Genomic DNA, 144,179 nt, shown 5'->3' with positions numbered 1-144,179 from the left:
ATTAGGTTGTGTGCAGGGTCTCAGGTGGTCAGTCTCCAAATCTTGATGAGCTTCTCTGGTCCCTCAGGTGGTTTCTTGGCTGCTCCTCCCTTGATTAGCAACTGTTCAAATCCACCCTTTGGAACTCAGGGAAGGTCATGGAGGCTGGAGTCTCACCTACAAGAAATGGGGGATAAAAAATGGCTTCTGTGCCCTGGCGCCCAAAGGCCTACTCCTCCCCCTGGTTTCAGTGCCACAGTAGTGAGGTGGTTACATAACTCAGGACCACCTTTATCAGTCATGCTGAAACCATGTACCTCTGATTGGGACTTGAACTCACGCGCGGGACTTGAATCCAGCCAAAACCCAGATTGGAACTTGAACCCACACTCTTTTTTTTTTTTTTTTTTGCAGTACACGGGCCTCTCACTGCTGTGGCCTCTCCCATTGCGGAGCACAGGCTCCGGACGCCCAGGCTCAGTGGCCATGGCTCACGGGCCCAGCCGCTCCGCAGGACGTGGGATCCTCCTGGACCGGGGCACGAACCCGCGCCCCCCGCATCGTCAGGCTGACTCTCAACCACTGCGCCACCAGGGAAGCCCGAATCCACACTCTTTTAACTGAGATCACACACTTGGTCTGAAGACTTAATGAAGCTCAGGTTCTTCATGCCTCATTGCAGAAAGAATTCAGTGAGAGACAAAGTGATAGGTAAGAAGTGGATTTGTTTACAGAGAAACACACTCCACAGACCGAATGTGGGCCATCTCAGAAGGCAAGAGCAGCACCAGGGTATGCAGTTGTCAGTTCTTATAGGAGTGGGTGATTTCATAGGCTAATTAGAGGGAGGAGTATTCCAGCTGTTGTGGGGAAGGAGTGGGGATTTCCAGGAATTGGGTCACTGCCCACTTTTTGGTCAGCCTTGGAACTGTCATGGCACCTGTGGGTGTGTCATTTAGCTGATGTGTTACAACAAGCATATACTGAGGCTTAAGGTCTAGTGGAAGTCGACTTGTCCGCCATTTTGGATCTATTTGGTTCTAATTAGTTTATGTTATGTCCTTGGGCAATGTCATTTTTTTTAAAGGTTGTGCCCTGCCCCCTTCCCGTCTGTTTCACTTGAATCTCTGCCTCCTGAGGGTTAGCCCTTCTTGGTGTATCTCACTCAAACCTTCTGTTCTCTGATAAAAATCATTTCCTCTCTCTCCCAGGCTTCCTGGATGTGCTGAGGTTTTCAAACTATAGTTCAAACTAAATGTTTTTCCATTCCAGTCTCAATGGAAGTGAAAAATTTCTCTGGAGAACAGTCATTATGTACAGACGTGAGATTCCATGGTTCCTCTGAGCCCAGCTGCTAAGAGGAACCTGAGCTCAAAGCTTTAATGTGATGTGAACTTTAACGTGACAATTAATGCAGGGACCTTTTCCCTGAAGCAATTAACTCCTGCTCTTCTGTCTAGCCAAGATTTCAACACTGGCAGCAGGCAGGAAATGAATGTCACCGTCACAGTCACAGTCAGTCGACTGAGACTTGTACCCATAGGGGCCTTTTAATTCACCATTTCTTTGCATCTTTCATGCTTGGGGACCCAAGATTCCTTCAGGTGCTATGACTACATTAGAAGGAAAAATAGTCACCCGTGGCCCCCAAACAAGCCAGACTTCTCAACATCTGGAGAATGCTACTGCAGTGCATTCCCTTACTGGCATTTTCCCAGTGCCCTTAATACATAAATGAAATTCCATATCTTCCTATGATGATAACCATAAATGGTAGCTGCTTGGAGATGTGTATTTGTGTTATTATCCATCAGGGAATGTCTGTAGTGGTGGAATGTCCTGTATCCAAGAGAGGCAAGTGATAAACAGTGAAAAACAACCAATTTGGGAAATTTGAAGGAAAAACATTTAAGAAATATCTTCAAATCAACTTGGAAATGTACTGAATTTAGAGAGGAAGAAAGAAAAAGAAAGAAAATGAGAAAAAAAGAAGAAGGAAGGAAGGAAGGAAGGAAGGAAGGATGGAAGGAAGGAAGGAAGGAGGGAGGGAGGGAGGGAAGAAAGGAGGAAAGAAAGAAGGAAGGAAGGGAGGCTTGAGGTATATTAACTGGGCAGAGCAGGGAACAGAGCAGAATTTTGACAATCCTTAGTCTAAACTAAAAAGGTAAAGAGAACCAGCCATTATTCACTGAGAAAGGTATGGGAAGAAATGTGACTAACTACAGTAAGAAAACTGAAGCTGAATCCAGCATCTGTACCCCGACACCAAGTTAAATCTCGGAGACAGAGTTTTGGGTGAAGTAGAAAAGAATAGCTTTATTGCTTTGCCAGGCAAAGGGGACCACAGCGGGCTAATGCACTCAGAACTGTGTTCCGACCTGGAAGTGGTAGTGAGGAGTTTTATATTAAGCTTTCAAACAGGGCGTGATCAGCTTGTGGACAGTCTTCTGGTTAGTTGGTGGGGAGGTAAGTGGGAGTTGGCATCATCAGCCTTCAGGTTCCAAACAGTCGGGGGTCTATGTGCTTGTGGGCAGCACACCCTTGTTAATCGTTAACTTCTCCCATCTGGTGGGGGTTTCAGTATCTGCAAAACAGTTGGAAGATATTGTTGTGTGTATCCCTTGAGGGGGAGCCAGGACCCTGCCCCAAGCCTGCACTCTTGTTTCTTTTGACTATTCCTTCCTTGTGTCCGTTCCCTCCCTTCCCTAATTAGCAACTGTTTGAACCTACACTTCGGAACTTGGGGAAGGTCAAGAAGGCTGAATGAATCCTATTTCCTGTAATCAAGAAATTGGGGACACAGGAAGATTTTTGTGCCCAGCAGCCCCACAGGATCCTGCTGGGTATCAAAACCTCAGGTTAGACATAAGAAATTTCTTTCTTTAAGTTTATGAGGTCCTAAAAGAAATGAGACAATGTAATTTAAAAAAAAAAAGAATTCTTGTTACTTGTGTCCCATAGCTCAGCGGTTTTGGCATCACAGCAGTTTTGGCTGGTTAAAACCGCAAAATCTTAGGTCCTACCCAACACCTACTAAATCAGAACCTGCATTTAAAAGATCCATTTAAAAAAATTTTTTTAAAAAGATCCATTTAAACATTAAGCATCAATCCAGGTAAACAACAGTGTATCTATGGCTTACAAAGCATTATTGGTGAATTGTGTTTAGCTTTTTAAAAGAAAACCAACAGCATATCCTACAGAGCTAGAGATTTTCAGCTGGTTCCTATGACATTTCTGGTGCCCTCACCTTGTGGTACTTTACACTCACCTATATGTATATTCAGGAGCACCAATGACCTTGAACTGCATAGTAAACCTGGGATTATGACCTTAACCACACTCATCCCTAATGCCTAGGCATTTCTGTGCCATTATTTTAATTTTTGAAGAAGCTTTTTGAAAACTAAAGCACGTACATGTGCACACCAACACACACACACGTATAAACACACAAATAGAATGAGTTTTGAAAAGAAAAAATCAAAATAAAATCACGGTATTGATTTATAAAATGAAATAATGTTAACCCAATACTGTTGTTTCACTTCTCTGGTCACCCTTTTTCCCTTTAACTTTTACTTCAAATGATTTAGTTGTTGATTAGATATTGAAAAACTTTGATGGGTATAACGACTTAAAATTCTTATTTCCAAAATTACATTCATTAATATTTCATAGCATATTGACAATGACTCTGCTTTTTTTCCTAGACCACATGTCAACTATATTCATCAAAGGAGAACTGCCATGTTTCTCCTTTGTTTGGCTTAAATGTGACTTTTGAGGGCAGGCCCCAGGGGCTGGTGCTCCTGGGACTGCTTCTGGTACCTTGTTTACCAAACTCCATCTTCCTGTACTCCTCCTTTTATTTATTTGGAAGAGCTCACTGCTCTAGTAATATATTCTTGGGGTTACCCGAGAAATAGCAATCAACAGAGATGCATAGAATTTTGGAAGCCCTAGGGAACTTATAGATCATCTAGCTCAACCCCTTTATTCTAATTAGGAGATTTTAGTCTAATTAGGAGACTAATCAGAGAAGGAGTACATATAGCCCCCAGCTTATATAGCTATTAGCTATTTAGTAACAGAGTCGGACTAACAACCTAGTTCTCCTAATTCCCAGTCCAGTTGTCTTTCACACACAGACACACACATAATCCATCTTCTAAAACTAAATCACACCCTTACAAGTTCATGCATACCAGAAAAGGTCAAGGATCATTCTATATTGTTCACAACCTTGTTCTCTATGAATAGCCACAGAACGCACAGAAAGGCATATTTATTGAACAAACAAATGAGCAGCTTTTCCACTAAATTTTCTGTTCATGGCTCAGCAGAGTGAAACACATTTCTATTCAGTCTGGCTATGTCCTGATCTAATAACATGTCATATGTCTATGCACATATGAATCTCTCCAGCAGCCCTTTTTTTTTTTTTTTTTTTGCAGTACACGGGCCTCTCACTGCTGTGGCCTCTCCTGTTGCGGAGCACAGGCTCTGGACGCGCAGGCTCAGTGGCCATGGCTCACGGGCCCAGCCGCTCTGCAGCATGCGGGATCTTCCTGGACCGGGGCATGAACCCCCGTCCCCTGCATCGGCAGGCAGACTCTCAACCACTGTGCCACCAGGGAAGCCCCCAGCAGCCCTTTTTTAGAACATGAGTGGTGAGTTAGAGCCACTCATTTAGAACAGGAGTAGTGATGGGCTTATGCTTCTTCTGGTGCTGAAGTAACCACATTCTGTGACACCAGCACAAAGAATACAGCCTGTGGAAGGGAAGACAAGGCTTTCTGGTATGTTATGCATGAGCAGGCAATCCATGAGGTAGGTAATGGGCATGGTATTGCTAACACAATTTACACTGAATCCTTATTAATCCCTTAATAAACCTTTATACTTGTTCCTTAGTTAAAAACAAAAGAAAACAAAAACAAATAAAACAAAACAAAAAAACTAGTGAGAAGGGAAAAGTTAAAAAAAGACATGTATATGACCTATATGCAATAAATGATGTGTATATATATATATATATATATATATATATATGTATGGCATCTATATATCTCTATCTATCATCTATCTATTGAGAGAGACAATGGCTTAATCCTTATTTTTTCAAGGGTATGAGGGCCTGGGTAGTTATTTTATGATATATGTTTGATTTTTATTTTTCCTCTCAAAACTTCTCATGCTTGTTAAAATTCACCATTCCCACAATGTCTTTGGGGATGAATGTCTTTGTATGAATTCATGGGTAAATAGTAGGAGGGAGAAGAAAATACCATGATCTCCATTTCACTGATTTGGAAACTGATGAATAGTGTAACCTCCTATTTTAATACAAAAGTATTCTATCTTTCTATTCACCTTACCTAGTTTATTTCTATAATAAGTATTGTTTACCTATGGAGAGTCAAAGACCACATCAAAGGGAATATTAGAGGAATCCACTTGGGGCATTCTCACTGACACATCATGTAAAAGATGTATTGTATTTTGACCCATATATAATTCCAGGAAGTGGCAGTCCAGAAACTTATTTCTGAAATATAGAAAATAGGAAAAAACTCAGTGTTGGGACAGCTGATTTTTCTTCACATTTCTAATTAATATGATTACTTTGACAAAGTAAAGACCAAACAGAAAAACACTTGTTTCAGTCATCACAGTTCACATATCTCTGAAGACCTTTTTTTTTTTTTTTCTATCCCAATTTAGATGTTAGTTTGCTCTTCACCTGAAAAGGTCATAAGTACCAGAGGCCATTTACACAATCAGCATCATACTGAAGTTTTAGTATCTTAAAAGATTAAAGTATAAAGGAAGTGTCATATAGCCTAAATGAATAGAATGAAAAAGAGTTTCTCACATTTAATAATGCACAACTAAAATGTGTTAGGTGTTTACTATTTGTCAGGCACTGTGCCATTTAATTTTCACAATAACTATTTGAGACTGTTATCTTATGTTCTAAATGAGAAAATTAGAGTTTAGAGAAAATTTAGGGAGTTAGGTCACATAACTAGTATTGTGGACTTGAGATAAAAATTCATCTTTGTCTAATTATTGAACCAACACTCAAAATGAGTATATGCCTTTCAGAAAAAAAAGAAAAGAAAAAGTTCAAAGAGGGCCATTTTCTTTAGAATCCGATGAAACCAATTCCTCTTCAAGATGGTCCTACCTGCTCACTTTACATGTGAAGAAATTGAGGCCCAAAGAAGTTGTGATGTGACAACATGCATATAGCTAGTTAGTAGAACTGGAATTGGAATCCACATGTCTGAATCCTTCTGCATCAGCAATCTTTCTACTGCACCACTCAATTTAGACATGGGATTTTATTTATGGATATAAAATCTGAATCAGTTTCCCAGTCTCCCCAAATTTTCCAGTTCTGATGGCCACATTCCCTAGACACTATGCTCAGAATTAAGCCATCTTGCAAATCCTTACTGGGTACTTTCTATGTACTGTGGTCTCCTGGGCACTGGAGTTTGAAAGATGAATAAGGTATTATTTCTGCCTTCAGTGACATCACACTTAGTAGGGAGAGAAGACATGAAGAGTTTAAAAAAGAGAAGTAATATTGCAGATCACATATGTTAGTATCAATTGCTCTCTCCCAATCAACTTTCTCCCCATACTCACAGAATCCAATAAGAGAGAACTTGCATGTATAGACTTACAAGTTATTGTAAGTATTGTATTCTTTTCTCTTACAGTTTCTTTTTAGGTGGTAGAGGTTTGGTGTCAGAAATGTCAAACATTTTGGTTTACACTTACATTGGCTTATATAAACAAGAGAAGAAGAGGTATAAGAAAATTGACTGACATATTTACTTGAGAAATATGTATTTTCATCTTCTCCAGGTGTGCTTTTGGCAGCTTCTATGTTGAGACTGCCAACTATGCAAATTAAACAAAACAAAGCAAAACCAACATTCATTGTAGGCCTCCTATAGCTTTCTATAAACCTAATTGAGAACTCACCTCCCAACAGGAAAAATGGTATTGATTGACTGGAAATAGAAATCAAAGGGAAAGAGGAAACAAGGGTATCACAAGTTAGTGTAAATTTAGCTGTAAGTAAAAGAAACCCCAATTAAATATGTCCTAAACAACAGTAGTCAGGATACAGAGTAAGTTCGTTGATTTCACACCATGCTCAAGAAGACAGGTTCTGGGCTTCCCTGGTGGCGCAGTGGTTGGGGGTCTGCCTGCCGATGAGGGGGACGCGGGTTCGTGCCCCGGTCCGGGAGGATCCCGCGTGCCGCGGAGCGGCTGGGCCCGTGAGCCGTGGCCGCTGGGCCTGCGCGTCCGGAGCCTGTGCTCCGCGGCGGGAGAGGCCGCGGCGGTGAGAGGCCCGCGTACCGCAAAAAAAAAAAAAAAAAAAGAAGACAGGTTCTTTGCATCTCTCAGCTATGCCTTCCCAGGTATGGCTTCATCTTCTGGCTATTGTCACCAAGGCTGCATTAGGCCCAGGCATAATAGTGGAACACAACAACATCTAAGGGAAGAGGTGAGAGTAGTCTCTCTTTTCCGTGGCTGCATCTAAAGAAAATACCTAAAACATCTCCAAAGGTATTCTCTCTAATTCCTGTGGTCAGAGTTGCATCACATTCTATTCTTGGACCCATAATTATGGCAAGAGGAATGGGGTTATATTTGAGTAAATCAGACTCACCCTCACAGCCATGGTCAGAATTAATATCCCCTGAGACACATGGTTGCATAGACTTGGGAAAGCACAGTTCTTTTAAGGAAGAAGAGGGGAATGGATGCCAGGTAGCCAGGGCTGACTTTGTAGTTTGTGAGGACAGAGGAAAATGCAGGGAAGTCAACCTCTTCTCCCCAAGGCTGCTGCCCCGACCCAAGGGACTGTCACATTGCACTGGGTCCAGAGCAAGTGAAAGCCACGCCCCGCCATTCTTGTCACTGAGTCACAAGCACCTTGTGGCATTGCTGGCCCAAGGCAGGATGGTCACCACCTTGCTCCACCCCAAGAGACTACGATGTACATGTCCAAATCTGACTCTGGCCACTCCCACATCCAAGCTCCACTGAAGGCAGAATGCAAGGAAGAGCATGGGCCTGTCCCATCCCCAATTTGAAGAGCAGAGAGTGGCAGGAATTACCAGGCCAGGAGAGCCCAGGAAAGGGTAGTAAACAGCTGAGAACCCAATCCAAGGGGATGCAGAGGCAGCTGGAGTCAAGAACATTGGAGCCAAAGCTCTCTGTCCTGGTGCACATACCATTGTCCAAGCTACTTCAATTCAAAGCACAAATCCAAAGAGAAAATTATTAGAGATTCCAAGATGGTGACTGCAGAGCATTAAACCCAAGCAGGAGACCATTCTGAGTAGGGCCCTGTGTGATTGCGCTTGTTCCGTGCTCATCAAGTTGGCCTAAGGAGTAGTCAGCCAACAGGGTCAGAGGATGGATATTTGAGAGACATGTGGGAAAACAGCAGGAGCCGGACAAAGACAGAAGGCTTTGAGAAGGGAACACCAAGGAGCCCGGGAAGCTGGTACATGATATTTAGAGCTATCCTCACTGCCAGCAAATGGTTGAGAGGAAAAGTGGCTCACCAAGAGTTAGAGGGAGGTAACACAGCTAATCCCTTTTGTACAATGAGACAGAGCAGTCAGGAGCCCTGAGAATTTATTGAAGACCATTCTGTATTTCCTCTCTGTTGTGACCCAAAACAATCCAGGAAAAAAAAAAAAGAGAGAGAAATAATGCTATTGAACCAAAATGGGGTGAAAGAAAGAGAAATAATTGCCAGCTCATAAGGAGAGAGAGAATTCCTTATGCAAAGGGAATTATTAATGCATTTCCCATATCCTGCCAAATCTTAAAAATGTTCCATGCAGTTTTCTATCGGGCACACCAACATACAGTAATTCCTCCCATGCAGGCTTCACCCAGCGTGTCTGCATAAGAGATTAGTCACATCCTACAGAAAAGGGTGATTTTCAAAGCTTTAGTTTTAATCTGGTGGGCATGGAATCCTCTGAAATGTTTCCCCTGAGTATTTAATGCTGGACCCCTACATCCTTTCTATGTTGAAAAGTACCTGAGAGATAAAAATGCAAGCCCTTCCCATTTAATATTTATATAAAAAGGAGATATCCACTCTTCTCAAGGGGAGTCACTGACAGAGAGATTTATGTCCTGGGAGGTGCGTAGCCAAGCTGGGGTTGTAGAGGGAGATTCCAATCCCATTCTTGTACCTCAGTCTAAGACTTGACACTTAACTAGAAAAGACCTGAAATAAAGTATTCTGCTTAACCTATACTATGAATGAAAAAGAATAACTGAATTCTAGAAGGGAATACACCAATACTTTAGCTGTGTACAGTGGAGCCACAAGTGATTTTTATTTTTTCTCTGGCTTGTCTATTGTTCTTATTTCTATAATAAGATTGAGTTATTTTTAATAGAAATCTATATACACATATCTATGCATAGACATGCATACATAGATACACACATGTACATTTATCATACACATAAGTACCTATACTCACATATTTACAAATACGTATATATTTATACCTGTACATTCATACAAAAATACATGCATACACACAGAGAGAATTTTTGAAATAAACCAAAACATTTTTATTTCTTTTCAGAAAAGGTAACTCAAAACAGTCAAGACATATGAAGCATCATGGAATCTAAGACTGACATGTGTTTTCTATCAAAGTGACTTACATACTGTAATTACAACATGATTCATGAAAGGAAGGGAGGAAGGAAGGAAGGAAGGGAGGGAGGGAGGTTTCTTTCTCATACTCTTTAAAAGAGGATTAGAAAACACTTTGATTCATAATAAACAGAGTTTAAAAAACCTCATAACTCTCATGAAGATGATTTTTTTGGTTTGTTTATTTGTCTGTTGTTTAATGCCTAATTTTCCTCAGGCCTCACCACTCTGAGGACATGATTGTGGGATGCACACCATAGGTATGCTTCATTTAAGAATTTAGCACCCAGGCAGCTGGCAAGACATGTCAGCAGTAACTGACATTTGAACACAAATATAAAGCAAAAAAAAGAGCAAAGCAGACAAAACATTTCACTATCCTATCATCAGAATATTATTTATCCAGAGTCTAAGCTTATTCAATCATACAGAAATGTCTATCAGGTTGCTTATCCAAGTGACTGCTCTGGGGGTTTCAGGAAGCAGGACACAACAATAGAACAGTTTGACACAAAGTAGGAGTCAAGATTGGGACTCCAGTGGCCCTAGGGAGTATCTCTAGCCTTGCAGTTTTTATCTGGACATATTTACCTCCTTAAAGCCTCTTGTTCCACCATTAGATAACGCTACTGCTGAGGCAAGTAACAATGTAACTGATAAGCATGTGATGGAAGTGAAAGCCTTTCCTTCTCTGGGGTTTTCAGAGGAGGGTGAGAAAGACCACTGGAAGATGACGAGAAGGTAGGGGTTCCTCCAGGGGGGTCTGGACAGAGTAAGCAAGGAGGAAGGGGCTGGGGTGTTGGAGACCACCTGGCTTTATCAAAGAAAAGAAAGAGGGGTCTGGGGTTCATTGTCAACTTCAGGAAAGCCCTTAGCAGCAGGTAGGGGACTTTCCCTTTGCAGAGCTTCTCAGGAAGATTTTTGAAGCAGTTTGTTCTACGTGTATGTCCAAGTAAGAGATAGAGGGTAGGGGTAGGGGACCAAAGCAAGATGCTCTTAAAACAAATGGATACCCACCATCTAGAAGTTTAAAATCTCAAGCAGTAACATTAGGGAGAAGAGGGTGTGTTTTGGGCATTGCTCCCTGGAGGAATAATCCCAGCTCTAACACCTCCCCATCTGGCTTCACACTGGGAATGCCACCTGTCACTTTTTCCTCTTTGCCTCTTCAAGCTTGTAGGTAAGATGGAGAGAAGGTTCTGAAGGAATGGCAAGATTTTCCTTAAAGTCTCAGAGAATAGGATTTTCACCCTTGCTTAATGGAGCAGAAAGAGAAACAAAAAAGGAAGTGGAAGAGGAAGAGGTCCAGCTGGCTTCCTCAGATCAAGGCACTGAAGTTCACCTCACACCAACTGTTAGAACAAAGATTGGGAATGGATAGAAGTTACAAGAGATCAATTCACATTCCAGAATGGCTGCTTTGATAACAGTGATATCTATAGAAATGTTCATGATATTCTCAGTTGGAAAGATTCTCCAAGATCCTTTAAAAATCTTCCATACCATTGGGCTCATTGCCCACCCTAGCCCCATATTTCTAGGATGGAGGGGAGCACAAAATGAAATGTTTTTTTTCTCCTATTATCAATATTCTGTCTGTTAATATCATCTAATAATGAACAAAACAGACAGAAATGTCTGTTTTCATAGCCCTTACATTCTAGAAGGATCTAAAGACACTACAGAAACCAAAAACAGAAAGAAAAAACAAAGCCAAGTGTCATACAGAGCAGGGATCAGCCACTTAGAACAAATCCAGCCTGCTACCTTTTTTGGAAATAAAGTTTTATTGAAGCATAGCCACTCTCATTTGTTTAAATATGTCTATGGATGAATTCATGCTACAATGGCAGAGTTGGATAGTTGCAACAGAGACTATCTAGCCTGCAAGTTTCAAATATTTACTATCTAGACCTGTTCAGAAAAAGTTTATTGACCCCTGCCTTGGTATAGAATATTATTTCAGTTTGCTGCAAATCCAGTGGAGTAAATAAAGCTCAGAAAAGGAAAAGGATGTGGGGTAATTACTAATATATAACATAAAATAACAAACCAACATACTATAATCTATGCTGAATAACTGAATGCAGTCCTTGGGGAAAGCCTCACTGAGAAGGTGTTAGCTGAGCAAATACCACTTACCTTCCGAATCAATCCACCTGACATTTTTATGGTTAATCTTCCTGTGTATAATCTCTCCAATCGAATTCAATGATAAATTCCCTGTATAAGTGCTGTGTTACTTTGTACTTGTATGACAGCAGAAGCTCTGTGGCTTAGCTGTTCAATATCCATCTCTCTCCCCAGTGACCCATCCCACTCTATTTATCCAGATGGACCTTTTTGAATGATTTCACTCCCTGCACAAAAAGCTTCTGCAACTTCCCATTACTTACAGGATGCAAATCTAAAACATCTCCTTAGCCAAGATTCAACATCCTTCAAAATCTCTCATAGTAACCTATCCAGAATTATTTATCTTTCTACCCCTTAAAAGGCAGTCAAACTGTACTCCTCTTTGTTTCTCTGCCATTTCAAAGGTTTCAGGTTTACTTTGATGCCTGGCATGTCCCTCCTCCTCAGCCCTGCAGGATGCAATGAGAAGTATCAATTGAGCAGAAAACTGAAAGGGATGAGAAAGTGAGGCATTCAGATAGATTCCTGGGGGAAGAGCAGTCCAGGCAGAGTGCAGGGCACCTGCAAAAGCCCAGTGATGGGAGTGTGCTTTCTGTGTGTTTGAGGACCAACCAGGAGGCTGAGGTGGCTGGAGCATCACAGTGAAAGGAGACTGGAAAATTACATGAGAGAGGCATGGGAAGAGGCAGGGAAAAGATGGTGAGAGTTTATACTTGGACTCTGAGTGGGATGGGAACCACTGAGAGGGTTGAGGGGCTTTGAATAGACAGAGATGTGATCAAACTTCAGTTTTGGAAGGATCACTGGCTGTTGTGTTACATACAATAGACTATGTGGGGATGGGGTAAAAGAAGGGGACAGGTTAGCTGAATTTTTTTTCTTTTTTTAAAATTGAAGTATAGATAATTCACAATGCTGTGCCAGTCTCAGGTGTATAGCAAAATGATTATTATTTTATAGATGTATATATTCTTTTCCAGATTCTTTTCCATTATAGATTATTGCAAGATATTGAATACAGTTTCCTGTGCTAGACAGTAGGTCCTTGTTGCTTATCCATTTTATATATAGCAGTGTGTATATGTTAAACTCCTAATTTATCTCCCTACCCTCTCCAATCTCCGTTGGTAACCATAAGTTTGTTTTCCATGTCTGTGAGCCTATTTCTGTTTTGTAAATAAGCTCATTTGTACCATTTCTTTTTATTTTGGTTTTTAGATTCCACATGTAAGTGATATCATATGATATTTGTCTTTCTCTGTCTGACTTATTTCACTTAATATGATAATGTCTAGGGCTATCCATGTTGCTGCAAATGGCAATATTTCATTCTTTTTTATGGCTGAGTAATACTCTATTGTGTATATACACCACATCTTTTTTATCCATTCATCTGTCAATGAACACTTAGGTTGCTTCCATGTTGTGGCTATGGTGAATAGTGTTGCTATGAACATTGAGGTGCATGTATATTTTCTAATTAGAGGTTACTCCAAATGTATGCCCTGGAGTGGAATTGTAGGATCATGTGGTAACTCTAATTTTAGTTTTTTAAGGAAAACAAACGACTGTCTAGTTTTCTCTGGAAGCAGAATTCTAGTTGCTGATAATTTCCTTTGAGGATTTTTAAAGGATTGTTCCATTGTGCTCTAGAATCCAGTGATGCTGTTGAGAAATCTGATGCTATTCTGATTCTTGATCTGTAGTATATAATTTTTTTCTCTACATTTTTTTTTTTTTTTTGCGGTACGCGGGCCTCTCACTGCTGTGGCCTCTCCCATTGCGGAGCACAGGCTCCGGACACGCAGGCTCAGCGGCCATGTCTCAGGGGCCCAGCCGTTCTGCAGCATGTGGGATCCTCCCAGACTGGGGCACGAACCTGTGTCCCCTGCAACGGCAGGCGGACTCTCAACCACTGCACCACCAGGGAAGCCCTTTTTTCTGCATTTTTGAAGGTTATTTTCTTTATTCCTAGTGTCCTACTATTTTGTGATATAGGTTTTACTTTTATAGTTTTTCTTTTTTAATGATGTGGGTCCTTTTTTAAATTTATTGTTTTGGGCACTTGGTTGCCCCTTTCAAGTTGGATTTTTAAAAATTATTGGATAATATTATTCTCCCTGTTTTCTTAATTCTCTGGTTGTCTGGAATTCCTATTAATCTAAGACTGATACTTTAATTTAATTCTCTTTCTTCTTTTATAACTTCAACGCTGTCTTTTTATTCAGTTTTACGAGAAAGTTGCTTTATCTTTCCACACTTCTGTGAAGATTTAATATCTCTCATATTCTTCATTTCCAAGATTATTTATTCTATTAATGCTCCTTTTATAGCACTTGTTCTGATTTTATGACTGCACTCTTTTCTTTTACAATTTGGAGGCTATTCATGAGTACATTAGTGATTCTGGTGAAGTTTTCTTTTACTCTCTAGACCCTTTCATCCAATTTTTTTTTTCTGTACATTTTCTTTGATTTTTGACCTTTATATTAGAAGTCATCTTTAAAATTTTATTTTAATCTTGGTTGTTAATTCCCTTAAAAGGGAAATGTTAAAATGTTTTTAGGAAGTTCTGTATGCACAGGCAAGTCTTGAAAAGAGGTAGACTTCATTGTGGAATTCTTAGGTAGGAGTCTTAAAATTTTCTTAGGAAAACCACTGACTAAATAATGATAGATTTTTTCTCTTATGGTCATCATTTCACCATGAGAAGTAGTCGGATAGCCTGCCTTGCTTGTGTAACTCTGGCTGTCAGTGTTCTGGAAGTCTACTTTAGTTATCTATTGCTACATAAATTAGCCCCCAAATCAGTGACTTAAAATAACAACATTTATCATCTCACAGTATCTGTGGTCAGGAATGTGGGTGCAGCTTATCTAGGACTTCTGGCTCTGGGTCTCTAACAATTAAGTTGAACAACCATCCTAGTTTGCCCAGTACTCTACTCCTAGTCTTAGCCATAAAAGCCTTGTATCCCAGGAAACTCCTCGGTCCTGGGGAAACTAGGACATCTTGTCACCCTACGAGTCTGCAGTCATCATGGAGCTTAATTGGGGAGGCTCTTTCTAACTCACTCACAAGGTTGTTGGTGGGATTCAGTCCCTCACAGTCTGATGGACAGAGGTCTCCCTTACTTTCTTTCTGAGTGGACCTCTCCATGGATCTTGCTGCCTGAGACTGAGTGAACAGGAAGTCAAGAAAGAGCCTGCTAGAGTGCCAGCAAGACACAGTAACAGTTCTTGTCACTTAATGATGGAAATGACATCCCTTCACTTTGCCACATTCTATTTATTAGAAGCCAGTCTCCAGGCCCAGCCCACATGAGACAGACTGGGACCTGGGACCGGGACCCTTGCTGCAGCGCTTGCACCTGGATAAACATCTCCAGCAACAAAATACACAGAAACTCTAAGGGACTAAAAATAACTGCGTGATGCACAATTGGGGCAAATCATGAACGATAAGATACAAGAAGACCAAAAACCCAACTGCCACTTCTGAGGAGCAGGGAGCAAAAGCAGGGTACTGCACATGCCCCCTGCACTCAACACCACCAAAGGGGTGGGCAGACGACCTAAGCCACCCCTCCAGCCCGAGCCCTGGACCTGCCCTTACCCTCACCCCAAATAAGGAACCAGCTTGTCTCCCATCAGGCAGTGAGCAAGGGAAACGGTCACTTGTTTTCGATCCCTCCTGCTGCAGCAGGGACCCCAATGAAGACTTTTCTGAGTTTCTTGTCTTGCCTCTTCTTACTTTCTATCGATTAAGGAGGCCAAGAGCCCTGGGTGGTAACATACACACCAGGGAGGGAGTGACCCATGAGGGTTTGGGTATAGGAAAGGGGAAATATTGGATGCTACATCAGAAGCTGCCCACTGCAGAGTCTATCTAATAAGGGAATGGAACTGTGAGGGGAAGGGACTCATGGGAGACTGTTACTAAATTCGTATGATTTCAATCACTGTCCCTAAAACAATCTCTCTAATTCAACTCCTTTTTCAGAAAGTGAAATGCCTGTACTCTGCAGAGGACAGGGATGTGGTGTCACCGGCTGTGTGGGGTGGGAGACGAGATGCATGAGTAAAATGCATCTTATACAGATTTCCAAACAATCCTCCTGTTCCTTGTCCCGACAGTCACCCTAACTTCTAACCTGCTTAATCCTTCACCTCTTGGGTCTTTCCAGGGTTCTGAAACACAAGTTGGCCTGCCTATTTCCAATACCTATTCAGCTTTTCTCTATAAGGTATGTTAATTTTCTCTCATCTGCATACATGTAGTCCCATCCTTTGTCTTCTATTGTTTTCTATCTTATTAACTTTTCCTGTGACCTTATGCTTTTTATAAAACATGATGTTTTAAGTGGAGATGGGGTGAACACCTGTTTAATCCTCTAGGTTAAATCAGAATCCCTATGATTTTCTTCAAATCTCTGTGAGACATCCTCTTTCCAACTCCCACAGTCATAGTTTTATTTATGCATCTCCAGTGTCTGGTTTAGTCACTAACACATAATAGATGTTTTAAAATAAATAATTGGATGGAACAAAATCAATGTGACTCTCTTGAACGTAATGTGATACAAAGTAATCAAGAAGAAGTTTTGACATAATAAACAAACAAGCAAGCAAATCAAACAATGTCACCAACATATTGTCCTCAAGTCTTAAGAGGAAAAATAGGCAGGACATGAGAAACACCGTAGAATGTTAGATCTGAGAAACCACAGATGTTTGTCTGTTTTATGCACTTTTGGATCCCCTGTATCAAGAACACTGACTGCCATATAGTAGGTGTTCAATAAATATCTTTTTTGTGTGTGTGCATGGATGTGTAGTGACAGGAGTACACTGTAAAGTCAGAAGACTTGGCTGTGGAGTGAAAACAGCTGGATTGCTTCATTGACTCTGATATTTGCCCAAGGATATTTATTCTTGAGAGTATGAAATAGTATCACATTTTTTGAATGTGATTGTTGTTGCTCTGTGGACATTCTGGGATAAAGTATGTCAGTGAATGTGTACAAATTCCAGTGCCTAGTATTTTCTTAAAATATTTTTTCCTCTCCTAATGAACAAAGGTTTCATTCAAAAAATTTGATACTATTTCATACTTTGTTACTGAATACAAATTCCAAATACTTCAGATTATGTCTTATTTTAAGTGAGGCATGGGCAACAAACCTTTTCTCTCTCTAAGAATTGGGTATGTGTGCAGATAGGCAGAGGGAGTAATCACTTGTAAGGATTTTAATGGTAACATGCCATGTAGCAGTGGGAGATTCCCTCATGCTGGCTAGAAGGTTGCAGAGAAACATATTCTTTCCCTGGACTAAACTGTGATTTTCTTGTCATTAGAGTCGATCATCTCTTGTTACCCATTTAGGAGACACAGTGCTCCCTGTATCCAAGACCCTGATGCAATTCTGCTGCCCTCCCTACATCCCTCCACACTGACCACTGGCTGACCTCAGCCATATACGTCAAAGTTGGAGCTAATAAAAGCTGGCAGATACCTAAACTCTTAATTGAATCTCTAGGATTTTATTGACTTTTCCCTCTTTGTCCTTCCTGCCTTCTTCTTTCTATCTCTCTTGTTTTAGAAAGAAATTTTGTTGTTGTTGTTTTCTTGTTTTGCTTTTTTTTAGTGAATACAAAATATTTAGGTGTCTGGCATCCCCAGCGTGGTAGTGACTACACTATGCATTAGCTTGAAAGTTCATTCCCAGCTTAATAGGCCTGAAGAGAAATGGATGCACTTTGGCTAAACCAGGAAAGCTGATTGCCACCTACAGAACTCATCCATCTTCATAGCAGATGGATGTCAAAGATATTCAAGAGCAGATACTCCCAAGGTCATGCCAATTAGTTGTGGAGAAAAGCTTGGCTAGAAGGTAATTTGAGATATAAACAGCCTTCACTTCCCAAACCTAGACTCATAATGAACACCTTACATAGGCAAAAGGCTTTGGAAAGACATTCACCCTCTTCCAGGGTGTGAGGGAACCCGGTGATAAGTTCTTCATAAAATGATGCATCCATTTGGAGGCATTATCAGCACAGAGGGAACTTACAGACATGTCACTCTCTCTTTAATTCTTTTGCTGCTGTTTTTGTTTTCTTTACTTGCCTTGTCAGACTCAACTTGATGCCAAAAGACAGATGTTAATTCTTCCTAATGCTCAAAAAGGAAACTATGGATGATAAAATGAAAGGCATTAAAGTTAGCATATATTTAGTCCCAAGACTGGGATGATGCTAAGCTCTAGAGGAAGTTGTATGTACTACCTCTTCAACAATCTCCTTTTAAAATTGAATACCAGTGTCCAGAGTTCACAGGCAGCATCCCACATATATGAATTCTCATCTCACAGAAGGCAGCAGCTGCACAGATCCTTAGCTCATACGATCTAACTTTTGGAAACTACTGATCCAACTTTGTCAGATAGTTTCCAACAATTAGTGGTGAGTAGTAATATATGCATGTCATCAGTAGGATATGTGATCACTTCTATTTAAAACTTTCATTTACTTATTCAGTATAAACAGGCTAGTAAAATCATCAGATGATGTTGCCCAATGGCGTTACTAATGGTCAAGTTTGGTTGCATCTTGGTTTCTGAGTAGCCAAGCCTGTGTCACATAGAGAAGCGTATTCTGGACCAGGTTAAGGCCCTGAGGGTCCTGGATTTCCCCGGTGTCATCTCAGACTAAGTGGGTACATTTGTCCAGGGGAGAAGATCACAGAAAGTAGAATAAATCAGAATAATTGTTTAAGTCCAAGAATATAAAGTTTTGCAGGAGCAACATTATCGGCAAGAACCTTTGTCATTGCCACCTTTTGTAGATGGCCCCCTGCTGTGTCTATAGCCCATCTTGTGCTCAGGTTTTTCCATTTTTGCTGGGAGCTCTGTTAGGCTAATTTAATATTTTAAAACTCTGTCACCATTGTTCTGTTTAATAAATAACTAATCAGTTCTGCAGTGCGTTGTGCCCTGCTGTTGCTAGCAAGGCTAAAATTGGACATTTTGATTAATTTTTCTGTTTTTGAGCAGTATGTTCTGATAATTTCTAATATACTGACCCTACAATATTTCAATGCATGTTCTGAGTCTAATGTTGCTCCTCATGGCAGGTGTTCCATTATGGAGACAATACATTTCCAGGATGAAAATGTCATCAGTGTATAACAAGCATGTTAAGACTTTTGCAAAGCCCAGAGAATGAATATCCAGAGCATATGACATTGGGAATATTTCCCTGAATAAATGCCTCAACAATAAAACATGCTATAGAATTTCAGGAAGATTTTCCTAGGGGAAACAACTGCAAAATGTACTGATATTCCTCTTATAGTCATAATCACTTCTCATACTCTCTACAAACTTCCATCACTTTCGAGTCAGTTATCTATTGATTCTTTTTTCCATTTTGAATGTTATACATCATATATGGATGCCCTATCATAATCCTGTTATATCCCTATTTTCAGAATACCCAAAGTAACAGGAAAATATATATTTAATTGGTGTGGGGATTATAGTCATATTGAAAATAATAATCAATTTTAAGTTTGCTAAAGTTTTGCTGTGGTTCCTTTAGACATCCAACTGCACTACAGTCTTTAAATATATTTCATTTATGAAAATATAATATGGATTCAAATATTCAAAACACCTGCATTGCATAAAATGAAGTTATCTTTACAGAGTAATAATAATAATAATTTATAGATAATAATAATAACAATGGATAATATCTATTTAAAGCATTGTGTATACGCCTCTCTTGCAATGTTTTGCAATGCTGGAGGATTCATTGGTTTACTCAAAATACTTGGTTGTTACATTGCCCATTGAGTTTACCTTTTAATGAGGTGAAAGCACATGATACCATGTTGCACTAAGTGGAGGAACACAAATTCTTGCTTAGGTTTCCCTTGCCAGAAGAAAGATCATTGTTAGAAACTATTCAGTCTCTCTGTTTCAGTGAATGAGAGACACTGAAACGGGGGAAAAACACATCTCTTTGGAAGAAGAGGTAATGGAAGAAGTTGGACCATATAAGGTTTCAGAAGGATACTCTGAAATATGGTGTAGCACCAACCTTCAGGTAGTGTGTTCTTCAGTTATAAATGTCATGAGCCCCCAGAGAAGTGACATATACCTCAAGACTGAAATATACACACATACAAGGGGGTAAATAAGTTTAAGGAATACTGGCTGAAATAAATAGATTTATACCGCAGAACTTCTCATAGCTTTTAAGGTAGTATTGTGAATCTTCAAAAAGTTGATAGATAATTAGCTTTTGTTTTATTTTACTTTATTGTTTTTAAAGTTTAATTTTTATTGGGGTATAGTTGATTTTAAATGTTGTGTTAGTTTCTGCTATACAGCAAATCGAAAAAGTTATATATACACATATACACTCTTTTTTAGATTCTTTTCCCATATAGGTCATTACAGAATATTGAGTAGAGTTCCCTGTGTTATACAGTAGATCTTCATTAGTTATCTATTTTATATATAGTAGTATGTATAGCTTTTGTTTTAAACCAGTCTCTCCTCTCTCTAGCGCACTCTCTCTCTCTCTCTCTCTCTCTCTTTTCTCCTTCTGTCTTTGCAGGGCAGAATGACTAATTTTTTGGAATCTTACTCTGGAAAATAGCATTTTAGACCATTTGAGTGTTATTTACAATTAAGCATACAATAGGGCTTATTAAACACCTGCTGGTTTATTTATTTAGGATGATACTGCACCTTGCTAAAAAATAATAATCAAATAGCTGAAAATAAATGACAGTGTAAAAGAGATTCTTTCTAATGAAATAAGGCACTGGGCCTAGAAAAGCAAAAGAACAATATAAACTCTACCAACATTTGCTCATAGAAATAATATCCAGGCTATTATCTCGGAGATTGTTATGAAGTCCACATATGATGGATTATATAAAAGAGATTTATCAATTTTTAAACAATAAGAAGGTATTACTTATTCTTAGGCAATATCATATTAGCAATACTTGAAGTTGTAAGATCAGAGCTAAAATGGCAGCACTATCAATGATCCTGCAGGTGATCTGGTAAAACAATATTACATATTACACAGGATTGATACAAAAATTAAATGACATGACAGATATGTACTTGATAAACCTTAAAACACCATAACAAAATTTCTCAAATTGAGGTTCATGGACATACACTCAAGGATGCACTCTGAGTTTTGTTTCATAATTTATTTCAATATATTCTTACAAAATTTACTTCTTATAGAATTTACAGAATTTACCTTTACTTTACAACACTACTTTACAATGCTAATTTTCTATCAGAAGACAGTTTCAAAGTATAAGTCTTTATTTTGTTAAGTCTGTGTTTTTCATGTGGAAATTCATGGCTGTATTCTTGAAGTGTGTGAAAAATAACTTTCTTTAAAATGGCTCTTGGAACACACAATTTTGAGAATCTCTGCCCTATAATTAATACATATATAAAGATATCAATTGAATTTTTAAGATCACCTGATAAAGATGCTTGTAAACAGGGGAAATGGACCAACTTCCTCTATATCTCTTAAACAACTTCACAAAGACATTACTTAGAAATTTTACTCTAAGAAGTCATGCCTAGGAGTTCACAGGATTGTTAAACATGCAACATCAGTAAAGTATTCACTATTCAGAAGAAAGATGTATGATAGGTCTGTAACATGGTAAGCTGCGATGCTTAGGATGATTTTAATTAAAAGTAATTAAATACTTTTAATTTAGAAAAAGTATTGAAGAAGTTAAGTATATGTTATGACTTTACATCATCACCAATGAGACAGTTAACATTTTTTTTACAAATTTTAAATCAACTGCCACATTGTGGCAATGTCATCCTTTGTTGAATGTCTGGGATTTCTCTGCTTTCAAAGCCCTGGCAAGCACTTGCAGTTTGCCAGTCCCCAGATACGACTTCCTCTTCAAAAAGTGCACAGGCAGAGTTCCAATTATAGTAGTCACCAAGGTGGTCAGAGTCCCTGGCACTGAGACATTAGTGAAGAAAACTCTCTCCAGGTAAGCTCCTATGTTTCCTCGACTTTGACATTGCAGGTCTCTCTACAGCAGGTGTGCTCCCTACAGCACACAGGCTAGTCTCAGTAGGAGAGGGAGGATTCGCAGAGGGTCCATGTCAACAACTTGCACAGGTGTGAGTGTCCTTGAGACCAACCAATGGCCTGGAGTATCTTCTAGAAGCTTCCATAATCCTGGCAGTAAAGGTGAGGATTCTGGTACTGTTAATATTTGAAAGTGAAACTATCAGTCACCACTCCTGGTCTGAAGCTTTGCGTATCTTATGAACAGTCTCTGTGATTCTGATATATATATATATATATATATATATATATATATATATATATATATATATATCTCAGAATATATATATATATATTTTTTTTTTCTATCTTTCTTGTTAGCAGTACAGGGCACAGTTCCCCTGAACTGTGTTAGAACAAGTTATGAAAGATTAATAGAGTTAAAGATTTCTAGTTAACGAGAACTCCTTTCTTTGAAAGTAAAATATATGGGGTTCCTAAGGACAACATGTACTCAGAGCATGTAAAACAATCAAATAAATTCAATTATAAACTAGATTTGGACACTTCTCTTGTTTCCATGCTATTATTGTTATCATTTTTCTGTTACAATTGGTATCATTTTCCTTACAATTTTTAAAGCCTAATGGGTTTATTTTTTGTGTGAAGGCATACAGATTAAAGGACCTCAATAGGGGAAGAACAGATGATATTGCAACTGATTTTAGACTCAATTTATTATGAAAAGATCACCTTGAATAAGCATACTACTGCAGGCACAAAACTAATAATTATGGCCAAACATTTATTGAGCACCTTCTACAAGGCAGGTGGTGGTGCAAGTACTTTGAATTTTACTCATACAATAAGCTCTATTTTTAGATTTAAAAATTCTCATACTGTTAAGTAAGAAGGTGTCATATCTGGAATTTAAACTCGAGCAATCAGGTTTCCTACAGTTTTAAGGACCAACAGTCTACACATACAAGGATAGATTGAATTTTAAAACCAGCTTATTCCTGCTTTTATTCTAGTATTTTAAAAGGTGGTGGATCAGAGGAGAAGAAGCATTGCACTGAGAAACTGAAAGAAAGAGGACATGGATTTGAGTTTTAACATTACCATTAATAACTATACGACTTGAGGAAGTCACTTGACCCTCTGGGCTCCATTTTACTAATTTGAAATGAGATAGTTGGGTTAAATCTGGGATGGCAAATACATAGCAAACAAGATGCTAATCCCCTAGTCTATATTCTTGTTATAAATCATTATCCACCCTTCTACTGACTTTGAGCATAGAATTACAACCTTCTCAGCTCAGCTTTCCACATAATCACTTTTGATTGATTGAGGCTGGTGTGTGAGATAAAACCTAGCTTTCACCCCTAGACAATATGATATATAAGCTCTCTTCTTGTTCTAATATTAAATGGTTCTTTACACTTAATAACATAATTTTACAATGGGGGGAGGATGTATGTGCTTTAAAATGGAGACAAGCAGAGAGCTCTGCTGATGGATTGGGAATAGAGGCAACTAAGCACTGAAAAACATGAAGACACCATCTGAGTCTTGGAAAACATTTTCAAGGCTGACTCATGCCTATGTCTTGAGCAGTAGGAAGCCATCCCCAGTGAGAAAATTTACTCCCCCATCTAGTTCCTACTCACTTTCTCAGCATGAAGCCAGAACAATGAATTTATTACCAGTACAATGAATTATTTCATTTAATCACAGGCCTGGATCTTGCTGTTGCATCTTCTCTCTAATTGTTCCATTTCCTGTGTATGTGAATTGGTCCTTATCCACAATCTCACATTTGCTTTCAGACCACATGCTACCAAAGAGCAGGAATGTTATCCTGCATTATATTTAGACAGCCACATGAATTTGGATTTCTAATAAAGATAATTCAATGATAGTATAAGAAAGAAAGCAAAGGAGTAGGAAGAAGGAGAAGAAAACTTTTGATAGTCACATAATTCAAGACACTTTTTAGTTTAATCCATTGGAGAAAGACTTACATATGATTAGAACTTAATGGCTTTAATTTTTTTTTCTTTTTTTTGCGGTACACAGGCCTCTCACTGTTGTGGCCTCTCCCGTTGTGGAGCACAGGCTCCAGACATGCAGGCTCAGTGGCCATGGCTCATGGGCCCAGCTGCTCTGTGACATGTGGGATCTTCCTGGACCAGGGCACGAACCCATGTCCCTTGCATCAGCAGGCGGACTCTCAACCACTGCGCCACCAGGGAAGCTCTGGCTTTAAAATTTGAAAATGAATTATGTGTGTTCCTACTGTTTTCTCTTTATTAAAACCCTTCTTTCTCAGAATAATCTCTTTATCTAATTTCTTGCAGCTGATTTTTTTTTAAGTGCCTGTATCTTGTGTAAATCTCTCTCTACTGAAAAAGTCAAGGGATAACCAGGATGAGGCAAAGGGAAGAGCAGGATATGTAAGACTGCTCAGACATGCCTTAAATCTTATGAAGGCCAGAGGTTTCAGGGGTTTGAAGATAGCTTGTTTCTGAATGTATCATCTTTGAGCTCCCAAGGCAGTAAGCTGGATAAAGATTCAGAAGTTCAAGGTCCTGGCCTAACTTATCATACCAATCAAATAAAAACCAGACAATACATGGTTTCTTTCAGAAAAGCTGAGAAGAGCAAATATCATTAAAAAGAAAAGATAACACATGTCTATTTTTAGGTATGATGGAGTAGTTTGTATCAGCTAAATCCTTCAGTGGAGATTAAATTTTTTTTAAAAAAAGCTGGATTGGAAAGACCAGAGAGAGAGGAACATATTGCATTAAGAAAAAAATTCTTCACTGCTTCTTCCATTTGGGGATTTTCCAATGCATAACATGAGACATAAAGGGAAAGCAGGACACAGTAGACAAAGCCTTTTGGAAACAGCATGGGACAGAAAAAACACACTGTTAAGGATTAGAGCTAACAAATTAGCAAATACTTGTGGAGCCAAGAACATGGAGAAAAGGACACTAGAAAGATGTGAGATAAACATTCTGTGTGATTTCTGTTCTCAAAACTTTGCTGTATCCTATGTTATATAGGATAAAGAGAAAACAAAAAAGAAAGTGGTTTCCAAGAAAATAAAACTAAGCAGAGCTTTTGGCAGTGTAATAGAGCAGCGCAATAAAAAATTGTAATTCAGCGTCCTTCAAAGGGAAGATGGTCCCTGGAAATATCTCCAGCTTTTATTTTAGAAGTGTGAAGCATTAGGCCTCAGAATTAAGAGCAAATTAGAAATAAGTACACCATCAAAATTCTGAAATTCATCACTTTATCATCTTAGTCTCTCAATAAATAAACTTGATGTGCTTCCTCTCAAACTGCTAGTCAGAAGAAAATTAAGTTTTCTCAGGAGGAAGACACATCATCCAAAGACTATACTATTTGCCATACATAATGTTCATTATTAAAATAAAAATTATCAGGAATACTAGGATACAGAACAAGTCACTGAAAAGTGGTAGAAATGAAAAAAATAATATTTGAAGAGAATCATTAGCATTCTATAACACAGGACTTATTTGACACAGAGTTTAAAATAACTACCTTTAAAATATTCAAATTAATGAAAAGGTATAGAATTTTCCCAGGGAACTATAATCTATAAATGATATAGTGAAATATAAATTAGAAACAAAAATATAATTACTAAAATAATACTTCAATAGATGAATATATTAGTAGATTAGACAATATAAAAGAGAAGATTGCTAAAGTGGAAGATACATAACTTGAGAATATTCAGACAAAGCATATGAGGTAGAAGAACATTATGAGACATACCAAAAGTTTAACAATGTGTAACTGAAACATCAAAAGGCAATAAAGTTACAATATTTGGAGGTTTCCCTGGTGGCGCGGTGGTTGGGAGTCCACCTGCCGATGCAGGGGATGCAGATTTGTGCCCCAGTCTGGGAGGGTCCCACATGCCATGGAGTGGCTGGGCCCGTGGGCCATGGCCGTTAGGCCTGCGTGTCCGGAGCTTGTGCTCTGCAGTGGGAGAGGCCACAGCAGTGAGAGGCCTGCGTACAGCAAAAAAAAAAATAAATAAATAAAAATAAAGATACAATATTTGAAGAAATGAGGGCTGAGAATTTTCCAAAACTTATAAAAGAAATAAAGACCCATTTTAAGGAGTTCTATAAATTTCATGTATAAAAAGTACAAATAAAAACACACCTAGGCATTTTGTTGTTAGACTGATAAATACAAAAGTCAAATAAAGCATATTGAAAACATTCAGAGAAAAAGAGACATATCACCCTCAATATATAATGATAAGACCACAGTTAACATTTAGCCAGAAATAAGTCATAATTATATATTTACAGTATGAAAAATTAATAATGGCTGACCTATAAGTCCACACCCAGGAAGAATATGTTTCAGTAGAAAAGGTGAATTTCTGCTGCTTGATATGATGGAGTAACTGGCATAAAACTGGTTCCCCTGTTGTAAACCATTATAAATTGGACAGAATGCATGAGGACTGTTTAAAATTATTTGACAGAGCAAAGCACTTAATCCTTGAGTAAAAGGAAACTCATGAGTTGAGCTCCATGTTTACAATGACTCTTTAATTGAGCTCCATTTTCCAACAACAGCAAAGTGAGCTGGAATGAATCATGGTGGCCCTTAAGAGTTGAGGAAGCAGAAAACAATATTCATAGCAACTGACAAGTCTGAAATGTCTAACATCTGACTTGTCTGGGATGACTTGTCTGGGATGTTAGCCACCAGGGTGGCCCACTGATGACTAGGGAGCTGTATGAAGAGGAGCTTATTCAAGGAATTAGAGGCATCAAAAATAAATCTATCTAATTCACTACATTAACATAACAATAAGAAAAATTAAATGATCATATCAATAGATACATAAAAGCAACTTGATAAAATTCAACACCTGCACGAACTTTCAGCAAACAAGAATGGAAGAGAACATTCTCAAACTGACAAAGAATTACTCTGATAAACTTTCAGCTAATATTATACATAGCAATGAATGACTAAATGATTTCTAGCTAAGATCGAGCAGATAAAACACAAGAATGCCTGCTTCAGTACTTCTATTATGTATCATGGTGGAGGTCCTAGATAATACAATAAAGCAATAAACAAACAAACACCAGAAAAGAAGCAACAATCTAGAATATACAAAACATCTTTGAAAAATAACAAAGTTGGAGCATTTACACTACCTGACTTCAAGACACTATGATACTGGCATATTAGCACAGAATTGAAAGTTCAGAAATAGACCCACACACATATATAATCAATTAACCTTTAAAAAGATGGGAACTTAATTTAGACAAGAAACAGCAGATTTTTCAACAAAAGGTGCTGGAATAATTATATATCCATATGCAAAAATATGAGGTTTGATCCATATCTCACACCATCTATAACAATTAACTCCAAACAGATTATAGACATAAATGTAAAACTTACATTTTTTAAACTTCTAGAATAAAAGAAGAAAATCATTATGACTTTAAGGTAGCCAAATAATTCTTATATATAATATAAAAAACATAATTCATAAAGGAATTTATACATTGGATTTTGTCAAAATTAAGAATTCTCCTCTTTGAAGCACATTGAGAGAGTATGAAAAGAAAAACTACAGATTGGGAGAAAATATTTGCATATCACATAAACAATGAATGCATTGATCCAGATTATGTAAAGATTTCTTAAAATTCAATAATGAGAAAACAACCCAATACAAATAGCAAAGTATTTGAATGGATACTTTATCAAAGAAGATATATAGATCATAATAGCAAGTGTAAATAATCCCAGTATTCAAGAGAGAAATGTTAATTAAAGCCACAATGACATAACCCTACACATCTGTTAAAGTGTACAAATTTAAAACACTGACCAGGTGTTGGAGAGGAAATGGTGTCACTCTACCTCTTACACTGCTGATCTAAATGCAAAATGGTACCACCACTTTGGAAAACAGTTTGGTAGTGTCTTTAAACAGTTAAATATTCACTTAACATATGATCCAACCATTCAAATCCTAGGTATTTACCCAAGAGAAATAAAATCTTATATCTATGCAAAGACTTGTTGTTCATATCAGCTCTATCTGTAACAGACATAATCTGAATACAAATCAAAAATCCAAAAAAAAAAAAAATCCAACAAGAAGTGTGTGGGTAAACAAACTGCGGTGTAGCCAGGTAATATGTAACTATTCTGCAATAAAACAAATGAACAGGAAGAGTACACAACGTGTAATTTCATTCATGTAAAATAATAGAAAATGTAAACAAATCTGTAGTAGCAGAGAGCAGGTCAGTAATTGGAGATAAGGAGATGAGGAGAAGGGCGGGAGGGAAAGATTGCAACGGGGCTCAAGGAAACTTTGGGGGAGGGTGATGTATATTTCATTATCTTGAAATGATGATGGTTTTGAGGGTGTATGTATATGTTTGTCCCAACTTATCAAATTTTACAGTTTAAGCTTGGGTAATTGTTAATATCAATTATACTTCAACAAAGCTGCTTTAAAAGAAAAAGAAAAACAAAGATGGCAAACATATAGGTTATTAGGATTGCAGGCTGGGAATATTTTGTACCAAGTAAATTCAGGCAACTAAATGAATGTCTCTGAATGATCATAGATTGAAGTATCAGTTTTATGACTTTGATACAAAGGAACAGAAACCATAGCACATCATTTTTCTCATTTTTAATGGTCTTTCTAATAATCTTTAATACTAATTTTAAGCCTTTTAGTAAAATTTGGGGGCAGAGTAAAGGGAGACTGGGAAAAAATGGAACTTTACTTCTAATCTCACATTTTTCTTATTTCTATTGTCAAGCCACCATATTGATTCACAGATCTCATTTTCCAAATTTAATTACACAGAAAATGCGAGAAAGTACTCAAGGGATAAAACTTTCCTTCAACTTCAATATCATTTATACATTAGATTAACTTAGTATAAATAAGGAAACTCTAGCTGGTGGATTTGAGAAGAAGACATGAATAAATTTAGACACTATTGTGAGTGAATCAAAACAAATCAATATTTGACTATGCAGACTTCCTTTGCTCTATGTGCAAATGCACAAATAAAATGATCTTCTGAATTTATAACTCACTGGATTAATAAAACAAAAAGAAACCCCGACAAATTGGAGGTGTTTTGAGGTCTGAGCATGCCATGTCAAATGTCTGCTGCATTTGGTGTATATCAACCGGTAACATAATTCTATTAGGAGCAGTTCTCAGCACTCCATGGGGTTGGCTGTTCTAATCCATGGCATTCCTGGATTAGAGCAGGAATAGACTCAGTTGATTTGGAAAACTTCTGGCTCCTCTTGAACATCATCGCTCTTCTACTTTTCCAGCCCTCAAAGTATCAGCAAAATCTCTACATGTACAATAGAAATTAGTAGGGAGAATGTGTTTTGGTCTCGGTTTATGATAACATGGCCATTTCCACAGGTGAAGAATGCAGGACACAGGAGATAACTGAGTGCCTTTCTTTTTCTACTGTAGGTTTCATATTAATAAAGAAGCAGGAATACAAGCCACAGAAGAGGAAGCCCCTCCCTGAACCAGGTGTCAGACCTGAAAAGTAATATAAACCTTATTCTGGCCCCTTTCCAATCATTGACCTTTCAGAATTCTCTCATCCTAAGATGTGGAATCTGTCCAACTCTCTCCTAGAGAGAAAAATAATAATCTTCTTTTATTTATTTGTTTTTTGAAGTGTCTTAAGGGAACTGAAAACACATGCAAATGGTTAATCTCCTACTGAGACTAAAATACCACTTCCATAGTTTATTAAGCATGATAATATCACGCAGATTTTATTTTCAATTCCCATAAAGAGACAACTTTACCCTTCCCCCCACATTTTCCCTTTATAGTGCACAAATGTCCTTATTATTTCTTTCTTAGGGGAGTAAAATAGCAAAAATATGACTCACAGCCAAGTTAGAGACATATAAAATGCAGAGATAATGAAATTATTATAAGAACAATTTCTTTGAACTGAGATGTCCCCATTTCCTTTTCTACCTCTTACAGAATAGAAGGCTTGTGCAAGTAAATTTAATCTAAACATGTAAAGTTTAAATAAAGTGTTAAACCAACTCTAGCAAGCACATAGGAAGCTTGTTTAAAGCTGATATTTCAGTATAACATTTATGAATGGACTCAAATGGGATAAACTGCCAGTGGAACAAAACCATGCTGGTGGATTCTGCCTCACCATATATGAAGCACAATTCAGCTTGGAAGACATCTCCAATCCATATGTCACTACCTCTTTACCTTAGAGATGATCTCCATCTTCTAATATGATTTGTCAGTTAAGTTTAGCAGGTACCAATTTCACTGGTGCTTTCTAAAATATCAAACCATTTTATTTGCTTGTTTTTATTTTGGTTTTGCTTCCCTTGTGCTGAACAAGAAGGCAAATGTTCCCCATTTTTGGTACACTATGCTGTTCTAGACTCTGAAGCTTATATTTAAGGCGACCTTCAATTTTTCCAGAAGAAATAATCAAGAGAGCATCCCTGATATTCAACAGGGAGTGTTGAATATGATATAATAACCTCTATATGTCCTCTTCTCCCAAGGGTGGAAAGTGCTTATAGAAGATCATCATGAGGGTGGTCCCTACATGCCAGCTTATGGGAAGGTTATGTTTGCAAAGTTGGAAGAGTTGTTTTTTCTTTTCTTTCAGGTCCCCTTAGTAATGAAGATCATTCATTGCCAGCTGCTCAAGAAACACAGGGGTTATAAAATGTTGGAACTCTAGATACCCAAAAAAGAAACTTATGGAGGGGAAAGAAAAGGAGCCAATTTGCCTGCCTAGGTCTTGATAGTTTAGCCCAGCATCAGATGGCCTCTTTTTTATTGCTCCATAGAGAAAGAAAGATACCCGTCCTTGTCCGTGGACCATTGGTTCGGATGCTCCCTAGCTCAGCTGTGCAGCTATAACAGATCACATTGGGACACCAGGTGTTTTCCGCTCAGGGGATTTGGAAGTAGAAGGCAGAGCTCACAGAGGATGTTGAAACCCAGGGATGCTGTTTTTCAATGAAAGCCCCAAGACAGTGCATCAGCAAAGTGAGGCTGAGAAGGCGTCACATTAAATGCTACAAACCTTCTCTAAAACAGAAATGAGGTCCCAACCCTCCAGGTTCTACCATGGAGGTCATACACTTCTTACTCAGAGAAGCCTGATTTCTAAAAAGAAATAAGGTATTGCTCTTAGGGACAACTAGTAGCATAAAGTGTTCTTGGCTCTAGAGACAGAGATAACTAAATTCCAATTTCACTATGCTTATGCTATATTCCATCTCTGCTCTTGGACTGCTAAATCAATCTCTCTGAGTCTCTCTTTTCTCCTCTGTAACACTGGTAGAGCAATAACTTGGGGGGTAGTAGTTATGAGAAAATGAGGTATTGATAAAAAGGCTCTTCTATAGAGTGTGTCGCTTGCAGTAGGTACTCAGTAATTGTTAACTCTACCTTCCTGAATCAGTCACTTTTCCTTTTCTTCTTAAAATTAAAGCTTCTGCTTTAATTATAACTTACAGGCTCTCTGGATTTAAAATTAAGCAAGAGTATAAATCCTTTGTCAGCAGTCTCATTCCCAGAACGCCATGCTCTTCCCAGAGTGTCTAACTATAGCAGAGGTCTGAAGTTAGGACACTCTCCCAAAGAGAGATTAAACACTGCATTCATTATGGCAGCTGGAAGGCTGCACTGTTGCTGTTCCACAAGGGAGAGATTTATGGCCGTACTTAATGAATGCTAATAGTTTTCTTATCAGTGGGTAGCAATACAAACATTTTTGTGTATGGTAAGGTTAAAGTAAACCTTCAGAGTAGCTTTATAAAAGTTGAAAGCTAGTGATTAGTTCTTGACAAGCCTGGCTAATAACAGGAGCTCCTGGAAGGCTATATAGGTCTAGCTTAGCCAGAATACATTATTCTTCAGTGTTTTACTATTTCACATCTGTCCTCTCAGAACTGGGCTATCACATAAATGCATGAGGCTTCTGTGTTTTTCTTAAAACTCAAGGCAGTTGAACTCTAACCAATGTAATCTGGTGGCTGAGTAAAGGAAAGCCATAAAAGTCTTCCTAATCAGTTACAAAAAAAAATTCACATAACCAAATTTTGCTTTGCAAATAGGTTCAATTTCAACTAACAATTACTGGGCACCTACTATTTACAGAAATGTTAGACTCTTTCACATATGTATGCCATTTAATCCTTACAGTATTCCTTTAAGGTTTGGGTGCTGAGGAAACTGGGAGTTTGAGAGGGTGTATGAGTTGCCCAAGGTCATGTTTTCAAACCTATATCTGACTCCAAGTTCAGTGCACTCAGTCCAGGCTGTACCCAGGACATTTCAAGAGCAGTCAGCCCACTCTTTCAAGCTATCCATGAGCAGGACATGATAAAATGAGGCTGGGGAGCTCAAATTTAAACATTTCCAAGAGGTGATGGTTTATAAGAGCCTATATTCTTTAGGTTTCTCAAGGTGAAAGAGTGTTTTCTCAAAAAGCAAAACCTGAGCGTTTTTATATGGATAAACAATAAAGTCATATCAATCAATTTACACAAATTATATACTGATACAGATTTTAAATACTGTTCTCTAACATGTAGTTAAAATAATAGCAGCTCAACAAACTTACATCTAATAATTAGCCTCAGCCTTGCTCAGTCTCTCTGATCCCTCCTACAGAGGCTATAATTCAACTCAATAAACGTCAGATATGTCATGTCAAAAAGCCCATTACTCCTAAAATCATCCTGAGCCTAATTCACTCCAAATTTTATAGTTTTTTCTTCTCCTCTTTCAAGAAAGAAATTAATAGGGGAAAATTATGTGCTAGTGTGAAAAAGCTTTGGTTTCAAATGGTGTTTCTACTTTCAGGAATGGTCTAACTTTGAGGAAGTTACTCAGTTTTTCTGAACATGGTTCGTGTAGTTTTAAGGTCAGAATGAATGATGGCATCTACTTCCTAGGGCTGGATTCTGGAAGAATATTGGTCAAATTTCAGTTTATGGACTGAAAACCCTCTGCCAACACTACACAATTAATGATTTTTCCTTTCTTGTGAAGGGACAAATGAAATTAACAAATTGTGACTGTTTTCTATTATATTAAAGTGAGTCACACAGAGAACTGTGTGCAGCTTTCGCAGAAGATAAATTCCACACCATATAACAAATGGACCATGCGGTCCCTGCTTAGTGCTTAATGTTGCTACTTACTAACCAGGGAGTCTGCTGACCAACTTCCCTGAGGTAAAGGTAAGGGGGTCAGGTTGGAGCCCTCAAGGTCACCAATCATTTCTGTATCCAGGCAGAGAATATCAGAGGTCAGTCTATCTCAGGGGGAAGCAGTCACCTAGTGTGGAAAAAGCTCTGTGTCCCCTTTCCCCAACCCAAATAGTGGGTGGTCTGGAACTGCTTGGATATTTGAAAAAGAACAAATCTCACAAGCAGAGTGGCTGAAATCAATGTTCGTAAAATCTAAATATTTTTTTAATCCTATTTTGTATAGATAACAAAGGACCCCAAGAAAAACACTTTGGCTTGTCTTGATTCTGAGTCCTGAAATGTCTGCCTTCTTGATTATTTTAACATGGCAAGAACACAAGAACCCTCTCAAATCATGACATAAACTGAGAACAGAAGATATGTGCAAACCTACTAGCTCAGTGAAGTCCATAATTGAGCATTAAGGGAAAGGTACATACTTTCTACACCTTGGTTATTACTAAGATGTACTCAGTGACCCTCTCAGCACAGCCAGGTACCATCTAAACAATCAATCATTCTAGTTAAAAGGGGCTGTCACTGTGCCAGTCCTTAGCAGGAAGGGAGTTTAGCTTGCACTAACCTAGCCCAGCGGATGATCAGTTAAAGAGCTGGAATCTGTGGGGTCGACTTGCTGTAACTGCATTTACCCTTGTGACCACTAGATGGCTCAGCCATGAACTCAGTAAGTCAAGACATCTAAAAGCACCTTAACCATCTAGGTGGGCAGCACTGGCCCAAAAGGATCTGACAGGACTCTCTGATTTACTTAATTAATTCTCTTCTTGCTATTCTTTCTCACAGATCCAAACATACAGTGGCACATGGCCGTTCATGACCACATGCGACCACATCAGTGTCTATTTACACAGTAGAACAGAAACCCACAGAGGAAATCTTGCCTTGAGGGATGCCATAGTTATCAACAGCTGCCTCTAACTGACTTTGCCACTTTAAATAGCTCCCTCACCTTTTTAGTGCTGTTGACAAAGGCAGTTTGGTGAAATTCATAGGACTGGTGAGGCTCCCAAGAATATTAGCTGCCCTGCAAACCAGCAGATGTAGAAAAAATGAAATTCTTCCAGTGTATGTCAGAGTCAAGGTGTCAATTCCATCCATTAGAAAAAGTTTGTGTTTTGCAATCCTCCTTTTCTACTTAAACGACATGAAGTCATATCTTGAACTCAACTCCACTCTGTCTTTTCTCTGTTAATGAATCAACCACTGTATTATTCTTGGAGGTGGAGTCATTTTGGAAGGGGAAGAAAATTATTGTTGTGTGTGTCAAAGTTTGTCAAATATCTCTAAGTCTCTGGGAATGAGGAAGGCAGACACCCATTAATTCAATACAAATATAGGAACTTGAAAATAAAGCCTCTTCAGTTGCAAATCTTTTACCTTCATAATCTGCTAAAACTCACATTTTGGAATCCTGAAATACTGAGGACATGACAGTGAAAACACACTTCGCTTGCTGCAAAAGAAACTTCAGCTTCACCACCACTATCTCCATCCTGTCCTTAACCCCTCTCCTCTTGTCCAACTGAATCCTCAAGAAAACAAAGCAAGGTGAGCAGAATGTACTTGGGGTTAGATTGCCCAATTTGCTGATGCCTCTGAGGTAGAAATTGTGTCCCAATTAAGATCGCCATCCCCGATTCTCCATCTCACTGTCAAGGTGCTTCCTGTCTCTGTCCGGCAGCTCTCACAGAGCCCTTTTGAAGACAGCAGCATTTCCAGGCTGCTGAGAGCAGATAAACGCCTGTTGTTTTACACAGGCTGGGTGGGGGAGCAGGTGTAAACCACTTTGGTCTGCTCAAAGGCAGCCTGATAATAACAAATTGCCTTGTCAACCACAAGAGATACTTAGTTATTAACAGAAATAATAACAGATTATATCAGCTTTGCACACTATAATCAAAAGGAAGATCAAAGGGAACTAATGTTACAAACAGTTACCAGTGAAGACATGCTAATGAAATAAAATCCACTTTCATCTCCCCCTTCCCGAATGTACCAGTGGAATCATTGCTGATAATAAACAGCATCATTTAAACTTGGACAATATGTTTAATACTCAAAGTCCAGCCACAATAGGGCTGCTTTTTCCTATTAGATAAAATTGTTTTCTATGTTTAAAAAAATACTAAACTGCATTCTGTTTGTGTTATAGGAATACATGATTGTGAACCATCTACCTGATCTCAGCTGGTTCAGGCTAAACCCCCATCGCCTTTGGTTGTGACTGCAAACATTTTAGCACAATGCCATTTCAGTTCTATAATAATCGAGCCAGGATACAGAGCCTGACAAACCCCTCTCTGACTTGTCATTGAAGAGAATATTGCTATCACAGTACTTTTCATATTTACCTTATCTTCCCTACCGTTAAGTCAGCCCTTTGTTTCTTTAAAGCACTTTACAAATATTAGTGTGTGTCAAGGCCATTCTCAGAAGGTACACAGATATTTATAGAGAAAATGGCAAAATAGATCATTGACCATGGATCATTTTATTCTTACAAAATCTTGATTTGAAGTTTCACATTCAAAGTATTGCAATTGCACCATTCCACTAGCACACAATATTTGGGTGATAATTTATAGGTCTTACCAAGGATATTTAATAATTCCTGACTTTCTTAATGAAAAATAAGGGTAAGAATGCCGAACATCAATTGGATTAAATGATGTATTTTTTCTTAGAGAAATAGATTCATGAGTACAAAGACAATGATTGTATATTCATTACTAGAGTCAGGCAATTGGAGCTGGAAGCTTCAGTGATATATTAAAACTGCTTCAGCAGAACGGAAAAAAAAATGCCTAATATAGGTGGAAAATAGCCGACTAAGAACTCATTCAGTCATAAAATCTCCTAGTGGGGATCACACACTGAACTTACCTTTCAGCAAATAAAGAAACTGAAGCCCAGAGAGGTCAACATCAAAACCATGTATTTTTGCCCCTGGCTGCATTATTTGCTTATTTTATAATTTGGAAATACAATAAATTCATTTAATATCAAAAATCTTTATTTAAAAAAAATTAATGAAAATAATTTTTATCCTTCCCTCATCAGAATATAAAGACAGATTAAAAGATTTCCCCTTGTAAACTGTACATGTTATATACATAAAATGTTATGATGCAATATTGTATACCAATCATAATAAGAGCCATGTTTCAAAAGTAGCTTATTTTTACTTTCAGTAAAAATTGGGGTAGAGAACATCCTCAGGAGAAAATCAGAAATATTTTTAAAAGATGGAGACAAAAAGAGTCTCACTGAGGGACAAAATCAGAGTGGAGGTAAGGAATCTCAATAGAAAATAAAACAGATGGCTGCAGAGGTGAAAATTATTCTTCCAGGCAGGATTCCAGGGATGCTCCAAGATCTACATGGCAGGTTTGGGGAGCATGACTGGGCTCTGGGTCAGAAAAATATTAATTATAAAGATTCTACTATATGAAATATTTGGGCCTCATTTCTTCTCTTCTCCTTCCTCCTCAATTTCTGTTCATGCAATGAGATAAGCAGCAATCTATTGTACTTGCCCCAAAGAATAAAGCAGACATATCAAAAGGATGTGGGAACTTATTCAATGGCCAAATACAGGATAATTTGGGCATCAAAAGAAATAATTACTGAAACAGATTGTAATCTATTGAATAAAGTAGGAACACATAAGCACACACTGATACAAATAAATAAATAAATAAGAAAGGAAAAGCCTACTACACTGTAAAATGTCAAGTATTATTAGTTGATAAATAAAAACTTACTAACATTAGAGTAAAAGAACCTTGCAGACACCATCTTGAACGTGTGATTAAATGTAATGTCACCAGTAATGAGATGAGTTGTCTTTAAGTATCTTCTGATGAGGGGAACCAGCATCACTGTTGTGATATTTCTACCAAAGTTCCCTAACCAGAAGCTTATCATGAGGAACTTCACACAAATCTTAACTGAGAGACATTCTGCAAAATAACTGCTCTGTAGTTTTCAATGTCAGGGTCATTGAAAACAAGCAAAAGACAAAGTATTTTCCAAATTGAAGGCCATCAAAGACTTTTGACAACTAGATGCTACACAGGATTTCAGATAGAATCATCAATCTATAAAGAATATTTTGGGAACAAATAATAAATTTTGAATGGGTTTTTGAATTAGAAGGTAATGTCTCAGTGTTGATGTTCTGATTTTGAAAGTTATACTGTGGCTTTCTAGAAGTGTATCATTATTTATTTTGTTTTTTATTTTTTATTTTCTATTGGAGAATAGTTGATTAAAATGTGTTAGTTTCAGGTGAACAGCAAAGTGATTCAGTTATACATATATATGTATCTATTATTTCTCAAGTTCTTTTCCCATTTAGGTTATTATAGACTATTGAGCAGAGTTTTAGGAAATAAACACTAAAGTACTGAGGGATAATGAGAACCCACATCTGCAACTTATTCTCAAATGATCAGGAATAAAATAATAGAAATATGTATAAATAGAGTAATAAAATAAATGCTGCATTATATTAACACTGGTGAACATGGGTATTAGGGGCTGAACTGTGCTCCTCTGGAATGGATATGTTGAAGCCCTAACCTCCAGTACCTCAGAATGTGGCTGTATTTGGAGATGGGTCCTTTAAAGAAGTGATTAAGATTAAATGAGGTCATATGGGTGGGTTCTTCTCAAATCTGATTGTGTCCTTATAGGAAGAGGAAATTATAATATGTAAAGATACACCAGGGTGGTATTTCATAGAGAAAAGACTATGCGAGGACATCATGGGAAGCTGGCCATCTTCAAGCCAAAGAGAAAAGATTCAGAAGACATTAAACCCGATGACACATTTATCTTGGACTTGCAGCCTCCAGAACTACGAGAAAATAAATTTATACTGTTGAAGTCTCTCCTCTTTTTGGTATTTTGTTATAGCAGCACTTTCAGACTAATATAATGTATGCAGAGTATATAGGCATTCTTTGTGTCATTCTTGCAATTTTTATGAGCTTGAAATTAATTTTTTAATTTCAAAATTAAAAAGTAAAGAAAAATGGCACACATCTATCTATTCTAACATAGAAACAAAAATGTTGAAAGAGTATTGTTATATTTTTAAAACCCAAGTCACAGAAACAATATCCAATTTTTTGTTGAGATATGTGATATGAGTATCTGAATAGAAAATGCCTGAACTGACATATAATACAGTGTAAAACAATGATTATTTCTCTGAAATGAAGTTGATACATGTGAGAGAAAAAGAGGTCATTTAATTTATACCTCATATGATTTTGTGATTTTCAAACATTTTTTAACAAAGAAAATGTATGTTGCTTAATGATAATAATAATAGTAATAATAATAAATTCAATGAAAAATAATTCCTGCATAAAAGTTAACATTACAGAATAAAACTCTCCTTAGCTTGGTGTTTGAGGCAGAGGTGGGGCAAAACTAGCCTACCTTCCCTCTGTCTACAAACTCTAACACACTAGTGAACATGGCCTGCCCACATTCATGGAGCAATGGAGTTCAGGGAAGAACATATATTAAGCAAATATGTATATATATACTTCAGAGATATTTTCAAAAATATGGGGTATCCATAAAACAAGAACAGGCTACTATAAAAAAGAAACATTGGAGAAAAATAACAAAGTGATGAAAAAGTAAACTATGATTGCTTCAATTAAAAACAAAAAAGAAGGTTTGAAAATGAAAGTAAAGAAAAATCTCCAGAATGTAGTCTTTGAGACCCAAAAGTAAAAAGAAGATGGCAATTATGAAATAAAATTTAAGAAATATAGTTGGATCAGCGTAGGATCTTCAAAGTCTAAAAACAGTTTAAGAAAAAGAGACAATGGGGGGAACAGAGGCAGGGAGGGAAAGAAAGAAAGAGAGAGAAAAGAATAATGAAAAGTGGCTGAAATGCAGGGATGGGATGATGGTAGTCAATGCAAAAATAGAAAACAATTTCCTAGACTAGAGAAAAACTTCCATTTTCAATCATTTTTATTACTTTAATTTTTATGCTTAAATATTTTAAAATTAGCTATTGGCATTCTGAAAAACCACCATTATATATTTCAGTTTTCTTCTCTAAAATAAGAGCATTTTTTAAAGTGGCCAAAAGTCTGTTATTCCTAAAAATTAATAATTTCTTCATGTAATCTAATACCTATCAATATAAAAAGTTTCTGATTGTTCTAACTTGTATGTATCTATATTTATATCTATATCTATATCTACATCATCATCTATATCCATATGCAGTACTCATTTTTCATTGCAGTTTTATTCTATAGAGTCACCATGAACACTGAATTAACAAATGCTGAACTACTGCTATTTCTGGAGCCTCTGGTCATGACATTTTACCTCAGCTGAAACACCATTTATGTTATGTAGGTTTGTTTGTCAATGCCCTTGTAAAAGAAGCCAGTCTCATTAGCATTAAAAACCTGCTTTTCTACATATCCTTTGTTATTTATAACATTTAGCAGGTATTTTTAAGAATTCTTTTGCAGATTCCTGATCACAGAACCTGCCTCTCCTGCAAGTTTAATATTTTTTATGCTATATTATCTTTTGAAAAGTGCAAGTCAGGCCAAGCTAGTTGAGAAGATTTAACATTTTCCTGACCCAGGGTAACGTGACTGTAAATTACTTTGGCTGCTGGCTTCACCACAATGCATACTACACTTTTTTTTCAATCTGTCGTCAGCACATGAACCCACAAATTTGGCCACTTTTCCATCTTTTCCACAACTTCCTCACACATTACAGATGTTACCTTAGCACTCTTTGGAGCAGCCTCATGTACAGATCTGCGAATTTCCTCTTCCATTTTTGGATGTAGCATATTTTTGATTTATTAACATTGAACTCACAAGCAACAGCATTATAACTTATACCTAAATGAAGCTCATCTAACATGCATCTTTTTTTCCTCTGTAAGGCATATCACAGCCTTCTTGCATTTAGGAACATTGGACAGTAAGTACTCTAAGACTGCCCTTGGAAGCCATTTTATGTATGTATGTATGTATTATTGAACTGTAGTTGATTTATAATATTATATTAGCTTAAAGTGCACAACATAGTGATTCAGTACGTTTGCAGATTATACTCCATTAGAGTTTATTACAAGGTAATGGCTATAACTCCCTGTGCTATACAGTATATTCTTATCACTTATCTATTTTATACATAGAAGTTTGTATCCATTAATCCCCAACCCCAAATTTGTCCATCTCCCCTTTAGTAACCACAAATTTGTTTTCTATATGAAAGACATTTAAAACCACAAAATCACTAAAAACCAAAGAGAAAAACAAACAAAAATGTAGCATTAAGTACACAGCAAAAATGATGTTTGTTTACAATAAGAGGGCTTAAACAAGAAGTCAGAGCATTGCCTTGTTTGACTTCAGATAGTAAAATGCAAGCGCACATAGGGCAACTCAAATTTCTTGTCTCTCTACCTATGTCTATGAATTAATAAAAAAGTTACCTGAGTATTGATTTGGGGGTTACAAATAAATTTGAGGTGAATTTACACATATAGAATCTGCAAATAATGAGGATCAGCTCTGTGTGCATGTGAGTGGGGGGATAGAGTAGAGATAGAGAGAGTTTTTTTTCAAACCAGTTTGGCTCAAGCTTCAATATAGAATGATATTGAGCATTTGATGAATTATAAGATTTAAGTTATATTGGGCAACACTTACTTTTCTACAGCTCAAATAATGATATTTAATTTTGCAATGAATAACATTTACATAAATATGGTATAAATACCATTTATTGACTTTTAATGTTAAATCATTTTACAGACAAACACAGATACTCTGACTATAGTATAAATGTTATAGAATATCCAATGTAGGTTCTCTCTCACAGGAATTGGATGATGGGTGAAAGAGGTGAGTTGGAGAAAATGTTAGGGCCTCAACGGTTCTCATTTAACTTAATTGGGGGTCAAGATAATTTATATCAGTTAAAGATCAAGAAATACAAGATGAATTCCATTACTATTGAGTCTTCCATTTTCATCAAGATCAGTGTAGATAATCTGAGTAATCATCTATCTGAAACAAACGTGTTGATAAAAATATATTTTTAAAAATATTTTTAAATGCATCAATGAGTGGACAAGAAAAGAAATACGTGGAGGCCCAAAAATAAGTAAAAGTGAGACTCTAATAGAGGTAATCAGAACACTGAACCTGGCTTTTGCCCTAAGGACACTTGTTAAAAGAAGACATTTGAGATTTCATATTCAAAACCAGGCAAGGCACAGAAAAAAATACATAGAGGTCAGGGCTAGGGAAAGAGAAGAGTAACAAAAAACATTCCCCCGAGGCTGAATCCAGGCAATTCTGGGTTTTACTGAAGTGTGTACAATTTTTAAGGATGTTTTTAAGAAAAATAATACAACATTTCAAACGTGCAATAAGGGTCTCTGAAGCTGTAGCTTTATTAGCTATATAGAAGAGCTTCCTTCAACCATGCTGCAGAATCTGGGGGAATTAATAATGACGTGCCAGGGGACTTCCATGACAAACTGCATTTTCTTGGTAAGTCATAATATCAAATTGGCCTCCTTAAAGCTGTGGTGGTCAAAAAAAAAAAAAAAGTCAAGCTGAGAATTTAAGAGTCGGATGCTGGCAGTGCTTCTATTCACCTTGCAAAACTACCTTCAGCCAATGTTAACCACAAGTAGGACATGATATTTAGAGTTCAAAAAAAGTGAAACCAAGATCAGAATGTAGAATATATAAATAACTCCTTAAAATAAAAAGAAAATTTTAAATAGGCAAAAATACTACAGAAAGGACAAATTTCATAGCAAATAAACACAAATAACCATTTGAACTGTTTGAATTTTTTTAATCTATAAAGTGAATGAGTAAAAAATATATTGTTCCAGTCATCCCATTAGCAGAGCTAGTGATTGGCCCAGGAGGTTTGATCAGTCTAGCCTGGATAATGGGAAGGAGCCCTCTCAAGAGCTGTGGGGACTCTGAATTTAGAGAAATACATACAGCTGAGATGTGAGGTTTAATCAAAACAGGACAGAGCCAAATTTAAGAGGGCAAAATTATGTGGTGAAAATGAGAATAAGAAAACAGATTATCAGAGGGTTCGGAAAACAAAAAAAGGCTTCCATTTGAAAGTAAGTTGGCCTAGTGAGTTGAATTCTGTTCTCTGAGGTTGATTTCTAGGTGTCAGACTTAAGTTCTAAGAGGGAGGTTTATAGCAATACAATCTTACCTCAAGAAACAAGAAAAATCTCAAATAAACAACCTAAACTTACATCTAAAGCAATTAGAGGAAGAAGAACAAGAAAAACCCAAAGTTAGCAGAAGAAAAGAAATCATTAAGATCAGATCAGAAATAAATTAAAAAAAATGAAATAAATGATAGCAAAGATCAACAAAACTAAACGCTGGTTCTTTGAGTAGACAAATAAAATTGATAAACCATTAGCCAGACTCATCAAGAAAAATAAGAAGACTCAGATAAACAGAATTAGAAATGAAAAAGAAGTAACAAGAGACACTGCAGAAATACAAAGGATCATGAGAGACTACTACAAGCAACTATATGCCAATAAAATGGACAATCTGGAAGAAATGGACAAATTCTTAGAAAAGCTCAACATTCCAAGATTGAACCAGGAAGAAAAGGAAATATAAACAGACCAATCACAATCACTGAAATTGAAACTGTGATTAAAAATCTTCCAACAAACAACACCCAGAACAAGATGGTTTCACAGGGGAATTCTATCAAACATTTACAGAAGAGGTAACACCTATTTTTCTCAAACTATTCCAAAATATAACAGAGGGAGGAACACCACCAAACTCATTCTACGAGGCCACCATCACCCTGATATGAAAGCCAGACAAAGATGTCACAAAAAAAGAAAACTACAGGTCAGTATCAATGATGAACATAGATGCAAAAATCCACAACAAAATACTAGAAAACAGAATCCAAAAGCACATTAAGAGGATCATACACTATGATCAAGTGGGGCTTATCCTAGGAATGCAAGGATTCTTCAATATATGCAAATCAATCATTGTGATAAACCATATTAAATAACTGAAGCAGAAAAACCATATGATCATCTCAATAGATGCAGTAAAAGCTTTTGACAAAATTCAAGACTGATTAATGTTAAAAAAAACCCTCAAGAAAGTAGGCATAGAGGGAACTTACCTCAATATAATAAATGCCATATATGACAAACCCACAGCCAACATTATTCTCAGTGGTGAAAAACTGAAACCATTTCCACTAAGATCAGGAACAAGACAAGGTTGCCCACTCTCACCACTATTATTCAACATAGTTTTGGAAGTTTTAGCCACAGCAATCATAGAAGAAAAAGAAATAAAAGGAATCCAAATTGGAAAAGAAGAAGTAAAATTGTCACTGTTTGCAGATGACATGATACTGTACACAGAATCCTAAAGATGCTACCAGAAACCTACTAGAGCTAATCAATGAATTTGGTAAAGTAGCAGGATACAAAATTAATGCACAAAAATCTCCTGCATTCCTATATGCTAATGATGAAAACTCTGAAAGGGAAATTAAGGAAGCCCTCCCATTTACGATTGCAACAAGAAGAATAAAATACCTAGGAATAAGCCTACCTAAGGAAACAAAAGACCTGTATGCAGAAAACTATAAGACACTGTTGAAAGAAATTAAAGATGACACAAACAGATGGAGAGATATACCATGTTCTTGGATTGGAAGAATCAATATTGTGAAAATGGCTCTACTACCCAAAGCAATCTACAGATTTAGTGCAATCCCTATCAAACTACCAATGACATTTTTCATGGAACTAGAACAAAAAAATTCACAATTTGCTTGGAAACACAGAAGAGACTGAATAGCCAAAACAATCTTGAGAAAGAAAAATGCATCTAGAGGAATCATGCTCCCTGACTTCACAATATATGACAAAGCTACAGTAATCAAGACAGTATGGTACTGGCACAAAAACAGAAACCTAGATCAATGGAACAGGATAGAAAGCCCAGAGATAAACCCATGCACATGTGGTCACCTTACCTTTGATAAAGGAGGCAAGAATACACAATGAGACAAGACAGCCTCTTCAAAAAATGGTGCTGGGAAAACTGGACAGCTACATGTAAAAGAATGAAATTAGAACACTCCCTAACACAATACACAGAAATAAACTAAAAAGGCCAGACACTATAAAACTCTTAGAGGAAAACATAGGCAGAACACTCTATGATATAAGTCACAGCAAGATGCTTTTTGACGTACCTCCTAGAGAAAGAGAAATAAAAACAAAAATAAACAAATGGGACCTAATGAAACTTAAAAGCTTTTGCACAGCAAAGGAAATCATAAACAAGACGAAAAGACAACCCTCAGAATGGGAGAAAATATTTGCAAATGAAACAACTGACAAAGGCTTAATCTCCAAAATATACAAGCAGCTCATGCAGCTCAATATCAAAAAAACAATCAACCCAATACAAAAATGGGCAGAAGACCTAAATAGACATTTCTCCAAAGAAGATATACAGATTGCCAACAAACACATGAAAGGATGCTCAACATCACTAATCACTAGAGAAATGCAAATCAAAACTACTATGAGGTATCACCTCACACAGGGCAGAATGGCCATCATCAAAAAACCTACAAACAATAAGTGCTGGAGAAGGTGTGGAGAAAAGTGGACCCTCTTGCACTGTTATTGGGAATGTAAATTGATACAGCCACTATGGGGAACAGTATGGAGGTTCCTTAAGAAACTAAAAATAGAACTACCATACAACTCAGCAATCCTACTACTGGGCATATACCCTGAGAAAACCATAATTCAAAAAGAGTCATGTACCACAATGTTCATTGCAGCATTATTTACAACAGCCAGGACATGGACTCAACCTAAGTGCCCCTCGACAGATGAATGGATAAAGAAGATGTGGCACATATACACAATGGAATACTACTCAGCCATAAAAATTGAGTTATTAATGAAATTGAGTTATTTGTAATGATGTGGATGGGCCTCGAATCTGTCATACAGAGTGAAGTAAGTCAGAAAGAGAAAAACAAATACCGTGTGCTAACACATATATATGGAATCTAAAAAAAAAAAAAAAATGGTCATGAAGAACCTAAGGGCAAGATGGGAATAAAGATGCAGATGTAGAGAATGGACTTAAGGACACAGGGAGGGGGAAGGGTAAGCTGGGATGAAGTGAGAGAGTGGTATTGACATATACATTCTACCAAATGTAAAATAGATAGCTAGTGGGAAGCAGTCGCATAGCACAGTGAGATCAGCTTGGTGCTTTGTGACCATCTAGATGGGTGAGATAGGGAGTGTGGGAGGGAGATGTAAGAGGGAGGGTATAAGGGGTTATATATATATATATACCTATAGCTGATTCACTTTGTTATACAGCAGAAACTAACACAACAATGTAAAGCAATTATACTCCAATAAAGATGTTAAAAAATAAATTAATTAAAAATTAAATAAAAGTATGTGTGGAAGAGTCAACTACATTTAGAGGCTCAGAAGTAAGGGCAGACACCAGTGATCTTCAAGGTTTTAAACAACCAATGATGTTACTTTTATTTTTAAGTTTTTATGAGAAAGAAGACTTAAAAAGCCACATGCAAAAGAATGAAACTGGATCACTAACTTACACCGTACACGGAAATTAACTCAAAATAGATGAAAAACTTGAATGTAACACCTGAAACCATAAAACTTCCAGAAGAAAATATAGGCTGTATGCTCCTTGACACTGGTCTTAGCAATGACTTTTTTTTTTTTTTGAGTGAAACTCCCAAAGCAAAGGCAACAAAAAAAAAAAAAAAAAAAAAAGACTGCATCAAACTAAAAACTTCTGCAGGGCAAAGAAAATCATCAAAAAAATGAAAAGGCAACCTGTTAAACTGGAGAAAATATTTGCAAATTATATATCTGATGAGGGGTTGATTTCCAAAGTAGATAAAGAGCGCATACAACTCAATAGAAAGAACAACCAACCTGATTTCAAAATGTTCAGAATATATAAAAAGACATTAAAAAAAAAAGACATAAAATTGCCAACAGGTACATGAAAAGATGCTCAGCATCACTAACCATCAGAGAAATGCAAATCAAAACCAAAATTAAATACCACTTCACAACTGTAGAATAGCTATTATCAAAAAGACAAGAAATAACAAGCGTTGGCAAAGATGTGGAGAAGAGAACACTTGTGTGCTGTTAGTGGTAATGTAAATTCGTGTCCAGCCTTGATGGACAACAATATGTTGTAGTAAAACTAAAACTGCCCCATGATCCAGCAATTCCACTTCTGGGTATTTAGCTGAAGAAAACGAAAACTTTAACTTGAAAAGGTATATGCACCCCCATGTTCATTGCAGCACTGTTTATGATAGCCAAGATGTGGAAACAAATTGTGTTCATAGATGGATGAATGGGGAAAAATATGGTATGTATATACAATGGAATGCTATTAGTCATAAAAAAGAATGAAATATTGCCATTTGTGACAACATAGGTAAACCCTGAGGGCATTATGCTAAGTAAAATATGTCAGACTAAGAAAGACAAATACTGTATGATTTCACTTATATGTGGAATTTGAAACAGCAAAAGCAAAATACTGAGCTCATAGATATAGAAAACAGATTGGTGGTTGCCAGAGGTGGGAGTTGGTGAAATGGATGCAGGGAGCCAAAGGGTACACACTTCCCCCAGTTATAAAATAAATAAGCCATGAGAAGCTAATGTACAGCATAGAGGCTACAGTTAATAATACTGAATTGCATATTTGAAGGTTGCTAAGAGAGTAGATATTAAAAGTCTTTGTCATAAAAAAATGTAACTAAAAAAATGTAACTATATAAGGTGAGAGAAGTTAAAAAGATTTATTGTTGTGATAATTTTGCAATGTATACAACTATTAATCATTATGTTTTACACCTGAAACTAATAGAATATTATATGCCAATTATGCCTCTATTTTAAGAAAATTGAAAAAAAAAAGAATGCTATATCAAGAGGAGGCTAAATTGAATAGTTGTATAATACAAACTGCATGGGAATGAGAGTGGTCACTCAGTACCACAAAAGGCAAAACAAAGGTTGGTGACTCTCCTCATTTCATGTTGACATCTCTGTTTTATGCAGCACCCCAGAGGTGAGCAAAATACTCCATTAAGGTACAGAAGAAAATATTAGAACTTTCTTTTTATGTTATGACAGCTTTTAAAAAATTGTATTTTGTCTAAGTTTTATAATACATGTAATTTGTAACTCAGTTGTACATGTATTCATTCATTTATTCATTCTTCTACTTAACAATACAGAGTAATTTCTACTTCACAGTACTGAGTATCAAACACTAATTTCCTATTGTAGTATTTTACTATTTTAGCCCTGAGGATATAGATATGAACAAAAATGATTGCTCTCATGGAGGTTCCATGGATGAGACAGAAAATAAACAAATGAATATTTAAATATACTTCGAGTGATGATAAATAATATAAAGTAAAAAAAAACAGAAACAGTCAATCATACAAATAAACAAACAAAACAGGGCTAGAGCTTGACTGAAGAGGGGGGCTGCATCAGGAAGGGAGGTGGGCAAGGTCTCTTTGAAGAGGTGGCATTTGGAGAGAATCAGGCAAAGATCTAGGCAGAGAACGCAGTGAGTACACAGGCCCTGGGGGAGGACAAGCTTGGGCATTTGCGAAAAAGCAAGGGAACACTTGTCCAGAACAGAGTAATAAGGTGGCAAAGGATAGGAAAAGGGTTCAGAGAGGCAGACAGGAGCCAGATTATATGGAGCCTGGTAGACATCAATAAGGAATTTAAATATATTCTGAATAAAGAGAGACCATCAGAGGGTTTTGACCACATGATCTGGTTTACAATTTAAAAATGTCCCTCTGGCGTCTGTGTAGAGACTAGTCTGTCAGAGAAAAGAGTAAGGAGATCAGGAAGAAAGGAGTCTATTGAGAGTGTAGGCAAGAGATGGTGGTGGCTTGGACTTAGAATAATAAAGTAATTAAACAAACAAACAGTACATAACTTGAAGCTGTGTTTGTTGGTTTTGTTTTGTTTTTTCTGGAGAGTTGTACAATCCAAAAGGCTAAGAATCTTCTCTAAAAGAATATTCTCAGGACAGGAATGTGATTACAACACAGATTGAGGCAATATTTCCTCATATTTTATAGAATGTCTTGGTTCCTCTGGAGCTGTCAATTCATTGTTAGTAGTGATTTTAAGAAAGACATGCCTCTTTCAAAGATATGTAGAAAAATATAAAAATGTAAAGAAAATAATGCAAACATTAGTTGGCAAGTGGAATATATTTTCATTCGAGAAGTTTAGCTTCATTTTGTTTAAATGTATAAGCATTTATTGGGACACTGTCTATGCTCACAAAAGGTTTGTTTGCATTCAGGGGGAGATGTTAGGGTTCCAAGTATAATATGGAAGGAATAAGATACAAATTTTATTTTTTTAATTAATGGAAATGTGCATGAAAATAATGCACTTTGTCTTTTAAGTATCCATTGCACAAATCAGTGAAGGTAGCCAGCTGTAAATCCTGGGCTTTGGTCCCAGTCAGATCTGGATTTGTTTCACAGATCAACTACTTACGAGGTATTTGTTCTTGGGCAAGTTATTTAACCTAACCGAGCCTCATGTTTTGTTTTGTTTTACTTTTATTTTAAATACTTTAGTTTTTAGAGCAGTTTTAGGTTCACAGCAAAATTGAAGGGGTAGGTACAGTGATTTCTCATACACCCCCTTTTCTCCATTTTCAACATCTGCCACCAGAGTGGGATATTTATTACACTGATGATCCTACAGTGACATGTCATCATCACCCAAAGTCTTTAGTTTACATGAGGGTCCACTCTTCGTGCTTTACTTTCTATGGGTTTGGACACAGGTATGATGATACATACCCATCATCAAAATAGCATACCACCTATTCATCTCTCCCTCCTCCCTAACCCCACAACCACTGATCATTTTTTTTCTCCATACTTTTGCGTTTTTCAGAGTGTTAACAGTTGGAGTCACACAGTAGGAAAACTTTTCAGACTGGCTTCTTTCTTTTTTTTTATTTTTGAAGTTTATTTTATTTATTTTTTTATGCGACAGGTTCTTATTAGTTATCAATTTTATGCATATTAGTGTATATATGTCAAACACAATCTCCCAATTCATCACACCACCAACCACCACCACCCCTGCTGCTTTCCCCCTTGGTGTCCATACGTTTGTTCTCTACATCTGTGTCTCAATATCTGCTCTGCAAACTGGTTCATCTGTACCTTTTTGCTAGGTTCCACATATATGTGTTAATATATGATATTTGTTTTTCTCTTTCTGACTTACTTCACTCTGTATGACAGTCTCTAGATCCATCGACGTCTCTACAAATGACCCAATTTCGTTCCTTTTTATGGCTGAGTAATAATCCATTGTATATATGTACCACAGCTTCTTTATCCATTCATCTATCGATGGGCATTTAGGTTGCTTCCATGACTGGGCTATCGTAAATAGTGTCGCAATGAACATTGGGGTGCATGTGTTTTCTGAATTATGGTTTTCTCTGGATATATGCCCAGTAGTGGGATTGCTGGGTCATATGGTAATTCTATTTTTAGTTTTTCAAAGAACCTCCATACTGTTCTCCATAGTGGCTGTATCAATTTACATTCCCACCGACAGTGCAAGAGGGTTCCCTTTTCTCCACACCCTCTCTAGCATTTGTTGTTTGTAGATTTTCTGATGACGCCCATTCTAACTGGTGTGAGGTGATACCTCATTGTAGTTTTGATTTGCATTTCTCTAATAATTAGTGATGTTGAGCAGCTTTTCATGTGCTTTTGGCCATCTGTATGTCTTCTTCGGAGAAATGTCTATCTAGTCTTCTGCCCATTTTTGGATTGGGTTGCTTGTTTTTTTAATATTGAGCTGCATGAGCTGTTTATATATTTTGGAGATTATCCTTTGTCCATTGATTCATTGGCAAATACGTTCTCCCATTCGGAGCATTCTCTTTTCGTCTTGTTTGTAGTTTCCTTTGCTTTGCAAAAGCTTTTAAGTTCCATTAGGTCCCCTTTGTTTATTTTTGTTTTTATTTCCATTACTCTAGGAGGTGGATCAAAAAAGATCTGCTGTGATTTATATCAGAGTGTTCTTCAAACGTTTTCCTCAAAGAGTTTTATAGTGTCCAGCCTTACATATAGGTCTCTAAGCCATTTTGAGTTTATTTTTGTGTATGTTGTTAGGGAGTGTTCTAATTTCATTCTTTTACATGTAGCTGTCCAGTTTTCCCTGCACCACTTATTGAAGAGGCTGTCTTTTCTCCATTGTATATTCTTGCCTCCTTTATCAAAGACAAGCTAACCACATATGTGTGGGTTTATCTCTGGACTTTCTATCCTGTTCCATTGACCTATATTTGTTTTTGTGCCAGTACCATATTGTCTTGATTACTGTAGCTTTCTAGTATAGTCTGAAGTCAGGGAGTCTGATTCCTCCAGCTCTGTTTTTCAACCTCAAGACTACTTCGGCTATATGGGGTCTTTTGTGTCTCCATACAAGTTTTAAAATTTTTTGTTCTAGTTCTGTAAAAAATGCCATTGGTAACTTGATAGGGATTGCATTGAATCTGTAGATTGCTTTGAGTAGTAAAGTTATTTTCACAATACTGATTCTACCAATCCAAGAACATGGTACATCTCTCCATCTGTTTGTATCATCTTTAGTTTCTTTCATTAGTGTCTTATAATTTTCTGCACACAGGTCTTTTGTCTCCCTAGGTAGGTTTATTCCTATGTACTTTACTCTTTTTGTTGCAATAGTAAATGGGAGTGTTTCTTTAATTACTCTTTCAGATTTTTCATCATTAGTGTATAGGAATGCAAGAGATTTCTGTGCATTAATTTTGTGTCCTGCTACTTTACCAAATTCATTGATTAGCTCTAGTAGTTTTCTGGTGGCATCTTGAGGATTCTCTATGTATAGTACCATGTCATCTGCAAACAGTGACAGTTTTACTTCTTCTTTTCCAATTTGTATTCCTTTTATTTCTTTTTATTCTCTGATTGCCATGACTAAGACTTCCAAAACTATGTTGAATAATAGTGGCGAGAGTGGACATCCTTGTCTTGTTACTGATCTTAGAGGAAATGCTTTCAGTTTTTCACCATTAGAATGATGTTTACTGTGGGTTTGTCATATATGGCCTTTATCATGTTGAGGTAGGTTCCCTCTATGCCCACTTTCTGGAGAGTTTTTACCATAAATGGTGTTGAATCTTGTCAAAAGATTTTTCTGCATCTATTGAGATGATTATATGGTATTTATTCTTCAATTTGTTAATAGGGGTTATCACAATGATTGATTTGCATATATTGAAGGATCCTTGCATCCCTGGGATAAATCCCACTTGATCCTGGTGTATGATCCTTTTCATGTGTTGTTGGATTCTGCTTGCTAGTATTTTGTTCAGGATTTTTACATCTATATTCATCAGTTATATTAGTCTGTAATATTCTTTTTTTGTAGTATCTTTGTCTGATTATGGTGTCAGGGTGATGGTGGGCTCATAGAATGAGTTTGGGGGTGTTCGTTCTTCTGAAATGTTTTGGAAGAGTTTGAGAAGGAGTGGTGTTATCTCCTCTCTAAATGTTTAATAGAATTCACCTGTGAAACCATCAGATGCTGGACTTTTGTTTGCCAGAAGATTTTTAATCACAGTTTCAACTTCATTACTTGTAATTGATCTGTTCATATTTCTCTTTCTTCCTTGTTCAGTCTTGGAAAGTTATACCTTTCTAAGGATTTGTCCATTTCTTCCAGGTTGTCCATTTTATTGGCATAGTGTTTCCTGTAGTAGTCTCTTAGGATGCTTTGTATTTCTGCGGTGTCTGTTGTAACTTCTCCTTTTTCATTTCTAATTTTATTGATTTGAACCCTCTCCCTCTTTTTCTTGATAACTCTGGCTAATGGTTTATCAATTTTGTTTAACTTCTCAAAGAACCAGCTTTTAGTTTTATTGATCTTTGCTATTGTTTTCTTTGTTTCTATTTCATTTATTTCCATTTTTTATTGTTAAAAAGGCTATTTTTTCTCCATTGTATTGTCTACACTCCATTGTCAAAGATCAGTTGATTATATTTGTGTGAATTTATTTCTGGGCTCTCTATTCTGTTCCATTGATCAACTTGTTTATTCTGCTACCAATATCACACTGTCTTGATTACTGTAGCTTTATAATAAGTACTAAAATCAGATAGTGTCAGTCTTCCAACTTTGTTTTTCTTCTCCTTCAATTTTGTCTTGATTATTCTGGTTTTCTTGTCTCTCTGTAGAAACTTTAAAATCAGTTTGACAAGGTCCACGAAATAACTTGAATTTGGATTGGGCTGGCACTGAATGTATAGATCAAGTTGGGAAGAGCTAATATTTCAACAATATTGAGTTTTCTTGTCCATGAACATGGAGTATCTCTCCACTTATTTAGTTCTTTGATTAATTTCAACAAAATTGTGTAGTTTTTCTATGTCAATATTGTATTCAATTTATACTTAATTTTTAAATTTTTTAGAGTGTGCATGTAAATAATATTTTGTTTTTTATTTCAAATTCTACTTATTCATTGTTGGCCTCATTTTTTATTATCCATGAAACTGTGTTTTACATATGTTTTTTAAAGGAATACTATTTTTCTATGAAAATCATGCAAAATAGTGTAGCATAAAATAAATTCTCAGTAAGAAGTAGTTATATTGTTACCATCATCATAGTATTATTATTATTGTTAGCATTATGTAGTTTTTGGACTTGCAGTTCTTGGGGAGTTGAAACAAATAAAGAAACTGCAGTTTTCCTGGGTTATACCTGAGAATTTTAAAAAAGCGTAAATATTCTTAGTTCTCTGATTTCTTGAAAAGGGACTTTACACACCACCTCTTTCATTTGCCCTGTGAAGACATGTTATGGACTAAATATGTCTTGCCCCAAATTCACATGTCACGACCCCAACACCTAATGTTACTGTATTTAGAGATATGGCCTTTAAGAAGGTAATAAAGGGTAAATGGGATCAGAAGAGTTGGTCCCTAATACAATAAAACTGTTGTCCTTATAGGAAGAGAAATAGATACCAGAAGTGAACACACACAAAGAAAAGGCCTTGTGAGGATAAAGCTGGAAGACAGACATTTGAAAGACAAAGAGGGAAGCTTCACCAGGAAACAACCCTTCTGTCACCTTGATCTGTGAGAAAATACGAGTTACTTGAGTTTTCTAATTGTACTGACAGAAATCAGGGAATTTATGTGGAAATGAATATTAAAGGTGTGGGATAATAGTAGAAGGATCTATTGAGTTAGGCTGAACTTATTGATATAGGCCCACAAAGCAGAGATTCTGCATTTAATGCTGCAGCTTGAGGAGTTAGGAAGGACTCTAATGGTTTGGTTGGTTGGCTGAAACAAGGACCAAAATGTGGCCTACAGTGAGTGAATGAGAAATGCCAGGCTGCCTTTGTTCACTGTTGAGGAAGGTATTCAAAGACTTCTGGATGGAATGTGAGAGTGGATTTGCCATTCAGGACCCACTCACCCACCCTGGAAAGATTCTGAGAAAGACTTTTGCCACCACTATGAGAAATAAACTTGTGAGGGGAGCCCAGCATATGGCTTTTGACTAGCTAATCATGGTGTTCATACACACACACACACACACACTCACACACACACACATTCTATTCTATTGGTTCTGTTTCTGTTACTGAACCAAACTTGGGTCTGCTCACTTGCACTCAGTAAAGCCAATCTACTGACACCAGGTTGTGGTGAAGGAAAGTACAGCTTTTACTACAGGGCACCAAGCAAGGGGAATGGGCAATTCATGCTCAGAAGACCTAAACTCCCTTGATCGCTCTGAGGGAAGGGGTTTTAAAGGCAGTGTAAGGGAGGGGTCTGCAGGGTACATGATCAGCTCGTGCACAATTCTCGGACTGGTTGGCATCAAGATGAAGTTTCACACATCATCCACCTCTGGTTTCAAGGGGTCTAGGGTCTATGTGCTTGTGGTCAGCAGTTTTCATCTGGTGGGGGTCTGCTTCCTGTAAAAACAACTTAGGAATGTGTGTCAGGCCTTTATCTCTATCTTTCAGGGAACTGGGAGTTCAGTGATCCTGTGATGTGACAGATTTATAGTCTAAATTGTTACCAGTTTCCTGGCTCAATAGCTATTCTTTGGGTTTACATCTTTACATTTTCCAATCATTAACTCTTGAGCCACGCTTTTGATTCTTAAGGGAGGCATAGAAAACTAAATCAAAAGGCTTTTACTTCAAAAGACAGGAACATAGGGGCTTGTTTTAATCCCCCATTTTCTTTGATACCCCTCAATTTTGAGTGGAACACGTTCAGGAAAAGAAAGGGAGTAAAGTTTTGGATAGAGAGGTTGATCATAAACTCGGCAGAGGAACTCAGTTTCATTTCGCTGGATAATTCTGACTAATACACAATATAATGTATTCCAGGGAAGGGGGCAAACATTTATCTCAACAAAATTAAATTTCATATATATATATAATTTCAAGGTTTTCCTCACACTCTTTAAGATGCTCTTTATGTCTTGAAAGAAAGTAGGATATGAATCCAAAATCTCAATTTTGAAACCTGCTCATTGCTATGTTAGGGAAACCCCTTCACTTCTCTGACTTTTCCTTTTTCAAATGAAAATTTTAAATTTACCTAATAGTGCTCTAGCTCTCTTAAAAAGGATGAATATACTACTACTGATATATATATATATATATATATATATATATACACACACACAAATAGTTATATATATACATATACATATATATATATATACATATATATAACTATTTGTTGAACCCAATGATATCACTATTTTTATGGTCAGAATGGCTGAACATCAGCAATTTCACATAGTTTAGCCTAAATATGTTTAAAATAAACTATTATCCAAACCCCAAATCAAGCAAAACAAATGAGGTATGAAGGTTTTGTTGCTGGCATCAAGTTATGCTCTAATTCTCTCTTATTAATAAGTATGGTTGGAGCACTCACAAGGTGCCATGTGCTGAAGCTCACTCTCTCAGTGAATTCCCCGGACAACTGAATACATGGGGGATAATGACGCATCTTACATCACAGAAGAGGAAACTGAGGAAGAAAGATATAAAACAGCTTGCCAAAGGACAAAACTTGTAAATGGTCAAGCCAGAATTTTAAACCAAGGTAATCTGACACCACAGCCCAAATTCTTAGTGATTATACCTCACTGCCTCTTCAGCAAGTTGAATTACAAGGACAAAGAGGACTTATTTTTAGATGCTTAGAGTCCAAGTCTTTCATCCAGTTCCCTGCTGCTCTTTCTGAACTGTGCCTAGAATTGAATTAAACTCAACTCATCTCACTTCTGCCTCTCTCAATATACAAAACAGCATCACCTGCCATCCATCTCCACCCCTCCTCCTGTCAGCACTGAAGAAGGGCTTTGGTATTCTTCACACAAATGCAAAACAGCATTTTGGTTCCTTAACTACAATAGAACTGCCTGTCCACTTTAAAATTTCATTAGGAAATACACCCTGAGGCCCAGATGTGATGAACTCAGGTGATGCATAAATCCGGGGAGGCAGAGAAGTGTGCAGAAGAGGATGGACATTGCTTGCTCTAGAAATGTGAGGAACAGGGTTTAGTGAGAATGGATGTCTGAAAAGCAGCATAAAGAGACACTCATGAAGACCTAAAGCTCCCATTGCTTCAGAAGGCTGTAATTCACAAGTTCAATAACAAAGGCCGCAAGGCTGAAGCTTAAAAATAAAAGGAGAAAAAGTAAAGTTCTCTGAGGAAAATTAACTCAAGTTCAAGGATATTGTTTGTCAGGGAGTGGATGGGTGGAGAGTAAGGAAGGAGAAATATATTTTCTCATGTTTCTTGGTAACCTGAATCATTAGTGTAACCAGAGAATGGGAGAGATAATGTATTTGTATTTCACAACTCCCTTCGTGATTGGTACTGAACACAATTAGACAGGCTAAATTGAGACTAATTTGTCATCTCTAGTCTAAACCAACTCAAAGTCAATGGTCTACTGCAGATTACCCCATGGGGAAAGCAGAGGCAAGAGAGACTTGTGTGACAAAGTAGGTCATGGGTGTCTGTGCTCCCCAGCCTGCTCCTCTATCCATCAAGCTGATAGGCACACATAAACAAACAGCAGAAGGAACAGCTCTGTGAATGGCTCATGATTACAGCAGAAAGTGTTGTTGAGAAAGGAAATGAGGTCTGAATATGAAAAGATTACATTTTGTGTACCAGATGCACTATAGGGATTTGTATGTTCTGTAGCCACTTTCCTAAGGGTTTCTTTACTTCAGCAAATAGAACAATTCTATTGATGAGCTTATCCATCCTCCTCTACCCTATCCCACAGGTGGTTTTCAAATGTTATTGCACATAAGAAACACCTGGAACAATTATCTAAATACATATTTCCTGGCCTCAGGCTCAGAGATTCTGACTAGGTACATTGCAGGTGGAGCATTTATCAAACATTCCAGCTATTTTGATACAAGTCATTTGTGGACCACACTTAGAAACATTACTAAGGGATGTGCATGCATATACATGTATAGAATTTATATTATTTATATTTGTTCTCATGAGTTAGTGACTGTTAGTATTCAACATAAATAATATCACAAGAAAGTTTATCTAAGACTCCCTACCACCACCTCCACACCTGATTTCCACTGCCCCCAGAGACAGGATTGACTATGTCAATCACAAATGATAAATCTACTTTATCAAAGGTAATTTGCTTCTTACTTAAGTAATTGAATTTTAAGTGTTCTATTGAGAAATAATTGACATACAGCACTGTTAATGTGTACAGCATGATGGTTTGATTTATAGAAATTATGAAATATATATATATATATATGTATACTGAATATACATTTATATATATGGAAAACTAAACCACAATAACTTTATTTAACTTCCATCATCTCATATAGATACAATAAAAAAAAGAAAAAAATATTGTCCTTGAAATGATTCTTAGGATGCACTCTCTTAACAACCTTCCTACATATCATACAGCAGTGTTAACTATAGTCATTGCATTGTACATTACATCCATAATAGTACTTATTTATCTTATAACTGGAAGTTTGTAATTTTTGAAGTTTGTACCTCCAATTCCTCCTTCCCCCAGATTCTTTGAATGTAATTTATAACTGAACATTTACCATTTCCTCTAGATTAACTTGTATATTAGCCAATTTCTGAATATTAATTGCTGGTATAATTATTGGCAGTCAAATTTAATACGATTTTTAGCTTGATACAATAGATTTATAAAGTTAACTGGCATAATAAGGTGAAAGTTTTGTATGATTACTAGTCACTCTTCTCTGTGTATTTTTTAAAAGCAATTAATCTTTCATTGCAGAAATACTTTTAATTAAAATGCTTCCTCACTCCCAACCTCAGAAATATATGAAACACAAACAAAAGAAATTGAAGATGAAAACTTAAAGTTTCGACAATTCAAGTAGGTATCACTCATGTTCTGTGTTATTTTATGAATCACTGCATGAAAATAAACCTAGATGAGTAATGAATATGGACTAAGTTAATAAATTGAACAATCCTATAATCTCCTTAGGAAAGCCGGTTCTCATTTGTTTTGTTTGAAAATTTAGGAAAAAAAAATAGTGTTTCAATTCACACTTAAAATCCATAATAAATGTTTTTAAAACTCCACCAGTGTCCCTCAACATGATGGCAACAATCATGCCTTTTAAAAAATTCTTTATATATCCAATGCCCACCACATGGAAAGTGCACAATAAATACATATGGTTTTTGAAGAAATTTTGAATCTATAAAGTAATTTTTAAGTATGATAATCTTATCTTTTATCGTATTTAGTATCATAAATTAGTGGATACCAAGTACAAGTTCTACTGTTCATGGCCAGTAATATAATTAAAATTAATATAATTAATATAGCTAAAATTTTGATATTTGTAGATTTACATGTATAGAGTCTCCAACCTTCAAGGGTTCTCATTCTTCCTGATATGAAAAGACAACTTCAGGCCCACCTCCATCCCCTATCTGGCTGGAATCTTTGCTCAAGAACAAAAAATATGGTGCCCAGAACTAGAGAGAAGGTAGCACTGGGAAAGCTGGGGAACAGTCAGGAATGACCTAGAGAGGCGAGCCCTGTGACATGTGTGGAGCTGGAGGCGGGTTTAGCATTATCACCTCAAATGGGCCTTGCTCCAGTTAGACTATAGGAAAGCAATATCTCTAAGGACCTTGGTTCTAAATATTTAGAATTTCTTGCACTTCCTATTACTGTGTTCTGTACAGAGGGAAGAATGATAAATGACTTAGGACAGTGGAGAAAGATCAAACCAAAGTGCCCACAAAGACATATACTAACAACAGCAAGTTGATTTGCCCTAGAACTCTATATGGGATCAAGAATTAGAGGCATCATTTACCAAGGAAAGTGGGAGTGAGACAAAGTAGGGTGGAAAGGGGACTTAAAATTCTACAGAAGGTGCTCCAAAACTCCCAGGTCCCTGTCTGCACCCAGCAAAGAGACAACTGCTCTTTTATAAATCATATAGGAGTTGCAAAGTATTCATGGAGACCAGTTAAAGCAGAATGACTCTGGGTCTAAGGACAGTAAACACAAAACACTGCTGTGGGCTTCTGGAAAGAAAAAAGTCATTGCATTAAGATTATATTCTAAATGGAAATAATGCCAGTCCCCTCCCTAAACCAACTTCAGAATACTAATCACAAGGTATGTATATCCTCCCTCCCTAGGCAAGAGAAGAAAAAATATATTTTCAGGAAAACTGAAAATTTCTAAGAAATGAGCTATAGAGACTGATATGTAGGAGACTTTGATTAAAAAAAAAAGTGGACACTGAGTTACCATTCCACAATGATACATACAAGTCCACAAGACATGTCCCTATATTTTCTGTTTCTAATTTACATTTTAGTGTCTCATCCTTAAACATATATGTATCTATCTATCCAACCATCCATCCACAAAGAGTCACTCATTAGTTGACAAAAGCTTCTAAGAAAAAAGAGAAAAATAAGCAATTAGGAAACAAATAGAAAAAAAAATAAATTTGAAGGGAAGAGAGATGAGACATGGAGGAGAAGAATGCCACCAAAATATAGGAATATTAATTCTCAGGGAGATAACAGAATAAATTACTTCATTTTAAAAAAAGAATAAAAAAGAAAAATAGAAAAGAAAGTAACAAATACAGAAAAGAGTATAAAAGTCAAATGAAATATTGTGAAAAAGTCTTAACACGTGTAATGTGGATATGAGAATGAAAAGAAAGAGTAAAAAGAGAGGAGATAATATTTTCAGAGAATCTGGCCAAAACGTTTTCAAATGTGATTTCTAAAATATCAAGTGACAGATTTGAGAAAATTTATAAAGCCCCAGATGTATAAATACAAAGAATACTGCAGGTAGCCATATTAGAGTAAAACTTTTGAAAACCAAGGAAAAAAGAGAAAATCTTAAAAACAGCCAGAGGAAAAGGATACATGAGCTTCTAAAGAGAAACAGTAAGACTGACAGTTCTTTCTTCAACAGAAAAAATGGAAATCAAAGGACAATGTAATAATATTAAAAATGCTAACTAATATAATTCTCAATGTGGAATTCTATACCCAGTGAATATAAATTTCAGAAAGAAAGACAAAATAGATTTTCTATAAAATTTAAAAATTAGGTATTTAATCACCAGCATATCTACAGAGAAATAAATTCTAATAAGGGGTTTTAATGAAGAAGAAAATATAATCTCAGATGGATAGCATTAATGAAGAAGGGAAAAATTGTTACTATTTAGGTAAAAAAAAAAAAGGTTATTAACTGTTTAAAACCATAACAAGAAACATCCTATGAAGTTTAGCATATGTAAGAATTAAAACACATGAAAACATAGCATAAAAGTCAATAGGGAAATAAAGTATTTGCACTATGAACAGTAAAAAATAAATATTAGACAGACTTTAATATGTAAAGGATGGATGTTATAATCTTTGAAGTAATCAATATAAGAAAAATTTAAAAACTAAAATGAGGTAAATAGAATAACAAAAAGTTTACTTGATAATCCTAAAAGAAAGAAATTATAGAGGGAAAAGACCAGAAAACAATTAGTTAAATATAAAACAAAAAAATCTACTGTAGGTATAAAATCAACATATCAGAAATGACATTAAATGTCATGGACAAAATACTTTAATATATAAAAATTATTACACTGGATAATGTAATAAATGCTACTATTTTCTACAAATGACATGCTAAAGTGTGTAATTTTAATAATTATTTTTAAATTATTAATTTTTAAATTATTTTATTTAATAATACAAACACAAAACTATTTTAAATAAAAGGATGGAAAAATATTTCATGAAAACACTAAAAACAATGATAAAAAAACAGGTATAACTTATTTAGTATCAGAAAATTAGACTGTAAGAAAAGAAGTATTACTAAACAGAAAGAGAGGAATTTCATAACAAGAAAGGATCCACTCTACCTGAAAACATAACAATTGTAAACTTGTATGTACCTAAGAATGTAGCCTGAAAATGTATAAAGCAAAAGTGAATGTACAGAAAGAAGAAATAAACAACTCAGAAGTAATAGTTGGAGATTTTAACACATTTGTCTTAATACCTAGTAAAAAAAACAGATATAAAAATTAGTAAGCATAAAAGAGGTTTGCACACATTATTAACAAAATTACCTTAATTGATATGCATAGACTATTGCACCCAACAACTGAAAATTTTGTATTTTTAGAGCATATGAGATGTGTTCCAAAATAGATCAGATACTGAGCCATAAAGCACATCTGAAAAAATTTCAAAGGATTGATATCATCCAAAGCATATTGTTATTAGTGTAGAATTAAGCTATAAATTACTAGCAAAAAGTTTATCAGAAAATTCCCAAATGCTTGGATGTTAAATAATTTATTTCCAAATCATAATGGAAATTAGGATGTATTTTGAACTAAATGATAATGAAAATAAATATAGCAAAACTTTTGGAACGAAGCTAAAGCTGTACTTAGAAATATACAGCCTTAAATGTATCTATTAGAAAATAGAAAATACTGAAAATCAATAATCTAAACATCATGTAAAGAAAATGGAAATAAAAGAGCAAATTAAACCAAATGAAGTAGAAGAAAGTAATAAAATTAAGAGCAAAAATCTGTAAAATAAAAAAACAGATATAGAAAAAAATGCTATGAAAATTAAAAGTTAATTCTCTAAAAAGGGCAATAAAAAAATAAAAAAATTTAGTGAGATTGAACAAGAAAAAGAGATAAAACACATATTACTGACATGAGGACACTATTGATTTACAGGCATTACAAAGTAAATAAGAAGATAATCTGAATTTGTGTAAATAAATTTGAAAATTTCAAAGAAATAAATTCCTGATAAACAGCAACTTGCTGAAAGTAATGTAAGAAATAGAAATAGAAAAATTGAATATCCCTTTATGCATATAGAAATTGATCTCTAATTTAGTAATTTCCTACATAAATTTCAGGTTCAGATGGCTTCACTAGTAAATTTTTCCAAATTTTAATGGAAGAACTAACACTCATCTTTCATAAAGTCTTCCAGAGAACAGATAGAGAACACTTCCTAATACAATTTTTAAAAGTCACTTTAGAGGACATCAAAGGACTTTAAAGGGCACCAAAATTGGCAGAAATATTTTTAAAAGGAAAAAATAGAGGCAATTTATTTTATGAATATAGTTAAAAATTCTGAACATAATATTAACAAATCAAATTCAAAACTAAAACATTATATCCAAGTAAAGTTTATTCCAAAGATACCAAAATTGTTTCAACATTAAAAAAATCAATCAGTGTAATTCATCACATTAATAGAATATAAAAAGAAAACCACAGGATCATCTTAATGAAAGCAAAGAAAGTATTTAATAGAATTCAACATAAATTAATGATTACAAAAAACTATAATTATTCTCAGCATTCTTAGGAAAATAGGAAGAGAAGTTTCTTTGTATGATAAAGATTATATTTTTAAAAAACCTACAACAAATACTAGACTTAAGAATTATTTTTAAAAATATTTCTCTCTGAGACTGGAAGAAGATAAGGATGCCTGCTATCCCAATTCAATTTATTATTGTAATGATGGTTCTAGCCAGTACAAGGCACAAAAAATAAATAAAAAGTCTAAGCATTAGGAAAAAAAGTCCAAAAATTGTCATTACAGGCAGATAATATAATTATGCATTGGACATTCACAAATAATCTGAAGATTTCCTTTAGAATTAAAATTTAAATTAAACAAAGTAACAAGATAAAAGTTCAAAATATAAAATACCAATTGTATTTTTTCCATATCAGTGAAAATCAATTAGAACATAAAAGAGAAGCCATTCTATTTACAAAAGCATAAAAGAAACATCAAAAGGTTAGTAATAAATGTAGTGAAAGGTACTGAAAGCCTCTATGCCTAAGAATAAAAACATTACAGAAGGAAATTAAAGATGACCTAAGTGAACACAGGAATAAAGTACTTATAGATCAGAAGAAACAGTATTGTAAAGATGTCAATTCTTCTCAAATTCATCTCTATATTCAAAGACATTCCCATTAAAATCCCAGCAATAATTTTTTAAGGAAGAGTAGTAAGCTCTTTCTAAAATTTATGTGGGTGATATATGAAATTTATAGAGATTCTTAAAGAGAAAAAACAAAGTTGAAATTCTGGTACTAACAGATATTGCGATACTATTTTTTAATAGAGCTACAGTATTGGTGCAAGACATTTCTCCAAAGAAGAAATAAATACAAATGACCATAGGTACATCAGAAAATGTTCAGTGCACTTATTATCAGGGAAAAGCAAATTAAAGCCACAATAAAATATTATCTAACACCTTTAGTGATGGTTATTATATATATAAAAAAAAAGACAAGAAGTGTTAGTGAGGATGTGGAGAAACAAGAACACTTGCTCACTGTTGGTGAGAATGCACAATGGTGTAGCTGCTACAAGAAACAGTATGAAGGTTCCTCAAAAAATTAAAAATAGAACTACCATATGATCCAGCAATTCCACTTCCAATATTTATTCAAAATAGTTAAAAACAGGATCACAAAGTGATATCACCACTCCTATGTTTATCACAGCAGTTATCACAATAACCAATTTGTAGAAACAATCTAAATGTTCATTTACAGATGAATGGATAAAGAAAATATGGTATATACATGCACAATGGAATACTATTCAGCCTTTAAAAAGCAGGAAATTCTGAGTGACTTCCCTGGTGGTCCAGTGGTTAAGACTCTGTGCTTCCACTGCAGGGGGCATGGGTTCAATCCCTGGTCCAGGAACTAGGATCCCACATGCTGTGCAGCGCAGCCAAAGAAAAGAAAAGAAAAAGAAAAAAAAAGGAAGGACATTCTGGAATATGCGACAACATGGCTGAACCTTGAGGGTAATATAATAAATGAAATAAGCCAGTCACAGAAAGAGAAATACTGCATGATTCCACTTAGGTGAGGTATCTAAAATATCCAATTCACAGACTCAGAGAGTGGAGTGATGGTTGCCAGCGGTTGGGGGAAGAGGGAAATGGAGAGTTACTAATCAATGGGCATGTTTCACTTAAGCAAGATGAAGAAGCTCTAGAGCTCTGCTGAACAATTAAAAACGGAAGAGAGTAGATGTCATGGTAAGTGTTTTTGCCATAATAAAATTAAATTTAAAAGAAGAAATGTAAATTTCAGTTAAAAAATAGAACTTCACACTACAAAGAATGGGCCTATATGCATGTAAATCAAAAAAAAAGATACAACCAGGAGGGTGGAGAATGCCAGGATATAACACACATTGTGACAAAATAATCTAATTGGATTATAAAGTTATGATACAATGCCACTGAAGGGAGTTAAAAAGAAGAGCTGCTGCTCTAAATAACTGTAGAAATCCCTGGAAACTATAAGACTAAAGACAAAGCATTGTAGTCTAGCTAATATATTTCTCACAGAGGTATAGGTAAGTGGCTCTTAAACCCTGTAAAATTATACTGGAATAAACAAATAAGTAAATGAATGGCAGAAGGTGAGTCTGATTTCTCAATGTTGAAGCTGGAATTTACAGATAAGGAAGGAGAGGTGGAGTCTAGAACAAACCATGCAGTACTGGATAAGAGTTGGAGCTATCAGTGGGGTCACATGTTTAGGTTAAAATGGACACTGATGGACAGATATAGAAATAATTATGTGTGTATACATGATCAGTATACATACATATACTTCCTAGCTCTGTCCACTGAGAGGATCTAGAAGCCATGACACCTCAGTAGCAAAGAACATAACCAGATCTTGTTTTCTAGTACTATTCTCTGGTAAAAGGGATAAAGGCTTCTTGGAGAAACTGGAGATTCTAGGACAGGAGAAGCAACATACATGATGAGCCTAGAGCATCTTGTAGTGCCAGAAAGTAAGGAAGTGCTAAAATAAACAAAAACATGCAAAAAACAAACAAACAAAAATATAATGATGGGGTATGTTAAAGCTAACTGAAAGAGCTCCTTTTGCTCAAAGTTGGAATAATTTGAGTAACAAAATAAATAGCATAGAATTTGATAATAACTCAAGTGTAAAATAAATATCCATGTGTCCATAGTGACATAAATAAACAATTGAACACAACAAAATGGGAGACAAGAAACACATCTCTACAGCAGAATTCTATACAATGTATATAGATACTACTCCCTCAAAGAGGTGAAACATAATTCCCACACTTTGAGTGAGGTTTTGCTTAGGGATTTGCTTTCAAAGATTAAAATATGGAAAGAAGAAAAAGTAGCAATACAGTAGAGAAATCTTGCAATGTGCCTTAGTCAGGTGCTCAAGGTTAACATCATCAGTGATAAGTCATTAATTACATATACCCTTGATATGATGTGTGGGAAACAGTACTTTACCTCTGTGATCCTCCTCTCAAAAACCTACTTTAACTATGAGATAAAACACCAGACAAACCCAAATTGAGGGATGTTCTGCAGAATACCTGAATAGTACCCCTCAAGGTCATTACCAGTGCTTTCAAGTTCATCAAAAACAAAGAAAACCTGAGAAACTGTCACAGCCCAGAAAAGCTTAAAGGCACATGATAATTAAATGTAATATGGTATCCTAGCTAAAATCTTGGCACACAAATATGAGATTATGGCAGAAACTAATGAAATATGAATAAAACATGGGGTTTATTTAATAATAATATCAATATTGGTTAATTACTTATAATAAATATAGTCTACTAATATAAGATGTTAACAAGAAAAGTAATTGTATATGGTGCATTCAAGAATTATCTGTACTATCCTTGAATGTTTTTTTCTTGTAAGTCTAAAAATATTCCAAAATAAAAAGTTTATTTCAATTAAAAAAAATCACTAAGGCATTTGATAAGTAACAAAAATCTCCAAAGAAGTATAATTGCTTATACAATAAAAGAAAAAAATAAGAAAACTACAGGGCAAATTCAGATTTCTACCCACTACACTCCACCCACTGAAAAAAGAAAATTATGGGAGGAAACTATCAAATAATTCATTCAATGTAAAAATTCCTAGAACTGAAGAACATTACTTGAGATTTAAAGAGACAAGCGAAAAGAAGAATGAAAGGGGAAAAAAGAGAACCCCTCTAGAGAAAAGCCAAAATACACAATGGAACAGGAATAAGAATGGCATCACATTTCTACCACTGGCAGATAGATGGCAGTGAAAGAATATCTTCAAAGTGCTGAGGAGACTAATGTCCAGCCTTGAATTCTATACCCAACCAAACTAAGAATCTAATTTGAGGACAATAAAAACATTTTCTTGAATATGACTCAGCATATTTACCTCTCAGAACTCTGCTTCTGGGCTCCACTAAAGCCACGGGGGTGAAACAAGGGATCCAGCATTGGAAGAGAATGAAGAAAATTCTCAAGATAGTTGTAGATGGAAGCCTGGGACTGGAAAACTCTACTGCAGACGTTCAGAGCAACCAGTGCAGATGGAAGCAGTAGATGGAAGGTTCCAGGGGAATGTTTCAAGAGAATATAGGAGTGGTAAATGAACTAACAAGTTTGGATAAGTGGAAAATTTTATCAATTGACATTTTACAAAGCTATTGTTGGGGATGAAAGGTTTGACCAAACATTCAAAGAAAACGAAGAGGGGGAAAAATACAAGAGGTGGAAATTCTCTGGAAGTACAATGGTTAGGACTCCACATTTCCACTGCAGGGGGCCCAGGTTCCATCCCTGGTTAGGGAACTAAAATCCCTCAAGTTGCACAGTGCAGACAAACAAAACAAAACAAAACAAAACAAAACAAACAAAAAACCCCACAACAACTAGAGGTAACTCCTTTGAAGGTGGGGAGGGTGAGTTGTTGCGTAAGAAAGGGATTGTAGCAATAATGTTAAATGAGATTCCATGGTAAATACCATTTTTATGGTCATAAAAACCAATACAATGAATATGGAATTAACCAAAAGTCAAATAATATTATGCTTCCAGCATGGGGGAAATGGAAGAAAGATTTAATAGAACTACCACAATAGGTAGTGCATTGACAATGTCTTCATTTGCTGAATAAAAAGTTTGAGTTGTAGACATAATAAACACACATATTAGGGTAAAAACAAGAAAACAGCCTAAAGCGTTGAAATTAGTTTCCTGTAGGGCACAAGAAATGCATGATGAGTGATAAGGACAGAGAACTGCTGTTTTTTTTGGTTGCTGTTATTGTTATAAGACTTTTGCAGCTTTTTATTTTTTATAAAACTATGTCCATGTATTTACTTAGACACAAAAATAATTAACATTAAAATTAAAAAAACAAAATAATAATACATTTAGTGATTTATCTAGGAAAGGTTTATGTACAAATGTGTCATGGCATATCAGTTGAAAAACAAGTGGAATTGTTTAATTTTTATTGACTATAATCCAGAATGTTTCCTCACGGTTCAGATGGACATAATTTCATATGATTACTCCCGCTAATGAACCAGTATACTTTCAATGATCACATGGAAACCATATTTGTTACTTTATAAATGGTGAGACTGCCAGGTGATATGTAAGTATGAATAATTTTTTGTACTTCTGAACATTCATTTACCTAAACTTTTAAAAAATTAGCCTGAACATTTCTGCAGAGTAATGGTAAGAAGCCCTTTTCTTGAACACAATACTGTGCATGAAAGTTTTTATAAGGATTATAGGCATTTCTATGCCTAATAGGGATGAACTTTTTTTTTTTTTTTTGTGGTACGTGGGCCTCTCACTGTTGTGGCCTCTCCCGCTGCAGAGCACAGGCTCCGGACGCACAGGCTCAGTGGCCATGGCCCACGGGCCCAGCCACTCCACGGCATGTGGGATCTTCCCGGACCGGGGCACGAACCCGTGTCCCCTTCATCGGCAGGCGGACTCTCAACCACTGCACCACCAGGGAAGCCCCAGGAATCAACTTTTGATAAAATCTACTTATTCTCTCTGAAACCTGTATTTAATCATGGAGATTCTATTTTGTCCTTAAGAATCAGATAATCGGACTCATTAAATGGTGTATCATAGAAGAACAAGGTTTCTAATTATGTTTAAATGAAATATATGAGTTAATAAATAAAATGTGATAGCAGTCTATTAAAATGATTAAGAACTTCGAGAATAGTGTATGCCACATCAGGTATATATTAGAATGCGTTAGTACACATCAACATCTCTACATGTATTGTGTTAAGCCAGTCTTTGGGATTCAAACCAATAGCCAATGGGCCTAGTGAAATGTAAATGTTAGAATATATGAAAGACAGAAAAGCCCAAAGATTGGCTAACTTTAAGATGTAACATATTCTCAACTCTGAGCTTTTGACGTTCATGCAGACCAGACTTTCATGCAATGTTTTTTAATACCACATGACACCTTACATATGCAGAGTCACAGTTGAGGGATAATGTATGTGATCTCTTAGTGGAACTGCATGCCAGGAGAAGGGGTCAGGCCATAGCCAAGGTGGAGAGTTTCTGTTTCCATGTGTGATCAGTGAGGAAGATACATTGTCCTTTTCCTTCTAAGTTGTTGAAACTTGTTTCAAGGTCACGCTTTTTCCAGAAATATGGTGTCCCAGATTTGGAGGCTTGGGGTTCAATGTGTTTGTAGGTTACATAAATCAGCTGAAGTGGTTATCATCTGGGCATGGAGTTTCTTTCTTTATCTATTAGTACTTTATGTAACTTACCTGGACAACTTAAAAAAAATGTTAATGACACTGAACTTCCTTTATATTTAGCAGTGTCTATTGGCACCATTGAAGATATGTTCTTGTTGAAATTCTCTGAATTTCATCTTTAAATGTATTCATACTATGTTATGTTTACACACATATGTTAGAAAAGAGCACGAGAATTACAGTCAGAAGACTTGAGCTTAAAACCCAGCTCTACCATTTTTTGACAATATGGTCTCGGGCAAATTGCTTAACTCTTTAACTATCTATAAAAGACACATTAGGTTTGCCTAATGGCACAAGAGAGTTTCCAAAGAGAAAATATATTTTAGAACATTTATAAACTATGAAGCCCTGTTAAATATTAGTTATTTTTCATCTTTCACTGGTTAGTTCATTTTCAGCTCTGTTTACCTTCCCTCCTTCTCAGGAGGAATTCATATTCTTTAGAACTCTCCCCTAAGGCTCATTACTGTGGGAGGCCATGTCCACACAGTTCCAGCTATGGGACTCCCAACAATGCTTCCTACTTCCCATTTGTCTCTTCTCATATTTTCTTGAGAAAATATGCTTTTCTTTTCTCCTGATGGACCTCTTTTCATCTACTTCTTGTCTCCTATTCACTGCTAAAAATACTCACTATTCCACCTAGATCTGTGACACATTTGTCTTATTTCCCCCTACATTTTCCCAGCAGCACAATGAACAGACACTTTGAAAACCTAACTTGTAAAGGAATGGCTTGTGTTGAGTTAAAAGTTTTGCAGCATGGTACTTGAAAAGAGTTCCACATCTTTCCTGGGGTCTCCAAAATGTCTAACTTTCTCTGCTCATGTATCATTGCCCCATTGCTCACTCATGGAGGTCACCCAAGACTGCCCTTAGCTCTTAAGGTGCTCACGTTCTGTCTGGGCTTTGTCTGTAGATTCCAGTTCCTCTAATATCTTTTGGACTAGATTAGTTCTATTAGTTACCAGTCAAACATCAATGTTAAAGGTTCTGGAAGTCACCTTTTCTGGCTCTTCCTGATCTTGATCACCTTTCACAGACTACCCATGCTAACTCCATCTTATTAGAATTCAAGCTCTGACGGTCATCTTCATTAGTAGAACACCCTGTTCACAGACACACACACGCATGTATATATATATATATATATATATATATATATATATATATATATATATATATATGTAATGAATGGAATTTGTGTTAAATGGCGAAGATATTATCAAATTTAACAAGTAAGTAGCCAAAGGGACCTGAAAAGTTCTCTATTCCAGCCTCCTAAATCACATTGCAAATTTGCAAGGACAGTGAGAATTCACCCATGCCTAATGGCCTCCTGAAGGGATTCCGAAGCCACCTCTATAATCTGTTACAATCTTTAACAACTTTCATTCCCTAGACATTTTTTTTTAAAAGGAAACCTGCAGAGTGTGTGAATAATTCATTTGCTTTTGCTTTTACATACTATCCCATTTGGTTGGATTTCCTGTTTTTGACTTTTCAGCATTTTCAGCTTTGGTTGTTCTTGAATTAATGCTAAAATGAATATGGGTACTGATACGCTAAGAAAAAAAGCAGGGAATCCTTACTGCTGCATAAGGTTTTTAATACTGGAAGTTCAGTCAGAGATATTTCTCCCATTATGTAGATAAAATATGCAGTGGTGAGACTTACTAGCTTAGTACTGAGCTGGCCAATAGCCACACAAGAGTACTCATATTTTATTTCTTTTTTCATCCAAATTTTTCACCTTTACAAACTGATTTAAGGTGTGCAATACTGTGTGCAAACTTCTCTCCTTGCAGCAGGGAAAACTTCAAGAATGGAAATACAAATACCAATAGGAAACAGGAGAAATTGGTCTCCCAGTTCTGCTTCTTCTCTGCCTTCTAATTTGTATTAGGTGGAACTAAAAGTTGGTTGGCATGGGCAGAGGGACTCATCTGGTCTGCCATGACAATAGTAAAATCCATATTGTAGAATACCCATTTTATAGAAAGAATCAGACATTAATAATCCTAGATATTCAAGACAAATATCTATCAAGTAAATTTCATCAGGTTTCCTTTTCTTCTTGCCTTGATAGAGGATTCCCTGATGAAAAGACATATAAACTTTATCCCAGAATATCAGACACTTTGAAACCAGGGCAGACTCTCCCTTTCAAAGGAAAGGATGGTGTGGAAAATGGTAGAAAACTTGAATGGATAAAATATTCTCTCCTATAAGCCAAGCTACCACGTATTTCTGATCTTACTCCTTTGCCTATGATTTCTGAGTCAAGCAGAGTCTATCCAAACTAGAAAGTTCTGAGCACTCACCTACATGGACCTTGGAGAGATAACTGTTGTTTTGTTTTCACCTTCAAGAAAAGAAACTTCCTAATTCCTTTGAGCAAATCAACAATAAATGGGAAATTTAGGACACAGTTTGTGACATTTACATACTGAGGTGGCTCTGAATATTGCTATGATAATGACTTAACTGAGTCAAATAATAAACACAGTTTCCACCAAAGGAGCACAAGAATTTTTTCTCCAAATAAAAATCAGTTTAGATTTATCAGTTTTTGATTATTGTGTGATAGGTTTTCTATATTGTATATTATCACAAAATTTTAATACTGAACTACTTTTCTTCTTGACACCCAAGGAGCATGTCTTCCTGGGAACTCAAATTCATTTTAATATTAGGTTAAGTAAAACCACATGAAAAAGGAGAAGAGAACTGAAAAATTATCATTGTACTTGAAAGCCAAATATAAATGACGTTGGGATTTATCTGTATCCTTACTCCCTTCAGTTAGGGCAGATAATCAAATATTGGCACCAATTTCAGAGGAAAGTTGGAAATGCTATAAAAATATGTTGCTTTCTTAGAGTTTCCTGGTTGATTAATTGCCACAGAATTAGAAACAGCCATGGTATAAATCCCTCTGGATGAAAATGTCTGACAGTTACTAAGCTAGCAAGAGACTTCCCAATTACCCCTGAGAAAGAACCCAGCATGGAAAAGAGGAAAGATTAGCATGGAAAACCATATTTGGAGTTCTGGTGTCATTATAAATTGTCCATTCTTTTTGTCATCCTTTTTATTATTACCACATAAGTGACTGATTTAGAAATTGGATCAATAACCAGTGATGCCATTAGATGCCCAATACATCATTATTTTTCAGTGTTATCGGCTTGTCTCTCTGTGTGTCTGTGTGTGCAAGACTGTGTATGTATGTGAGGGTGTGTTTTAATATAAATTTGAAAAGTGATTTGGTGTAATGGAGTATTTCTCCTTGTAGTCTGGGGACTTACTGGTTTCCTTGTTGCATTCACATTTCAAATATCAAAATACCCAGATTTTTATCTCTGGCATTAAATTATAAGTAGTGTGGTGTTAAATTTTTTTAAAAGTCATTCTACTTCTAAAATACCCACCTTAAAATAATTCATCGTTGCTATGGATCAGTGACTGCTCTGTATGTACTATTCCTTCCTTTAAAAAGGGAATTTTGATTTTATTGTATTAGTCCTGCTCCATCTTTTTATATTAGGAGGTATTTAGGGAACAGATAATATACTTTGGTTGATAAGTTACTAGATCAGAAAAGCCATATATAGACCTAGTAGAGAGATCCTGGACTTTGAACAGGAAGTAGAAATTGGGTTTGATTTTGGGTTGTCCCACTTTGTGGATCATATATTCTATATGTGGAAAAAAATGGTACACATGCTTATTTGTTGGTCAAAAGAATGAATTGTGGCAGAGAAAAATAACTGTCAAACAAAGATTCAAGTTTTCAAAAAAAAATTGTTGGGAAGAGGCTGCCCATTTAGGGAACATATTTCCCAGCCTCTTTTGCATGATTTGGGGTAACTAGTTCTTGCTGGTGGGATATGAGAAGAAGGGAAGTATGCCACTTATAAGTTGAGGCAACCATGCAGGTTTGGCTTCTGTACTCTCTCTTCTCCCATCAGCCACCTGGATAGGGAAGACTCAGTAAGGCTTTAAGAGATGTCAAGTCCAAAAGGTCAAAGAAGCCCGGGTCTGTGAGTAATGACCACGAGGAAAGCTGCCCATCAATTAGAAACATCTATTTTAGACTCAAAGTCTCATGAGTTTGGCCATATTTAATTTAAGGGTTTTGTTGGTATACCAGCTAATATTACTTTAACTAATGCATCATACTACTTGACTTACAAAAGTCATTCTGATTACTTTCTGTAATTTCTTCTAACACTAAGTAAAACTCTAGATATAGTCTATAAATCTTGTCCAATCAGCAATGTTGACTGACTGCTAAATATGGGCCAGACTACTAATACATCTAGTTTTTCTTTAGGAAAATAGATTTAAAATATCAGATCATATTACAATCCTAAAAATACATATCTATTTTGAAGAGTCAAGAGAAAGTAATTTTGAATCTACAATATATATTTTTTTCTATTTTTCAAGTTTGACCCTTACCTTTACTTCTCTCTTCCCATCCATCTACCACTGGAATGACATTCTCATGTCTTCTTGAACTAGAAACTAAGTTTTCCATTTGATGAAACTGGGAAGGGGCAACATCTGCTCCTTGATACTTACCATTTCTAATCTGCACAAATCCTACTAAATCCTTTCAATGTCAGTGGGATGGGGTTGATCCTCCATGTCGTTTTCCATTATTAGCAAATCAAGATACACTTTGGAATCTGATTTCATCACATAAGTCATTTAAATACTGTATAGAGAACAGGTTTAACCTCAATACTAATCTCTTTGTGTCTGTGTTGAAAATCACCAATGTGTATGCTCAATCTCCTGAAATTCTCTGCAGTCCTGATTTCCAAAAGGAAAAATATGTTTCTTGATAAGGTCATACTCAAATCCAATTAGATAAAGTCTCACCACCTCATGAGGGTAATATCTTTCACTCTCAAATAAAAAACTCAAGTCAACTTAGGAAACAAAAAATTAAAAAAAAAATGTTTTTATACTCCATTTCCAGTTTGGATAATTAGTGACAGACTTGCTGTGCCCCAAGTCTCCTATGCTAGCTATAAAAATAATTTCTAAAGTTTCTAAGACAACAATTTGAAATTAACTGAACTGTTACTAATTCTCTTCATCTTAAGAAGGCTGAAATTAAGACTAAACCTCCTCATATTTTATTACAATAATGCTATTACTAAGGGTTTGCAATTTCCAAAGCTCTGTTTAAACACATGTTTCCCACAGAATTGCAAAATACCTAACAAATCTATTTTGTCACATTCCTGCCAGATGGAGAATAGTTATCTTCAGAATAAGTCTCTCAGTCAGAGAATTGAATAAAAGACATATAGCCAAGTAAATCTCTTCCATTTTCCTCTCTCCTCTGCCAGTACCTTGCTGTCTCCTTCAACATTGCTGCAGGTGATTTGTGCCTCAGAGGTTCTGGTCCAGTAGAATTGCAAAATGGGTTTTGCCAGGAGCACTTTTCCCCACTCATTTAAAAGGAAATTGCAACCACACATTTCTGAGTCATTTATGCTTAAATCATCAATTTTGGCTTCTGGGAGCTTTTGGCTTCTGGGAGCTTTCCGATGTCCAGCTAGACTAGGTTACCTTTTAATGAGCTTTTAAAATACATTTTCCCTAAAAAACAGGAAATCAGAGTGCTTACCATCTCATTTATTATGCAAAATAAGCAAAGTTCAAATGTGTAGTAATAATTTTAAATCATATTCAAAGTCTATTTTTTTCCCCATAAAATCTATTCCCTCAAATTTATAAAGCATATGCTGTTATGGTTTCTCTCATGATTTTCATCTATCTTCCCCTTCTTTGGGCATTTCTGACAAATATGGAACTCACCTTTATGATTCACGTCAGATATTTCAGTTGTCTCAATATCAGGTACAACATATCATGGTTCCTTCAAACCATGAGTTCATATTTGAGTAATATTGTCCAGGACCTTCACATGTTTTAGGTCAAGTCACTGGGCTTCATTCAACTCCACACTTTTTTTCATTCTTTACCTCATCCGAGGTTCCACACTTGGCCGCTGGCAAGATGATTGCCCTTTCAGTATCACTGTGTCTGAGCCACCATGTCCTTGATGAGGCAAGTAAGGGATGACAGAAAGGAAATGAGAGAAAATTAAATTGACCCAAAGTCATCATAGGCATTTATAGGTGGTAGAATTCCAATTCAATGAACAGTTGCATTCCCTGGTTATCAAAGGGGAACTGTTCACTGTTTTAATCCATCTCAAAAGGTAACTAATCAACCGAATGGAAATTTTTTTCTCATGAAGAAACAGTTTTCCATATCTATTTGAATGAATCTGAACTGGGAATTAGAAGACCTGGATTCTAGTTCAATTCCTGCTATTGATTGTCATTGGGACTTATTAGTAATAGGTAACATTTAATGAGTAATCACTATACTCTAGGCACTGCATAAGGGCTCATACAATTTTACTAAAAGAGATGCTATTATTATACTCAGGTTACAGATTTAAAAGCTGAGGTTCAGAGAGGTTAGGTAAGTGGTGAAGTTGTGATTTTGAATCCAAGCATTCTAACTTTAGAGGACTTGAACTAACCATTCTGCTCTAATCTCCCATAATCTCACTTATGTTACAACATTAACATAATCACAGATAAAATGAGGGCATTAAGTAGGTTACATTCATTCTTTCAATAAGCAAGTATTTATTACACACCTACCATGTCAACGTATAGTTCTGGAAAATGGGAATAAAATAGAGGATTCCCTGGCTGTCCAGTGGTTAGTACTCCATGCTCTCACTGCCGAGGGCCCGGGTTCGATCCCTGGTCGGGGTACTAAAATCCAACAAGGCACGCGGCGCAGCCAAAAACAAAATAATATGGGAAAAAAATAACAAACACTGTAGACAGAGTTTCTGTGGTTATGGAGCTTACATTTCAGAGGATCATTGAAGATTTTTCCAGCTTTAATATCATCTATTTAATGATTCTATATAAATGCCACTTGTCCCTCCGTGTATAACTCAAGTCCTACCCCCTTGATGAAAACCTATTCTGAATATGCTCACTCTTGCTGATCTGTTTTGAACAATTATCATCTGTTTTCCATTATATTTCCATTTAACAGTTGTATTCAAACCAGATCACCATAATAACATTTTAAAGTTATCAGAGAATGAACACTTTGGGCAAATAAAAATGCCCTGCACATGGCAGTTTTCAATAACTACCGTTTTGGATTCATTTGATGATAAGATTTTCTAGGATATTTAACCTCGTTCTTTGATCTCTTTTCCCTGGATCTCCCTCTGTTTCAGTTCGATGTGGTTAGCCATGCCCCTTGATTCCTTTCCAAAACACTGCATACTTCACAAATTCTTAAATTCATTCACTCATTCATTTAGCAAATCCTTTTCAAGTCTATCTTAAGAGAAAGATATCACGCAGGGTGATGCAAAGACAAAAAAAATTCTGCAGCCATTAAGGAAATCACAGTTCAGTGGAAGACAGATATGTATATAAATAAATAAATAAATTGCAGTATAATGCAGTACAGACCATATAAAACACAAGTAAAGTTCTAAATTAGAACCTAATAATAACTGGAAAGGGAGGGATGGCTTCACTCAAGAGGTGCTCTTTATCTTCTGAATAATAAATAGAAATTGTCTTGGTAGAGAAATGAGGTCATGAGAATTCTAGGTAGTGAGAATAAAATGTGAAGGAGACTGATATAGCAAGGAAACTGTTTGGCAGGGGTGTAACATTTGTGGGTGGCTGGAGAAGAGACTGGGAATTACATGTTGGGGTATAGTTATCAGATTTTGTGAGATAAATTGAAGGCAGGAAGCAGTGGGAAGCTAACAGAGGTTATTAAAGAGAAAAGTGCCACTGAAAAGGGTGCCAGAATTTTCTGGTTTGGAGAATTATGTAAATGGTAATGTTGCTAATCATCCAAATGGATCCTTGCCACAAACCACAGCATCATATCCTGCTTTTGTACCTCAACACCAAACACCCTGGCAACGAGGTCCACAGAGAGTGCTGGAGGATCAGAGAAAAGAGCTGAGAACAGTGGGACTCATTCTGGACTAGAGTTAGGAAAGGAAACACTTGACAAAATTCTCATGTCTTCTAACCAAATTATTTACCCATATATTACATGGGATTTTGAAAGAGTGATGCAAATTTTAAAGATAGAATTTTTTTAAAAATTTTATTTATTTTTTATACAGCAGGTTCTTATTAGTTACCCATTTTATACATATTAGTGTATATATGTCAACCCCAATCTCCCAATTCATCCCAGCACCACCACCCCCCGCCACTTTCCCCTCTTGGTATCCATACGTTTGTTCTCTACGTCTGTGTAAAGACAGAATTTTAGAGATTATCTTATCTTACTCAGATAAGGAATAGAGTACCTCAAAAGATTCCTTTCTGATTAATCCAAATTCCAGTTTATAGGTACATGTAACAGAGGCAGCTGAATATTTGGTGTAACAAATGTTTTATCTTTATAATCATGTTCTGTGATTTCTGGGCAGGTGTTTGATCTAATCTCTGATCTACAAAGTTAGCTTTTGTGTAGGGATCAGATCCACCATTTGCTTCTCAGATATATATTAGATTCCAGAGAAAGCAGCTTTCTCTGACCTGCCTTTTTTATTCCTTCTTTGAGGATTCATATTTAAAGATATTTATACGCTCAAGTTTACCAGTGGAGGAATTTGGGACTATAAATAGCTGACAGAGGGAAAAATACTTCTCTTTGGGTTTCTTTAGTTTTCTGCGATGGGTGTGCGTTGAATTTGGTCTTTCTGTGAAACAGAGTGCCAAGATCAGATGCTTATGTTTGATAGTGGGAGATAAGACAGATGAAGTCAGTTTTTATCTGGTTATCACAGAAAACATGGTCCTCCATTTAATACAGTCCAGGTTACTAAAGTTATTGACGCGAGTTGAGTTCGGGGGATGAAATCCCAGACAATAAAACATTGTTTGCTCTTCCATGTAAAATTATGTCATTATTTTGACATTGTTCCCCATGTATTTTACTCAGGTGTTATACTAGTCAAAATTCTGTTTTTGTTTTTTAAGTTAAATAAAGAAGTAGTTTAGGACAAACAGTGAATTTATCGTACCATATAATTATAAAGTTAAAAACCATTAGGCAGGGGTGGATACAAGAGCTCAAATGATGTCATGATGTTTATTTCTCTTTCTCTTTTGGCTCTGCTTCTTTCTATATGTTGGCTTTATTCTCAGACTGGTTCTTTCCATATGGCAGAAAAGATGGCTGTTAAAAACAACAAGGCTATACCCATATTGCCTGGCAATCTAAATGAATAGAACTTCTCCCTTCAAATGCCTTTATCTTCTCAAGTAAGAACTATGATTGGACCTGTTTCGGATACCTCGCTAGCCCTACCCCTCTCTCCATTCATGGAAAACTGTATGGTACACTTCGTCTAAGTACAATCGTTGGTCTAGCTTAGGCTGCATATATGTGCTTGGGGTGCTGGGAGTTAAGGAGTAGGGCTGAGATAGATGGTCCTGCAGTGAGGGAGTGGTGGTTTCGCTCAGAATAAAGTCTGGCAGACTATAATAGCATCTACATAGAATCTAATTCCAAATAGTTCCTCTTCTAACTATCACTCATAACTTAAACAACCACCAGCACACAAAAAACATTTGCTTCCTTTCCTTTCCAAACAGAAATCAAAGACACAATTATTTTATTCCATTTTGTTTCATATCCAGAATCTCAGAGTGTGGTACATTTTACTTGTGAAGGCTAGCTGTAGTTCCTTAGCATCTAGCTATCTATGGATGGATAAATGAAAACATTATTTACTCCTATAATTTACAATAAATAATTATGGAGGGAAAATAATTACTGTTAAACTATTGTATAGGACAGTGGCAGTAGGTTATAGAATCTATTGCCCCTAACTAGATTGGGAAAACAAGGATCTCTCCCTTGGAAGTGGAGTGGATTCCTTGATAGTTTATCAGGTAGGAAGATTTCAGCAATAAATGAAAGAAAACCCTAACTGAAATTGGTTTAAACAACAAGGGAATTTATTATTTAATAAAGCAAGAAATCTATAAGTAGTCATAATATCTTAGGAATCCAGATGCCTTTGCCTTGGCTTTGCCTTCCTCAGTGTAATGGTTTGATCCTCAGGTTTGTAGAAAAGTGGTTCCTATAATACCAGGTGTCATATTTAGGTATGTATATGTTGAGGTTTTATCTTGCTGGAAGTACAGAGGACCTGTACTTCATAACTCATTTTTAATAAGAGGATTTTTCCCCCAGAATTTCCTAAACACAACTCCCACCCTTCCCCGCCACCCCTCCCCCAAATTTTGAAGTCAGCTTCAGGAATTTAACACCTAAATATATCACATTCAGTGCTATTAATTGCTATGGTTGGTTCAGACTGCTGGAGCTGGAAGGATGTTTGACATCCTCTGAATTATATACTAGAGAAAGCAGGACTGCTTGAACAAAACTAAAATTCTGTTAGGAAGAAGACAGGGGAGTGGAAGGGATGCCTGTACACACAATCTAGAGTGTCAGCTAGTTAGCGAAGCTGGCTGACTCCAGTTCTACACTTTAAGAGGCTCCCCAGAGTCTACTGCTCTTCATGAGGGGGGATGAGGTGGTGATTCATGGGTTTTCAGATTACAGTCACAAATCCTTGTTTACCAGATTTAGGAAGAAATCTAGCAATATTCCTGCCTGGAAACTGCAAGCAAAAATACTTCACCAGATTTCTGGTGATGAGGTATTTACCCTGACAGTTTCTACCTTTTGGCTTTGGCCACTGCCTAAAACTTCCATGAATAGTTTCCATCTTGGAATCACCTATATTGTTTAAGGCTGACATCATTTGTTCTCTGACACCAGATTGGATTACAGTGGAGGATGCTTTGCAAGGGAATATTATCTATGAGACTATAAGCTTGTACACAGAGGTAGTTTGGGGAGGGTCCTGCATAATTCGGCCTGTCCTATTTCTTTATCTTCTGGTTCTAAATCTTATCTCCTGGTTTGGTTTCCATCTTCCCACTTTTGCTCGAGTCAACTACAGTACACTACAGAGAATTTGGTGCTTACCAATTATCATCTGCCCTTTAGTAGTAATATGCCATTAGCTATAAAAGGAAAGGGCCATTCTGATACATATCACTACTTTTTAAACAAGCTAATTGAGACCAATAATTATCTGTTTTTGTTTTTTTTTCTTTTTGCACCTTACCAGAGCCATAACAGACTCAATATTTTTACCAAATATCTCAGCGATCTAGCTAAAGGAGCACTTAGTATAAGTTAGGGAAAATAGTGAGACGTTTAACCAATTGCTTCACTCCTACATGACAAAGATTCTATTTTCCACTGAACTTCACCTCACCTTAACCTGGTCTAGTTCCTGTTTTAGACTATATCACTTGACCTACCTTATATGGAAGTACCAATTTCTATATTAATGAGAATGCTTTTGACTGTAATTTTTTAAAGTTTTATTAAAACTGGTTTCCCAAAACTCAACATTTATTGTCCAACCTAACCAGAATGTCTAAGGATTATTCAGGCTTTGGGCACAGTTGGATCCATGGATGCAAAAGCTATCACCGGATGCTGATTTCCTCTATCTCTTGGCCCTGCCCCTCTCTCTATGTTGGAATCATTCTCAGTCAGGTTCTTCCCCTGTGTCAGGAAGGAGGGTTTCTGGCAGCCCCACGTCTACATTTTTATGACTTGCTATCCAACAGGAAGAGAGACCATCTGCCTTCCATATCCATATATCAAATCTATCCAAAACTCCCTTCTAGTGGAATTGCTGAGGTCACATTCTTCCACTTGCATAACTCATGTTATTCAAGGGAAGGACCACTTGTGATTAGATAAGTCCCCCTCCTGTGTCCAGGGTGGCAGGGTGTCTTGGCAGATCCATCAATATCACGTGGAGGTTGAAAGTAGTTTCACAAGGTAGAAGCCCTGGGATGACAAAAGAATGTTCTCACTGCAGGTAGGAAAGAAGGGAAGTTTGGCCAAGGCCAGGTTTGGCTACTGCATTGTCCCCTATTCATAGTATCATTTAAGCAGCTAACCTCATCTTGCTCTCAAATACTCAACAGCCAATTTATGTTATGTGGGAAGATGCATTTGCCCAGTAAGTGAAAACAATCATATGGATGTATCTTAAAGAGTTTTTCAGATGAATATTGCTTTCCAAGTGTGAAATGTTGTTATGAGAAATCTCTGCAACTTGAAGTTAATTTATGCAAAGGGTAGGTGGGGGTTAAAGCAGCAGTACACAGCTATTTCCCAAGCTGTCTTTTTCACAGCTTACATCAAAAGACCTTCCCTAACTCCCCCAAAAGGGAAAAAAAAACTCCACCACAGAATAAACCTCACTACTATTTTCTTTCCCAACAATAATGCTTTCCATCTTCCTGATTTTTCCAGTGAACAGATCATGTGAAAGCATTAATGATTACACAATGCATGGGGTTAGTAAGGTAAGTGGAGCTCATAATTACCTCATTTACATTCTTTTATTCGCTGAAACAGAATTCTTAATGACTTTTATGTGAAATGCAGGGTAATCAGCACAAATGAAGCTCTCTGGTGCAGGATGGAGAAGTGAGCCAATTCTCTGGCTCTCAGCAGAAAATGCCTGATGAATGGTCTAACCAAAGAGCCCAGATGGAGGTCTGGGAAGTTATGTTTTAAGAGACCGAACAAAGATGTCCTACTTTAAGAGACCAGCGCAACCAGGTTGAAATCTAAGGAGCAGGGCTGAAAGGCTGAGAGAACCAGTGCATTCTTACTATTCTCTGACTTTCTGAAGGAGAAATAACTAGCTTTCTTTGTTCAAAATATGTGGGATAAAGGAAACTCATCTGTGAATGGAGAGACCTGTGTTCCAGTCCCAGCCTGTACACAGGCTAGTGGTGAAATGTTAAATAAATCACTTCACCTCTCCACATTGAAAATTGTCCACTTATCAGACAAAAGGTAGGCACTTCAGAATAACCTAGGAGAACTTCCTTAATGAGGAAGTTCCTTCATTTGGCATTTTCTAGACCTAGTAGTTCAGTATTTCCTGGGAAACAGTTACAGTCGCATTTTGAACAAAATCCCCACCTGATCCTTAAATGACCATTATGCAAAATGAAAACCTTAAAAAAAATCAATTCATGTGAGCAAGAAGCTCTTTAGGTGAAACATTCTTGACATTCAGAAAAAAAAAATCTCAAAATATAGGAAGGATATAAAGAGTGACCAATTAACAAGTGTACCTATGACAGCATGGGTATTAAAAGACAAAATGAAATATCTCAAATATGCAGCAGTCACACTGAATTATAGTGACAGTATGAGCCAGCCAGTGTGGAAGACAAGATCATTTCCTGTCATTAAGGAACCCTAACACTGGAGGAATCTCCTATAAGAAGCTGTAATCTGGGTGGGCTAAGATGGGTAATCATCTGTATTGACACTTCACCCCAATTTCTGTACCTCTCTTATGGTTCTTAGAGTAATCAGCTTTGTACTCCAGATTTTAATACCACTGAGGGCTTGGATCTCAACCTACCCACCTTCTGCCAATGTTTAGAGACTGTATAAGTAAATTTATGTGATTTCTATATCCTTTCCACCTCTAATATATCATTTTAATGTTGGAACATGTGTTCAGGGCTGACAGATATTCCAGTTGTTCTGGAGATATTCTAGATGTTTCATGAACGTAATGCCGATTTTGAAATGTTGGGAAGTAACTTAAGATCATTTTAGGACACTCAAACTTGTGAGGCCCCAAACATTGTGAGCCAAATTTTATTCTATGCATCTCTGCAGTAATAATATGCATTAAGAAAACCTATCCTGACATTTTAATAAATAATCTCTGACAGTTAATTTTGTCTACATACCTTTAAGAGCTCTGAGAGGTAGGGTGTGACTAGTGTCTCTTCTTAATACCCCTAGCCTCCATGATTTTATCTGAACTGTTCATGGGCTAAATTATGAGCATTTATTTTCATTGAGGCAAGTGGTATCATCCATGTGTGAGGAAAATGCACTACTATAGCATAGTAACCCAAGAAGTTAATAGCTCAGTTTTTCTCTAACTAGGTAAGTGTCAACATTGCAGTTTGAATACCAAGGTTAGGATCACATTCACCACATGTCGAATCAGTGTGTTCTCCTCCCAAGACACTGTTGGAGAATTTCTACTTTATGATCAAATTTGTGTGAATGACTGTTGTATTTCTATCTTTTCCTCTGATCATTATTTCCCTCCTATTTAACATACCCCATTATATCTGCAGGGGTACATAATTTAACTGTACATTGTACATAGCCTGATACTCCCTAACTTCCTATGTCTACCAGGACTACAATGCAATCGCTTTGGTGCCCTAAAGCAGATAGATATGAGACTTGGAAGGTGGGCTTGCAAAAGGTTAGGCAGCAGTCAGAGGACCTGCTCAGGGACTGCCTGCAGCACTGACACACCAATCAACCTGTGCCAATTTAGTCTTGCTGGATGCTGAGTCAGACATGCAGAACTTGGCTGGTTCTTGCAGTTGATTATAGGAAGAAAGTCTCTGTCCTTCTTTAATGGTCGCAAGACTTTTTGAAGGCAAATACATGTACTCCCTCTCTGCAGAGAATGCGTGTTCTCCAAGTGGGGCAAACATGAGTAGGAACTTTCTTTGTAGCAGCAACAACTTAAGGCGCCACGTTCAGATGCAAACCACCTCCCCTTACAAATCTGGGGCTTGTTGCAACATGGATTACAGTTGATGGTATAGGCACATAGACTGTGTCTACTCTGCAGTCCAAATACCTCAAGTGTCATGTAGCACAAATTCTCTATGACCTTGCCTAACTGGATAAGTATTTTGTGAATATCTATAGAAGTTGATAGGTTACTGTTCACATTTGTTTAGGTAAAAACCGACTTCTGTGGCATCCGTACCACTTTGCCAGGTATTGCTTCTGCTCTGAACTGCAGTTTGGGACACCATAGTTTCTTTGGGCTCTTGTGTCAGAATCACCTGTTTCCACCAGTATTCACCACTACTCCACTAGGCATGGCTGTTGTCAGCTACTACTGCATCTCCAGCTTCCTGGAGATTCTAGGTCACCACATATCAAGTTGGATTCTATGTCCAATTGAGGAGAATGTTCCTTCCCATTTGTGGTCCACTTTTTTTTAAAAAGGTCCTAAACAACAGTTGTTTTGGCTTCATTGGGTCATAGAATTCAGTGAAACAGATCTTCAAGATTTTAAAATCTTCTTTCTCCTAGGACTTAGACATGAACTTAGTGTAATGAGCTGCTGTTGGATTCAAGTAGCAGCTGCTCTTTGGTTATAAGAACGCCTGCTCTTCAACCTATGGGTTTGGGATTTCTATGTCAAGTTCCTTGTGCTTAGCTCTGTATTTCTTTAGGCTTATTTTTTCAAAGGATTCTCTCTCAGACTCTATACAAATAGACATTCCACTTGTCTTGTACATTCCTTTTTTAACTGAGCATATCGAGGTACATTCTGAACGCACCCTGCAGAACAGCAGAAAGTCTCAGGAATTGGAGGCATTAAGCACCTTCAAAAATGGGAATAAAGTATGGGCTGAATAAAGAAGGGTTTGTTTTAAGCCTTTAGAGGAAAGCAGGAGATTCATAGGTGCACTTAATTTCCTAAGCTGCCAGTAACTACTCCTCCCTTGGCAGTAGACAAGAGATTTATCCTCAGGAGAAACAAACAAGAAGGTTCACTGACAGCAGGCATAGCAGAGGAAGTAGTCTCCTTAATAGAAATAAAAGGATTAAGTGAACATCTATATAACAGGTCATGAGAATCTCCTTCCAGCCTGCCACTGCTTGTCCCTTCCTTTTTAGCCCTGGATGAATGATAGCCAGGTACAATATTTACTCCCACCTTCAGCAGCACTTGTAGGATTTTCCAATTAAATTTTTAAGGGCTTACTTTTAAATAAACACCACCTGCAGTTAACACATATTTCAGGAAAACTCTAACAGAATAAACAAGCCAAAATACCAGAGGAAAAAACTTTGAAGTCATAGAGACACTACTTGCAGCCAAAGGGAAAAAAAAATCACAGAAGACATTATTATCATTAATGCAGTCAGATAATTTATGGCAACTCTGAAGAAAGAAGAGGATGCTATAAAAGAAAGAAACAGAAAATAAGCTTTTAAAAAATGATCACAAGAATAAAATATTTAATAGAAGAGTTAGATGATAACTGTGAGGTTATATCAAAAGACAGCAAATAAAGAGACTAAAGGAAATAAATGAGAAAGGACATGGAAATCAGGAATCGATGAAGCAATTCATATATATATGACTTAAAGGAGTTTCCAATAAAGAGCAAACAAAACAGTAGGGAAGAAATTTATAAAGTAATATTAAAAAATTAAGAATTGAAGAACATGAGTTGTGGTTTGAAATGAACCACTGAATCATTTAATTCAGCACTTTGGGTTTTAATATGTTTTATTCCAAGCCACATCATCCAAAAATTTCAAGGAAAGGGGATACATGAAAATACTAAAGCTTTTCAGAGAGAGTGGGCAAAAAGGTCATCACATACAAAAAGTGGGAAAAAAAAGGCAATAGACTTTTCTGTAGCAACAATGAAAGTGAAAGAGCAATGGAAAAATGCCTTCAAAATCCAAAACGAAATTCTATCCCAACCAAACTGTCAGTGAAAGGGAAATAAAGATATTTCAGACATGAAAAATCTTTGAAAATATCCCGAACACCCTTTACTCAAAAATTCCTTGAGTTTGTGTGTGCAGTTAAAACTGAGGAGTAAATCAGGTAGAGGGAGAGATTAGATCAAGAGATGACCTGCTTTTGTTCACCTAAAACTAATACAACATTGTAAATCAACGTTACTTCAATTAAAAAAAGAATATTAAAAAAATAGTCTCAGACTGACATTTGATCCAGGCCACGAGTCTTGAGTTTGACAATAACATCAAGAAACAATCAGGTGAAGAGTATGGAGTTTTCAATGAAAATGTCTAAATCTTTTCAACTTTTCTATGAAATTAGTACAATATGAACATATCATTTCTTTCTTGCTTTGTGTTGTTACTGTATTTATAATAAGAATATAGGAAATGCTTATAAATAAATGACTGATTAATTTGAGGAAAAAAAAGAAATGACCTGTTTAAGGTGTTTGGGATGGGAGATCCTAAACTGACAGCTGTGCGGCAACCATGCTATGGAAGAAATTGAAAAAGAGGGAAATTTCTTGTCATTTGCAGAGTATGATTATTGTAAAACTGAAAAATTTAAGAAAGCCAACTAAATAATTATTAGGAATCTTAAGGAAATACAGGAAGTAACTATAGTTTTATTCTGTAAGACACAAAACAGTTTTCTTGAGTTCAAAGAAAAATTACTTAGGCAATAAATGCAAAATGAGATACCATGAACAAAGTCAGAAAAGACAAACTACTTAGCAAAATAACTGTAAATTTGCATGATTAAAACTACTCTACTGAAGGTAATAAATCAAACTTTGGTAAAGAGGAATATATATCCTCTTATTGCATAGGAAGAATCAATATTCAGAAGATTTTAATTCTAAGTTTCATAATTTTAATGGAATCCATTAAAAATGCTGACTGGTAATATATTTGTGAAAGTTGATTAAAATTAAATAGAAAAATAAACAAGTGAGAATAGCCAAGGAATTTCTTGAAAACAATAATAATCAGAAGAAACTTACAAATTACTAGATATTAAAATTATTATTAACCTGTAATAAGCAAACAGTTGTTACTGAGACATAAATTGATCAATAGAAAAGAGCAGATCCACACAAACATAAAAACATAGGGGATTTAAAGAATTATAAGGGCCATATTTCAGAGAAACAGAGAAAGATGGAATATTATTTTAGTAGGAGTACATCAGGGTGTTCACATTCCTCACCACTAGTTTCCTCAGTTATTAATATCTTACAGTTGTATGGTACATTTGTCACAATTAATGAACCAATATCAGTACATTATTATTGAAGTCCATATTTTATTCTGATTTCCTTAGTTTTTATCTAATGACTCTTCTGTTCTAGGATATCACATTTCAATTAGTCATCAGGACTCTAGTTCCTCTGGGCTGTGACAGTTTCACATACTTTCATTGATTGTAATCTTCTTGACAACTTTGAAGAGTATTAGTCAGATAGTTTCTAGAATATTCCTCAAATTGGGTTTTTCTGATGATTTTCTCATGATTAGACTGGTTTTATGGATTTTAGGGAGGAAGACTACAGGAGTAAAGAGCAGTCTTTACTTCTTTACTTCCCATCACAGCAAATTAAGGACCATACTATGAACATGATTCACACCGTTGATATGAACATTGAAAAAGTGGTTTGTGTAGTGCCAGCCAGGTTCTCCACAGTGAAGTTATTCCCTCACCACCACCTTTTCACTCTGTATTCTTTGAAACAGAATCGTTCTGTGCTGCCCATGTTACCCAATCAGGTTCATTTTGCCAACATACTAGCAAGACAAAACACTGCGCTGCCGAGGTTTGCAGCAAAGAGGGTTTATTTGTAAGTCAACCACTAGAGGAGACAGGAGAACTAATCTCAGATCTGCCTCCCCAAAGGCAAGGGGATTGGGCTATATAGGATAATGAATAAAGAAGCAGGATGGTCCAGAGAGTGGGAAGTGTTGGGAACATGGAGAGCTGTGATTGGAAAAAGGCACACTAATCATTGTTCTGCCCAGGATTAACTAAGCTACAGGCCTCTGCAGGTGCCCAGTTGAAGGGTTGGTGCTCCTATCTAGTCTTACCCAGCTCAGCTTGAACTAGACACAGCTACTCCAAGTTCCTGGAAAATAACTCAGGCAAACGTCTTATTGTTTAGGCCACATTCTGCTTGGAGAATATGTAAGTCTTAAAAAGACCTTGATTAGTATTGGCAGGTGAAATAGATTTCACCCACAGTCTCTGTCCCCCACTATCTTTTGATCATTCCTCAATCTTGAGGAAAGAGGGGTGACAACTGCTCTGGCTACTTCCTGCTGATGGGGTGGGGGAATGTAGACCTAACAAAGGCTTGAGGAATGAAACTACTTAGCACTCATTTGAAATATTCCCTTGTTCCCATTTAACATTTTGATCCCAACAAACAAATACCATCTATGCATCAGCTGCCAAGACATTCATAAACCCAAGATTGGTAACTAAACTACAGACAAAGGAGGTGCCATGAGTGGGCACACCAAACACCAGACATGTTATTAAACTTTAGGCTCTTATTGTTAAGGATTTTATCTAGAACATGGTCAAGCCAGGGATTAGTGCCTTACCTTTCTACATGTTTTAGTGTCTCAATCGTTAAGTTTGGCTAAAACACTTAGATATTAAATATGGAAGGGACATAAGCTGGGAAACATAAGTACAATTTCTATAATATCCTGACCAAGTAGAACCTTGACAGGGGTAGACAATGTCGTATTAGGTAAGGTTGAAAAAAACTGATTACAGGCACAACCAAAGGGTCAACATGATCAAATACAGAAAAAAGTTTCGGAAGACATGTTTAACAGCTGGAGAGATTACCTATTTTTGCCAAAGTTTGAGAAATCCTAGTCACTGAATTGTCCTTCCAAGCCTTAATTTTTTTCTTGCATGTTCCTCCTGATAAACAATTTAATATCTGTTAGGATTTCACTTGTCCACTCTGGGAAGTCAGTTTCCCTTCAACTTCACTGAGAGATGGGTCACGATTAGCACCACAAAATGTCCAGTCCAGTGGGGATGGACCTGATCATCTCGATGTTTATTATTCCAAGATTTCAGTCTAGAGGTTTACTGTCTCCTCATTTAGGAGTTTCATAAAAGGGTTTTGCTATGAATCCAAAGTTGGGAATCCAAATGCAGCAGAACCCAGCTATTCCCAGGAATCCCTGCAATTGCCTCTTGGTGTGAACTGCAACCCTGGCTAAAGCTTCCCATCTGTAAGGGAGCAAGTCTCTGTCCTTGTGAAAGTTCAAAACCCAAATATTTAACAGAGAGCTGAGAACATTTTGCCTTTTACTTAGACACTTTACAGCCTTGTTCCACCAAAAAAAGTTTGAAGCCAAAACCGTATTCAGATCTGAGGTGTCCTTTGTTTTACTAACAATCAGAATATCATCCACGAACTGGAGCAGGGCTCCCCCATTGAGTTGAGTGTCCCTCACATGGTTTGCCAGGGTTTCTCCAAACACTGTGGGGGAATTTTTTAATTCCTGAGGAAGAACTGTCCAGCAGTACTGTTTAACAGTTATATCTAACTCTTCCCATTTGAAACCAGACAACACTTGATACTTAAAATTCAAAGGTATGAAAGAAAAGGCATTCTTCAATTCCAATACAATAAACCAACAAAAATCTCCAGACAGAGTAGTGAACAGAGTGCATGGGTTAGGGACTACTGGATGAATATCTTCTATAATTTGATTAATTGCTCTTAAGTCATGTACAAACTGATGTTCATTTCTGCCATGTTTCTGGACTGGTAAAATTGGAGTATTATAAGGTGACCGGCAGGGCCACATTAAATCATATGGATCCAGATCAATTCCATCAGCTGCCCAGTCTCAACATTTATACCTCCAACGGGGACTTGTTGTAATGGATATTGCCCCACTTGAGTTTGGGTAGTTCCCTGCCAAATTGAGTACTCTGACAGGCATGAGAGAGAGACAATTCCGATTTCTCCACCCTCAGAGACCAGAGCAGGTGGTGGGAGGGACCAAACCTGAAGCTGTGGCAAGGAAAAAGCAGCAGCACCATCATATGGGGTGAAGGAGAAACAGTCAGAGGGTTTGGATCAAAAACAAGTCATCCTCCTTTTCATTAGGATCAAGCAAAACTGGTTTCTTTGCCTTCCCTTCCTGTTGGGCCATAACCTTACCTCTTCTTTGCACAGGTTTATTCTGGTACAATAACATAAAAGACTGTACATAAGGTATTTCATCCCATTTTTCTTCCCATTTACAAAATAAATCTAGCTGCAGGATATAGTTGTAATTTAAAGATCCATTTTCAGGCCATTTTGTTCAGGGGCCTAAATGATATTGTGGCCACACAGTGTTACCAAAAAAATACCATCTTTTTCTTTTTCTGTGGATTCATAACTGAAAGTCACCCAATTTTGAAGAATGCAGCCTATAGGGCTACAAGAGGGAATTGAATTAACATATCCCATTTTTGAATGGGGTTTTGTTTCCAGGTGTTTGCAACAATAAAATCTGTCTACATGTCCGTGCTGTGGGCAGCAAGAAGCTCAATCTCCAATAAACAATTCTTGTCAATTGAGACAATCAGACATAGAGAAACATAGATAAACAAGATAAAAGCAAACAAGACCAAAATCCAAAGCCCCAGGCCTCTAACCCAAGTATGGAATACCTTAGCAGCTATAACCTTTTATATTGTCTGCTAAAATCCCACCTGGTGGGTTTCCAAGCCAGGATATGGACAGAATTGACAGACAATTTAGGCACAATTGCATTTCTTTTTCCTTTTTTATTTTAAACATTTACATGAACTTTATTTAAAAATTTTTATTGGAGTATTGTTGATTTACAATGTTGCATTAGTTTCAGCTGTACAGCAAAGTGAATCAGTTATACATATATCCACTCTTTTTAAGATTCTTTTACCACATAGGCCATTACAGATTATAGAGCAGAGTTCCCTGTGCTATACAGTAGATCCTTATTATTTATCTATTTTATATATAGTAGTGTGTATATGTCAATCCCAATCTCCTAATTTATCCCTCCTCTCCATTAGCCCCTGGTAACCATAAGTTTGTTTTCTACATCTGTGACTCTGTTTCTGTTTTGTAGATACGTTCACTTGTACACCATTTTTTTAAACATTTTTATTGGAGTATAATTGCTTTACAATGGTGTGTTAGTTTCTGCTTTATAACAGAGTGAATCAACTATACATATATATATATATCCTCATCTCTCCTCCCTCTTGCATCTTACTCCCACCCTCCCTAACCCAACCCCTCTAGGTGGTCACAAAGCACTGAACTGATCTCCCTGTGCTATGTAGCTTCTTCCCACTAGCTATCTATTTTACATTTGGTAGTGTATATACATCCATGCCACTCACTCACTTCATTCCAGCTTACACTTCCCACTCCCCTTGTCCTCAAGTCCATTCTCCACCTCTGCGTCTTTATCCCTGTCCTGCCCCTAGATGCTTCAGAACCATCTTTTTCTTTTCTTTATTTTAGATTCCATATATATGTGTTAGCATACGGTATTTGTTTTTCTCTTTCTGACTTATTTCACTCTGTATGGCAGACTCTTATGTCCATCCACCTCACTACAAATAACTCAATTTCATTTCTTTTTATGGCTGAGTAATATTCCATTGTATATATGTGCCACATCTTCTTTATCCATTCATCTGTCAATGGACACTTCGGTTGCTTCCATGTCCTGGCTATTGTAAATAGAGCTGCAATGAATATTGTGGTACATGACACTTTTTGAATTATGGTTTTCTCAGGGTATATGCCCAGTAGTGGGATTGCTGGATCATATGGTAGTTCTATTTTTAGTTATTTAAGGAACCTCCATACTGTTTTCCATAGTGGCTGTATCAATTTACATTCCCACCAAGAGTGCAAGAGGGTTACCTTTTCTCCACACTTTTTCCAGCATTTATTGTTTGAAGATATTTTGATGATGATGGCCATTCTGACAGGTATGAGGTGATACCTCATTGTAGTTTTGATTTACATTTCTGTAATGATTAGTGATGTTGAGCATCCTTTCAGATTGTTGGCAATCTGTATATCTTCTTTGGAGAAATGTCTATTTAGGTCTTCTGCCCATTTTTGGATTGGGTTGGGTATTTTTTTTTTTTTTTGATATTGAGCCGCTTGTAAATTTTGGAGATTAATCCTTTGTCAGTTGCTTCATTCGCAAATATTTTCTCCCATTCTGAGGGTTGTCTTTTTGTCTTGTTTATGGTGTTTTGTTGTGCAAAAGCTTTTAAGTTTCATTAGGTCCCATCTGTTTATTTTTATTTTTATTTCCATTTCTCCAGGAGGTAGGTCAAAAAGCATCTTGTTATGATTTATGTCATAGAGTGTTCTGCCTATGTTTTCCTCTAAGAGTTTTATAGCACTTGCACACTTTCTTTTTGGATTCCACATATAAGGGATATCACATAATATTTATCTCTGTCTGACTTACTTCACTCAGTATGACAGTCTCTAGGGATGTAAGGATTTTTCAATATTCACAGAACAAGTTCATTTCTTTAATGAGGTTACTCACCCAAAAGACATCTTCCAAACCCAAAACCACCTCTTTGTTGCAAAAGGAAACTAAGCACCCAGGGTCTGCGGCACCTCATCGGGGAAATCCTGGGGACAATCCCTGGAACAAATGAGACAGGCAGCTGATTGGGCTTGTCTACAGTCTCTCAATACTGGCAATGGGCTGATGAACCACAGGCAAAAGATCCGTCTGGACTTAACTCCTGGCTGGCTGGTCAAATTTGCTACCAAACCAGGTTCCTTCTGCCTGATGCACAGCAAGACAAAATGCTGAGATAATGAGGTCTGCAGCAAAGAGGGGGTTTATTCACGAGTAAGCCAAGGAAGAAACAGGAGAACTAGTCTCAGATCCACAACCCCAAAGGCAAGGAGCTCAAGTTATTTGTGGGATAGCAAAAAAAGAAGCAGGGTGGTCTGAAGCACGGGGAGCATGGGGAGTGTGGGGAAGGGTGATGGGGAAAAGGGCAATAATCATCATTCTTCATAGGTGTAACTAAGCTACAGGCCTCTGCAAATTGCAAAAGTCACCAAGTGGACACTCACGCATGGCCAGTTGGGAGAGGGTTGGTGTTTCTATAGTCTTAACCAGCTCAGCTCAAACTAGATGCAGGTGACTCCAAGTTCCTGGAAAATAACTGGGGCAAACATATTATTGTTTAGGGTGTGAGCCACTTGGAAAACATGCAAGTCTTAAAAGGACCTTGACAAATGATGGCAGGTGAATGGATTTAAATCACAGTTTGACCCACACTTAAAGTTGAGAATTACATTCCACTGTATTTGAGAATATATACACATATTATTTAGAATTCTGCATGGGACCTTTATTTCTTCTCCTCATGTATTTAGTAAATTTTAATTATTTTTGCATTTATTTTTCTTGAGATAAAATTGACATATAACTTTGTATAACTTTGTTTAAGGGGTATAATGTGTTGATTTAATACATTTATATATTTCAACATGATTACTATCAAACTGTTAGCTAACACCTCTATGATGTCACCTAATTACAGTTTCTTTTTTGTGCTGGAAAGGTCTAGTCTCTTAGCAACTCTGAAGTTTATAACACAATATTGTTGCCTATAATCGCTGTGCTGGGCCCTAGATCTCCAGAACTTATTGATTTACTAGATGTAAGTCTGCAACCTTAAAGAACATCTTCCCAATTCCTTCACCTGCTACCCAGTGGTAACCACGATTTTACTTTCTGTTTTTATGGTTTGGATTTTTTAGATTCCACTTATGAGTGATATCATACAGTATTTGCCTTTCTCTGTCTCACTTATCTCATTTATTATAAAACTCTCAAGTTCCATCCGTGTTATCACAAATGACAAGATTTTTTGTTTGTTCATTTCTCATGGTTAAATAATATTCCATTGTATATATGTGTATATGTGATGTGTATATATGTTTTTATATATACACTATATATCACACTTTTTTTTAATCCATTCATCCATTGAAAAATGCCTAGGTTGTTTCCATATCTTTTCTATTGTAAATAATGCTGCAATGAACATGGGAGTACATATATCTTTTTGATATCCTGGTTTCATTTTCCTTAGATATATACCCCAGGGTGGAATTCCTGGATCATATGGTAGTTCTATTTAAATTTTTTTTTTAAAACTGCCATATTTTCCATAGTGGCTGTATAGATTTGCATTTCCACCAATAGTGCACAAGGCTTTCCTTTTCACCACATCCTCACCAACTCTAGTTATCTCTTGTCTCTCTGGTGATAACCATTTCTAACAAGTATGAAGTGATATCTTATTGTAGTTTTGATTTGAATTTCTCTGATGATTAGTGATATTGAGCATCTTTTCATGTAACTGTTGGCCATTTGGATTTCTTCTTTGAAAAAAGAAGAAATTTAGTTTAGTTCCTTGGCATATTTTTAATCAGATTGTTCGTTTTATTGTTATTGAGTTGTATGGGTATTTTTAAATATATTTTGGATATTAACGTCTTAACCAATATATGGTTTGCAAATAATTTCCCATTCCATAGGTTGCCTTTTTATTTTGTTAATTGTTTCTTTTCCTGTGCAGAAGCTTTTTACTTTGATGCAATCCCTCTTGCTGTTTTTTGCTTTTGTTACTTGTGCTTTGGTATCATATCTAAAAAATAATTGCCAAGACTGACATTAAGGAGCTTCTTCGTTATGTTTTCTTCTAGGAGATTTACAATATCAGGTTTTAAGTTTAAGTCTTCAATCCATTTCAAATTAATTTTTGTGAGTATTGTAAGAAAGGGTCTAATTTTATTTTACTGTATATGTTTATCCAGCATCATTTGTTGAAGAGATTATCCTTTCCTCATTGAGTGGTCTTGGCTCCCTTGTCAACTATCATGCATGGGTTTATTTCTGGGCTCTCTATTCTGTTCCAATGGTTTATGTGTCTATTTTCATGCCAGTAACATACTGTTTTAATTACTATAACTTTGTAGTGTAGTTTGAAATCAGGAAGTGTGATGCCTCCAGCTTTGTTCTTCTTTCTCATATTCCTTTGTCTCTTTGGGGTCTTTTGTGATTCCACACAAATTTTAGGATTTTTTTCTTCTATTTCTGTGAAAAATGCCATTGGAATTTTGATAGGGATTATGCTGAATCTATAGATAGCTTTAGATAGTATGAACATTTTAACAGTATTAACTGTTATGATCTATGAACATGGGCTATCTTTCCATTTCTTTCTATCTTCTTCAATTTCTTTCATCAAGGTCTTATAGTTTTCACTGTATGGATTTTTTACTTTCTTGGTAACATTTATTTCTAAGTGTTTTATTGTTTGTGATGCTATTGTGAATGAGATAGTTTTCTTTTTCAGATGTTTTCTTATTAGTGTATAGAAATGCAACTGATTTCTGTATGTTGATTTTATATCCTTTAACTTTACTGAATTTTTAAATTATTTCCAACAGTTTTTTGTTTGAGTCTTTAGGATTTTCTATACACATATAAGATTATATTAGCTGCAAGTAACAAGAGTTTTTCTTCCTTCATGATTTGAATGTCTTTTATTTCTTTGTTTTGCCTAATTTCTCTAGCTGGGACTTCCAATAGTATGTTGAATAAGAGTGGTGAGAGTGAACACCTTTGTCTTTTTCATGATCTTGGAGGAAAATCTTTCAATATTTTCCCATATGTATAATGTTAGCTGTATATGTCTTGTATATAGCCTTTATTATGTTCAGATAAATTACTTCTATGCCCAATTTGTTAAGGTTTTTTATCAAGAATGGATGTTTTATTTTGTGAAATGATTTTACTACATCTATTAAGATGATCATATGATTTTTACCTTTTGTTCTGTTTTTGTGGTGTATCACACTATTGATTTGCATATGTGAAACCATCTTTGAATTCCAGTGATAAATCACACTTGGTCATGGTGTATCAACATTTTAGTATGTTGTTGAATTTGGTTTGCTAATATTTTGTTGAGAATGTCTGCATCTATATTCACCAGGGATATTGGTCTATAGTTTTCTTTTCTTAGTTTCCTTATCTGGCTTTTGTATTAGGGTAATACTGACCTTACAAAATTAGTTTGGAAGCATTTCCTTCTCTTCAAATTTTTGTAAGAGATTGAGAAGGATTGGTGTTAATTCTTCTTAAGTGGTTAGTAGTATTCATCAGTGCAGCCATCTAATCTTAGGCGTTTTTCTGTGTTGGGAGATTTTTTATTACTGATTCATTCTTTTTACTCATTATTGATCTTCTCAGATTTTCTATTTCTTCCTGATTTAGAGTTGGTAGGTTGTACATATCTAGGAACTTATCAATTTCTTTAGATTTTCCAATTTGTTGGCATATACTTATTCATAGTAGGGTCTTATGATCCTTTGATTTCTATAGTATCAGTTTTAATGTCTCTGCTTTCATTTCTAATTTTATTTGTTTTACTTTTCTCTTTTTTTCTTAGTTTAACTAAACTTTTGCCTATTTTATCTTTTTGAAAACCAACTTAGTGTTTTTGATATTTTCTATAATTTCTGGTCCCTATTTTATTTATTTCTACTTTAATTTTTGTCATTTCCTCTTTTTGATAACATTGGGCTTAGTTTGTTCTTTTTCTTGTTCCTTGAGGTGTAAATTTAAGTTGCTTATTTGAGATCTTTCTCTTTTCTATATGCATTTATTGCCATAAACTTCTCTCTCAGCCCTGCTTTTTCAGCCTCCCATAAGTTTTGGTATGCTGTGTTTCCATTTTCATTTGTTTTGAGACTTTAAAAAATTTTTCCTTTTGATTTCTTCTTTGAGCCATTGGTTGTTCAGGACTATGTTTTTTAATTTCCACATGTTTAGATTTTCCAACTTTACTCTTTTTTCTTTTTTTTTTTTTGTGGTACGTGGGCCTCTCACTGTTGTGGTCTCTCCTGTTGCAGAGCACAGGCTCCAGGCACACAGGCTCAGCGGCCATGGCTCACGGGCCTAGCCACTTCGCGGCATGTGGGATCTTCCTGGACCAGGGCATGAACCCATGTCCCCTGCATCAGCAGGTGGGCTCTCAACCACTGTGCCACCAGGGAAGCCCCAACTTTACTCTTGATATTGATTTCTAGTTTCATACCACTGTGGTCAGAAAAGATACTTATTATAATTTTAACCTTCTTAAATTTGCTAAGACTTGTTTAGTGCCCTGGTTTATTTAAATATATGGTTTATTCTGGAAACAGTTTCCTGTGCACTTGAAAAGAATGTGAATTCTACTTCTGCTGGATGGAATATTCCATAAATGTCTATTAGTTCCATTTGGTTTAATGTATGGTTCAAGTACAATATTTCCCTGTGCATTTTCTGTCTGATGAGTTATCCATTGTTAAATATGGGGTATTGAACTCTCCTAATATTGTGTTGTTGTCTATTTCTCCCTTCAGATATGTTAGTATTTGTTTCATGTATGTAAGTGGTACTCTCATATTTGGTGCATACATATATTTACAATTGTATATTTTCTCGATCTATTGACCTCTTTATCTTTTTTTTTTTTTTGCTTTTTTTTAAAATTTGGCTTGAATTCTTTATCATTATATAATAAACTTCTTTGTCTCTTGTCATAATTTTTTCACTTAAACTCTGTTTTTCTGGTATAAGCATATTTATCCTTGGTTCCCCCCCCCCCCCAATTTGCATGGCATATCTTTTTCTATCACTTCACCTTGAACCTAGTTAAAGCTGAAATGAGTCTCTTGTACACAGAACATAGTTGGGTTTTGTGTTTTTATCCATTTAGCCACTCTGTGCCTTTACAGTGTGAATTCAATCCCTTTGACTTAGAGTTAGTATCAAGATGTAAGGCCTTACTAATGTCATCTTATTAATTGCTTTCTGGGTGCTTTGTTCTTTCATTGTTTCTTTTTCCCTGAGCTTCTGCCTTCCTTTATAAATTGGTGATTTTCTATGGTAGTATGCTCTGCTTCTCCTTTCTTTATCTTTGTGCATTTACTCTAAGTTTTTGCTTTGTGATTATCATACAGCTAACATAAAACATTGTATAGATAAAACAGTCCTTTATTTTTCTGTTTAGCCAAGCCCTACCTCCTCTATGAAGACTTCTTCAGTTGCTTTAACCCATTCAGTTCATTCTCCTCTCTAAATTCTTATTCTACTCACCATAACTAGCAATTAATTTTCTAAATCTTCTTAAAGGAGATTTTAGCATGTTAGTCTCCAACTAAAAATTCCTCAAATAGCACAATGTTTTCAATAATGAATATATTCTGAGCATCCCACCTAGATGCTAGGGATACACAGATGAATAAAACACAGCCCCTGTCCCACAGGCATTATAGACTGATGGATTATTCACACCTGGGCCTCACTAGGATTCTCAAGTTGTCTACAGAGTAAATTTCTGCTTTGCATTTAAAGTAGTGACACCTCCTTAAATATTTTCTGTTTAACTATTGGGCATTCTACTTGTTGATACTTTTATTATCTGGGGTTTTTCCACCTTTATATAGGTACAACTGCTCCACTTTCTTTAACCCTCTTGTGGCAGAATTCTTAAGGTTTCATGTCATCTCTGATTCTTACAATACACCAGGCTGGCTACTGGAAACCTTGGTTTTATTTTCCAGAAGGTGGCACTATAGCTAAAGTTTGTGGTTTCGCCTCTGCCCACAGACCCTGTCTTGTTTTCTAAGCTCACTCCTTGTCTACTGGAGATCACACTCACCTCCATACTCAGGAGTATGCACAAGGCGTCAGCTGCAGATTGGAGATGGTGTTGGTTTACGTTTAGGGCATTAGGGGTGCCCATAGACCTCATAGGGAGATCCCCAGGTATGGGACTTCCAGAGGTTCAGGGGTGGAACCATGTCCCTTTAATACCCTTTGATATTCTTATCTGCTGTTTTCCTGATCTCCTCCCTTCTCCCAGCCAAAGAGATCCTCTCTATTACTCCGTGTGCTGCTAGAGAGAAATGTGTTTCTCCAGCTGCATCCACACCACTGGGGTATTTGGGTACACAGCCACCCTTTCCCTTGTGGGAGAAGTCACCCAGCCTGAAAGTGCAGCCCAGTGCAGTGTTGCCTTCAGGGGAGGGGGTGGATAGGGCTGGTAAATTTCTTCTTACCATTTCTGCTGCATCCAAATGCACTTGTTTGCCTGCTTGGTTTATTTGTTGTTGTTGTTCCAAAGTTGTTCTGGGATCTCCCCTGGGGAAGGCTGGACTTCTACAATTTCTCTCTCATCTGTGGGTATCTGCCCAGGTCAGTACTACAGGTTTTTTTCCAACCACAATAAAAGGAGTTGGGGCAGGTTTGCTGCTCCATTGATTTCAGAGTCTGTACTGAGGTCTGTCTGTCTATTACCAGTGGCACACATAGGTGAGACTCCTTCTGAGGTTCTTCATGTATGGTGCTGGATTCCACAACTACTGCAAAGGTGGTTTTGTTCCTGGATGAATGTCTAATTCTTAAGTGAAAAGGGAGGACAAAAAGGAGAAACAGCTTAGATCACCATGATGCTGTTGTTACTCTTTCTTTTCCCATGTATTTTTTATTCAATTATTTATATCACTATGGATTCACAGACAATTATTTTATGTTTAAGTTATAGTACAAACATATATTATTTATTTTGTTACTCAACTTGTTCCAGCATTAGCCTTTGAGAGCTCTTTTATTTGGCTTTTGTGTCCCTGTGACATTCCCCTATTACTGTGTTATTTTTGTTTTTGTTGTTTGCTTATTTGTTTTGAGCACTTCCTTACTGAAACTGCAACATGCACCAGGCTAACCTTGTGTGTTTCCTGCCCAGTTCTAGAATCAGCCATTTATCCAACAGCTCTGTCCCTTTTAGTGGAAAATGGTATTAGAAAAAAAGATTTAGGCACTGAGTTTACTCTTTGTTACTGGGACACCATTATTTTTAGACCACATCAGCTGCCAAAGAAGGGAGAAGTATGTATGTATATTAAGCCCTCCATATATACATATTTATAAATATTTCCATATTCGTTTTCTTATGTATCCATCTCTATCTATGTTAAGTTAAACATTAGTTGACATGAATGTCTTCAACAGTAATCCATAAAAACATGGATTATTCTAGTAGCCTTCTCTCTTTACATATCTGTAACCTCCAACTCCAACAGTAAGAAACCTGGATTCCATCAACCTGGATCCACATACTTAATTGTTCAATTATAGTATATTTTTTAAGAATTGTTAACCTGTACCCTCATGAGGAAAACAAACAAACAAAAAACAAAACTCCCAAATCTTTACCAACATTGCTGTAAATAGTCCTTTTAGTCATGTGTATTACAGGCTCCACTTGTGTCCAGTCACTTAGGTCAGCCCCTTTCCCCACCACTCCCTTCAGTATGGTTGTTTCATACATTTGTAATTTGTCAAAAATCATTGGATTGTATATACAAGGATTTATTTCTGGTCTCTCTATTCTATTCCATTGGTTTGTATGTCTATCTTTATGCCAAAATCACATGTTTTGATTACTGTAGCATTGTAGTAGATTTTGAAATCTGGAAGTGGGAGTCCTCTAGGTTTGTTCTTCTTTTTCAAGATTGTTTTGGCTATTCAGGGTCCCTTGAGATTCCATATGAATTTTAGGATAATTTTTTTTTTTATATCTGCAAAACATATCATTGGGATTTTCATGGGACTGGATTGAATCTGTAGGTTGTTTGGGATAGTATTGGCTTTTTAACAATATTCATTCTTCCAATCCATGAGTATATCTTTTCATTTATTTGTATCTTCAGTGTCTTTCATCAGTGTCTTATGGTTTTATTGTACAAGTCTTTCACCTTCTTAAGTTAATTCTAAAGTATTTTATTCTTTTTGGTGTTATTGTAAAAGGAATTGTTTTTGTAATTTCCCTTTCAGATTGTTTATTGTGTACATAAATGCAACTTATTTTTGTATGTTGATGTGTATCCTGCTACTTTGCTGAATTCATTTATTATTTCTAACAGTCCTTTTGTGGAATCTTTATGATTTTCTACTTACAGGATTATACCATGTGCAAAGAGAGGTAGTTTTACTTCTTTTTAAATGTGGATAATTTTTTTAAATTTGGATAATTTTAATTCCTTTTTCTTGAATAATTGTTCTGGCTAGAACTTTTGGTACTGTATTGAATAGGAGAGGTAAGAGCAAACATCTTTACTTTGTTACTGCCCTTACAGGAAAGCTTTCAATCTTTCATCACTGAGTATGATGTTCACTGTGGGTTTTTCATATATGGCTTTTATGTTGAAGCAGTTTCCTTCTACCTCTAGGTCAATTGCTTTTATCATGAAAGGGTGTTGAATTTTGTCAAATGTTTTCCTGCATTAATTGAGGTGATCATGTTTTTTTTTTTCTTCTTTTGCTGTGGTGTATTACATTAATCAATGTTCATATGTTGAACTCTTCTTGCATTCCAGAAATAAATCCCACTTGATCATGGTGCTTAACACTTTTAATATCTGGCTGAATTCTCCTTGTAAGTATTTTGTTGAGAATTTTTGCATCAGTGTTCATAAGGGATATTTGTCTGTAGTTTTCTTTTCTTGTAGTGTCTTGGGACTTGGTATCAGAATAAAACTGGTCTCAGAGAATAAGTTAGGAAGTGATCCCTCCTTTTCAATGTTTTGGAAAAGTTTAAGAAGGATTTGGTATTAATTCTTCTTTAAATGTTTGATATATTTGTCAGTGAAGCCATCAGGTTCAGGGCTTCATTTTGTTGGGAGATTTTGATTACTGATTCAACCCCCTTACTAGTTATAGGTTATGATATTGTGATTTATAATAAGAAGTATGTGTTTAGTTTTGTTCATGTTCCTGGCACAGAACTCCTAAAACCCTCAGCATTTACTAAGTGTTAAAAGCAATAAATGTATCTTGTCATGTTAGTGAGGTGACTTTTGGAAAAGCTGTTAGATATCCAAAGGATGGGGGCTGGTTGTCAAGGGAAACAACCATGTGATTAGAGGGTTGGAACTTTCCATCCCACCTCTCAACCTCTGGGTTGTAGGGTGGGGCTGGAGATTGAGTTCAGTCACGAATGACCAATTATTTAATCAATCATGCTTATGTATGGAGCCTCCATAACCACCCCACGCCCCTCCAGAAGATAGGGTTCTAAGAGCTTGCAGGTTGGTGAACATGTGGAGATTCAGGGAGAATGGTGTGCTTAAAGAGCATGGAAGCTCCATAAACATTCCCACACATTTCTTTCATCTAGATGTTTATCTGTATCATTTATCATATCCTTTTATAATAAATTGGAAACAGTATTAAACTGTTTTCCTGAGCTCTGTGAGCAACTCTAGTAAATTAATCCATCCCAAAGTGGGGGTGGTGGTGGTCATTGGAACCTCTGGTCTACAGCCAGAAGCACAGGGGATGAGACTAACATCCAAAGTCAGGGGGGCAGTCTTGTAGCACTGAGACCTTAGCCTGTGGGATCTGATGTTGTCTCCAGGTAAATAGTGTCAGAATTGAGTTAATTGCTTGATGATGTAGAAACACACATGCACACACACATACACACACACACACATACACACACACACACACACACACACACTGGATAGGTCAATTCAGATTTTCTATTTCTTCATGACTTAGTCTTGGTAGGTCTTGGAATTTGTCTATTTCATCTACGTTATCCAATTTATTGGCTTATAATTATTCATAGTACTCTCTTATAATCATTTTCAGTTCTGTAGAATTGGTAGTAATGCCCCTACTTCCATTTCTGACTTTAGTAATTTGAGCCTTTTCTCTTTCTTTCTTAGTTCATCTAACTAAAGGTTTATCAGTTTTTGAAAACCAACTTTTGTTTCCAGCTGTCTTTTAGATCAATAAAGATTAAGAAAATCAAAAGATTTTATTTTGCCTTCATTTATTATTTTTCTGGCAACATTTTCTATCTTTAGATCTATGTCTCTGACTTATATCATTTATCTTATGCCTAAATAATTCTTTTCATTATTTCTTGCAGGGAAGTTCTGCTAGTATTGAATTTCCCTCATTTTTTGTTTGATTAATTATTTCTCTTTCACTTTTGAAGGATAATTTTATTGTATACAGAATAATTTAACATTGGTGGTTTATTCTTTTAATATTTTAAAAGTTTCACTACACTCTGTATTTTGCCTGCATGGTTTGTTGAGAAGTACACGATAATTCATGGCCTTTTTCTTCCATAAGTAAAGTATTTTTTAACTCAGGCAGCTTTCAAGATTTTCTCTTTATTTGATTTTCTGAAATTCATATATGATATGCTTAGGGATGTAAGTGTATATGTGTTTACATGTTTATATTTATTCTATGTAATTTTCTCTGAACTTCCTAAGTCTATGGTTTTGTGTCTGTCATTAATTTTGGAAGTTTCTCTGCCATATATATATATATATATTTCTGCTCTGTCCTCTCTTCTTCTCGAATTCTTATTATTTTCATTTTTTATATTGTTTCACAGTTCTTAGATGTTCTGTTTTGCTTTGTTTGTTTGTTGTTTTTATTATATTTTTCTCCTTGCATTTCAGTTTGGGTAGCTTCTATTGACCTATATTCAATATTACTGATTATTTTCCTAAATATATCATCTACCAATGAGCCCATCATTGTTCATTTCTACTACATTATTTCTGATTACAAGAATTTCTTCTTGGTTATTTCTTAGATTTTTCTTTCTCTTTGTTTATATTGCCTGACTCTTCTTGCATGCTGTGTACTTTTTCCTTTAGAAACCTTAGAATACAAATTATAGCATATGTGATCATTCCAACATCTGTGTCATAACCTTAGTATGGTTCTGATGATTACTTCGCCTCTTCAGAATTGTATTTTCTTGATTTTCGACATGCCTTGTAAATTTTTGCTGAAATCTGAACATACCGTATGGGGTAGTAGGAACAGAGGTAAATAGGCCTTTAGTTCAACTGTAAATAGTTACCATTTTATTAAAATGATATTTCTAATTGGTTGCTTTCAATGAATAGGAATGTTATCAGTTTTTGAGATTAATATAGCTGTCTTACTAAATTCTCTTACTTTAAATATTTTATGAATTATATTGGATACTTAGGGATTAGAATACTATCCATTAAAAATGATAATTCAGTTTCTTTCCTTCTTTACACAGTTTGCTTTCATCTTATTGAATTGTATATGATTTCCAGCATAATGTTGGAAAGAAGTGAATAGATGATAGTAGGTATCCCTGACTTTTCCTGACTTTGGCAGAAATGCTTCTACTTTTTGAAAATATGGTGCTTGTGGTAAGTCTTAGTGTAGTCACTTTTTTAAATAAAATATCTTTTCCTCTTTTCCTAATTTTTAGAAACCATTTTTATGAATAGGTATTATATTTTTATTTTTCTGTTTAATATAATCATATGATTTTTTTCTCCTTTAATCTTTAGTGTGATGCATTAAAAAGGGTATTGTAGAAGTTATATGCACTATAGACATAAGGCAATGACAATATATGAAAATCAAAAACTTCCTGTCTGTAAGTAGTCATACTTAAGCTCCATTAGCTGATATCATCACAGAATGTTTTCTATGTAATGAAACTACCAGGGGAAGCCTAGTTTTAAGGTCATTGTCCAGATCAGGTGACCTGAGTGTAGTGGATTCTATAATGAGTGGACTCTGTAACTCCTTCTTGTAGTTCCAAGAAAAAAACATGCTTTTTTTTTTTGGCCTTTCTCTTTCAAGTATAAGTTGAATTGAGGAATAATTTTCCTGAGTCATGGGATCAAACAAAGCAATTTAGAACAAATTGCATTCACTTCATACTTTTACATTAAACTTTTGAACAATGGACGGCTATGAACTGAGCTGTGTGGTTGCATCCCAGGAACCTACATCCATTTCTATGCAAGCTCAGACCTCCTGTTAACCTAACCTGTTGGGTTCCATTTGTAGATGACCATCCTCGTTCCTCATACTCATCCATTTATGTCACCTTCTTTATCAGCCTTGAGATAAGTTTATGGAACATTCTCTTGAAGACTGAAGCCTAAACTCAAGGTGACCGGGCAGATGCAAGAACTGTCCTGTGAAAGCTTACTTGCTCTGCAGGTCCGGTTTACTCACAGGGAGAGAAACAGGGCTGAATTCTACCCCACTGTGGGGAGTCTGCAGGCTCTTGGCAGATACAATTATGCCTTTACAACAAAAATAAACCCAACAAAGAGGAGAGTATGATGAGTAGCTTGGTGCACAGCTTTCTTGGCAGCCTTCATCAAAATGCAGCTGACTTTCATATGGTTTTCATTGTGCCTACAAACAGGACGGGCAGGACTCACAGCCTGCCAAAGAGTCACACCACCCTTTTGAAGCAACCTTATCAGAGTTGCACAATCGCTGGTCCCTTTCAAATTAGCCTATGAAAGGAAAAGAAGAGGCAGTGCTTAATCTGCCTCAGCCTTACATCAGTCCCCCAAGCCACCACCCATACCACTAACATGCCTACTAAACACTACTTTACATGTAACCTGTGTTTCTGGTCTATTGAGAGAGGATCGCACATGTTTTAAATTTTGTTTAGTTTTTGTCAAAAGGATATAAGTTTAACGTCAGTGGGATTTTTTGGTGCTGTTTTATTACCGGCTCTATCCTTAGAACCTAGAATAGTGTGTGGCATATAGTAAGTGCTCCATGGATTTTTGTTGAATGAAGACTGAATAAAATAATGTTTCTTCCACAGTATCCAGTGTTAGTCAAATACTTTCTCAAGAGAATTGTGTAAATAAGGGCTAATTCATGAAAGTTGATTGTCTCCTAGTCTGTGCTAGAGACTTATCTAATAGTGTAATAATTTAAGCTAGAGAATTTGGTGGCTGGCAGTGCTTCAAATTTGTAATACTGAAGTGGAATGAAGTCATTCCTGGATAGGTGTGAGGGACAGAGCATTTATGTTCTACTTAACTCTCTTTCTTTTCCACACTATTTCCCTATGGTCTTACATCCAGAAATACCTCTAAATCCAGAATTGTGAGGACAGGTGAGTTTTGTGTCTGGTTGACCTGAGGCTCTTGGAAAACAAGGTTGGAGTCTTGCTAGAGATCATCCTTTAGCTAAGAAAAACCTAACAGGATCAAATGTATCCCAGACCTAATTTCTCAGAGAGGTTCTTGGGCCATAATAATTTCCTCAAGATTTAGGATTGTTAAATAATAACTAGTGCAAACATTTAGGGGGTTAAGTTAAAGTTTCCTAAATAAATGGATCCATCAACCTGACAATTGATCAGATTCATAATTTTGTGAGAAAGAAAAAGGAACTGGCATTATTTTGTCCCCTTGCTGGTATCTTTCAGAAAAGCAAAGTATACACAGTGAGTGGTAAGCATGACATATAAAAATGTTTGTTCCCCAAATCTCAAAAAATGATTTTGTCTCCATGTTAACTATGTGTGCCTATATTTGTATGTCTGTGCAGTGAATGTGTATGATTGTGTCTGCATACATGGGATGAGAGTGTGTGGGCAATGTGTGTGTATGTGCAAATATTCACTCATTTATACATTCAACAATTAACTTCCTATTATCTGCCTCACATCTTTTCAATGGACCACTGAGTATGTGTGGACCCAGTATTTCTTGTTCACTTAAATTGGTTTTATTGTCATCATAATGAGCTGTAGTTACTGCTCTTGTTTTCCTCTAAATATCTTAAGGCAGTCAAGCTTGACTCAAACCAAAATGTTACTGCAGACAATAAAATTATAGAAAAGCACTTAGAAAATAATCTGTGGTTCTGAGTTTCAAATTTGGTTTCTCGTGGCTTTGGGAAAGCATGACATTTTGCAGCCTCCTAATGACTTATTGTTACGGGTAAAAGAATGGCTATGCCACCAAGACAAACAGGACTCACACAACATGAGCTGAGGGGCACTGGGAAAACAGTCAATTCTAAAAGTATTTCAACTCATAAGATTTCACTTCATAGTAAGATTTCTTCTGCCAGAGTTTTAGTTTTTAAGTTGATTTATCAGTTCTCCTGTTAAAACATGTAATCCGGAAAAAGTAAGATTTTAAGCTGCTGTAAATTAATATCTTAATGTGATTTATTTATCAAAATATTTCCAAGAGACAGCTCACTGTGTGCTGAGCTTGGCAGGGAAGAGAAGGGAGCATTCTACAGGGCAATGTGCTGTCCTGGGGTCAGTTTGGCCAAAAGGCTGACCCAGGAAGGAGAGGTGGCAGGGGGAGGGGAGAGAGGGAATGGAATGAGGGAAATGTGGAATTTGCTGTGATGCAAAACAAGGTTTATTAGCTATATAGGGAACAAATTTCTTGTTTTTACAATCATGAGCCCACAAACAGCATGGTAAACATGATAATTAAATCATGTACATTTGTAATTATCATATTATACTAACAGAATCAGAAGGTACCATATGTTAAGTAACAGACGAAGAAAATTCACAGTCCTTTAAGTCTTCATATTAAAGTGATTACAGATTGCTAGGTGAGAATTTATATTTTTTGGAGTGTTTTAAGGTTATGGTACGTATGAAAGTCAAGCATAAAAGTCCCTTCTGTGTGTCAAACGAAAGAGACTCTGGAGGAAAGAACTGGGTTAATTAGAAATTAAATTTTATTTTAAAATCAGAATGCCAGTCTGTTGATTGACAAGGTTAAATGCAACTTCCAGGATACAAGGTACATGGATACCAGGCTGTCTGCTCACTGTAAGGTAGTCACAAGAAGCAGAACGATCTGGACATGAAAGAATGGGCCTTCCAGTACTTTCTTACTCCAGGAAATAAATTTCTCTCTGAGATAATATGTATGTATATATATTTGAAATATATATACATACATTATTATATTGCATGTATAATTTATATCCTGTTTTCTTAAAAAGGCTACATCGATAGTGTTTTTTCATTTAAAATTCTTCAAAACATTTATTTTAATGATTATATTTAATTATTTGGATATACTATAATGTACCTAACTATTCATCAACGTATTAGGTTGTGACCCATAGTTAATTCCACCACTCAACTGATTTTTTGAAGCTACTACCTAGTGTAAAGCCCTATTCTTGGCAATAAGAATTATGACTACAATAGGTAGGATTTCTCCTTTAATGTGTTTTCTTAAATAAGGTTGTAATTGATACTTTATGTATATATCTTTGTTTATATTTAATTACATTTGGGATAAATTCCAGAAAGCAGCATTATTAGGTTAAAGATACGAATATTGTCCTGTTCTTTATATATGCTGCTCAATCATATTCTTAAAGGGCTATATTAACTTATGTATGTATATGTCAATTAAACTGTTTATTTATCTCACTGGACCTTTACAAACATTGTATACCTAATTTTTAAAAGTAACTCTTTCTTTGATTTCATATTTTTGATTAATAATTTAACAGATTTTCACATATTGATATTCCTCCTTTATTCTCTCTTCTTAACTGTTTTAATGATTTCTCATTGATTGATATGGGCTTTTCATATACTAAGGGTGTTAAGCTTTTTCTGCCATACATGTTCCAAATGTTTTCTACTATTATTACTGGTTGTTTAAGGTTTTGACATAAAGAGGTTTAAAATGTTATCTAGTCAAGTATATTGATTGCTTCCTTTGAGGTCTCTTTCAAAGTTTAAGTACTCAAAGTTTAAGTACTTAGTTTTAAGTATGGAAATGTTGCCTTAACAAGGATTGGGCAATTATTCATTTATATTTTCTTCCAATTTATTTCTTTTTTTAATGGGAGTCTTTAATTCATTTAGATTTTATTTTGATATTTAGTTTTATAAGAAGATCTAAATTGATTTCCTTTTTACTCATAAACCTAGCTTATTTTCCCAGTACCATTTATTGAATAATTGACCCTTTCATCTTTGATTTGTGATGCTCTCTCTGTCACATACTCACTATGAACATACATACAAGGATCTGCCTGGGGACTCTGTTTTTTGGTGGATTTTAGCTCTTATTGGATATTCAGTGGCAGTACAGAATTGCTGCATATAGTTTACTTTCAGAATGCAGAGTCATATATATATATGTGTGTGTGTGTGTGTGTGTGTGTGTGTGTCTTCTGGGTTAAAAAAAAAAGTCTGGGCTTACATCCTGGTTCAAACTTAGATCTATTCAAACCTTCTGAACCTCAGTTTCCCCATCCATAATATAGTGACAATAATATCCTGTTGATGTGTTGTTGTGTGAAGTAAGTAAGATAATACATGTGCAAGAAGTTTGTGAAATGTAAAAGGAATTGCCAACGTCAGTTTTTACAATTAGTATATAGACATAACCTGGGCTGTGACTTTATATGAAGCCCTATTGGACATGGTTGGTTTTGTGCTCATATAAATTCAGAAAAAGAAATGTGAAGAAAGTAAATTACCAGCCAGAACGCTGATCCATTGTGCAATAGAGTCCTATGTCATCTTTTGATGAGCATTTCCCTTTTTTGTTCTATGTAACTGGAAATCACTGTTGTAAATACCAAGCAGTATGGGTATTAATTAATGGGTCATGTGTAAATGCCATTAGATATGGAAGAGAGACAGTAAAGAAATTAATAGAAACTGAATAAAAAAATGGCTTAAATAATAGCACAGGAGACTGTAAATACACAAATCTAGCTTTGAGAAAATATTTCACTACAAAGAAAGAAGAAAGTTGGCAAAGCAACTTCCCCTTCAAACCTGTGAACTCAGTTTTAGCTAGATACACAAGGATACCCAGCAAAATACTGCTTCATGACAAAAACACTTACTCAAAAGCTTAAACCAGAGCTAATGACTTCAGGGAGTCAAATAAAAATAAGGTTCATTTATATTTCCTTGCAGATCCAGCTTGAGAAAGAAAGAAGTGTCTTCTGGTGTCCAGAATTCTCTCTAAGGTCTAACCTTAAAAAACAAAACTCAGGGGCTTCCCTGGTGGTGCAGTGGTTGAGAGTCCACCTGCCGATGCAGGGGACATGGGTTCGTGCCCCAGTCCCAGAAGATCCCACATGCCACGGAGCGGCTGGGTGCGTGAGCCATGGCCCCTGGGCCTGCGCGTCTGGAGCCTGTGCTCCGCAACGGGAGAGGCCACAACAGCGAGAGGCCCGCGTACCGCAAAAAAGAAAAAGAACAAAAAAACTCAGTGATCTGCTTGATGGAGACACCACTGCTCCCACAATTCCCCCAGAGTCCCCTCAGTTTCCCTGAAGGTTTAGCCCCTGAGTCAAGTCAGAAGGAGCAATCACATCCACAAGCTCAAGGTTGAATCTGTTTAGTGATCAATAAAAACTGAATATTTACTCACTACAGCAGGCTTAGAGTAAATATTCAACTCATGAGCATTGAATTAAATAAATTATGTAATTCTAGGTTCATTTACATGATTATGTGGTGAGACTTTACTCTGTGTGATGACTCTTCTAAGGATGCTAAGAATATAGGGGTAAGTCAGACTTACATTTTTGCCCCAAGGATCTAAAGCTTAGTCAAGGAGATGATGCATATATCCATAAGTATAACAGAATATAAAAAGTTATAGATGACATGAACATGATGTAGACAGGGTATGATGTGAACTCAGTGGAAAGAAACATATCTGGGTATGAGGAAAGCATGGAAGGGTTTATGGAGGAACATATTTTTCATGAAATGAGAGAGAGGGAGAGAATGTGTGATAGCAAATACATCATAAGCAATGTTGTGGTGATACAAAGAAGGGGATGTAAAAAGAAAACCAAGTAGGTAAAATAAAATGTTAGTTTGTGATGACCAGTGAGTATCATGACTAGCAAGTAATGGAGTACAGCTGGGAGCTGAAACCACTCCCAGGAGAAATTGCAGAAACAGGAGAAATTGCAACAGTCTAGAAACCGTGGGCATCAAGTAGAGTCTGATCCATCTCTCCCTTAGATTTGTATGCTCTTTGAGTGTGCATACTGTGACTTACATCTTTGTGCCTAGCACAGTGCTTGGTAAAATGTAGAGACTCAATAAATGTGTTGAATTTAGCTCCCACCCCAGAGGAAGGCTGACACACAATGTGTATCCAATGTTCACCTCTGAGCAAGGAAGAACGGGTAAAATAGTGGATAGAGTACTAGATTTCAGTCCCAGACTTCCCATTTTCTAGCTGAGTGACCTTTGGTGAGTCAAGTAAACTCTTTAATTTTCAATGAACTGATTTATGAAAAAAAAGAGGTTGAATAAACCTCCTTTCTTGTGGGGATACTTGATGATTCATGAGATCAGTGCTTATAGCCTGGGGATCACATGAGTTCTTACATGCAACAAAATTTGTGTGATTTTTTTTTTCCAAATGGGATGTATTGTCATCAGAGGGTCTTAAATTTTAAATATATTAGGACCCATCAGAAGAGACAGCAGAGCCTTATTCCCCGGAAAGGATTCCCTTTGCAGATCACGTCAGTGCCTTAGTGCCAGCTGCAGAGGTTGCTTCAGTTATGGAGATATTTATTCCATTGACCCCTATTCCTGATCCCACCAGTGAATCTTCAGCACCCGTTTAATAGCATCTGCTAACCATATGGTCTTTCTAGATGGTTTCTATTTTAAGTCCAAATACAACTAGTAAAAAATATTTAATGATACTCCTCCTTTCTTTCTTCCCGTGTTTTTGCTTTTAGCCTGATTGTTGAGTGATTTGTGATTGTACCATAACATGATAAGTTAAAATTGAGTATTAATCACAATAAGAACTAGTATTTATAAAATGTTTTCTTACAGTTTATTTCCTTTTACTGTCAAGCCTACTGTGTTTAGCCAACTAAGGTCAAGGGTACTGTCTCGTTTGCTCGTGTTCATTACTGACTTATACTAAAACAGAGAATTTCAGGGATTCCAAAATGTACCTAGTTGGGATTTCAAAATATAAGTAAGTTAGAAATATAGTTTAACTAGCAGCTTTTTATAGTTTAGTAAGTCTGGATGTTGCACTCATAGGCCTGGATTTCAGCCCTGAGACTGACCTTTTTCTTCTGTGTAACATTGGGTAAATCATAGAGTCACCCTGGACTTCATTTCCCTTATCGGCAAGAAAGGAGAATAAAAATAACAATCTATCTATTACATCATTAATATGATTAAATAAACAATGTGGTTATATTGTTTCACAGTCTGAAAAGCATCAGACATATGGAAGAGATCACAAATGGCAATAATACCAAACATTCCAAAACACGCTGTTTCTATTTCCTTTCAATTATTTTTTCCAGTTTTATTGAGACATAATTGACACATAACATTAAACTTAAGGAATACAACATAAAGCTTTGATATAGGTACATATTGGGATGTGATCACCACAATAAGTCTAGTTAACATCCATCACCTTACAAAGTTACAATTTTTTTTCTTGAGATGAAACCTTTTCAGATCTATTCCCTTAGCAACTATGCTTCAGCAATTCCACTTCTGAGTATATATCTGAAGGAAATGAACAATCCCAAAGAGATATCTACACCCTTATCTTCATTGCAGCAGCATTATTTGCAATTGTCAAGACATGGAAACAACCTAATTGTCCATCAATGAATGAATGGAAAAAGAAAATGTGAGATACACACACACACACACACATACACACTCAGGAATACTATTTAGCCATAAAAAGAAGGAAAGTCTGCCATTTGCAACAATATTGATGATGGATCTTGAGGACATTATGATAAATAAAATGTCAGAGAAAGACAAATACTGTATGAACTCAGTTATAGCTAAGGAAATCTAATTCACAGAAGAGATGAGATTAGTGATTGCCAGAAGGTGAGGGGTAAGGGATGGGGAAATTGGATGAAGGGGGTCAAAATGTACAAACTTTCAGTTATACGATAAATAGGTTCTGGGAATGAAATGTACAACTTAACAACTGTAGTTAACAATACTGTATTGCATATTTAAAAGTTCCTTCAATTATTTCTGCTATTTATGTTTGGATAATTTCTATCTATCCTGCCTTACATCCATTTTCCTGTCCTGGGCTAAAACCACATCTTTAGACTTCATTTTAGAATCTCGGAAATAAAATGTTATTTTTAATTGGGAATCAAAGAATATCTCTTCTGGCTTTTGGCTGAAACTGTACTAAATATTGGCAGCATTCTTGCCAGTTTAACGGTGTACTGTTTGTCCTTCATTTCCCCACATGCCATACTTTGCCATACACTCCGTTAAGGGTATGTATATTCCTAAGCCATTGTATATTCGGATCAGTGGATGATGGTCTTTCTGCCCAACTTTGTGCTCACTTGTGTCTATTCACTTTCAGGTTTCTACACAAACCTCTATTCTCTCTAAGCTCACCACCCTGTCTACCCACTGCTCCCTGAAGCCTGATCATCATTTCCTTATAAGGATAGCATCACACAGGATACATAATAATATTAATATCCATAATTACAATTCACATGGATTAAGCATACTTCACAAGCCTGGGTTTTATACATTATTATATTAGCCAATACATTTTTAGTTAGTATTCATTGGGAGCTTACTATGTATCAGTAACTGTGACCAGTCTTGTTTCATTTGTTATTCACAACTTTGAAAACCAGGTATTATTAACACTATTTGATAGATGAGAAATTTGAAACAAAGTGAAGTGGCGTGACATGTTTAATATGAGAAAATACTATACGAAAAAGCTGGGATTTGAACTCTCCTCTGATTCCAAAAGGGTCATACACTATGATCAAGTGGGGTTTATCCCAGGGATACAAGGATTCTTCAATATACGCAAATCAACCAATGTGACACACCACATTAACAAACTGAAGGATAAAAATCATATGATAATTTCAACAGATGCAGAAAAACCTTTTGACAAAATTCAACACCAATTTATGATAAAAAGTCTCCAGAAAGTAGGCATAGAGGGAACTTACCTCAACATAATAAAGGCCATATATGACAAACCCACAGCCAACATTGATCTCAGTGGTGAAAATTGAAACGATTTCCACTAAGATCAGGAACAAGACAAGGTAGCCCACTCTCACCACTATTATCCAACATAGTTTTGGAAGCTTTAGCCACAGCAATCAGAGAAGAAAAAGAAACAAAAGGAATTCAAATAAGAGAAGAAGAAGTAAGACTGTCACTGTTTGCAAATGACATGATACTATACATAGAGAATCCTAAAGATGCTACCAGTAAACTACTAGAGCTAATCAATGAATTTGGTAAAGTAGCAGGACACAAAATTAATGCACAGAAATCTCTTGCATGTCTATACACTAATGATGAAAAATCTGAAAGAGAAATTAAGGAAACACTCCTATTTACCATTGCAACAAAAAGAATAAAATAGCTAGGAATAAACCTACCTAAGGATACAAAAGACCTGTATGCAGAAAACTATAAGACACTGATGAAAGAAATAAAAGATGATATAAACAGATGGAGAGATATACCATGTTCTTGGATTGGACAAATCAACATTGTGAAAATGACTATATACTACCCAAAGCAATCTACAGATTCAATGCAATCCCTAACAAACTACCAATGGCATTTTTCACAGAAGTAGAACAAAAATTTCACAATTTGTATGGAAACATAAAAGACCCCGAATAGCAAAAGCAATCTTGAGAAAGAAAAACGAAGCTGGAGGAACCTGGCTCCCTGACTTTAGACTATACTAGAAAGCTACAGTAATCAAGACAGTATGATACTGGCATAAGAATAGAAATATAGATCTGTGGAACAGGATAGAAAGCCCAGAGATAAATCCATGAGCAGATGGTCACCTTATTTTTGATAAAGGAGGCAAGAATATATAATGGATAAAAGACAGCCTCTTCAGTAAGTGATGCTGGGAAAACTGGACAGCTACACGTAAAAGAATGAAATTAGAACACTCCCTAACACCATACACAGAAATAAACTCAAAATGGATTAAAGACCTAAATGTAAGGCCAGACACTATAAAACTCTAGAGGAGGTCTTCCCTGGTGGCACAGTGGTTGAGAGTCCACCTGCCGATGCAGGGAACACAGGTTCATGCCCTGGACCGGGAAGATCCCACATGCCGTGGAGCGGCTGGGCCTGCGAGCCATGGCCGCTGAGCCTGCACATCTGGAGCCTGTGCTCTGCAATGAAAGAGGCCACAACAGTGAAAGGCCTGCGAACAGCAAAACAAACAAACAAACAAAAAAACCAAAACAAAACAAAAAATCCCAAAACGCAACAAATAAAAAAACCCAAAATGAAACAATAAAAAACCAAAATGAAACAAACAAAAAACCCCAAAATGAAACAAACAAAAAAACCAAAATGAAACAACAAATACCCAAAACGAAACAAAGAAAACAAAAAACCCAAAATGAAACAAAGAAAAAAAAAAACGAAACAAAGAAAAAAAACCGAAACGAACAATAAAAAAACCAAAATGAAACAACCAAAAAAAACAAAAGGAAACAAAAAACCAATAAAAAACCAATAATGAAACCAATAAAAAACACCAAAACAAAACAAACAAAAACTAAACTAAACTAAACAAACAAAAAACAAAACAAAACAAACAAAAACAAAACACAACAAAACAAACAGAAACAAAACAAAACAAACAAAAAACCAAACCAAAACAAACAAAAAGAACCCAAAACAAAACAAACAAAAAACCCCCAAAACGAAACAGAGAAACAAAGAAACCAAAACGAAACAAAAAAAAAACAGTGAAAAACAAACAAAAACAAAACAAGTAAAAACAAAACACAACAAATTAAAACAAACAAAACAATATAAAACAAATAAAAAACAAAACAAAACAAACAACAAAACAAAACAAACAACACAAGCAAAACAAAACAAACAAACAAAATCAAAACAAAAAACAAAGAAAACAAAACAAAACAAAGAAAAAAACACAAAACGAAACAAAACAAACATAACAAACCAATACAAACAAAAAACAAAACAAACAAAAAAACAAAACAAACAATAACAAAACAAAAGAAACAAACAAGATAACCCAAAACAAAACAAACAAAACAAAACAAAACAAAGCAAACAAAACAAACAAACAAAAAAACAAAAAAATAACAAAACAAAACAAACAAACAAAAAAACTCTTAGAGGAAAACATAGGCAGAACACTCTATGACATAAATCACAGCAAGATCCTTTTTGGCCCACATCGTAGAGAAAGGGAAATAAAACAAAAATAAACAAATGGGACCTAATGAAACTTCAAATTTTTTGTATAGCAAAGCAAACCATAAACAAGACGAAAAGAAAACCCTCAGGAAGGGAGAAAATATTTGTAAATGAAGCAACTGACAAAGGATTAATCTACAAAATATACAGGCAGCTCATGCAGCTCAGTATCAAAAAAACAAACAATCCAATCCAAAAATGGGCAGTAGACCTAAATAGACATTTCTCCAAAAAAGATATACAGATTTCCAACAAACACATGAAACGATGCTCAACATCTTTTATCATTAGAACAATGCAAATCAAAAGTATAATGAGGTATCTCCTCACACTTGTCAGAATTTCCATCATCAAAAAATCTACAAAAATAAATGCTGGGGAGGGTGTGGAGAAAAGGGAGCCCTCTTGCACTGTTAGGGGGAATGTAAATTGATACAGCCACTATGGAGAAGAGTGTGGATGTTCCTTAAAAATCTAAAAATAGAACTACCATACGACGCATCAATCCCACTACTGGGCATATACCCTGAGAAAACCAGAATTTAAAAAGAGTCATGTAGCACAATGTTCATTACAGCTCTATTTTCAATAGCTAGGACATGGAAGCAACCGAAGTGTCCATCGACAGATGAATGCATAGAGAAGATGTGGCACATATATACAATGGAATATTACTCAGCCATAAAAAGAAATGAAATTGAGTTATTTGTAGTGAGGTGGATGGATCTAGAGTCTGTCATACAGAGTGAAGTAAGTCAGAAAGAGAAAAACAAATACTGTATGCTAACACCTAGATATGGAATCTAAAAAAAAAAAATGGTTCTGAAGAACCTAAGGGCAGGACAGGGATCAAGACGCAGACATAGTGAATGGACATTAGAACACGGGGAGGGGGAAGGTTAAGCTGGGACGAAGTGAGAGAGTGGCATGGACATATATACACTACCAAATGTAAAATAGATAGCTAGTGGGAAGCAGCCACATAGCACAGGAAGATCAGCTCCTTACTTTGTGTCCACCTAGAGGGGTGGGATAGGGAGCGTGGGAGGGAGACGCAAGAGAGAGGAGATATGGGGATATATGTGTATGTATCGCTGATTCACTTTTTTATGCAGCAGGAACTAACACACCATATTAAAGCAATTATACTCTAACAAAGATGTTAAAAAAGAAAGAAAATTAACATGGCAAACTTGTAGGAGTGAATGATGGTGCCTGGCTTTTCCTCCCATATAATGCACCATTTATTTCTTCTAATTAGAATTAGACTAACTGAAGCCTTTGCTTTCCAAATTTTTAGGAGTATATGATGCATTTCTATATATGGCAAACAGAGCTAAAAATGTATAGATTTCTTATCAAATTAATGAAATTTAGGTGTGACATTATGCTAACATGTGTGATCAATGACTCAAAGGTGCACTTATTTGCAAAGTGAATCAACCATAAATGCCTTGTTTGAAAAGAAAAAGATGTGTGTGTGTGCATATATATATATATATATATATACACATATAGAGAGAAAGATAGAAATTGAAACCTTATCTTAATTTCTATAGAATTAATATGTTTTCATTTGTATAGAGTCAATATGTACAGTTTTTGACATATTCCAAACAGAAATTTATTAGAAAATTGTTATTTGGTCTGAAGTCATTTTATTCTTTGCCATATGTTCTGCATGTGTTACATAGAGGAGATTAGAGGTAGAACATGATAAAGGGGGACTGCTAAAGCACCCCTCAAAATGTTTATGAAATAACATTAATTTTTACAATGGCAGAGCAAAAGCTACAGGGAGACTATAATTGTAAATATATGAAATAGTTATGGATGTATAAAACATGCAATAATTAACATAGCTGTTTTCAGATGATGGGATTAGGAGAGTCTCACTATGAATATTACCTTTAATGTTTTTATGCTTTTCATTTAATAAAAATAAAGTACAAAGATCATTCAGAGTTGTTCCTCTGATCTCTTTCCAAATTAGGTATTGATTCCAAAGCTTGCTCCATGACCGGTATTCTGCTGTCCACTCTTCTCCCTCTGTTGGTTCTAAACCTTGGGAGCTTCCCAGGTGAAATCTGAAATCGGTCCCCCTACAGGCAGAGCAAGGAGAGACTGGAGAAAGAGACAGCTACTCCAGATTCGTAGGTGGCAATTTTAACAAGGAAGAGATCTTACTACGAGGCTTGTCTTGGGTGCCCTCAGGACAAGTGATGTCTGCACCTGCCTACCAGAATCTTAAAAGTTCATAAAGAAGCCGTAACTGGGCTCAGTCATGTACACTGTCCAGATGGTTTCAATTACACCTTGCTCTCTCCAGGCTGCGTCCTTGAAACAGGCTCCCACTCTGGGAAGAGTGGGCAGATCATAGATCCCAAGGATGGGGAGGAGTGTGGAGCCTCCTACTTCCTGGGTCCAGCTCATGGGTCAATTGGTGGTCAAGTCCTCTCCATGCTCTCCTGCAACACCCTCAGATCAGAGGGTTCTGCACGAGACGAGATGGCACAGGCCATATGCCGGGGAGTGGGCAGCAGGGTACTGACAAAGCAGAATTAGAAGCGGCTGAACGTGGGAGTCAAAGAAAGTTGTGCTCCTTCTCTGATTCTGCAGCATGCTGGCATGAAGACACTGGCCACTTATCTATCTCTGACCTATTTCTTCATCTTATATTGGGAGTGAGACTTTTTTTTACCCCATAGTTAGGGATTAAAGGATATCACATAGATGCAGTGCTCAACCTGGTGCTCAGCACCCTATAAGCCCTTGCCAAATTTTACCTTCCCCCACCTCCTCTTATTAACTTCTACGTGTGTCATTATCCTCACTGTGCAGGCCAACCATAAATAAAGCATTGAACTGTAAAGTGGTAGAACAAACTTAGATGACATCTATAAAGTCCATCCCTCTTATTTTAAGAAAGGAAACAGAGAGCCAGAAATGTCAAGGGCACACAGAGAGAATGTGGCATAACCCAGGAGCCTGGAACTATGAGAAAATCACCCTCAGCTTCCTTCTGAGGATTCAGGCTGGTGATGATTTTTTCCAGCATGACAATACCCTTCTATAAATAAATCAGGTATGCCAGGGACACAGAAGGCATCAAGAAAAGAGCGGGCTCACTCTTTCATTTTTCCTCTCACTCCAACCCGTCAATTTGAAGAGCAAAAATTGAGTTTGAGTTTACTGAGGTCTAAGTCACCAAGGCAAAAGGTGAGTTAAATCCACAGTGCTTTCCCTGTAACATCAGCTGTATGATAAACCTAGATCTCTCCCCTTCCGAGAGCCATATCCTAAGAAAAAAACCCGAGCATGGCAGAAGAGTAGAAAAGAGGTAGAAAGTGTGTCTTTGTACCCCTTGAACAGATGGAGAGCATGCACACACAGAATGCATGTGTGTTTGCTATGTTACTATGCCAGGTAGCAGTGCACTTTCACAAAGACAGGATATTTCAGAAGCTGCATGGCTCAGACAACTGCAGAAAATGCAGACACTTTTTTGAAAGGTCAAGGCAAGGACGATGTCTGACTAGGGCAGGGATGGGTGAGCCCTGCCACAAAAGCCTTCAGCTGTGCAGGACAAAATCTGCACTTTCCCCTCCAATGCAGTGTGAGTGGCACGTCCCTTCTTTCCCAGACCAAGAGGACACTCTTTTGCAAATATACGAACTCACTTAGCTAACCACCTTTACCACATATTCTTGCGAAAAAGAACAGATTCCTCCAGACACCACTATCCTTTACATCTTCCTTTCCCACACTTGAAAGATCTCCAGTTCCTTAAATTGCTTTCAGTAATTTGTGTGGTTTTCATCCTAGCCTCTCTAAAGATGTCTTGTCAGACAATAGCACTTGGCAACTCTGTTGTCTTCTTCCCTCACAGGGTTACATTATTTTTTTTTTATTTCTTACCTCCTACAGGGTGTCACTGGAGCCTGACAGAAGCCTGGAATGATTTGATGGGATTCCTTAGGCAGTAAATGTCTCTTCAAACTACTGCAGAGTGATACTAGAGTTATCGCTTTCCAAAACTGAATTTTTTTAATGTTTGAAATGTAATCTTAAGAGAGAGAGAAAAAAAACAAATGCAAAGTAGTATGTAAACTACAATCGATAAGATATGTATACATGTAGACAGATGCTGGAAAATTATAGACACAAACAAAAGCAGTGTTTTGGGGGTGGTAGGACGAAGGTTGTTTTTTCTTTTCCCCTGTGCTATTGTTAACTAATTTTCTCCTTAAAAAATTCCCAAACAGTTGCTAGGATTGGCTGTCTTTAGATTAACTCAACTAATGGTATGAGCAGTCGCTTGGTCATATTGCCAAATGGTTATATTCAGAATTGTAAACACAATATGGTCTGGGTTTTTTTGTTTGTTTTGTTTTGTTTTTTTTAACTAAACAAATTTCCATCCAAAGTCAATGGAGGAAGAAGAACAGAGAAAGTGGGGACCAACTATTAAATCATATAAATCCAGCTGAATCTGCCAATAATTATGAGTCATTTAAAAGTAGGACTTACTCCTAGGCTTATTTCAAACTTTGGAAGCTACACCAATTACCAGTGGCTACCTAGAATGAAGGTTTGAGAGAGCCAATACAACTTAGAAGCATATCCGACTTGAAAAGGATGAAAACGGGATCACTGAATACTTTCCATAAACTAAGTGTAGAATTAGGAGATGGTATAGTGCAGTTGCATTCAGAAAACAAAACAGAAGCAACAACCAAAAACAACTTCCTTTTATTCTTTCATGTTTCCTTCTTTTCAGGATCAGCCTCTTTTTTATATAAAACAGGTTTGAGGGCCCAAAGCCTCACTTATTTTTCTGGAGAATAGATTTTCCTTGCTCATTACACTTGATCCTCCTAGATCTGGGCATTGCTTCTGATCATTTTATAATCCTAGAGAACAGTCCATGCTTAAAGGAACATCTTTAAACTAGCTAATTGCATGGTCGATGGCTGGTGAATAGCTTAAATCACCCCAATTTCTCCTCTTACCACTTTAAGCTGAACATTCACTCCCCTTAGCAATTAAAACTAAATATTTAGGCTACCATTAGTATTGTCTTTAAACAAAAAGTGACACGGTCTAGGGGACTTTATTTGTAGGAGAAACAATAGAGCCTGTTTCTGTAAGCAATATTTGTACCTGCTATCATTTCTCACACCCAATTCAGAAAAAAAAAGTAAAATGAATGGTTTCCCAGAATGAGACTCTAAACTTATACTGTCTTCCTTCCTAATAATGAGACAGGATGGAAGTTTGATCCTTTCCAGAGCTTAAGACAAGAGATATACCAGGGGCACTATCCTTCTTTTCTTCTCTAACTTTTTATCCTGCCTGTCCAGAATCCCCTTTGGTCAAAATGTGCTTTGTTAGATCAAAATAAAAAGATTTTGATTGCTTATATGAAGTAACAGAACAGATATGAAACTCGGGTATTAATAATTTACTATTTTTTTCAGCAAATATCTACTGTGGAAACGCATGACCCCAAGATGTTCAAACCAAAGAGGAAGGTAACAGCATTGTCCAATAGAACTTTCTGCAATGTTGAAAAGGTTTTACAATTCTGATGTTTAGTTTGGTGACCCGTAATCGCACATTCTATTAAGCATTTAAAATGGCACCAGTGTGACTGAGAAACAAAATCTGTATTTAACTTTAATTATTGCAAATTTAGTTTTCAGGTTTATTGAGATGTAATTGACAAAAATATTGTAAGATATTTAAAGTGTACAACGTGATGATTTAACATACATATATACTGTGAAAGGTTTCCCTCCATTGAGTTAATTACCACATCCATCACCTCCCATATTTACTTTTTCTTTTTTGATGAGAACGTTTAAGTTCTACTCTCTTATCAAATTTCAATTATATGTACAGTATTATCAACTATAGTCATCATGTTATACATTAGATCCTCAGACCTTAATCATATTATAACTGAATGTTTGTATCCTTTTACCATCTTCTCCCTATTTTCCCCAAACCCCTGTCCCTGACAACTACTTTTCTACTCTCCATTTCTATAAATTTGACTTGTTTTTAATGATTTTACATATAAGTGATACCATGTAGTATTTGTCTTTCTCTATCTGGCTTATGTCACTTAGTATAATGCCCTGCAGGTTTATCCATGTTGTTGCAAATGACAGCGTTTTCTTCTTTTATAAGGTTGAACAATATTCCATTATATATATTTCATCTGTTGGCTGACACTGAGGTTGTTTCCAAACCTTGACTGTTGTAAGCGATACTGCAATGAACTGGAAGTACAGATATTTCTTTGAGGTAATAACTTTGTATCTTTGGGATGTGTACCCAGAAGTAGGATTTCTGGGGCTTGCCTGGTGGCGCAGTGGTTGGGAGTCCGCCTGCTGATGCAGGGGACACGGGTTCGTGCCCCAGTCCGGGAGGATCCCACGTGCCGCGGAGCGGCTGGGCCCATGAGCCATGGCCGCTGAGCCTGCGCGTCTGGAGCCTGCGCTCCACAGCGGGAGGGGCCGCAGCAGTGAGAGGCCCGCATACCGCAAAAAAAAAAAAAAGAAAAAAAAAGAAGTAGGATTTCTGGATCATATGATAGTTCTATTTTTAGTTTCTTGAGGAACCTCCATACTGTTTTCCATAGTAGCTGTGCCAGTTTACATCGTAAATTTAAATATCCACACACGGCTAGTGGCATCAATTTGATGGTGTGAGATAAGTCTATGAGGGAGAAACATGCCAGGTGCAATGAGAATGCATAGGACAGACAGATATCTCCCTGGTACCGGGGCAGTAAGAATGATTTCCTAAAGAAACTGAAGCTAGACCTGAGTGTTTAAGAATAAGTAAGGGTTAACAAGGTAGAGGTTGAAGGCTGAGAAAAGTACTTCAGGTGGATGAGACAGTCAACGTAAAGGCACTGGAGTGTGGGAGAGTGTGATCTGCTCTAGCAACTGTTCACAGTACCTGCGGCTAGAGGGTGTTTTGTTTGTTTGGTACGCCGGCCTCTCACTGTTGTGGCCTCTCCCGTTGAGGGCCACAGGCTCCGGACGTGCAGGCTCAGTGGCCATGGCTCACGGGCCCAGCCGCTCCGCGGCATGTGGGATCTTCCCGGCCCAGGGCACGAACCCGTGTCCCCTTCATCGGCAGGCGGACTCTCAACCACTGCGCCACCAGGGAAGCCCTTGAGGGTGTTTTGAACTGACTGGGAGGACAAGGTAGGGGAAGGAGGCTGATCATGAAGGGCTTGTGTTGTGGCTTAAGAGACAATATCATCATCAAATGTGCCATCATCAGATTTGCTTTTTAGGGAGTTAACCCCAGCAGTAGCATGGAGAGTGCATTCACTAGGGAAGAGACAGGAGTTAGGGAGACCACCTAGAGTCTAGGAGCTCATCCTGGAGGGAGGTCAGGGGCCTAAAGGAGAGGGAAGGTAGACCTGGTGTTTATAGGAACACCAGCAAACTTCCAGCCTCTTTCTGAAACTAATGCTACCAAAATGCCACTAACTGGGAACTTCATATTCCACTTTGAAGAGGAGATGGGTGACTTCTACCTATTCTCCTTTGGATGGGAGTGAACAGAGGCAGAGCTGGGGAAAAATCTAAACATACCTTCCACTATAATACATGGTGAACGCTTACTTTGCTTCCAATAACTATTATCAATTTTTAGCCAAAATCATATTGCATCCAGCTTGACTTTAAAAAATATTTATTTTGAGGGCAGGCATAATAGAGACTTCAGATTCCTGGAATTTTCTTACTTTGATCAACATATGATAAAGAATAAGCCAACCTCAAGCATCTATCCAAGTGTCAGCCCAAATATCACTTCCTCAAGGAAGACTTCTCTATCAGACACCATTAGGTCCTTCTATTAAACACTCTCATAACCACCTGGACTTCTGTGTAATTTGTATAATTCTGTATACACATGGCCTGCAATTATAGAAGCTCTGTGAGGCCAGAATCTGGTCAGTCTTTCACACCACAGTCCCAACACATAGTGCAGTGGCACATGCTTGATAAATAAACCTTGGCTGATAAAGGCAGCATGCAAAAATTCAGGGAAGTAGCTTCAACCCGAATTATTTGCTTCTTGTTTCAATTTCCTCTCTAGAAGGTATCAGAAATTTCTAAAATCTCTGCAGATGAGTGTGATGAGTAGCCAGGGTTGAGAATCTTACGCCTGGTCCTACACAATTTCCCTAGAAGATTTCTTTGTTAGGAGAGACTGCATTGCATACCATTGTGACTGCCATCTTTGTCTCTGCAGTCTTAGTGCCTAGGTTTGAATCCTAGAGCCACCACTAGCCAACTGTGTGAACTCAAGCAGATTACTTAAACTCTCTGTTTTAGTTTCTGTTGGATGACGTCTTCAAGAGGACATGACTTCCTCTGGTTGACCCACAAGCTGGACCCAAGCAATTGGAGGCTCCTCACTCCTCCTGTTTTTGGAATGTATGCTCTGCCTACCATTCACACAGGGGAAGTTTGTTCCAAGGAGGCAGACTTGAGAGAGCAAGGGGTTACTGAGAGCATCTGGACTGAATACATGACTGAACCCAGTTAAGGTCTCTACAGGAACATTTAAGATTCTGGAGGGCAAGTATGGTGATCTACCCACCTTGTGGGGACTCAAAACAAGTCTCATAAGTAAGTTCTCTTGCTTATTAAAAACTGCTACCTCCCCTCCCACCTCTAAATTTCCTTTCTAGAAAGGAGTAATGATCATTGTACATTCAAAAATTTCCTGTGACTTCCTTGTTTTCAGTCCCACATACAGTTTTGTTCTTTGCATCACAATGGCTGAAACTTGACTCAGAATTTCTCCAAAAGATACTCAGGCCTCAAAATCTAGACAGCCAACCTTCTCCCTTCAATGTACCTGGAATTGAGGTAAGTTTTTAAAAGAACTGCATACACCCCATATTTAGCACTGTGACTATTATTCATGTACCTGTACAAGACATGATCTTTTTTGTCAAAAATCACAGCCAGGAATGGCAGTAAAATAGCTACAAGATTCCCATATGCCACATTAAGTGGACTGTAGGGACATGCGTTGATACACTACTGATCCAGGAAAGTGTACAGATAAATCAAAAACTCAATAAGAGAAAACCCAGCTCTACCTTCCCATTTGCCTTCAGGCTATAAAGGATTTAAGTCCAGGAAAAGAACATATTTTGGGCAGATTTTTTCTTTTTTCTTTGAAGGCATAGTAGCAAATGCTGATGCTTTCAGCAAGGACTCAAGAAGGATCTTCATTTTTGCAAGAAAATTTCACCTGCTGGTAAGATCAGAAGATATGGCAAAGCACTGGGATCATGACTATGGGGTCAATAATATTAGAGGTATTTGGTACTGAGCCAATCCACTTTTCTTTATGTAGGAACATGATTTGGTTAAAGAGATGGAGGTAACTTCTGCAAGAGCACAGATCTGGGTTCTGAATAAACACCTATAACATTCCAAGCCTTTGCATTCAGGTATGTGAATTCAAAATGGCTAATAATCCAACTCCCAGGACTCCACACAGCAAGCCAAGCTTTCCCCTACAGTAAAGCTGGCACATTTTAATTTATATAGATCATTCCTCGTCAACTCTATAAGATTGAGATTTGTTCTATTATAATGTATTGAGTATAAACTTGGAATAAAAAGCTATGAGGTCAAGTGCAAAGTCCATATTCTTTCTCAATGCCTGACACCCAAGGATTCGAATTTTAAATTTATTTAGAGCTGGTACTGAGAGAGATCTAGAGGTCATGGTGGTAATAAGCCAAACAGAAGGCAATAACGCAGCACTGTCTGCTCAGTTCAACCACTGTGGACTCTGGGAATATGAAGCTGGAAATGGAGAAAGTCCCTAACTCAGCTCAGTGGGTCCAAATGCGATGGGCTGATTCTTGGGATTCAGGCAGTGATAAGCAAAGCAATAATCAGCATCTGAATATAAAATATATGTATGTTACTGGAAAACTGTTCCATCTAGAAATTTGTGAATGCTTACTAGACTATCACTACTTATTAATCTAAACTTAGCCTAGGAATTGTTTAACAATGAATGACTAATACTGATTTTCTTTTCCAAAGAATATAAGCCCCATGACAGCGAATATTTTTGTTTGTTTTGTTCACTACTCTATCTCAGCTGCCTATAAGAAGGCCTGAAATGTAGTGGGCCATCAAAAACACCTATTGCATGAATGAACAAATTAATGAATAAGAAAACACGGCCCACAATTTATTTGTACAATCATTTGTCACACTTGTATTTTTAAAAGCAATTTTCCAACAGGTTTACAATAATCCACCGAACTCTCAAATTATTATTAGTATTTTTTTTTTGTTTTCTAGGCCTAACTACCCTGTATCAAGATTATAGCAAAACACTTGAAATTCAATAGGATTAATACTCTTAATCGTGTATTTCATTCATATGCCTTACCTGGCACCTCTGTTTGATTTGAAGAGAAGCCTAATGTTTTTCAAGGCCTACAGAGTGGGTCCATAGTAATAAATCCCATCAATATTCACATCCAGTCATTTTGCTTGGGTATACACACACACACACACACACACACACACACACACACACACACACATGCACAAAGAGTGCAGAAACGACATTAGTAATTGCAACCCCGATTAATTCTTACTTGCAAGGCCACTGTGGAGGCAAGGCTAGTATACAAATCCAGACATGCCTATTTGTTCCCAGCAGACAGTGAATGCCACCTCTCCTCCCCAATAAGTGATTCACATTTTGTAAGATTATAGATGGCAAGGTGAGACATCCAAGGGAGACATGTTTCTAGGCATCTTAGAATGTAGTGCTTCTTTGAGATATCTCTTTACCAAAAGACTTCAGAACATTTTCTAAACAAAAAGCTATGTTACAAAAATGGGTACTAAGAAGAATGAAGACTTATAAGGTAGTATCTTTGTTAAAGCAATTAATTTTTTTTCCAAGAAAAATAAAAGCCCTGATATGAAATCACTGTAATAACTTTACATGGATTAGCAGGTGTGGTAAATAAAAGAAGACACAATCTCCCACAGTTTCACCCCAATTCTTAGTATTCTTGATAGGAATAGAAGTCACAGAGGTTAAGGTATCACAGGGAAAAGTAGAAGATAACTTCTTTCTAGTCATTTCCATTGTGTCCCCGTGACTAAGGCACAAATGTATTCAAATGTCAGCTTCAGTTGTATCTTGTAAGACTTTCCCTGGACTGGAGTGTGGAAAAGGACGTAAAAAAAGAGAAGCAATACAAAGAAATCATTCCTTAATGAAATTCTGCACTTAACATAAATAATGTGAACTGTCCCTTCCTTTACTCACTCATTTCAATAAGGTATTAACTTCACACCTACAGAGGTCATCTAAATAGGAATGTGATTAAGTAGTTAAAATCATTTTACCTTTTTTTAATGGATATTAAACCCTGGAAATTTATTTTAAAACCAATGTACATTGGCAAATTAAAACACACAATTTAGTAAATGTGACAAGGTCTGTGAAATAGTCAGGGTCATAAATAAGTCTATTAAACTCACAGAGTTTTGAATCTTAAATGTTGCATGTTTTGACATGAGCTTGTCCTGATGTGTAATGCATCATAACAATAGGGAGGTTGTTTTGCATTTGAGATGTAGGAAGACAAATACAAACTGATACAAAATATTATAATGTATCAGGACCATGAATAATGTAATTACCAAAGGCCTTAATACATCATATGCTTCATTTTTTCAATATGATAAATACAAGTAACTGAGGTTTGTTAAATATACGTGAGTACATAATTATATCAATGATGTTAATTAAAACACATCTTAAGTTAGCCCAAGAAAATATTAATGTGAGCCCCAAAATTTCAACTTACCATTTTTAGCATTATACATATATATATATATATATATATATATATATATATATATATATATACTTAATATATGATCACCCTCCTTTTTCTTAGGTTTGTATTAATCATTTTCCATTTCAAATACAAAATTACCTCAAGCTGTTTGGTTGTGGAAATGTAATTGCTATTATTCTGATTGCTATTGATAACAAATGACTAATCATGAAACTTCTTCCCAGGGAGTTAGGATACTTGGTTTCTAGGACCAGCTCTGTCACCAGCCGGAGTTGTTACCTGGGGCAAATAATTTAACCTGTGTAAATTTCTTCATTTGCAAAACAAAGGAGTTATCTCAGTTGTCTCTAAGGTCCCTGCCAGACCAGACCGAATATTCCAAATACCTAAGATCTATGACTTTCACTAGTTATTCTAATTTAAAAAGGCAATGCCAATTTATGACCTGTTCTCTTCTGTACTCTTGCAATTACCATTGATCTTTCAGAAATACTCTCTGTCCAAAGCCTCTGGGGTTATTTGTAAAATGGAAATTCAAGTGTTATGAGAAAACAAAATGGACAGAAGTTTCTAATAAATATTTCATTCCATGCTCTGGCCAAAGCATTGAAATTGCATTCCCCTCATCTCAGGAGAGTCAAGGTTGGGGCCTTACCCACAGACTTGGGGTGCTCCAACCCTACAAGATTGAGAAGTTAAATCTTCACACTCAAGCATTATAAATTACAGGTTCCTTCCCAGTGACAAAGCTCAGCTCTGTGAAGGAATGGTGTGGGAAGAAATGCTGTATTTTTGAACTGGTCTGAGAGGTTCCCTGTGTTAACCTCATTTTCTGATCTGCTGTTCAGCTTTGCCTCCATTTTCCCTGGCATGAAAGTGAGCCCTGCTTGAACTGGCCATGGGAGTAGGGAGGATGTGGCTTAGAGAGATTTTGGCTCTTACTACCTTATAGCTCTTCTCAGCTTGATTGGCAAAGCTCTAGATAGCAACACCACCCACTTCTTTCTCTTTTTGCCTCCTGTTCCTATCAACCCTCCTTCAGTTTCCCTTGCTGAGATACAGAGAGGTAACATCTGACACCATGGCCAGCAATTCTGAACACATGCAAATGGAAGTCCCAGCCATGTTTGGCTTCTTTGAGGCGGCTCATGCTGTGTCCTCTTTACAATGATCAGTGGCCCCTCTTTAACAAGGAATGGCACACCCCCTCCACCTCCACTCATAAAAGGATCGCAACGTGATTCAGCCTCTAATTGTTCCTCATGAGTTCTAAGGGACCCATGAGGTGTTACAGCTGACTGTTTAACTGATCATTGTAGAGTGACTAAATGTGACATTTCCAAAGAATAGGTGAAAAACCTACCAGACTCTGGTAGGGTCAAAAGACTAGGCACCCTTATGGATTTCAATATCACAACACTCATCTTGTTTGTGGAATGAGGCATGTTAGAAAATATTCCCAAATTTTAAAATAGATTTTATGCTAATGGACTCTTAAACATTTAATGCTCTGTTAACAAATGGTTATTCCTCCATTAAGCACCATCATGACCTATGCATAGTTTATGAACATTCCTGTTGTCCTTGAGAGAAATCACACACTGTAAGGGCTAAAAATAGCAACCACGTGAGCAGCGGAGTATAATTTGCATCTCAAGTTCAGCTGACATCATCTAACTCAGAAGCTTATTTCCAGGGATCAGACTCAGGAAAAGGCTCCAGTAGCCTTTCAGCAAACATGAATATTCTGGAAGTGACTAAGTCCCATGCCTTAGAGAGAGCTGGTTTTGAATGGTGTGACTTTTCCTTTTAATGGTGAAATACACAGAATGACACTTCCAGTCTTTCATATGCAGCCCAATCACCTTTGTCTACACTCGCATGGTCCCATGACACATTTCTTTCTCCATCCAGCAAGAACCAACCTCCCCACACTCCTTTCACCTTAAGAGCCACATAAACCAGCCATAGTTATCTAACTTGACTCTCTACCTCTATCTTCCAGTGGTATTGAAGTTCTTGCTCAACTCCCTGCTCATTTCCTGAAGTTGTTGCAGGCCTCCTGTCTTTGTTCATCCTGTTCTCTTAATCTCATCACACACTCCATCTTTCTTTGCCGCGTTAACTCTTATGTATCCTTCAGACTCCGCAGACACATCTTCAATCTCTGGAATCTTTCCCTTAATCTCCAGGTTGAGCCGCCCCACTGTCCTTCCAAATGTCCCCCAAACATCCTTCTCTTTGGACAGACCACCCCGATCATGAGTTCCTCAAAAACAAGGGCTGCCTCTTTGTCATCTCCCAGCCTACCACTAAATGCACGTTAGCTATCCTGTGAAGGTTGTTGCCTGGGAGGCCCATCCTGGGTGAATTGATTTTTCCGTATATCAACTGTGTAGCAATAACTGAATCAGTAGATGTGATGGTATGAAATTTATCTCAAAAAGCTTGTGTTTAGGTTGCTCATGGTGAATCAGAGGATGGGGAGATTTTCCCATTATGTTTTCTATCCAACTCTCACAGACCATTGTGATTTCGTAATAATCCCAATTCCATATGCTTTATAAACTATAGATTGTTATATAGTTTACAATATGTTTACTCTCATTATAAATGTTAAAAGTTTAATCTAGAAATCAAGGCTAAATTTTAAATGATAAGCAGCTAGGTGAAAACATCTAATGTAATATCACAGCAAAGAATGGAAATAAGAGGGTTTCTCTTCAGAGTCCTAGTGTAGACAATTTTCCCAGTGTGGAGAAGCACAATGCTTTTCACTAATTTATCAAGCTTCTCCATGTCAGACTGTTTATAATTTGTAATTAAGAAATCTCTTGGCAAGTTGAAAAGTCTTCATTTGTCTTGGATATCAAGATGTTATCGGGACTTTCAATATTTGTTGATTTTCCTCTTCAGCATGTGAAGACTCTCAATAATTTTCTCCATGTCACAACTGCTCCTCCCCAGCACTACTTTGTGTCCCATTTCTGACTTGGAGTTACTCCAGGCTAGTATTAAACAGAGCAAAGTTCTTCACCTTCTTGGTTTGTTGGTCCCTTTTCTGGACAGGATTCTAAACACTTATACCCATCTTGATTTTATCTTTTAAGAGAAACATATTTATTTATCATATCCTCTGTGTCAGACACTGTGCCAAGCATTTCACTGTATCATCTGAGCCATCACATAATTCTTCACAATACTATTTATTGCATTCAGAAGTGCATATTAAGTACAGTCTGTTCTCTCTATCTTATTTTTGTAATGCAAATTAGTTCACTCACATAAGGGAATGCCACCAATAAAATGCAGAAATCCCGTGGGTTAATAAGTGATTTTTTTCCCAGCCCATTAAATTTTGTGCCACTAAGGAGCAACATCTGAACACAAAATATATCAATGCGGCTGAATTCAGCAAGCTGGAAAAAAAATTGCAATGTTGTACATAATGTCCATTTATCCCATTTTCTTTCTTTCGGCTCATTCTAACCAAATGCTCTCTTTTGGAAATGCATATTGGTGGCTTTCCTGATCTTTATGCATTTGACCTGGCCTCCATGCTCAGTGTTGCCATCCTTCCTTATGCTCCCTTGGGTCAAGCTACCTGAATCTTTTTGTTTGTTTGTTTTATATTTACCTTTTATTTATTAGGACTTTTACCTTTTTTGTTTAATTGCTAGTTTAGGGGTTTTCCTTTTTGTTTTGTTTTTTTATTTTTTACAATTTTTATTAGTGTTTGGTTACCAAACTGTATATATTTTTAATAGAGTGTGCCTAACTCTATTTTTCCTTTATCTTGTTATATGTAAAGCAGGATTTTTCAGAATGTCAGAAATATATCTAAAACATTATAGCAGAAATACTTATACTCACTAAGTGTTAGACACAAAGATGGGTATTATTTTCAAACCTGTACTAATAGATAGGTTCACAAGGGTCAGATTAAGTAACTTGACTCTGGTCACTTAACTACAAAGTGGCACAGCTGGAATATGAATCCAGGTCTGTCTCATTCTAAGCGGCTTGCTTTTTCCATCATATTACGTTGCTTCCCAACTCTCCTTTCTTTCCACCACCTCCTGATCCCCAAAGCTAACAATAGTGCATAGAGAAGAATATGGACACCTTGTGTGCATGTGAGCATGCGTCTACATGTGTGACTAAGTGTGCACATGTATGCATATGCATGTGTTTATTCCACATCCCACCTCCAGGCAATCAGAAGATATCAGCACTTAGGTGAATGCACAGATCTCACTGAACACTGTGCCTTCTGGGAGAGGGAACACCTGGCTGAAATCACAATGCTGCACTTGGCTCTCAGAACAGCCTTGTGATCAGTTGCAGCAATTACCATGACCCGTAGGGATGACTCGAGCCTAGCCAGCGTGAATGGACTAAAGGAGGACAGAATCCAGGCGGGAGTAAAACATCTCCATCATAAACTGAAACGTTTTGCTGTTTGAACTGTTTTCCATCTTAAGCTGGCTCAATACATATTTAATGAATTCTTCTATAAAACCTTTAACAGCCCTCAATTCATTTCAAGTGGCAAATGACTCAGCAATCTGAAATGATGAGCTGAATGCTGCCTCTATATTCATTACCTAAGAAGAAAAAGTGATTTTTTAAAAAAAAATGTTCTTTCCTCCTTGTGCTCACATTCATCTGATGTGAAAACACTTATGTCTGCCAGTCCTCTCTGGCTCAAAGATGTGATCTTACAAGAGACATGTTGTAATATTTTTTACCATGAAGAGTTGTGATACATATTAGGATTACACATTAGGTAACATTTTTGTCATTATATATCATCACACCCTCATGACCTCTAATTACACATTTCACTTGTGCATTCAACAAGTGTTTTTGGCTATTTACTTTGCGGAAAGTTTCTTTAGGTGCTGTGGAAAATACAAAGGTAAATCAGGCAAGGACACTCGCCTCAAGATGCTTTGACACACAGGCAGTCCTATAAGGTATTAAACAGGTGCATGAGATCAAAGAAATGCCTTTTGACTTATGCCTGGTGCAGTGTGCATCATGCTGTACCAGATAAACCTCTGCAAACTTGGAAAACTTAAAATACTAGGATATACACTGACATTTGGCCTGAAGTATCTCTGATCTTGAGGTCCCTTTGCAACTGCAAATGCCTTACACCAGCAATCCTAAATGGGTATAGGGCAGTGCCCCCCTGCCTCACCCATACATACTAAGCATGCCCAAGCACATCTCCAAAGCCTTTTGCTACCTCTCCAGTTTCATCCTATACTACGTTTCTCTTTCCTTGATTGCCTTCTGCCAGTGGGTCTAGGATGCTTTTCCTTCAGGGCCCGTTCACTGGCTGTTCCTTCTACCTGGAATGTCCCCCCTTAAATAGTTGGTGACTCAGGATTTTATCAGCTTTTTGGTTCAAAAGTTAACTTATCAGTAACTGCTCTATTAAAATAGCGCTCCTAACATTCCCTTTTTTCTTTCATTGCTCCGTTTTTTCTGCCTAGAACTTACCACATTCTGTCTTACTGTATATTTTACTTGTAATTTGATACTTCTGCTCTTATATGAATAATACCTAAAATCCATAAAGCAGGAATTGCTGCTGTATTTCCAGGGCCTAGGAACAGTACCTACCATACAGCAGGTTCTCCCTAACCATTCGCTATATGACTGCATGAATGAATGAGTGAATGAATGAATGAATGAATGTGTCTATACACCTACAGGCATAGGGGTTTTGCTTACTACCCAAAACCATACGTACCACAAGTTTACCACCACCTGTGCAGAGAAGTAGAGGGAATTCTTAGTGTGGGAGTAATAGTTAAACAATTGTGAAACAAAGTAAGCCCTGGAATCCACCTTATATTCCACTTTAGGAATCATAGTCACCCTTGGAGCCCATCCTTTCCAACCTGCCTAAGACTAGGTAAAATGAATTTCTTCTACAAAAATCCAGACAGTATTTTCACAGCATATTTTATAAACATGGCTTCCAGCTTATATATATTTGCATATTATATCCAGAAAGTCCCTAAATTTCAATGACTTTATGTAAAATAAATGAACTCAAAGAGGTCAATCGATGGCAATTATGCAATATACTCTAATCAAGCCCTCCTGGAGTTGAAACATCTTCCTAAGGGGCAAAGGAATTACTTTATTTCTTTACAGCTCATCCTCCAAACTCATGGCACCATTGCTTGCTTTGGGAAGTGACTCAGAGGTGCCATTCACAGGTCATCATAAAAGTTTAATAACCACCTTTGGCTTGTTCCACTTACTGACACCATGTCCTCTTATGTCGTATATATTCCTAAGTTTTATAGATTGAGAAACCAAGGTACCCCTGTTAACTCAGGTTACAAAAGAGAAAATGAAAAACTTAATCCTAATCTAGCAAGTAATAGCCTCTCTTTTTGCACTACGTATTGTTATTATCTTAATTAGTGGAGAAAAGACCCTAACCAATAATGTCAAGTGGTACTCTGCACTCTTTGAGGAGATTTACTCTGGTGTGGTCTTCTTAATGAGTCTCCTTCAAAAAGAAATTTTCTGAAATTATTTTCTCATCAATCTGGAATCACACATCTACTAGTTAATGTGTGGCTCACCCAATGAAGAGAACATAGTATCCAGTAAGTTATATTCCACTTGTGTCATAGCTGCCCAAGGCAATACCTTATAGGAAATTAGGTATTCAAGTACTACAGATGGTTTCTTGTTTTCCAGGGAAAGCTATTGTAATTTTTTTTTTAATTCTCTCTTCTCCAGTGCAGTGGCCAGGGTGTCCTGTGTCCCTGAACACCTGCTGGATTGCCACTTTCATTTATCAAAAACAAAGTTGGTTTTGTAATGAACTATCAACTCTTTTACTGGAATCAGAACTTCCGAATCACCCTTGTGATGTGCTCCTTTATAAACTTCACAAGGCTTGCAAAGTATTTCTGCTTCAAGGCTCACAGAAATGCCTGGACCCATGCCAGAGATGAAGCAGACATTTCTGAGCACAGTTGGTTCAACGAAGGAGTGAGTGCACAACATTCAAACTAAGACCAACTGCAGTGGGTGTTTATTTGAGACCTTTTCCAGAATCACACCCACAGATCTCTCCTGCCTAATCAGAATGACATAAGTCATGGGCTGTTGCCTTGCTTGTGATTGAAATCGGGGGAAGGAAGAGAAGGTGAAAGGGATTTTTTTCCTACCTAGGATTCTGCTTCCTTGTCACTGGCCTCGCCCCACAGGCTAAAGCTGATGAATGGTCAGCCCCTTGCACTTGTTCACACCTTCTCTTCTGGGAAGGTACCGGTTACATGTCCTCTAGGTCATCAAGGAAAAGAAATGACCTCTGCTGAGGCACTAGTGTGCTCTCTTATAGAGGCTTTCCCTTCCACATCATGCCCTGCGCCTTTGATCACGCTGCCCTCTCAGCTTATAAACTGGGAAACATTGATCCTCAGGGTCCACTCCAAGCCCTTTCTCTTATAGTAAGCATTCCCTGCTTCCCTCCCCAATGAAACATTGGTGTTTCTTTTCCTGTGCTTCTACTATAAATTTATGCAGACCTCCAAGATAGAGGCAGATTTCTTTTATTTTCCTTTCTGTATCTATCTCCTTTCCTAAATGATGGGCTTCTCAACAAGAGAATTATGCTTTTTAAATTTAGATTTCTTAATGCTCACAGAAGTGACAGAGTACACACACTCGAGAAACTTCATTGAATGGATGTTAGAATAAATAAATAATTCTTTGGATTTTCTGGAACTCCTGGAATGATTATTGTTTTGTTTATGTCTAACCTTTCTTCCCTCCAGTGTCCAGGGAGTTATTGATGAGCAGTCTAAATTAGAATGAGTAGAGACACTAAAATTTAAGACCATGGTAGCAGTACAGCAACAAGCAGGGGTAGAGACCCATTTAGAAGAAGCACAGCTTCTGGTCTCTTCAAACCTAGAAACTGCATTCTTTGGCTCCAGAGATGAATAAGGCTAAAGTTGTAGAGCTCTGTGGGGTTTCAATCTCTAGTTAGTCTCACTTCTCCTTATGCCACCTGTAAATGAGTAAAGGAGTCAACAGATGGCTGAGCTCTATATTTGTAGACTAGAATTAGAGAGTGAAAAAATAAATTCTTGTAGCCAGCTCCTAAACTTAGAGAAACTATATTTTTGCCTGCTTATAGATACGACCTGGAGAGAGAACTGGGATCAGTGGCAATCAACCTTGAAGAACAGATGAACTAATTGTCTCAAGAGGTGAAGTGAGTTGTGTTCCATCTATGGCTCCCTGACATGGTTTAGCAGTATTTGTAGGACCATGACCAATCAGTGGCCATTGGTGGGGTGAAGGGGACCATGCTTGTGATATCATGAATGCTAACAATAGAAGACATCATCATTTATGGACCACATAGAATTGTTTTGGGTAGTGTTCCGAATGCTCAGGCCATACCGGTTACATGGGGATTCTGCACAGGAGGTCATGTTACCATGAAGCACTTTGCCATTCAAGGATGATTAGGTTTTAGAATTCATTTCAGAATGTTTAAAATAGTACCTCTAAATAGTGTCTTAAAAATAACTGTAAACTACTATTCTTAGCCTTCTAGGCAATATATATTTCAATATATATTTGCTTAGGCCAATATGGGTAACTTCTGTAAGGTGAGATGCAAGTAAGTGATTCCTAAATGGAGAAAAACATTTCAGTTTATAGGCGTCATATACATTTTCTCTCTTGATGGCAGATCATATTTTATTGATTAGGAGCCACTGATTTGACACAGGTAAGGTTGACTAATGCCACAGACAATACCACTAAGGAAGGAGCTCATACTGTATTTTTAGGTATTACCTTTAAAGCAATTCAAAATGAGAAGTAAGAGAAGTTTCTTTGGCTTCCTTAAAAACTTCCTCCTAGTCATTACGAACTGAACTGAATACAGAAGAGCTATTAAGAGAATTGGATTTTCAGCTTATTGAAACCACAGCTTTATAATGACACGATAGGTCTCTTACATATCCTTAATTTTCCACCAAACAAGTGAAGTTGAAGTCAGTTGACTTCCAAACTTTTGTGCTTATTTTTCATAGGGAATGGGGTCAAGACATGGAGAAATTAGCCATGTCGAATTAGGCCATGTCACATTCAAGAGGCTGTGGGAGAAGCAAAACACATTTGGCTGAGCAAACACCAGTGTAAGTTGTCATAGTATATATATTTCTCTTGGGTTGTATGGCACTTAAAGAGCTAATGAATGACTGGGAGCAATGTAAAAGAAAAGTTCATTACAACTCGTTAAAAATGAATACAATTCTAAATCAATTCCCATTAGTTACAGTGTAGATATCGCACATGTCTCAGAAAAGTTTATTATAAATTCATGCTAACCCTGTAAGTAATAGTGGTTAGTCCGTATCTCCTTTCCTAATAAAAAAGGAACAGGACAGACTGCATCCAGTACTTTCTTATTAAATGAAATATTTAAAAGACATCATCTTGCTTCTCATGGCTGTGTTCTGATTACATCAAGTCAAATTAGCTAAGTATATAAATTACAGTAAACATAAGTGACATATAAATGAAATGCATGGTGACACCCTCATGAAAACCAACTATGGACTCCATACTAGGTGGCAATTTCACCACCATCTGGGGATCCAAAAGGAGAAGAAGCCAATCTTCAAAAGGTATTACGTCAGTGCCAACATTGTGCTTTTCTCTCTCCCCCTCTGCTGTGTGTTTGATTTTTTTCGCCCAAAGCTCTATGACTTGTTCTTTGAAGATAAATGGAAGAGTAAAAGAGCTCTTCCATTTGTCCTTTTTGCCTTAATCAATCTATTCTAGTCCTACACTCTTATTTTTAACTAAAGCTACTTCATGGAATGTATGGAATACTATCTCTAATATCTGGTAATAAATGTTCTCAGATTTCAACATGTGGATTGCCTTTACCTCACTTACAAACACCTACCAAAATACAGACAATTGTCAACCATTTAGAAGCCTGATTCACAGTTTCTGGGAGCTTACTATGTTCTAAATATTGTGTTAGGCATTAGCAGTAAAACTATGAGCAGTACAGAGGAGGACTCTCACCTCAATAACTTACGAGTGAAAGAGAAAGGCACCTATACATACAATGACAATAAAGAATGATAAATTCCATGACAAGGGAATTCAAGGTGCTCTGGAAACATACAAAGAGGTTTTTAAACTGCTTTAGGGGTCCAGAGAATGTCCCCAGGGAAGGAACTGATAATTAATTAAGAATTAAGGGATAACTATAGTTACCTACGTAAATATATGGCTTGTTTCAATCAGCAGAAACAGGTGAGCAGAAAGGGCAGATGCAAAAGGCCACACAATACTAAAAAAAAAAAAAAAAAAAGATATGACTAGAGCATTGGCAAGAAATTGGTCCTGATGACTCTGAGGAGGGGGCAAGGTGAGATGAAGAAAGCCCTTGTAGGCAAGATCAAGATCGCATATTCTACGTGAAGCGAGGGAACAGTATTGTACATTTACATATTAGAAAGAGTACTCCGGCAGCAGTGTGGAAAATGGATTATAAGGGAGCAAGCCTAGGGGCAGGGAGGTGAGTTACAATGGTGGATGTAGCCATAATAGGAGAATAACAAATATATTGAGAGCTTATAATGTGTCAGACACTATTTTAACATGTGTGTTAATTCTTTAATTCTAACTACAACCCCATAAGGTCATATAACTATTATTCCTATTTTCTGAATGAGGAAGTTAAGACAGAAAAGACTGAGTAGTTTGCCCAAGCTTACATAGCTAGTGAAGAACATATCCAAAGTTTTAATCCAGAGAGTCTTAGCCCAGAGCCCACCTCCTTAAAAATCACTGCCTTATTAATACTTAGAACAGGGTAATGTCAGTGAAAACAGAAGTTAGATCCTAAGGACTGAGAAATAAGCCATTTCCAGGTCAGAGTGAAGTTTCTGATGTTCAAGGCTGAACAGAGCAGTGAATCAGGTAAGCAATTCTTAGTGGAAATGCACCCAAACTAAAGAGGTCGAGAAAAGGGTGCAGGTCAAAATGAGGGGTCACAACACAGATCATTAGAGAAGGTCGGAACAGCCCAAAGTAGAGACCGAACATTTCAAAAGAGAAAAGAAAACAAAAAGTGGAGCAAAGAAGGTTGTCTAAAGACAAAAATATTCAGGAACCGAGTATTCACAGCAACTAAAGGTAGAGACACAAGACGCAGGAAAACAGATGTGAAGTAACAAAACAAGACAGAGTAGATTATGTGAGACAGGTTTTTGCCTCAGGCCTGGAGCTTCGTTATAGTTCTTGTTGAGTCTAAACCAAAGCCTTTGTGGCTTCTGGACTATGCCCTGCTGAGGTCAAGGGAAGGGAGTAAGTGATTGAGAACATGTGATTGAATTGACGTCTGTCGGGTGATAAGGAGTAGCAACTGACAGAAGATTCTTCTTGAGCAGAACATGGATGATCTACTGAAAATACCTGGTATTAAAAGATTAGTGGGTTCCTCTGCATTGCAGAAACTCAGTAAAGATTTGTTGTATGGCTAAGTAAATGAATAAGTGAAGTTCCTGTTTCTTACATTAAATTATCAATGGCTAAAGTAAAGGGGGTAGCTGTACACCTAAATTATCTAATATTGAAAAATAATGGGCATTCTTTTCAATAAGACCATTATTAAAGATTAACCTCAGATTCCTGATCCCTTTGTCAATTTTATGAAAGTATAAAATAACAGTTTTCTATATTGTGGAGTCTTTTAAAAAAAAAAAAAGAGTGTGTCTATTAGAGAGAGAGGAATACCTAAATTTGGGAGCTTGTTCTATCACTGACCAGCCTCTGCTTCATCATCTGGAAAACTGGGATAGTAATACTTAAATCTCTAGCTAATTACAAACAGAAATACACCCTTATATTTATAGTCAACTGATTGTTTTACCAAGGTGCCAAGACAGTTAGTGAAAGTATAGTCTTTTCATCAAATGCATATCCATATGCAGAATGATGAACTTAGACTCAACTCACACCATACACAAAAATCACCTCATGATTTTAGCTGTAAATATAAAAGCTGAAACAATTTTTATGACACCATAACATAAAATCTTAGAGACATTTTCTTAAACAAAGATTTCCTAGATAGGACTCCCAAAAAGGAAAAAAATATAAATTAAATAAATTGGCCCTCATCAAAGTTCAAAACTTTTGCACTTCATGACATTATAAAGAAAATAAAAAGACAAACAACAGAATGGGAGAAACATATCTGCAAAGCACAAATGTGGTAAAGTCCCAGCATCCAGAATTTACAAAGAATACTTCTAACTCAAATATTGCAAATCAATTAAAAAAAAAGGGGGTGGGAGTGTAAAGAGTATGAACAGATGTTGTCCCAAGAGGATACGGTTGGCAAATAAGTACATGAAAAGATGTTCAACGCATTATTCATTAGGAAAATGCAAATTAAAATCATGACAAAATGTCATATTTCACTCATGAGAATAGCTAAAATAAATGACAGACAATAACAAACGTTGATGAGGCTATGGAGAAACAGGAAACCTCATACATTGCTGGTGAAAATGTAACGAGTTGCAGCCACTTTGGAAAACAGTTTGGGAGTTTCTCAAATGGTTAAACATAAAAATACCATATGACCCAGAAATTCCACACCCAGGTATATATGCAAAAGAATTGAAAACATATTTCCCCACAAAACATGCACATGGATGTTCATAGCAACATTATTTATAATAGCCCAAGGCTAAAAATAACCTATATGTTCATCAGCTGGTGAATGGATAGATAAAATAAGATATATCCTATGTGGAATAATGTTCAGCAGTAAAAATGAAGGAATTACAGACACATGCTAAGACATGCAAGAACCTCAAATGTTACATTAAATGACAGACACCACATATTGTATAGTTTCTTTACAGGAGATGTCTCAAAAAGCAAATTTAAAAAGATAGAAAGTAGACAGTGTCTGCCAGGGGCTAGTGGGTGTGAGTGGATTAGGATTAGCTGTAAATGGGCAAAAGACATCTTACCGGAGGGATGAAAGTGTTCTAAAATGAGTTTATTGTATTAATTGCCCTACTTGGTAAAGTAAGTGAAAATTAGTGCATTTTACATTGGAAATAGGTGAATTTTATGACATGTAAAAGATTTTTCAATAACGTTGATTATAAAAAAAACTGAAGAAAAATCTAAATGATCAGTCAGTTTTTACTCTTAGAAAACTGTTTTTGCTACATATTTGAGAGAGAGGGCTCTGAATAAGCAAATCTGAAAAACGACTCTGCTGCCTAAACAGCCCTTCTTCCCACCTCCCCTCCCGGGCTCACGACAGCACAGATGCTCAGCACAGGGCCCAGCTGGTGGAGTCCAATGTCGCTGGTTTTGCTGCTTGCCTGGGTGAGGACGCTGGCCTCAGCATGTTAGCAATCCATATTTGCTGGCTCTAATACATACATTTTGCCTCCAGCAAAAAGTCTGCAAATAGTTAATAAGAATGATGAGCAGTAGCAGAGAATTAATGGCCTCTTTATTATGAGAGATGGAGTCCAGTGTTCAGTGTTCCTGAATAGGAAAACTGTTTTATAGGCAAAATTAACTGGAGAGACCTTATTTAACCAATTTTAAGGTAATAGGTTTTGGATCCTAAATGTTAGTAAATGCAGAAGGGAAGAGTCCAAGTAAGGTCTGAGCCACTTACCTGGGATTTCGTCAGTTATGAAAGGAAGATGAGGTCTGACTCCTCTGCAGCAGGTGGAAGGGTGACTACCTGCAACTCCTGTAAGAGGAAAACGAAGAACAGTCTCTTGGGTGCACGTGAGCTTTATCTTGGGTAACCTTTTGGCTTGTGCATTATTTCTATTTTTTTCCAGGGATGCCAAAACCAACAGGATGTCTATGTTATCACCATCTGGGGCCACACTATACTCATTTGGGTGAGAGGCTCTTGCCCATCTCACTGTCAACATGACTTGTGTTCATTAATATATGTATCAGACTGGGCCGGACCCCAGCTGGCCAGGTCTTGGGTGAATCAGATCTGGGACTCCTTGTGGATGGTAGCTCTGGACACCTGGCTACCAGGGATCATCAATAGGATGGAATAGTCCAATTGACTGGTATATTGGGTTGCACTATAAGAAAGCAGCCTTTTGTCTGTCATATATTTATTTAAGCTGTTTAAAAACAAGCAAACAAACTACCAAAATGAACAACAACACAATGACAAAGCTCAGAGCAAAAGTTCTTGACATAATTGTAAGCAATTTCAGAGTACTAGTGTCAGATTGCTAATGTCAGAGTACTAGTGTCAGAGTGCTAAAGCTGGCCAGGCAGGGTTGGGACCAATATGCATAGAAAGAAGGGCCACCAAGACAAAGGGACCTATGATAGACCATCCTCACTCTACCCTTCAAAATTGTCATTATTCGGGCAGTATTCACATCCATGTCATAGGACAAGTCTTGTTGAAGAACTAAGACAAGTTTTAAAAACTGCACTACTTTAAAAACTTAAAAAACTTTTTTTTATACCATCAACTTACTTTTTTTACTTCTTCAAAAATAAAATGATAAGGTGCCAGGCACTGTGATGGGTTTGGTAAGGACGAGAAGGTGCTATCACAGCCCTCTCAGGTCTTAGAGTGTCAAGGGTAAAGGAGAGATGTGCAGAGGGTTTCAAGGGAGAATATGCAAAGGGTCTTCTGAATGGTTAAAGGGGTGGGAGTGTCAGGTAAACGGGACATATCAATTCATAAAACAGGTGCAGAAAGACTGCACAGAGGAGGTACTAACTGAGATGTGCTTTAAAAAAATGATTAGAGGCATGAGAGGAAGTATTTTTCAGGGATTCTTCCAGAGGAAGAACACAGCACAAGCAAGCCCCAAAGACAGGAAAGTCAGAGGAATTTAGGGACCAATCAGAAGTCCAGATTGATTGGCATGCAATATACTTTTACGGGGGAGCAGAACAACTAGGTACAAAGCACTGTGGAGAGTCTGTGATGGTAGACAGAGTAGTCAATCATGATAGTCCTTTGGTTAAAGACCTTAGTATGGATAACATGAATGCACAATAGTATGGTTAATCTGGTGATCATGTATGGAATGGGTTTCAATGAGGAGAGTTGAAAGGCAGGGAGTTCAGTTGGAAAGTTATTGGTTCCTCAAAGGTCCTGCTGAAGGTATACCTGAACTGAAGGTATTCTGGAATGAGCCTGGAATCCAGGAGATCTCTTTAGAAGCTACTGCAATCCAGGTAAAAGATAATAACTTGACTTATGTTGGTTGTGCTAGAAAAGAGAGAACGGGAATGAAAATTTGGGAGGTAGGATACGCTTCCAACTAATGATGTCGATACTATTAACAGACACAGATCTGTGGCACAGATCAGGGGCCCTTCCTCACTTCTCCATGTCGATCTGCTTTCCTCATTCCCCCCTTAAATGTCTCTTAGCTTCTAATGTATTCTTTTCTGAGCAAAATTGATAGCAAGCTTCCAGCCTCAAATCCTCTTCTCCTTGCCAAAGACTAGAAAATGCAGAAGAAATCCTTTGGAACAAGCTTTAGGCAAACTGCCTATAACCTGAGGGGCAACCATCCTTAGCATCCTCAGTGTTTAGCACCGGGCCTGAGACCCAGTAAAGTTTCAATAAACATTTCTTGAATGAATGAATGAAGACACGGTTTCTTTATACCTCAGTTCAACTCAAGGTGAATTAATTCTAGCGGTTCTATCTTTTTTAAAGGGTTCTATCAGTATTGAAATACCTCCCATCTCCGCATCACTGTCCTCCTCCAACCACCACCACCACCTACTAAATTTGCTAGGCATTTTCTGTGTTCTAGTCAATGCAATCAGCAGATGCATTCATCCCAAGGAACTATGTTTTCCTCTACTTCCACAGCTTCTTTAATGTGGCAGAGCTTAACACAGCCAGGGCAACTCACCTGGATAGTCTTTCAGTGAAATTTTCAAGAAGGAAGGGAATTCATTATCTTGAGCTCCCTCTCACAAAGCTTTCTTCCCTCAACAAAACTCAGCAATTAACCATATTTATCTCACCCTCAAGACAGCTCCCACTGCATTCCTTGAACTGCTTTTCTTTGGGGAGATGAGAATAATGGAAAAAAGTGGCAAAGGATTCTGGGATGAAAACAGCATACTGGAATCAAGCCCCAGGGTTTTATAGAACCAAGTGGAAGGTGCAACAGAGGTGAGTGGCTTTTAAGGAAACTCACAGAGATCATCAATTTGATCACACAGGCAGACACTGAGGTATTTGTCAAAATGTCAAGGTTATGGATAGTGCCAATATATTGCTTTTCAATACATTAGTCTTTTTAAAAGCCTGTATCTAATGCGACATTGGACACAGCTCTGTTTTTTTTTCTTTTTTTTCCTTCCATCACAGTGTTCTGTTAGGAAATACAATATGCTAGTTTTCTTTTGGGTCTGAATTTTATAC

This window comes from Pseudorca crassidens, chromosome 9, assembly GCF_039906515.1.
Source record: "Pseudorca crassidens isolate mPseCra1 chromosome 9, mPseCra1.hap1, whole genome shotgun sequence".
Classification (NCBI taxonomy): Eukaryota; Metazoa; Chordata; class Mammalia; order Artiodactyla; family Delphinidae; genus Pseudorca; species Pseudorca crassidens.
Note: the sequence above shows the minus strand (reverse complement) of the source record.